At 45.4% G+C, this 144,179-nt stretch overlaps 3 protein-coding genes across 7 annotated transcripts; 2 read left to right on the forward strand and 1 right to left on the reverse strand.

Annotated features, from left to right (window-relative positions):
- Positions 1 to 3,231: 3,231 nt before the first annotated feature.
- LOC122926556 (required for meiotic nuclear division protein 1 homolog) lies at positions 3,232 to 35,995 on the reverse strand. Of its 2 annotated transcripts, none has more exons than XM_044277959.1 (12): positions 35,972 to 35,995; positions 33,965 to 34,341; positions 30,688 to 30,796; positions 27,486 to 27,561; positions 14,656 to 14,695; positions 10,830 to 10,930; positions 10,614 to 10,720; positions 9,520 to 9,584; positions 8,238 to 8,314; positions 7,329 to 7,449; positions 5,106 to 5,222; positions 3,232 to 3,525 (listed from the first exon to the last, which is right to left on the reverse strand). In XM_044277959.1, the coding sequence occupies exons 2-12, from the start codon at positions 34,334 to 34,336 to the stop codon at positions 3,493 to 3,495; spliced, it is 1,218 nt and encodes a 405-aa protein (XP_044133894.1). In that variant the 5' UTR covers positions 34,337 to 34,341; positions 35,972 to 35,995; the 3' UTR covers positions 3,232 to 3,492. The 2 variants fall into 2 exon arrangements, with proteins under 2 accessions (XP_044133894.1, XP_044133895.1); XM_044277960.1 differs by lacking the exon at positions 35,972 to 35,995 and adding an exon at positions 35,680 to 35,790.
- A 246-nt stretch (positions 35,996 to 36,241) lies between these two features.
- Positions 36,242 to 46,308, forward strand: LOC122928452 (damage-control phosphatase ARMT1-like). Of its 4 annotated transcripts, none has more exons than XM_044281288.1 (6): positions 36,242 to 36,325; positions 37,798 to 37,915; positions 40,207 to 40,312; positions 41,411 to 41,652; positions 42,486 to 42,651; positions 44,128 to 46,308. In XM_044281288.1, exons 2-6 carry the CDS (start codon positions 37,878 to 37,880, stop codon positions 44,890 to 44,892), a joined length of 1,317 nt encoding a protein of 438 aa, XP_044137223.1. In that variant the 5' UTR covers positions 36,242 to 36,325; positions 37,798 to 37,877; the 3' UTR covers positions 44,893 to 46,308. The 4 variants fall into 4 exon arrangements, with proteins under 4 accessions (XP_044137223.1, XP_044137222.1, XP_044137224.1 ...); XM_044281287.1 differs by having other exon boundaries at positions 37,853 to 37,915; XM_044281289.1 differs by having other exon boundaries at positions 36,253 to 36,360.
- A 4,214-nt stretch (positions 46,309 to 50,522) lies between these two features.
- On the forward strand, positions 50,523 to 78,746 carry NDUFA9 (NADH:ubiquinone oxidoreductase subunit A9). The gene is made up of 11 exons (XM_044281292.1): positions 50,523 to 50,637; positions 52,836 to 53,006; positions 54,687 to 54,784; positions 58,852 to 58,943; positions 61,899 to 62,040; positions 64,058 to 64,160; positions 65,659 to 65,726; positions 65,869 to 65,945; positions 74,014 to 74,109; positions 76,083 to 76,149; positions 78,492 to 78,746. Exons 1-11 carry the CDS (start codon positions 50,589 to 50,591, stop codon positions 78,660 to 78,662), a joined length of 1,134 nt encoding a protein of 377 aa, XP_044137227.1. The 5' UTR covers positions 50,523 to 50,588; the 3' UTR covers positions 78,663 to 78,746.
- Positions 78,747 to 144,179: the final 65,433 nt, after the last annotated feature.

Here is a 144,179-nt window from a genome sequence, read left to right on the forward strand (position 1 = left end):
GCATTTCAACATAAAAACCGTATCCCATTTATGAAACACAGTGGTGGTAGCATCATGGTTTGGACCTGTTTTGCTTCATCTGGGCCAGTACAGCTTGCCATCATTGATGGAACGATGAAGTCTGAATTATACTGGCAAACTGTAAAAGCAAATGTCAGGACATCTGTCCATGTGCTGCCTCTCAAAAGAACATGGGTCAAGACAACAACCCAATGCACACAAGTTATTCTACCAAAGAATGGTTGAAGAAGAGTAAAAAAAAAAGTATAACTGTCATTCTTTTTTTCATTTGTGTAATGTATAGGGGCAGTGATACTAAATATTTTTGTAATATACCATAATTACTGATTGTATATTTCTATTAAAACAATAGCTCTAAAATTACCCATTTTGAGCCTTAGCAACGCTCCTCTGTCCTCTGTTTACATGGTCAATGTTGAGCAAATCTCCACAGTTAGGGCTCATGCACACGAACATATGGGTTCAGTTTCCGTATTGCGGACCGCATATGCGGATCCGCAAAAAAACGGACACTGTTCCGTGTGCATTCTGCATCACTGATGCGGACCCATTGACTTGAATCCGGAGATGCGCAACGGAACCCCACGGAGGGTTCCGTTCCGTACTTCCGTTCCGCAAAAAAATAAAACATGTCCTATCTTTTTGCGGAACGGAGGAATTAAGACCCATTCAAGTTGAATGGGTCTGGATCCGTCCCGGAGGTCTCACAAACGTTCTCCGTGCATTGGGGACCGCAGATTGCGGCCCCAATGCACGGAATGGAACACATATGTTCGTGTGAATGAGCCCTGTGAGGAATATGGATTAATATTTACTGTCAGCCATGTTACCACACCAACCATCTGCTGAAAGGTAGCAGAGGTAGTGAGCTCCACAGGGGGGGCCCTGCTTCAAAGCCAGCCAGATGGCAGAGAGCCTCTAGCTGTGCACCTTTGTTTACAATTTCTCACCTCCATTCAGCCAGCCAGGAACCCAGCTAATGGAACAGGAAAAACCTCTCTGCAGGGGTCTAGGCTATTCCCCAGTTCAATCAAATTTAGCAGACAGCATGGAACCAGCGGTTCATAAGGAATTATGAATCGCCTGTCCATCACAGGCATAAACCGGATATATATTTGTTTCCCTGTGGCCACGATGAACAGGCCCGTGGTCATAGTCTGGCGGTGGGATGCCAGGGAGGGGAGATATACATATCTCCCCACAGAAACCACATAACGGTACGAGGTTTGGACTCTACGTGTAGCCGAAACCCAGGGTCCATTGGTCCCAGAACCATCTCCCTGTGACCTTCTGGTCTGGAGCTATGAGCCCTAAAGGGTTTCGTGGGTCGTTGGGCTGCCAGGATCAGGAGGGAGGAGGGGACCCTTCCCAGAGGAGGGAAGAGGAGGGGCCGGCTATAGTTTAAAAGGCTTGTGCCAGCAAGCGGGCGTGCCTTTTCTCAGAAGGAGGACCTGCAACCTGCTGACATCACTGCCCTCCATGTGACTACAGCAAAGGACTCATCCATCTGGTAAACTGACTTTTGCTCTGTTTAATCCTGTTTGTACCATACCACCTGTATTTGTAGCCTCAGACCACTGTATATATCCTTGTGTGTATAGTGTATTGTCTAGTGAGCGCTTAAGGCGATTAAATATATAATTTCATCTTGAGCTGTCTTGTATCTTGATCATGAATCCCCATGTCCATGTTTTGGCCTAGTTATACGCTACAGTGGGTTGGTTTCTTACCCTATATAATCCTGTTAGCGGACCAGGTTTATATCAAACAAGAAACTGGTGTCAGTCTTTCCGGGCTGAGAACCCGCTGTTTCACTGGGTCAGTGAAAAGGCTCTCTCAGCTTGTTGCCTCTCTGTGCCCGTGTGGACAGGAGGAGTCTGGGAAAACTGTACCAAGACTGACCTTACCCGCTGCTCCAGGAGGGCGTAACGTCACGCCTTGGTAACCAGTGACCATACCGTATCTCGCTGGCTCTAAGTAGTTGACGTCTGACGTCAGTTGGGGTACGGTATTCGTCACAAGCCATTATGTAAATAGAAGACAGAGGAGCGTTGCTAAGGCTCAAAATGGGCCACTTTAGAGCTATTTTTTTTAAAAGAAAGGTACAATTTCCGTAATTAAAGTATATTACAAAAATGGTCAGTATCACTGCCCCTATACCTTACAAAAATAAAAAAAGAATGACAGTTACACTTTAACGTTATAAAATATAGTCAAAGTCCTCCTGACCTTAATCCAATAGAAATGTTGTAGAAGGACCTAATGCGAGCAGTTCATGGAAGGAAACCTATCAACATAACAGAGTAGGAGCTGTTTTGTATGGAAGAATGGGCTAAAATTCTTCCAAGCTGATGTACAGGAGTAATCAACAATTACCAGAAACATTTATTTGCAGTTATTGCTGCACAAGGGATTCATACCTAAAACTGAAAGCAAAGGTTCACATACTTTTGCCACTTAGAGACATGTGATATTGGATCATTTTCCTCAATAAATAAATGATTAAGTCTAATGTTTTTGACTCATTTGTTTGATTTGGTTATCTTTATCTACTTTTAAGCTTGTGTTAAAATATGATTTATGCAGAAATATCAAATTCTGAAGGGTTCAAAAACTTTCAAGCACCACTGTAGCGGATAACAGTGACAAACAGATTGTATTCAACTGTACAACAAATTATTCACTGTAGGCCTCATGCACACGACTATATGTATTTCCGCAGACCATAAATTGCAGATCCGCAAAATATGGATAACGTTCGTGTTGTATAATTTTTTTTGCGGCCAAGTATAGGACATGTTCTACCATCCATATACTTACTCCATCCGTATGTCTGTTCCGCATAAAAGATAAATATGTCCACAGAAAAAATGCAGCTGGCACACAGACCGCATCCGTATTTTGCGGGTCAGCGATTTGTAAACTGAAAAATGGATATTGGCATGTGCATGAGGCCTTAGGTTTTCTCTTTCAGACAGTAGTCAGATTTAGGGCTTGTTCACATGACTGTATGTATTTTGCGATCCGCAAAAAACTGTTCCCCAAAAATACGGATAATGTCCTTGTGCATTCCATATTTTGCGGAGCGGAACAGCTGGCCCCTAATAGAACAGTACTATCCTTGTCCGTAATGCGGACACTAATGGCAAATGTTCTATTTTTTGGCGGAATGGAAATACGGACATACAGAAACTGAATGCACACAGAGTACCTTCTGTTTTTTTGCGGACCCATTGAAATGAATGGTTCCGTGTACGGTCCTCCAAAAAAACGGAAAGGACACGGAAAGAAAATACGTTCGTGTGCATGAGCCCTTATTTGCATCAAAGTGCTCTGTGAGGAGTTAAAAGGAGCAGCCCCTCTTCAACACCATATAGGAACCACTGGACCCAGATATGCATTATTATATGGTTGCTCTTTCATTTAATTGCCATGATGGGACAATCCCTTTAATGTTCTGAACTTCAGCCATCAGAAAATGACTCTTCCAAGCTCAAAGAGCACCTGAAAAACATAAAGGAGAAGAGATGTTAAATGTATAAAGGACCATTGCTGACATATTCTGGAGTGCCGGACACCTTATTATCACATCAGCCCCTGAAAGATGGAGTACAAGTAGAAAACCCACAGAGGCAAGCCCATATCGTACAGTCCCGATTTATACGGCCTAGTCCCATGAACCTGTTTATGCTAATATATGTTCCCAGTCAGAAAGGTTTTAAAATTTCCATCAATTTGGGATTCAAATATGAAATGATGGCCTCCTGGCCATCAAAATCAGTGTATTGCATGTAGGGGTAATTAAGGCTCCATTCACACGTCTGCAATTCCGTTCTGCATTTTGCGGAACGCAATTGCGGACCCATTCATTTCTATGGGGCCACACTATGTGTTGTCCAGATCCAGAACTGCGGATCCGCACTTCCAGGTCCGCAATTCGGATCCCAAAAAAAAAAATAGAGCATGTCCTATTCTTGTCCGCGGATAAGATTAGGCATTTTCTATTATAGTGCTGGAAATGTGGGGTCCGCAAAATGCGGAACGCACATTGCCGCTGTCCGTGAGAGACACCGATGCATCAGGAAGGACTTATACTTCTCCTTCCTGATGTATCCGGCTAAAAAATTGGCAGTAAAAAAAAAAATTTTAACAGCTTTTTTTTTTTTTTTTTTTACCATTTGCATTTTTTGCAAACTTTGAGGTAAATGTATCAAAACTGGAAGGGAATACTGTCTTAGTTGCCCTTAGAAACCAAATCAAACTCCACTTTTTTTCAGAAAATAAAAGGTGGAATCTGATTGGTTGCTATGGGCAACTAAGCCAGTTTTTCTTTACACCAGTCTTACCACTAGTATTTTATTCATGGCAATTTCCCTGTAGAGAAGGTGATGTAAAAATGTCTGAGAAAACATCAAAAGTTCAGGCATGCTGCATTTTTTAAAAATTTTTTAACATAAGCCAGAAAAACAAACAAAAATACCATGTAATGAACATAAACATCAGGAGCAAAAACACATGCGTGTCCCGCATTTCATATTTCCCATAGACCTTCAGCTAATATCTGGAGCTGGTGTTTTAACCACAAAAAATAAAATAAAATACAGTTGCTAAAAACACCACACGAAAAGGAAACGTGCAGAAAAACACCAGGAGTAAACAACGTTTGAACCCACCTAACGCTAGAGTGACACTAAAAAAGATCAGAAAGTTGGATTTCAACTGCCCAGTCCTTTTATTTTGAGGGGAAATAAGTTGCCACTAGTTGTCTAAGGGGCTGTTTACACCATGTTCTTATCCCACGTTCAAAATATATGTTGGGAAAATAAAGGATGCAAAATCTTTTCCATCCAGCAGATTCCAGCAAAAAAAACAAACAAAAAAACACTTTTTTTTTACAATAGAACCAATGGTGACGGACACCATTGTATGTATGGCATCTGTATAACAATAACATAACATATAAGTCATATGTTTACATTAAACGTGAAAATGTGATGTGAACACAGCCTAAAGTGCATCATAAGACACCACTGTAAGAAAGTCTTCAGGGGTTGGTAAACTTTAAAATTCAGTTGGACATTTACCTCAATGGTGATAAGAATGACGATCATCCATTCTAGTCGCAGGCCATGTTTCTCGTTTAAATGATTACGCATCAGATCTGTCAGTTCTGTACAGTGCTGCAGTTTTTCATTAATTACCTAAAATACATTTAAATAAGACCATTAACGATAAAGGCAGCATATTACATCACTGACAACACCCCCCAGTGAACAATGAAATCTGAAATAGCAAAGATATAAAGGTATAAATTACACATTTTACTGAGCCTAAGCAGAATGTAGGAGGTGTTATCAGTGATTGATAGCATTCTCTGTGTAAGTGTGTATACAGAGATAGCTGTCAGTCACTGATAGATGTACAGAGGGGAAGGTGTTAACAGTGATTAATAGCATTCTCTGTGTAAGTGTGTATACAGAGATAGCTGTCAGTTACTGATAGCTGTACACGGGAGAGGTTTTATCAGTGATTGATACCATTCTCTATATTAATATGTATACAGAGATAGCTGTCAGTCACTGATACAGATAGAGAAATGTGGGCAGCACCACTGTCTGTAGGGTACAGTCGGAGTGCCAGCGGCTGTGGGGGCGATCCACCTCCAGAGTATAAAAAAAAAAAAATTCCACAGCACATCCAAGTAGTAAAAAAGTAGAAAAAGGCTTTATTCACCAGTAGAAAAAGGTGAATAAAGCCTTTTTCTACTTTTTTACTACTTGGATGTGCTGTGGAATTTTTATATTTTTGTCAGTCACTGATAGTTATACATGGGGGAAGTGTTATCAGTGATTGACGGCATTCTCTATATAAATATGTATACAGAGATAGCTGTTAGTCACTGATAGTTATACATGGGGGAAGTGTTATCAGTGATTGATAGCATTCTCTGTGTAAGTGTGTATACATAGATAGCTATCAGTCACTGATAGCTGTACACGGGGAAGGTGTTATCAGTGATAGCATTCTCTGTGTAAGTGTGTATACATAGATAGCTATCAGTCACTGATAGCTGTACACGGGGAAGGTGTTATCAGTGATAGCATTCTCTGTGTAAGTGTGTATACATAGATAGCTGTCAGTCACTGACAGTTGTACACATGGGAGGTGTTATCAGTGATTGATAGCATTCTCTGTGTGAGGCCTCTTTCACACAACCGTTTTTTTTCCCCGTTTACGGGCCGTTTTTTGCGTTCCGTATACAGTTCGTATACAAACCATTCATTTCAATGGTTCCGCAAAAAAAAAAACGGAATGTACTCCGTATGCATTCCGTATTTCCGTTCGGTTGAAAGATAGAACATGTTCTATTATTGCCTGCAAATCACGTTCCGTGGCTCCATTCAAGTCAATGGGTCCGCAAAAAAAACTGAACACATACGGAAATGCATCTGTATGTCTTCCGTATCCGTTCCGTTTTTGCGGAACCATCTATTAAAAATTTTAGATCCAGCCCAATTTTTTCTATGTAATTACTGTATACTGTATATGCCATATGGAAAACGGAATGGAAAAACGGAACAGAAACTGAAACACAACAGAAACAAAAAAGGGAACAACGGATCTGTGAAAAACAGACCGCAAAACACTAAAAAAGGTCATACGATCGTGTGAAAGAGGCCTAAGTGTGTATACAGGGATAGCAGTCAGTCACTGATAGTTGTACTTGGGGGAGGTGTGATCAGTGATTGATAGCATTATCTGTGTAAGTGTGTATACATAGATAGCTGTCAGTCACTGATAGCTGTACACAGGGAGGTGTTATCAGTGATTGATAGCATTATCTGTGTAAGTGTGTATACAGGGATAGCAGTCAGTCACTGATAGTTGTACATGGGGGAGGTGTGATCAGTGATTGATAGCATTATCTGGTTAAGTGTGTATACAGGGATAGCTGTTAGTCACTGATAGTTGTACACAGGGAGGTGTTATCAGTGATTGATAGCATTCTCTGTGTAAGTGTGTATACAGAGATAGCTGTCAGTCACGGACGTTAGCGGCATGTACATTTTCTTAGTGCTAGATCTGCAGCAAAACTGCATGAAATCCGCAAATTACACAAGCGGATTTTATTGCAGATTTTGTGCCGAAACACAGAAAAATCAAAACGGAAATCTGCATGAAATTTCTGTTTGTAAATATGCACCTGAGTGCAGGGACCCTAAAGCTAGGACAACCCCTTTGAGGGATGTAATGGCAGCTCTTTACATCTAAATAAGCGTAAATCACAGGATAAACTGAAATCGCACCTTGACTCTGCGGTTTATGCTAAGGAACTGACAAGTTTTATCGTACAGATGCTCAAGATTTTCTCTGTCCCAGTAGAAATCAGGAGTGATGAGAAGATCCGAGCTCAGGTTTATACGATGTCTGAAAAAAAAAAAAAGGATTACAACGACATTACCATCACCAACCGCACCAGGGGTGTATGCAGGAGTTTATCAGGAAGAGGGTTATGCATATGCAGCAGGCAAAATCTACATTCCTACAAACTTGATAAAAAAATGCCCTCATTATAAGGCCTCATGCACACAACCGTTGTTTGCTTCCGCGTCCGTTCCGACGATTTTAGTGTTTCAGGTGCGGACCCATTCATTTCTATGGAGCCGTTGAAAATGCAGATAGTGCACCGCTTGCCATCCGCATCCGTGGTCCGTGATTCCAGTCCGTCAAAAAAATATAACCTGTCCTATTACTTCCACGGAAAACTGTTTGCGGACCACTTTAAGTCAATGGGACGCGGAGGCACACAAGATTGTTATCCGCGTCCGCGCGTCCGTTTTATTCCTATCATTTGCATGGCAATCCTGTCTTAGACTTTTTTTTCCATTCCTTTATGTCTGGTGGTCCTCCAAAAATAAAGGAAGACACACGGAAACAAAAACGGAAACAGATCACGGAACAACAGAACCCCATTTTGTGGAACGGAACACAACAACGGTCGTGTGCATGAGGCCTAAAGGGAATAAATAATGTTACCATGTAGCATATGTTGCCATACTGTACACAAAACTAAAAAAGCCACGCGGTACACATAAATAATGCTGTCATACTGTTAACTAATCTCAGTTGTTCTCTTTAGCTGCTGCTGGATGATGGGGGTGATATTGTATTTGTTCAGTCCATAGAATAGCCATCAGGGTGCACCATACCTTTACCTTAGTGCAAACAGCTCCCCTATATGCTGCATGACGTCATCGTGAGACAGCTTCAGTTTTTTTCTGGCTTTCAGCATCTGAAATATGCAGTTCATAGATCTTATGTGCAGAGATACAATGAAGTACACACTCAACATTTCACAGGAGGTAGCACAATAAAAATTCTATTTATCCTGTGGTCTGGAAATGTCGAAGGTCCAGCATGGTATAAATATAATGCAGGATGGCTGTTCAGGTTGCATAATGCATTGTTCAGGGGTCACCTGTATCCCCAGGGCTCAAGCTAGCCATCCAGACTACAGGTATATTGTGTGATTTCGGCAGGATCAACCAACCATCTAATGTGCATAGAAGTCTCCTTATGCTTGCCCCAACAGCAGATGTTGAAAGACATAAAGGTCGGGCATGTTGGATTATAACCTGCCCGATCCTTTAGTTCTCAGCGAGATATGCTACCTGCATGTGTATGGAGGGATTGGAAGAGAAAGCTTCGGCTGAATGAGCGTTTGGCCAACAGTTATATACTGTGTGTATATATACTGTGTGTATGTCTGGCTTAGGGTAGGGTCACATATGTGGTAAACTATTCCAGTAATCTGTTCCGACAGAGACCAAACTACCAAGTTTACCATATGTGGCACAGCCAGACAATGCCACGCACCGCAGGATCCCCATTGACTGTAATGTAATCAGATGGTGTGAGGGAAAGCATAAAGGCGTCCATTTTGTATATGTATTCATTATTATGTATAACCTGCACTTAGATAGGAGGGGGATTTATCCTTGGAAGGAAGGAGTATAAATTCCACAGTGGGCCCCTACTCCCCCCCATACTGATCATTCATTTTCTTATCTCAAACTGAACATAGTAGCTCAAACCTTGTCTACACTATGACACCTTTACTGCGTTTGTGCGTGTATAAATTTGTGCACCGCTCATTATAATAAACATGGGCATTACGAGGAACACATCTTGTATGTATCTCTGTGTCGTGACCTGGAGTCGGCCCACTCTGGATAGATCATCAGCATCTGATCGGCGTGGGTCCAACACCCAGGACCCCCGCCGATCAGCTGTTTGAGAAGGCAGCGGCGCTCCAGCAGCGCCGCGGCCTTCTCACTGTTTACCGCAGGCCTAGTGACGTCACGACTAGTATCAACTAGTGTGGGAGGGGCTAAACTCAATTCAAGTGAACAGAGATTAGCCCCGCCCAGGCCAGTGATACTAGTCGTGATACCCCTTTAACACAGGAATCTTGAGCACTGTGCATGAAAGACTTACCTCTGGAATCGATTGGATAGTCTCAACAAAAGTATCCAGAGTCGACTCCCACATTGCCAGCTTCACTGCAAAAAACATGATATGACAATAATATACAGTACCACCATTTTTTTTTTAAACCATAGATTTTTATTTGTTTTTTGTCATGTACGAAAATTTTCCAGATCAGAAACAATAAGAAAATGTACATGTTACAAAAGAATGTATAACAGCATTTTCCATATAGCAAAACATATATGATCATAGTTTTGGTTTTATATTTTGTTTCAAGAAAAACACTTCCCCTCTCCCCCCTCCCCTAACCCAACTTTATCTCCGAAATAATAATTCTCAGTTTTGGTAAACTATACAGTTGAAATAAATCGACTTACTCATCAAGCTTGTAACTGTTGTTTTGTTTACATTCTTAGTTCGTGCTATTATTTTGTATGTATTTTATACCACGGATCTGACATATCTAATTTATTGTACCATTCACTATATATGAAGGGTTCAATGGTACAAATGCTATATATAAATAAATAAATATAGACAGATATACACTCACTGACAAAAAAATGACAGATTGCTGCAAAAACCCTGCATGCAGTTATGTCTCAGGCTGTAAATGATTACAGGTGTGATCTGATTAGACACTGGGTCTTGCCACACGAGGGCGTACAAGTGCTCTCCAGCCGTTCTATAAAAAGGCTATCAGGGGTTACTTTTGGGTAGACTACCTCTTGGTGAGAGATCACTGACTGCTAGACAAGCCTCTATGACACATTTAAAGACATTTTTTACATCCAGCTTAATGTGGGCATGGTCACATGCTTTGCTGCAGCCAATGACTGGCTTAAGCGGTGACGTGCCCACAAGCAGTACGTTACTGCTGAAGCCAGTCACTGGTTGCAGTGAAGCATGTGACTATGCCCTTGCTAAGCTGCATGTCAACAGTGCGATGACCAGAACATGGACACAGCAGAGGCAGAGCAGAAGACCAATGCAGGCAAGTATAAATCTTTATCTAAGGGAGGCAGGCTGTGGGCACTTACTAAAATGTCCTTATTCCTGGAGGACCCCTTTAAGAGTTAATCTAATAAGATGGAACTTACCAGACAGGCAAAGTGCATTGGAGAAGGCAAACTTCTCTAGAATGAGATCATCTGCCTCCAGCTGGGAATCCAGCACGATTTCTCCTTTCACAAGTCTTGTGTGACCCCTGAGGAAACAACAGACAATCCATTCCATCACCTGTTATATCACAGGTTTGTGTGCATACTCTGAACAGTACGAGTCGGCTCAGTAGAGTCTTACAAGAATTAGCTTACTCTCCAAAAGTATAGTTTATCTCTTCATTCTCCCAGTGAACCAGGGCCACCTCATACGGCTGGATTTCATGACGCTCCAGAATTTGCATCACATGTTTCATCTGAAATCCCAAAATACACACAAGATATTAAGAGGTTAGACAAACCTTCAAGGGGGTCCTATAAAGGGGCGTTTGCATCTTATAGAGTGATGGCATGACACATTGGAAAGCTCCGACCTCTGAGACCGCACCGATCCTAAGAATGAAGAGACTGCAGTGCCTTGACAGCCAGGTGGCCCGGCACCTCTATGTCAGGGGAAACCAATGAAGGGGTTAAAGGACGGATCAGAAGGTGACCCACATCCAAACCAGAGCTGCTGCCCTTTCACTTTCATGATTTTTAGGGGTCCCAGAGGTTGGAATTCCAATTGATCGTAAAGCGGTGGCATATCTTAGCAAGGGCAATACGCCATCACTTATAGGACACTGTATAATGAAAAGTTGTACAACTTTCTAATATTCTTTATGTTTCACTTTCATGATCTCGTCTTGAACCTTATTGTTTATGTCCTGTTCAGAAAGCCGTTACAGTTACATTACTAATTCCCTAAAAGCCCATTTACAGGAACAGATTATTGAGCAGGTTATCAGGATCGAACGTTCGCACAAGTGCTCATTCCCGATAATCGGCTTGTGCAAATGTGCCGCTGATCATCTGATGAATGAGCAACTCCTTCATTGGGAGAAGGCATTATTGATGCAGTAGCTAAAATCATCTTTCGTGGCAGCAGATCGTATCTTGGTATCTGCTGCCCCGAATTAATTCATTTGTATGGAGACAAACGTTAGAAGCAATTGCTCATCCACAAACAAAGAACATGATTGCTGATGACCAGGCAATTATCAGGAACAAACAGTTTGTTCCCAATAATTGCCTTGTCAGTCAGCCTGTGGAAAGGGGCCTTAAAGGGGTTGTGCAAGAACGAAGGAGGGGTGGCAAACCTCCCCACTTTACCGGACCTTAAAAAGATTACTTACCTGCTTCTCGATTCTGGCTCCCCTCTCCTTCTCCTCCAGGTCTCCAATGCTCCACAGGGCCTTCTCGCTGAAAACATTTGGTTTTCTTACACCGCAACTGTTTCCCCATGCGTCATTGGACCATTTGTCATGATGTAAGTGGAGGCGGTCACCACCGTTGCCATTGATTGGCTGCGGTGATGTAAAACCAGATGTTTACAGGACATCGAGGGAGCCAAGCGGAGCAGCACAGAGAACGAGCGGGAGCCAGGTAAATAATCTTCCCTTTACAGGTCCGGTAAAGTGGGGAGTTTTGTCAACCCCCCACCCCATTCTTAAACAACACCTTTAATAGTTAGTTTGGAGATATTTTCACTGTTGATAGGTTTGGATTCCAGAGGATTATCAAGACTGGTACATTGGATCAACCCCATCAGCTGTGTAAGCAGAACAAGACTGTTAAGGCCCCTTTACACAGTTCGAGCAGTCAATTCCCGAGAATGATCTATTTGTTCCCGATAATTGCCTGATCGTCAGAGGAGGTGAGAGCTTCCTTTTTTATGCAGCAATCATCTCCTCTGTAAGGGGACAAGGGATTGCTGCTGTGATCACTTGTTCCCTTAGAAAATCATTGCTTCTAGGCAGCAGACCCCTGTTTAGAGAGAATGATCTGCTGCCCAGAAATTATTTAGGTGACTGCATCAGGGACACTGTCACTGTAGGAGTCATGTGTTCATTCATCACGTGTTTGGCAGCACCTTTGGACAGGGCAATTATCAAGAAGGAAAGTAAATGATAGGGGGGCTCACCCCCTATGACTATGAATAGGTGCCTCAACCTGAAATTGAATCACCCTGTTCTATACATACACACTAGATAAATTAATCTCTTTAGGTAAGCACTCAAACCACCATGGAGCAGGCACACTATTTAATGGTGATAAAAACATAATAAAATACAACTCTAAAATGTATGACGGATAAAACACTAAAATGTATGACGGATAAAACACTAAAATGTATGACGGATAAAACACTAAAATGCTATATAAAACTTGCTAGGAATAAGGTGCAAGATAAGTTCCTGTCGAAAAAAAACCAGTTGATGTCCTTATTGATACATCTGGTATTGACGCTGGATTGCTGGCAACCTGCACGCTTTGATATAGCGTTACGTCCAAAAGTCACTAGTAGCAGTTTTTTGTAACTGCAATATAATGATATTGTGCGGATAAATGGTTGCTCACTGAGCACTCACCCCACCTGATGGCACTGGCTGGTGTGCGCTCAGGTGTATGTATTCCAGGCGGATTAGTACCTGTGTTCCGGTAAGACTTTCTTGCAGTTGCCTGAACTGCCTCTATGTCCCGCTCCGTACGCAGTTCTCGCGAGAGTTTGAGTGCGGGTTCACGCATTCAGGGCGCTTCTTGCCTTCACTTTTCGAATTGCTGAAGGATCGTCTTACTAAATTCAATTGTAGAGTTAAAATCGCATGGCCATGCTTCAATTACTTATGGAATCTTTCAGAGCATCGGTATCCAGCCAGTGTGAAGATCACATACCATCAGGTGGGGTGAGTGCTCAAGTGAGCAACCATTTATCCGCACAATACCAATATATTGCGGTTACAAAAAACTGCTACTTGTGACTTTTGGACGTAACGCTATAGCAAAGTGTGCAGGTTGCCAGCAATCCAGCGTCAATACCAGATGTATCAATAAGGACATCAACTGGTTTATTTATTTCGACAGGAACTTATCTTGCACCTTATTCCTAACAAGTTTTATATTGCATTTTAGTGTTTTATCCGTCATACATTTGAGAGTTGTATTTTATTGTGTTTTTTTTCCCGCAATTTACCCTGTATTATCAACATGAAATAGTGTGCCTGCTCCATGGTGGTTTGAGTGCTTACCTAATAAGATTAAATTATGAAGAAGGATCGTTCCTAGGAATGGTCCTTCCTGATAATTGCCCAAATCCTTGGCCCGTGTGAAGGGCCCTTTACACAAGAGCTGTAAAGAAGCATTTACACGCTCGGAACGAGCAGGCAATTATCGGGAAGGGACCGTTCCTTCCCAATAACCTCCTACTCATCAGTGGAGGAAGGAGCTATATTTACATGCAGTGATCACCTTCATGACGGGCAATGGCTACTGCTGCTGCTTGTCCTCATAGAGATCAATTGTTTCCGGGCAGCAGATTGCTGTTTATGTAGCACAATCTGCTGCCCAGATCATTTCACCAAACACGCGTTTTGCTTATTCGTCAGTGATTGGTGGCACATTTACACGGGCAGATTATCGCAAACGAGCGTTTGTAGTAATGTCCATTCCCGATAATTGGTCTGACAATTGTGCAGTGTAAAATAAGGCTCCATTCACACGTCCGTTGTGGATACACGGAGCCGCGGATCCGCAAAACACGGAAAGCGGCAATGTGCGTTCCGCATTTTGCCGACCGCACATTGCCGTCACTAATAGAATATGCCTAGAATATGCCAGCTCTAATAGAATATGTCCTATTCTTGTCCGCAATTGCGGACAAAAATAGGACATGTTCTATTTTTTGCGGAACGGAAGTGCGGACCCGGAAGTGCTGCCCCATAGGAATGAATGGGTCCGCAATTCCATTCCGCAAAATGCAGAACGAAATTGCGGACGTGTGAATGGAGCCTAACAGCCAAGCATCTGTATCTGTTGAATATGATCAGGAAATCAGCCCTAATATGTCTCACAGCTGAGAATTTGCTACAATTGCATTCAGTCTATGGATAGAGGTTGTCCTAATGGGACAACCCATGTAAGAAAAACACATTCATTCACTTACGGTTTTTTCTTCTATGTTCCAAAACACAACTGCGCCTTCCCTGTGTTAAGAAGAAGCTTAGAATTAGGAATGTCGATGTGTTCAAGACACTGCACATCATTTTTATAAAAATCTGATGCTGTTAAATATCCGGTACATGAATTTATTGTATACACAGTGAAATTCATTTACTTCAGCATTTGATAATCCAGGATATACGTATATACTTTTGGACCTTTGTAAAGTACAACTAAAGGTTACCCATGTCCATTGAGTGGATGTTGGAGTCTTTCTTTACAAGATTTAGAATAAAGCATTAAAGGGGTTGTGTCATCTGAGACACTGGTAGCATATTGCTAGGATATGCCACCAATGTCAGACAGGTGTGTGTCCCGGAGGTGGGACCTGCACCTATCTCCAGAACGGGCCTCGAAACTGAAAGACAGCACACTGCTTTCTATGGGAGTTCCAAAAATGGCCAAATGAGGGTGCTCAGTTTTTTCAGAAAGTCCCACAGAAATGAATGGAGAACACACTGCGCAAGCGCGGACACCGCTCCATTCAATTCTATGGAGCACTTGGCTATATTTTTGCAGTCTTATAGAAATAAATGGAGGGCTGTTGCGCATACACGGCTGCTCTCCACTCAGTTCGGGGCTCCCATTCTGGAGATAGGTGCGGATTCCAGAGGCGGGATCCACACCTATCTGACATTGGTATCCTAGCGATATGCCACCAATGTCTCTGAGGAGACAACCCCTTTAAACACCATTTTTTTCTCATTCCTTTTACATAGTCTTATGTGTCTCCACGGTAACAGATTACAAACAAACCCTGTGTAGTTCTATCATACTCCCTTTAGAGACAGACAGATGACAATATGACCACAAGATCCGAATACACATGCTTTGTGTGTAGTCTGTTACCATGGAGACACATGGGTCTGCATAGTAGCTGTAGACACAAAACAATAAAATAACATTTTAAATCATTTTGACTTTTAGATGCCCAAGAACAATAAAAAAATTTTGTGAATGAAGTGTTCCAGATATTAGTGACTTTTTCTTAGGCTAGGCCTTCAATATCAGATCAGTGGGGTCCGACCCTTGGCACCCCCATGATCAGCTGTTCTCAGCAGCCACTGGCACGGGAAATAAACGCAGTGGATGAAGCCACAAACAGACAGCTCCATGTGCTGTGTAGTGGCCATGCTGAGTTACTGAAGTTCGGTAGTTGATCTGCAGTAACCTGGCACAAAGATGTCCTTCCAGCACCTGCCGAAAATGGTTGTCAGATGTCGGACCCTACCGATCAGATAATGATGACTTAGGCTACTTTCACACTAGCGGCAGGACGGATCCGACAGGCTGTTCACCCTGTCGGATCCGTCCTGACGCTATTTCGCCGTGCCGCCGCTCAGTCCCCATTGACTATAATGGGGACGGGGGCAGAGCTCCGGCGCAGCACGGGGGAAAGGCCGCCAGACTAAAAGTACTGAATGTCTGACATTTTAGTCCGGCGGCCTCTCACCACGAACTGCCGTGCTGTGGCGGAGCTCCACCCCCGTCCACATTATAGTCAATGGGGACAGAGCGGCGGTCTGGCGGCACGCCGAAATAGCGGCAGGAGGGATCCGACAGGGTGAACAGCCTGTCGGATCTGTCCTGCCGCTAGTGTGAAAGCAGCCTTATAGTATTGATAAGGCATCAGTTTCTAGAACCTGGACAGCCACCTCTAAGTTATCATACACAGACCACCATGGACACTGACCTAGGTCCACTATTCTGGTCAGATACTGCTCTGACATCTAGAATTACGCTCAGGACAACATTCAAAAATAGGACTTTGATCGATTGCTACTTAGATGATGTTGTAACCGTCTGGTGAAAATCAAATAATCACACAGTTTTGAAATAAATCACAAGTCCTTCCGTTCTAATGTGATCCTGAGTATGGAACATTTTAAAGGGGCTGCATCCTTTAGTTAAGCCATTTTAAACCCTTCCTGACCAAGCAATTTTTCATTTTTGCATTTTCCTTTTTAACTCTCTGCCTTCCCAGAGCCATAACTTTTTTTAATTTTCACATATCCATATGAGGGCTTGTTTTTTGCAGGGAAAGTTGTATTCTATAATGGCACCATTTAATATTGCATACACTGTAGTGGGAAACTGGAAAAAATGCCAAATGAGGTGGAATTGGGGGGAAAAAAACACACAATTCTGCTAGTTTTATGGGTTTCGTTTTTTTATGGCGTTCTCTTTGCGGTAAAACTGGCCAGATAGCTTCATTCTCCAGGTCAGTACGATTACAGAGATACCACATTTGTATAGATTTTCTTGTGTTTTAATACTTAAAGGGCATCTGTCAGCAGATGTGTACCTATGAAACTGTCTGACCTGTTACATGTGCGCTTGGCAGCTGAAGACATCTGTGTTGGTCCCATGTTCATATGTGGCCGCATAGTGGAGAAAAATGATGTTTTAATATCTGCAAATGAGCCTCTAGGAGCAACGGGGGCGTTGCAGTTACACCTAGAGGCTCAGCTCTATTTGCAACTGCTGCGCCCTCTCCACTTTGAGTAGGGCAGAAAAAAAACTAGTGACAGTTTCCCTTTAAGGGTTCAGGCACACAAGCGTACAAGCGTATTTTTGGTCAGCAGCTGATCCACATTTTTTGCGGGTCGGATGTGGGCCCATTCACTTCAATGGGGCTGCAAAAGAGGAGGACAGCACATACGTGTGCTGTTTGCATCCATATGTCCGTTCCGCAAAACGGACAAGAATAGGACAATTCTATAGAAGGCAGGACGTTCCATTCCCCAAAATGTGGAACACAGACGGCCAGTATCCGTGTTTTGAGGATCCGCATGAGCCCTAAGTTTATGGATGTAGGAAGCACAGGAGGATTTGCACCCATTGTTTTGGTTGAATAGATTTTACAAGGTAAAAATTGCATTCTCCAGAGATTTTTTTTTATAATAGTTGTCTATTAATATAGTCTTGAAAACCCCACTGGTTTTTGTGCCGCAGCCCCATCCCCTACTGGTCCTTTGAATTGTCATAGTCATATTGTTGTTTGACCGTAACGCGGTTGCCGGTGGCAACGTGTTGTTGTCGGTTTGCATGTGCATTTCCCCTTTAAGGTGTGTCTCCCTGCTGTTTGGTGAGTGAGGGGTTAATCTTCTAGCTGGTGGGGATTTAGGTGTGTCCTGGGTGTGGCCACTATGTAGATATTACCTGTGGCTTCCTGGCTGGAGTCAGTTGTACTCCAGCCTTGTTTGGTGTTGGAGCTCTGCTCCTTTCCTGGGTGATTCTGCCCAGTCCTTGAGGGCCACCTTGCTGGACATAAATTGTCTTCCTTTTGTATGCTCCTAATACCTTACCTCAATTGTTGTATGTTAGGGGTGGGTTTATGTTCAGGATGTCTTGTACGTCTCGATTGTTGTTACATGTCTGGGCTGTTGTTGGTGTTTGTCCCTGCATGTATGTATGATGTTTTTCCCTGTGTATTGTGTCCTCCGGAAGGGGGTTGGTTTCCTGGAGGGGTGAACCACTAGCCTGTATGCAGCGCTGCCTGGGGCTGCCATGCACCTTGCGGCATGGGGGTCCTGGCGGAGTCTGGTGTGCTGGATACCTGTGTGAGTTGTTGGTACGGCATCCTGTTTGGTGTTAGGGCTCCTGTACGTATGCACGGGTTCCAGTTGTGGAGACCTCGGCACGTAAGTGTGTGTCTAGTGTTCATACCTACCGATCCTCTTGCTGCTCCTATCTGAGGGATTATCAGGGTGACTCAGGGTCCCAGGTATGAGCCGTCCTACCATCAGGGTCCGCTCATACAGCTAGGAGTTAAGGAGAGGATTAGGGACTCTTTAGGAGGTGACCAGCTTCCCTTTTCCTGGCTTCTTGGCCTAGCAGCTATCAGTAATCACTCTACATTGTACGGTGGACGGTCCCCCCCCCCCGTGACATGAGTATACTGGAGTGTGATTATATATTGTTATCTGACCTCTGTTACCAATCCACCACAGCGACATCACTATGACAGACGCCACAGAACAAGAACTAATATATTAGAAAAACGGATACAACAGCAGAATTTAGCAGCCCTCCGATGTGTGAGGGATGTCCAGTATTTCAGATATCAACCACTACACTCATGTGGAGATTACTTTCAGCTATTGGTTCTTCCTGTTCAGTAATCATCCAGTGATGCTGGAAGATTCACACTGATCTGAACTATTCCTGGCACTGCTTTAAAGGGGTTCTGCACTTTGTTTAAACTGATGATCTATCCTCTAGAGCAGGGATGTCAAACTCGTGGCCCTCCAGCTGTTGCAAAACTACAACTCCCATCATGCCTGGGCATACTACAGCTATCAGGGAATGATGGGAGTTGTAGTTTTGCAACATCTGGAGGGCCATGAGTTTGACATCCATGCTCTAGAGAGATCATCAGCTTTTGATCGGCGGGGGTCCGACACCCAGGATCCCCGCCGATCAGTTGTTTGAGAAGGCAGCGGATCAGAAGCTGATGATCTATCCAGTGGCGTTGCGAGGGGGGTGCGGGCCGCACCGGGTGACACCAGTCTGATGGGGTGTCACCCGCCGGAGTTCTCCTTAACTAACTAACTTTAGGCAGGGCCGGCGCTTCCATAGAGGCGGGGGGGGGGGGGGCTCTCTCCCTCCCCCTGTACTGCTGCCTGCTGCCGCTGCCTCCGCCAATGAGAAGAGGGATGGGAGGAGGAGGGGAGGGGCTGTGGCCACTGCGCCACCAATGAAGAAAACTGACCTGTAATACAAATACAGGAGGCGGGTGCCGGAATCAAATAGCCGCCACCCGACCTCTATGACAGGGAGCGGCACCTGAGGGGTTAACTGCCACTGATCGCAGCCCCCTATCATAGAGGTCGGGTGCCGGCTATTTCATTCCGGCACCCGCCTCCTGTATTTGTATTAACATTGAGTGCGCCCCCCCCCCCCAGTATAATAAACATTTTGTGCACCCCCCCCCCCCCCCCCCCCCCCAGTATAATAAACATTGGTGGCGCAGTGGGAAGTGCCAATGAGGGTTAAAAAAATAAATAAAAAATGAACTCACCTCCTCCAGTTGATCGCATAGCTGCCGGTCTCCTATTCTATCTTCAGGACCTGTGGTGACATCACTGAGCTAATCACATGGTCCATTACCATGGTGATGGATCATATGATGTACCATGTGATGACCACAGTGATGTCACCACAGGTCCTGAAGCAAGAACAGGAGACCGGCAGCTGCGCGATCAATTGGAGGAGGTGAGTTAATTTTTATTTATTTTTTTAACCCTCATTGGCACTTCCCACTGCGCCACCAATGTTTATTATACTGGGAGGCGGCCGCACTCAATGTATATTATACTGGGGGGGGTGGCCGTACTCAATGTTTATTATACTGGGGGGGGGGGGGGGGGGCGCTCTCAATGTATATTATACTGGGGGGGTGGCCGCACTCAATGTTTATTATAGGGGGGGCGCTCTCAATGTATATTATACTGGGGGGGTGGCCGCACTCAATGTTTATTATACTGGGGGGGGGGCGCTCTCAATGTATATTATACTGGGGGGGGGGGGGCGTTCTCAATGTTTGATATACTGGGGGGGGGGGCGCTCTCAATGTTTGATATACTGGGGGGGCGCTCTCAATGTATATTATACTGGGGGGGTGGCCGCACTCAATGTTTATTATACTGGGGGGGGCGCTCTCAATGTATATTATACTGGGGGGGGGGGCGCTCTCAATGTTTGATATACTGGGGGGGGCGCTCTCAATGTATATTATACTGGGGGGGTGGCCGCACTCAATGTTTATTATACTGGGGGGCGCTCTCAATGTTTATTATACTGGGGGGGGGGGGGCGCTCTCAATGTTTATTATACTGGGGGGCGCACTCAATGTTTATTATACTGGGGGGGGCGCTCTCAATGTATATTATACTGGGGGGGGGGGGGGCGTTCTCAATGTTTGATATACTGGGGGGGGGGGGCGCTCTCAATGTTTGATATACTGGGGGGGCGCTCTCAATGTATATTATACTGGGGGGGTGGCCGCACTCAATGTTTATTATACTGGGGGGGCGCTCTCAATGTATATTATACTGGGGGGGGGGGCGCTCTCAATGTTTGATATACTGGGGGGGGGGCGCTCTCAATGTATATTATACTGGGGGGGTGGCCGCACTCAATGTTTATTATACTGGGGGGCGCTCTCAATGTTTATTATACTGGGGGGCGCACTCAATGTTTATTATACTGGGGGGGGTGCTCTCAATGTTTATTATACTGGGGGGGTGCTCTCAATGTTTATTATACTGGGGGGCCGCACTCAATGTTTATTATACTGGGGGGGTGCTCTCAATGTTTATTATACTGGGGGGGCGCACTCAATGTTTATTATACTGGGGGGGCGCACTCAATGTTTATTATATTGACCTTCTACTATGCAGTCTGTATTCAGAATGCTATTATTTTCCCTTGTAACCAAGTTATAAGGGAAAATAACACAGTGAATAGACTTTCATCTTAGCAACCAAGCGTGAAAATCGCACCGCATCCACACTTGCTTGCGGATACAATGAGATTTTCACGCAGCCCCATTAACTTCTATGGGGTCTGCGTTGCATGAAAACGCACAACATAAAGCATGTTGCGATTTTCACGCAGCGCACAAGTGATGCGTGAAAATCACCGCTCATCTGCACAGCCCCATAGAAGTGAATGGGTCCGGATTCAGTGCGGGTGCAATGCGTTCACCTCACGCATTGCACCCGCGCAGAAATCTCACCCATGTGAAAGGGGCCTAAGGGTGAATAGGACAAGGGTTCCAGCCCCTAAGGGGGCTAATAGTAAGTGAAAATAAAACACAAACACTAAGGCTACTTTCACACTTGCGGTAGTGTGATGCGGCAAGCAGTGTTTATTATACTGGGGGGGGCGCTCTCAATGTATATTATACTGGGGGGGGGGGCGCTCTCAATGTTTGATATACTGGGGGGGGGGCGCTCTCAATGTTTGATATACTGGGGGGGGGGGGGCGCTCTCAATGTATATTATACTGGGGGGGTGGCCGCACTCAATGTTTATTATACTGGGGGGCGCTCTCAATGTTTATTATACTGGGGGGGGGGGGGCGCTCTCAATGTTTATTATACTGGGGGGCGCTCTCAATGTTTATTATACTGGGGGGGTGCTCTCAATGTTTATTATACTGGGGGGGCGCACTCAATGTTTATTATACTGGGGGGGTGCTCTCAATGTTTATTATACTGGGGGGGCGCTCTCAATGTTTATTATACTGGGGGGGTGCACTCAATGTTTATTATACTGGGGGGGGCGCACTCAATGTTTATTATATTGACCTTCTACTATGCAGTCTGTATTCAGAATGCTATTATTTTCCCTTGTAACCAAGTTATAAGGGAAAATAACACAGTGAATAGACTTTCATCTTAGCAACCAAGCGTGAAAATCGCACCGCATCCACACTTGCTTGCGGATACAATGCGATTTTCACGCAGCCCCATTAACTTCTATGGGGTCTGCGTTGCATGAAAACGCACAACATAAAGCATGTTGCGATTTTCACGCAGCCCCATTAACTTCTATGGGGCCTGCGTTGCATGAAAACGCACAACATAGAGCATGTTGCGATTTTCACGCAGCGCACAAGTGATGCGTGAAAATCACCGCTCATCTGCACAGCCCCATAGAAGTGAATGGGTCCGGATTCAGTGCGGGTGCAATGCGTTCACCTCACGCATTGCACCCGCGCAGAAATCTCACCCATGTGAAAGGGGCCTAAGGGTGAATAGGACAAGGGTTCCAGCCCCTAAGGGGGCTAATAGTAAGTGAAAATAAAACACAAACACTAAGGCTACTTTCACACTTGCGGTAGTGTGATGCGGCAAGCAGTGTTTATTATACTGGGGGGGGCGCTCTCAATGTATATTATACTGGGGGGGGGGCGCTCTCAATGTTTGATATACTGGGGGGGGGGCGCTCTCAATGTTTGATATACTGGGGGGGGGGGCGCTCTCAATGTTTGATATACTGGGGGGGGGCGCTCTCAATGTATATTATACTGGGGGGGTGGCCGCACTCAATGTTTGATATACTGGGGGGGGGGGCGCTCTCAATGTATATTATACTGGGGGGGTGGCCGCACTCAATGTTTATTATACTGGGGGGGCGCTCTCAATGTTTATTATACTGGGGGGGGGCGCTCTCAATGTTTATTATACTGGGGGGCGCACTCAATGTTTATTATACTGGGGGGGGGTGCTCTCAATGTTTATTATACTGGGGGGGTGCTCTCAATGTTTATTATACTGGGGGGGCGCACTCAATGTTTATTATACTGGGGGGGTGCTCTCAATGTTTATTATACTGGGGGGGCGCACTCAATGTTTATTATACTGGGGGGGCGCTCTCAATGTTTATTATACTGGGGGGGGTGCACTCAATGTTTATTATACTGGGGGGGGCACTCAATGTTTATTATATTGACCTTCTACTATGCAGTCTGTATTCAGAATGCTATTATTTTCCCTTATAACCATGTTAAAAGGGAAAATAACACAGTGAATAGACTTTCATCTTAGCAACCAAGCGTGAAAATCACACCGCATCCACACTTGCTTGCGGATACAATGAGATTTTCACGCAGCCCCATTAACTTCTATGGGGTCTGCGTTGCATGAAAACGCACAACATAAAGCATGTTGCGATTTTCACGCAGCGCACAAGTGATGCGTGAAAATCACCGCTCATCTGCACAGCCCCATAGAAGTGAATGGGTCCGGATTCAGTGCGGGTGCAATGCGTTCACCTCACGCATTGCACCCGCGCAGAAATCTCACCCATGTGAAAGGGGCCTAAGGGTGAATAGGACAAGGGTTCCAGCCCCTAAGGGGGCTAATAGTAAGTGAAAATAAAACACAAACACTAAGGCTACTTTCACACTTGCGGTAGTGTGATGCGGCAAGCAGTTCCGTTGTCAGAACTGCCCGCCAGATCCGCCGATCTTGATGTGACTGAAAGCATTTATGAGATGCATCCGGATGCGGATCCATCTCACAAATGCATTGCAAGAATGAATCCATGTCTCCGCTTGTCATGCGGACAGACGGATCCGTCTTGTATCTTTTTACACATTTTTACTGGCATGCGCAGACCGAAAGGACGGATCCGGCATTCCGGTATTTTGAATGCCGGATCTGGCACTAATACGTTCCTATGGGAAAAAATGCCAGATCCGGCGTTCAGGCAAGTCTTCAGTTTTTTTCGCCGGAGATAAAACCGTAGCACGCTGCGGTTTTATCTTTTGCCTGATCAGTCAAAATAACTGAACTGAAGACATCCTGATGCATCCTGGACGGATTACTCCATTCAGAATGCATGGGGATATGACGGATCAGTTCTTTTCCGGTATTGAGCCCCTGTGCCGAAAAAGAAAAACGCTAGTGTGAAAGTACTCTAAAATATTAAGTTTAAATCCCCCCTTTCCCAATTTTACATATAAAAAATATATAGAATAAACATATTACATAGCGCTGCGTCCGAAAAGTCCAAACTATTAAATTATTAAAAAATATCTCCTATGCGGTGAGCATTCGCCATTTTTTAGTCACCTTGTCACCCCAAAAAATAGGATAGGACTGTTCAATTATGGGCCGAACGTTTCATAAAATGCGAAATGCACGTGGCTTTTTTGCTTGGTATTGAGTATCGCAATACTTTTTTATGGTGATGAAAGCGAATCAAAATTTTGGTATTGAAACAACCCTACGCCGATCTGATCGGTGTAGCGTTCTCACGATACCAAAATTTTCATTCGGTTTTGATTTGGCGACTAAAAATGTAATTTGGCTCCTAAATTTTTCAGTTCAGGAGCCAATGGCTACTAGGTATTTTTTTTAGTCTGGAGCCCTGCTATCAGAGGCCGGCGCAGGCGGCGCGATGACGTCAACGCGCCGCCTAAGCCCTGAGCCGTACACAGAGCGGGACACAGGCCAGAAGAGGCCTGCATCGCATCGCTGCCAAAGAGGTAAGTGTTTTTTTCCTTTTTTTTTTCTTTTGTACAATACTGATGGCTAGTGGCACATGATAGGAGAGGCCCTATGGCTACTGGCACATGATAGGGGGGGCGCCTATGGCTACTGGCACATGTTGATGGGGGGATTAGGCTACTGGCACATGATTAAGGGGCATCTATGAGGGCACATTTCACTGGCACATTATTGGGGGACATCTATTGGGGCACTTCTTACTGGCACATTTTTGGTGGCACTATAGGGGCATCTACTGAGGCCACAAAGAACAGTTATTTTATATGGGGGCTCTGTATAGGGGCATTTTATACTGGGACACATTGTGTTGGGTACTATGGGGAAGGGGGGAGAGGACTACTACGGGGCACTGAGAAGGGGTATTTTATGCTTACAAATTATGGGGGACACTGAGGGCATCTACTGGCGCACTATATATCGGGCATTTTATACTGGTACATTATGGGGGCACTAGGGGGGAGAGGAGCACTATGGGGGCATTTACTGGGGTCACTATATAGGGGTATTTTATACTGGCACATTATGGAGGCACTATGGGGACATTAGCTCAACTGGGGACATTACAGGGGGGTATTTTTTGCACTGACACATTATAAGGAGAATTATTTCTACTGGGGGAAGGCATTATGGTGGGCTTTATTACTCCCCCATGGTATGAGCCCCCTAGTAGCAGCACCAGCCTCTCCCTGCTCTGCTATCCCTCTGACCCTTCTCCAAATCCTTATTATGAAATCTTTCTCATTAGGATAAAACACATCATCAGCTCCACCGAGCCCCCGGCCAAAGTGTGGAAGTGGCGTCCGAGATCCCCAAGGGCCAAGCCAAGTAATTGTAAGTTTTCATATGAAATATGTTTGTTATATACATATAGCCTACACTGTCAGGTGTCACCCAGGGGGGGGTGACACCATTTTCTACCGCACCGGGTGACACCAGCCCTAGCAACGCCACTGGATCTATCCAGAGGATAGATCATAAGTTTAAACAAACTGTAGAACCCCTTTAAGGGGCATAAAGGATTCCTTCGTTTACAAGTAAAATCTACTTTAGTGTATGGTGGTTTGGATACTATAAAAAGAAGAAATCCCTTATCTCCCCCAAAAAAAGTTACAGGGATTTTATTAATTTTTTTACATATTTTCAAGTGTTAAATTAACGCTATCTTTTTAAAGGAATTTTCTGAGTCTGATAAAAACATTGACGGGAGCAGACCTAGTGTAAGAAAAGAAAACACTGTCACCTTGTCAGAGCATCCCAATTGCAGCGCTGTTGCTTCCGATCCCCACTGGAATGGAGGTGTGACGTGCCATCTGCATCCCCGTGCTGGCCAACCAGTGGCCTTAATTGAATGGCACATGACCACTGAGCCTCCTTAACACATCACTGCTGAGGACATCGATTTGCCAATGAAGAAGGCTCATGACATTTTTGGTCTGGCAGGGACCAGAGGCAGCGGGAACGGGAGCTATGATGCTGGAATCGAGATGCTCCGACAAGATTTTATTTTTTTACACCATGTCCAGCCCTGTGCTGCCAAAACTACCTACTGGCTTTCAAGCAGGAGGTAAGTGGACTTCTAATCAGCTGCTACATTGAATGTAAGGCTATGTTCACATCTGCATCGGAAGCTCTGTTCAGGGTCTCCTTTGCAGCTTCCGTCAAAAAGAGCTGCAAAAAAGTCCTGCTGGTAGGACTCTTTTTGTTCACTGGAAAAGCGCTGTCCCAAAGGGGACGTAAACAGACCCTATGACAATCAAACTGCTCCGTTCAGTTTAGTTATGTGCTGTATCCAGCATTTATTTTCATTATTTTGTTCTGCTCTTCTAATGGAGCAGAACAAGAGACATTACTAGTGTTGGTGTGAATCTAGACTAAGTCTTAAAGGGGTTGTCTCACTTCAGCAAGTGCCATTTATCATGTAGAGAAAGTTAATAGAAGGCACTCACTAATGTATTGTGATTGTCCATATTGCCTCTTTTGCTGTTTGGGTTCATTATACACTGCTTGTGTCCAGGGGTCACGGCCACTGCTGCAGGACAGGTACTGGGTGGTCAGGACAGTAGATGCTGCGCATGTGTGCCTATGGTCCACGTCACCAGAAAGGCACTTTTTTCCATACTGTACAAGCACGGCCACCGCTTCTGGATTTCAAGGTGTTATGTGTATAATGTGATGGAAAAATTAATCAGGACAATCACAATACATCAGTAAGTGCCTTGTGTTAACCCTGTCTACATGATATATGCCATTTGCTGAAGTGAGACAACCTCTTTAAGCCATGGTTCGTCTATAACAGGGTTAGCAACCTTCGGCACTCCAGCTGTTGTGAAACTACAATTCCCAGCATGCTCCGTTAATTTCTATGAGACTTCTGAGAGGAAGTATACATGCTGGGAGTTGTAGTTTCACAACAGCTGGAGTGCTGGAGGTTGCCTATCCCTGGTCTATAAGCTTGGATTATAGAAAGTTGGTGGATACCTAATATGGTTACGTCACCACAGAGGCCCCGATTGGCTTCTGGGCTCAGGTGACATTTCGTCAGCACTGACACATTCCATTCTAAACTAAGGACCAGTAGGGATCTTGAGAGCCAGACATGAGAATTAATTGAAACTGCAATAGTAAGTATATTATACAAATTGTATAGTAGTTTTAAATCAATAAATCCCTCTAAGTTTAACAATTTTATAAACTTTGCCAACGACCAGAAGACAACTGTCCAGGGGTACTAACAAATGACTTCTATTACCTGAAGAAAAATATCAATCCAGAATCCTGTTCCTTAGAGACATTCTCCACTCCTACTAGCAGCACATTAGAGGCATCTGGAAGAGGTGTGAAGAATAATACAATTACTACAGTGTAGGTAGCTACTACATTGAAGGGTCTCCCAAAACCCCCTGAAATGTATGTTATAATACAGCAAGCAGAGGTAGAGATTCGGGAAAGTAGCTGTGGGGAACAGCTGAGGTGCATAATCAAGCACCCCCCATGGACGTTGTTTTCTTCAATTCTGAAGAAGGGGGGGGGAAGAAGAAAATAATGCAGGCAGTTCTTTTTAAAGGAACACTAAACCTGGAGAGGAATACTAAAGAAGAAACATGGCTGGCCCTACTATTGTAAGCACTTTCTGCATGATCCTGACAGTCTTGTAGAAATCCTGGAAGAAGAAAGGGTTTAATCTTCTGCTGATCTGCTACATCTTCGGCCGGAGATGGACCTGGGGGGGGGGGGGGGGGGGGGGGGGGCTAGTCTATAGACAAGGTGCCAGGGAGCAATATGAGGGGCTCTGGCATTAGAGGGGGCATTATAGGCTTTGGATATCCCCTTTAATGTCTCAAATGTACTTTGAAATTAAAGCATATAACAAATGAACAACTTAAGATGGAAATAAATCGTGGGATAACTTTGCTTGACAAAATTGAATCTAGACTTTTGACTTCTCAAAGTAGACCCCTCTTGCAGATATAACAGCTGAGCATCATAGAGGCATTGTTTCTACAATGGAATTCAAATATGTCCAGAAAGTTCTTCTGCCCAACGTTGTTGCAGAAGTTCTCACAATAGTGTTACACTTGTAAGTTGCTTTGTTTTCACCCTTTTGTCCAGTTTATCCCTAGCAAACTCAATGGGGTTTCAGTCTGGAGACTGTGCAGGCCGTTCCATTCTTTTGAAGCCTACTGCCTTGTTCCTGTCTTCTAAGGAAGCCTCTGATATCATCTAGAATTATGTTTTGGGTCATTGTCTTGCTGTATTATGAATCCCTGACCAACTAGGTGTAGACCAGAGGGTATTGCATTGGGCTTCAAAATGCTGTGGCAGCCCCTTTTGTCCAGTGTGTCAGTCACCCTCTGCAAGTTGCCAACTCTGGATCCAGCAAAAGAGCCCCAGACCATCACGCTCACACCTTTTTGTTTAAAAGGGTTTTCTGACATTTTAATACTGATGACCTAACCTTAGGATAGGTCATCAGTATCTGATCAGTGGGGGTCTGACACCTGTGACACCCGCCGATCAGCTCTTTTGAGAAGGTAGCGTCACTCATGTGAGCTGCTTTCTCACAGCTCACCAAGCACAGCGCCGTACATTGTATAGCCGCGGCCATGCTTGATATTGCACTCAGCCCCATTCACTTGAATGGAGCTAAGCTGCTCCTAGGGTTTTGTTCCCACGGCATTCCCTTTGCAGCAAAACTCACATGTGCCCTTCATTCTCTGGGTCAGTACGATTACAGCGATACCACATATGTCTAAATAGTGTAAAAATCAATTTAAACTTTTAAAAAGTTCTACTGAGCTGTGTGGGGGACAATCTGTAGTTTTTATTGATACCATTTTGGTGTGTGTATGACTTTTTGATCACTTTTTTTGGGTAAGAGAAGCAATGAAAAAATGACGCCATTCGCCGTATTGAAAAAATATTTTTATATTTTAATAGTACAGGCATTTTGGACACAATAGCATTTTTGTCTACATTTTTAGTTTTTTATAAATTAATTTTTTTATTCTACGGAAAGAAGGATGATCAAATCTTATATATTGTTTTTTTTTTTTTTTTTTTTTGTTTTTTCTTTCATATTTTCTTAACAGTTATTTTTTCGGTGAATCTTTCATTTCTTGTGTTGGCCTGCTACCTGCTGGCCAAAATAAGAATTGCAGCTTCAATACCCTGGGCCTCTTCAGAGAGACCCAGTGTATTAAAACCAATTACCGGCCTCCTCATTGGCTGCAGTGGATGCTGGTAAGAAGACTTCTGCGTGCTTCCGGGTTTTTCACCCTTTAGATGCCGTGATCACACTTAATCACGGCATCTAAAGGCTTTAATGACCACGATCATTGCCTGTCACGGTCATTAGCCACCGGTCTCTGCTGTTTGAAATAGTAGAGACCCCCCCTGGCCATAATCCCCCCTGCACGCATCAAAGTTAAGGGGTTGCACGTAATTTCTGCAGCTCCTATGAAAAGGATGCATTTGAGGAGTAGGAAAGCCCTGTTGGTCTGAGTATACTAGGGCTGAAACGATTACTCGATTGAATTGAGTAATTCGACACAAACAAATCCTCGATGAAAAGATTTGTTTGCGTCACGTGACCACGGATTGGGAGTTAAGCGCTTGCTATTACTCCCGCTCCGTGGTCTTCCGCTGGCCTGCAATACTCACCTTTACAGCAGGGGGCCTCCAGACACTCCACAGCACACCCATGGTCCCGCGCTGCACTGACGTACGCACGCTGTGACCGTGACATAAACCAAATAAAAGCTTACTAAATGCATGAGCGAGCGGCCGATGGAGTGTCGGTGGCGCTCCTGCTGGAAAGGTAAGTTGGTGTGACTAAGGCTGGGCGCCTGGAGTGCACAGCGTCATAGCAACCAATGACACTGTGCACTTGGGGTGTCAGGAGGAGCAGGGGGAAGAGCTGCTGGCACAAGGGGGGGGGGGGGGGGAGAGAGCTGCTGGCACTGGGGGATAGTGGAGCCGATGGCACTGGGGATAGTGGAGCCGATGGCACTGGGGGGAACTGAAGCACTTGGGCTGATCACAGGGGGAGGAAAACAGTCTATGAATTCATTTTTTTTCTTAATAGAATACTCTATTTCTAAAATAATCATTTACTGCAGCCCTAGAGTATACACTGTCAGATTTGGCATTTCTGGGGCAAAGTTGTCAGGTAGCCACCAATGGTCCTCTAGGCCCCACTCTCAACATAGCACTGCAGCTTGGGCACTTCTGCCACTGCTCTACAGCTAGGAGGGGCTCCCCACCATGACCCTGTGCTGCTGAATCATCTGCACAGGCGCTATGTCCACCCCTTTTGTTGTTTTTTTACTTCAGCCAACTACCTGTGGCCAGCAGGGGGCACCAAGCATTTCCTGGTTTGTGTGATGATAAAGTCCACCCCTGTATATACGGTACCTTGATATAGCCACTTGTGTCTGTCAGCAATGACTTACCCCGAGGCAAGCTTGGCAGTTCACAGTACCCGTGTGATGCCAGATCGTGACACAGGGTGCCCAGGTGAAACTCATCAGCCGTTGCAAAGGCGGTGCACTGCAGCACATCCTGTAGACAGCAGAGGAAGAAAGGAGTAAGTCACAGCTCCAGTACCATGTACAAGACATAAAGGGGCAAATTTACTAACCCGTAGATGACGTAAACTCAGATAAGCTGTCTACACCTGCAGCGGATTTATCACAGGGCTCAGGCTGGACGATGAAAAGAAAACGGGGGACCCAATACCCATTTCCCCAAAAAAACATTCCCATTTAAAAACTACAATAGTACTACTAAAAAATAAATTTGTACCCATGATGTTTAGACCCCTTTCACACGAGCGTGACTGATTAGGTCCGGATGCGTTCAGGGTGTGTTCAGTGAAACTCGCACCATTTTGCAAGCAAGTTCAGTCAGTTTTGTCTGCAATTGCAATCGTTTTTTTTTGCACAAGTGCAGTGCGTTTTGATCCGTTTTTCACGTGCGTGATAAAAAACTAAAGGTTTACAAACAACACCTTCTAGCAACCATCAGTGAAAAACTCATTGCATCCGCACTTGCTTCCGGATGCAATGCGTTTATCACTGAAGCCCCATTCACTTCTATGGGGCCAGGGCTGCGTGAAAAATGCAGATTATAGAACATGCGTTTTTCACGCAACGCAGAACTAATGCGTGAAAAAAACCGCTCATGTACACAGACCCATTGAAATGAATGGGTCAGGATTCAGTGCGGGTGCTATGTCACGCATTGCACCTGCGCGGAAAACTCGCTTGTGTGAAAGGGGCCATAGTTTGCGACTCTTAATTCTCTGGGTCAGTACGATTAGAATGATACCCCATATGTATATATTTTTTTTATGTCTAAATAGTGAAAAAGAAAATGTAAACTTTTTTCACATCACCATATTCTGACCCCCGTAACTTTTTAATAGTTATATCTACTGAGATGTTTGGGGGCTCAATTTTCCAGGACAATATCTAGTTTTTATTGATACCATTTTGGAGGATGTGGGACTTTTTGATCACAGTTTATAAAAAATTTGGGGGTAAAAGAAGCAATAAAAAGAAGCCAAATTGGCCATTTTTTATCTTTTTTTTTTTTTTTTTTTTTTCAGTTACACCATTCGCCATATTGGGAAAAAAATATTTTTATATTTCAATAGTATGGGCATTTTCAGTCATGGTGATACCCATGATGTTTGTATTTTTTGTTTAGGTATTTATTATACAGAAAGGGCGGTGAGTTAAACTTTTATATTTTTTTTATATATTTTAAACTTTTTTTTTGTGATTTTGAAGTTCATATATGAGCCTATAAAAAATTTGTTTTTTAATTTTGAACAATCATGTATTTTAAAAATGAATTTATTATTGTCTATTGCTCATTTATTTTGTTGGCATAACTGCTGTGGGTCTCGTCAGCGAGACTCGGAGCATTCAAAGCAATTACCAACATCCCCATTGGCCCCAATGTCGGTAGGATGTCCAGAAGCGCGAGCTTCTAGGTTTTCTACACATTAGATGCCGTGATCTCACTTGATCACGCCATCTAAAGCCTTTATTTACCACTATCGGCATTATTGCCGGTCGCGGTAATTAGCTGCAGGTCTCTGCTTTTTGAAACGGCAGAGACCTACCGGCTGCATGTGCGAGTGGGCGCCATGTTTAAACATCGCTCCAATGAAAGGGTTAAATGGCTTCTGTCACCTCCCCATTGTGCAATTTTCATTAGCCGACATTAGCAAATAGCTAATGTCAGCTGAGTGCAATCATACATGTCCTACCTTTTGTCTGTGGCTTATTTCTTGTAAAAATCATACTTTTATCATATGCAAATTTCTTCACTACCAGCAAATTGGGCGTGTACTTGCTGCCGGTAGCCGCTGCATCTGCCGCTTCTAGACACGCCCCATCTCCTCTTGATAGACAGGGCCAGCGAGCGCTCTCCTCCTCCCCTTGGCCCCATCTGCTGCTGAATTCCCGTGCCTGCGCCGTAACGTTCCTCGATTGGCACAGGCGCACTGAGGAAGGAGCTGGCAAGCGAGCGTCCTTCTCTCAGAGTGCCTGCGCCGAATGAGGACCGGTACGGCGCAGGCACGGGATTTCATGGGCAGAGAGGGCCAGCGGGAGGAGGAGAGAGCTTGCTGGCCCTGTCTATCAAGTGGAGGAGGGGGCATGTTTATAGTCCGAGGATGCGGCGGCTACCAGCAAGTAACCGCTCAACCTGCTGGTAGTAAAGTAATTAGCATATTATAAAAGTACAATTTTTAAAGAAATTACAGCACAGAGAGGTAAGAGTGATATATATGGACTAAACTGACATTAGCAAATAGCTACTGTCCGATACTGAAAATTGCTAAATGGAAGGGGGGGGGGGGGGGGGGGAAGGTGTGACAGAAGCCCTTTAAAGAACATCTGTCAGCAGATTTGTACCTATGAGACTGACTGACCTGTTACATGTGCACTTGGCAGCTGAAGACATCTGTGTTGGTCACAAGTTCATATGTGTCTGCGTTACTTCAGAAAATGTTTTAATATATGCAAATGAGCCTCTAGGAGCAATGGGGGCGTTGCCATTACTCCTAGAGGCTCAGCTCTCTCTGCACTGACGCAACCTCTGCACTTTGATTGACAGGGCCAGACATAACTAGGGATGAGCAAATTGACTTCGGCTGCTTCATCCGAAGTTGATTCGCATAAAACTTTGTTTTAATACTGTACGGAACCGAACCAGAGTTCAATATCAAGGTTTTTTTTACAGTAATAATTAATTCCCAAAGTTATTACACAAAGTCTCACGAAAAATGTTTCCGTTTTTAAAAGTGACAATTCTTGTGCATACCACATTTTCAAACTTTTTGGCTCTTTTCAAAAAGTAGGTGGTGTTTAGCGCAAGGGTTGCGGTCACCGACGGTTTGGCAAATTTACACTAAATGACGCCAGAAAACGGCATAAATTATAGTAAAAATCTACTTCAACTCCTAGTTAGCATAGATAGCACACAGACTAACAAAAATGCCCCAAATTTAGAAAGAATCATGGAAGGGAAGCAGGTCACCACTGCAGCCACCGACTGGCAGCAGCGGCGTCAGACAGGAACTTTACATCCTAATTTCTCAGCGGAGCCGCTGAGGCCGCGGAGTGAAGGAGGCTGCGCCAGGAAGCAGGTAAGTATCCCCAAAGGATGCTCAACCCCCCCCCCTCATTGACAGGCGCCTCTTATGTGCTGTATTACCTCTGTCTTTGACAGCAAAGGCAGATTCGTTCTTGATGGCTGCTTGGTTCTGGATGACTTCATAGGTCTCTTGGTGATGGGGACGGTCTGTTTGGATGAGGACTCTGAATATAATCTACTTGTGGACAGTGTCTTCTGGGGGACATGACGGTGGCTCCAGCATTTAGGGCATGAGAAGGTCTTCTGGAATGCAGCCATATGCGTGATGCCTGGATGTGGGAGTGCAGGAGGTACCTCAGGTATAACACTGGTCCTTGTCCTTCCAGTAAAGAGTCTGTGCTGAACCTCCACGTTTTGTGGATTTCTAGTCCGACACATTTGTGCTATAAGATTTGGAGTCTTTCGTAGTAGTCCGCTCATGGTATATCTCATCGAGCCTGAAGACAAAATACAGGTATTCTACCCAAATTACCATATAGCCTATGGAACTCTACCTGACTATGTCCTCCACTCATAGGACAGAAGATACATGGGGCCCTCCCTTCATTCTCTATGGGGCTCAGCACTGCACTTGGCTATCTCCCATAGAGAATGAATGCTTGCTCAACCTGCCGATCCAGTCACGTGATGGTCACAGGACCCCTATTCTCGTGATGAGTGGGGGGACCCCACCAAACAGATACTTGTGGACAGGTATACTTTTCTATCTTGGACCTACTGACATGTTTAACTAAAGCCCCTATACAGTGATGGCTAACCTTGGCACTCCAGCTGTGGTGAAATTACGACTCCCAGCAGCCAAGCAAGGGGGGCATCTTGGGAGTTGTAGTTTTACCACAGCTGGAGTGCCGGAGGTTAGCCATCACTGCCCTATGATAACTCTGGATCCTGTTTTTTCCCCCGACCTTTGCCTTGTACTGTTCCGCTCTTACTCCTCCTAGAAATTTATGAATACATTCTCATTATCCAAGGAGTGTATCCCTACTCACTGTCAGCACTGACTGGGTGGCCTCCTTTTCAACTGGTAAAGCCTCGTTCACACGTCAGTGTTCGGTCAGTGATTTCCATCAGTCATTTTGAGCCAAAACCAGATGCGAGACTAAACACAGAACAGGAGCAGATCTCTACCTTATCTCTGTGGAGGATCCAATCCTGGTTTTGGCTCACAATCACTGATGGAAATCACTGACGTGTGAATTGTCAGTTTATTTATACATTTCTGGTAGGAATAACAGAGGAACATAACAGAGCTGTGAGAAAACATGCTATAGAAATGGTATGTGGGATATAGTACTGTTTAATAAAAATTTAAAAAACGCGACACGGTAGAAGATCTGTTAACCAGAGTATCACAGTGACCTGACAGCAAGCAGAGATCTTGACAACAGTAAGACATAATGTATACAAAACTTATAGAAAGCTGCATTTTTATTATCCATCTAAAAACAACCCCTGTCCAGACGCCCTATTCAGATCTATGGACACCAGAAAGGGTGATCTATGATGAGACCCCTACCCTATGGAAAGGAGAGGTGGTAAGCCCACTACTTCCTTCAGAATGGTCGCCATGTAATACTTTATTTCCCTCAGGGTCCATTCACATGTCCGTAGTGAATTACGGCACCCCCATAATAGAAATGCAATTGCGGACAAGAATTGGACATGTTCTAATTTTTTCCGGACCCGCGGACCACTGTCTGTTGTCCGCATCCATTCCGTCCCTATAGAGAATGAATGGAGCCTCATAGGTGAAATGTATAGACAGATATACTTACCCCCTGTGACAACGGCCAACTACACAGTCATTAGAGATTAGTCAGCATATTTGTATCCTGCCACAAGGGAGGTGGGGGTTAGTTGGGCAGCGTCCTGATTTTTTGATTTGCAGCCAATGCAGGTTATGTCATCATGGCTGATAATGTTAGATGACCTTGTGCTGTCATGTGCAATGCCCAATGAGACTCCATGCAATTTTTTACTATCTCGTGCACTAGATTCTCCATCACGCCACACAGCACAGGGAGGAAGCGAACTTGCGACTTTCACGCGACAAGACGCAACACTTACCTGTATGAGGGAAACCCCGCCCACTCCGCCTCTCTCAGCTCCACCCCTTACCGTTCTTTTTGGCTACAGGCGCTTCCCTCTAGCCGCCGCCCGCTTGTTATTAGCAGGAGCAGATTCGACGTTGGCAGCTGCTGAATTTTTACTTAAAAAGAAAATTATGAAAAATTGTATAAAATTCATACCATTTTTACGTTCATCTTTTTTTGGAGGGAAATAGACTCAGGTGAAAAACCAGACAGTGGAAATGACGAATGTGCGGGTAAAGGGAGGGGGATAGCTGTGAGCTCCGGCTGTCCCTGTAATGACTGCTGAGGCGCCGGGAGGAGAGACCGGGCTGTGACTGCGGAGGCATACGTATGACTGGCGCTTTACTTCAGTGTTCTGTGCATGTAATTATATACTGTATAGGAAGAGCACTGCTTTACTGCGGACATTGACAGACACTGTCCTGTGGCTGCACTCTCTGCCAGGGACTATACACTCTTTCTCACACTGTATGGGGGCACTTTCAAGCAGGGTATGGGAGGACCCAAGCTGGCACAGAGAAATCTGGTAGGTGCTATGCATAGGCACTTTCTGGCTGCATAATGTATGCAGGGACTATATATTGGCAGGGACTATATATTGTTGGCAACAATATACAGTCCCTAGCAGAGTGCCCCCATACATTATGCAGCCAGAATGCTATACACAGCGCCTACCCGAGTGCTCTCTTTTACACTGTGCCAGTCTCAGTGCTCCCATATGCTGCCAGTATGTGCCCCCATATAGTTTCATAGTGTGCCAGAGGCCAGAAAGCGTGCACCAATATATAGTCCTTGGCAGAGTGCCCCCATACATTATGCAGCTAGAGTGCTATCATAAGCCGTCCAAGACAAAGTACCCCCATAAAAAACAAATGTCTAACAAGAGAGTGCTCCTGTATGCTGTGCCTCCATATGGTGCCAGAGTACCCTCATCAGGAGCCCCCATGAGGGCACTCTGGCACACTTTGGAACTATTTGGAGGCACAGCCTAGAGGAGCACTCTCTTGTTGAATCTGGGAGACATTAGTTTTTTTTTTTTTTTTTTATGGGGGTACTTTGTCTTGGACGGCTAATGGCACTATGTCTGCATAATGTATGGGGGCACTCTGCCAATGACTATATATTGGTGCACGCTTTCTGACCCCACTGGCACACTGTGATACTATGGGAGCACTTTCTGGCTTAATCTGGTAGGCGTTGTGTATAGGGGCATATAGTTTGGCACTCTGACTGTAAGCGTCACTCTCACTATTAAGTATAGGCGCGTTCTCCAACTGGGATTATATACGGGGGGCACAACGTCAGTGTAGCGATACACTATTCTGTCATGTATCAATGGTTTATACTTGGTTGACAACCCCCTGTTAAAGGGGTCTTCTAGTTGTGGTACGGGGCACAACGTCAGTGTAGCGATACACTATTCTGTCATGTATCAATGGTTTATACTCTGTTGACAACCCCCTGTTAAAGGGGTCTTTTAGTTGTGGTAAGTTATCACCTGTCCACAGGATAAGGGATAACTATTAGATTAGTAGGGGTGCTACTGCTGGGACTGAACAGAGCAGCAGATCGAGCACCCACGCTGCTGCTCCATTCATCGCTGTGGGTCCAGCAGTAGGACCCCCTTCAATCTAATAGTTAGATAACTTGTCACTACCAGAATACCCCTATAAATCTGTAATGGTGGTCATATTGTTACCCAAAAATAGATAAAATTATTATTATTTTTTTCCGAGGTGTTCGTTTTTGGAATGTATTCAGATTTGTCCAATAATTCAAATTTCCCGATTTCTGTTGCAGGCCCCCCTCTGCTGAAGGTACTAAATGCCTTAACTTCATGTTTCTTCTTGCACAGACGATACGCCCAGTAAATCAACAAGATGGAGGCTCCCTGCCCGCTGTCTGCCAAATTTGAAGGGTGTGTGTCTGTTTGAGCAGTCCTGTTACATCAGAGCATGTGTTCCCCTGCTTGAGGTCTCAGGAAATTGCCAAACTCAGGAACTCATCTGCCTGATCCTGAGTCACCACAGTTTGTAAAGTAACCAACATCCATATCATTCACGGGCAAACGTAACTGCCCCCCCTAACGCTGGGTTCAGACCTGAGCGTTCGCGATGGAGCGCTCTGTATGCGCGATTGTACTGGCGTTTGCAATCGCGCATACAGAGACAAGCGAACTCCCATTGTCGCGCGTTCCCGCTAAAGTCTATGTGCGGGAACGCGCGACAAGACGCCCCAAAGAAGCTCATGTACTTCTTGGGGCGTCAGGTGTTTTACAGCGCGATCGTGCGTGCTGTAAAACGCTCAGGTGAGAACCATTCCCATAGGGAATCATTGGTTCTTGCCTGTTGAGTGTTTTACAGCGCGTAGGAACACGCTGTAAAACGCTCAGGTCTGAACCGAGCCTAAAACTCAGGAACTGGTGGCACCACCTTTAGCATATGCTTGTGATCAGGGGACTTCAGCCCTCTCTTCTTTGCAGAACTAGTATAAGCTGATGACCAGGACTCCAACAGCAGGTGTTCATTTTCCATGCAGCGCCCCTCAAAACTCCTGAAAGTTTATTCATTTAAAGTAATTTTCCAGTGTTTCTAGCATAATTTTTTCCTTCCATATGCTCACCTGGGTTCTGATAATCTGTGCTGCTGGAGGTCAGCTCTGAACAGAATCAGCCTTCTTCCCCCTCTGGTAGCTGACAATATAATCCATTTAGAAAAAAAACCTAAAAGTTGCCCCAATTATAGGAGAGTCCAAATTGACAGACGATGGGGCAAAACAAGTAGGCAGGGCCAGCAATACCGCAGTACAGCACAAAATACTGCCCCAGCAAAATCAAATACCACAGTGCAGCATAGCATACTGCCATATCACCATACTGAGGACGGTGATACAGTTGAATTCAGGAGGGCATCTGTGGCTGCTGGGCAGGTGCATTAGTACCATAATTAATGCTAAGAGCATCAGATCGTCATGTACCTTGAGGAGGGCTTGGGTGGCCCAGTGGGCATTAGCCCACCTTAAATTTGGCAACCCTGCTGGCTATGAGAGGGAGTGAGCATGCGTGTCCACCAGCCCTCAGCTCAGTGCTATACACTTTGAACTATGTAAGTAAATGTCACTGGATTGGTTGTAAATGGAAAACAGTTCGTTTTTTGTGAACTGTATGTTAAATATATTTACTGGTGGTACAACCCCTTTGATAGACGAGGGCTTGATTGTGGGACCCTGGTTTATTATCACTAATAGGGTATATATGTCGCTCGTATCATTGGGGGACACATAAGACCATGGGTATAGCTGCTGCCACTAGGAGGTGGCACTAAGCTGAAAAGTGTTAGCTCCTCTTCCCAGCTGTACCCCTATAAAGTTCTAATTTTGATGATTGGGCTCTAGGTGGTCTTGAACTGGCTGTTTTCCCCACCAGTAGGTCCACAAGCCTGCTGCTCATTCCCCACCTCTAGAAGGCAAGGAGGAATGGCAGATCTCAAATCCGCTGTTACCCGATCGGGTCACCTTAGCCACTCCTTCAGGGAGTCCCCTCTGTTACCGATATAGCTGCCTTCCCCAAGGGGCAGCACACTGATGAAGCTGACACGGCTGGGCAGAAACCATTGGATAGGTAAGTATATTACCTTCTCCTTGTTTCCTGGTCCTGGGTTAATCGTCCCCCATCACGTTCCTCCTGGGCCTGTGGGGGAGAGTTCCCAGCAGTCGCATGCCTCCTGGGGCGGCTGTTGATTTTCTCTTTCGCTCATCAGTATGCTGTCTCAGGCCTTCCTCTGTCACCCGCTTGGACATCCGCACTCTGTTCCGGCTGGAAGTCCTTCCAGTCGGCCCCGCTCCTGCTCAAGGTCCTGGCTTTTTGACTGCACCTTCCTGGCCGATTTAGGGAAGGGAACCATCTTTCCGGTGTGAAATCTTCACACCCATGCATTCTCCTGTGGAGTTCTGCCCCCATTCATTAAAAAAAGAAATAATCACAGCCCAAACAGGTGGTTGCATTTGCAACCACCGCATGCGTTACCCTCTACCGCACTACCCCCCTTCCCCCCACAGTTGGAGAATTCTGTGCAGATAAACCATATATGTTCATTGCATGTTTCATATTTTGTGTGTGTGTGTGTGTATGTATGTGTGTATATGTATGTGTGTGTGTGTATATATATATATATATATATATATATATATTTTTTTTTTATTATTTTTCAGGACGTTTGCATACTACACAGTGAAAGACAGACTAACGCAGATTCTAACAAAAGTGATAGACACTGTACATCGGAATAAAAATACGTTCTTTGAAGCTCATGGGGACGTAAGTGAATTTACTATAAATCAGAGACTGTAATACTGATGACCTAGAGCAAATACATCTGGCAGGAAAATCTGCAGGGAGTCGACCAGAAGAAAACCGCTGCATGCATGCATTCCCTGCCAAAACAGCCTGCCACATGTATAGTGCTAGTGTGAAGCTCGCCCTCTGATAGATCATCACTGTTAGATTGTAGGGGTCCAACTCGCAGGAGTTTCCTAATTTCCCTTTGCCTAAGCATTAACGGGAAATAACACTGTGGCCCAAGATCCCAGCTCACCCACCTTAGCTTATGGCCGCTTTCAGACGAGCGTATTTGAAATGAGTATGTAGTCCGGGTTTTATGTTCTGGAATCCGCTACTAATGTTAACGAATAGAGCTATTCACATGGGCGTATAATTCCCATCAGTATTTGAAATCCGCAGCATGTTTAAGTTTTGTGCGGATTTGTTGTCTCCAAATACACACATTACAGTCTGTGCAGTGCATAAATAATGAAAGGAAGGAAGAAATACGCATGTAAATCCTGATGACAATACTGATGGTAAGGCTACTTTTACACTAACATTTTGGTTTCCATCTGTGAGATCCGTTCAGGGCTCTCGTAAGCGGTCCAAAACGGATCAGCTTTGCCATAATGCATTCTGAATGGATTGTGATTATCCATATTGCTTTGTTTGCTGGCTGGATTCATTTTTCCATCACATTATACCCTGCTCGTTTCCATGGTTACAGACCACCCTGGAATCCATCAGTGGTGGTCGTGCTTGCACACTTTAGGAGAATGTGTCAGCCTCTCTGGTGGTCAGGACCATGGGACTGCACATAGGCTGGTGCTTTTTCCTATGTTGTGTAAGCACAGCCACCACTGATGGATTACAGGGTGGTCTGTAACCAAGGAAACAAGCAGTGTATAATGTGATGGGAAAATGAATCCAGCCAGCACCAGAAGCAATATGGATAATCACAATACATTAGTAAGTGGCTTGTATTATCTACATGATAAATGCCACTTACTGAAGTGAGAGAACCTCACTCCCTAATAGCGTGTATGAAAACTGGGAAACCCCTTCAGACTTAATAGGTCGGGTTTGTTTCAGGAAGGAATGGAGGCAGAGAAAAAGGCTTTGTCTTTCTTTTCCAAACTGCGGAACGAATTGCAAACCGACAAGCCCATCCTGCCGCTGAACGACGAGAAGCCGGACACACAGATCTGGAATCAGTACCTGGACTACCAGAAAACGCTACTGAGCAATGGTGAAGAGCCCAGCTGGTTCCGGTCCCCTTGGCTATACGTGGAATGTTACATGTATCGCAGAATTCAAGAAGGGATGTTGCTGAGGTGAGAACTGATGATGTCTGTGAATGGTTTGGTTTAATGATAATGATTGCACAGCACTGACTTTAGTTTAGTGAACACTGAAAGCTCATTTACCCCGAAAATAAAAACCTTGACATGGCCTAGTTAGGAAAATTCAATTTGTTGTCATAGCTTTAAATAAGAAACTAGCTGCCTGCAGCCACCACTAGAGGGAGCTTACTGCTGAATTCATAAAACAGTATGCAATTAGCTCCCTCTAGTAGTTGCTAGCATTCAGAATCTCAGTATAATGTTTATAGAACGGCTTATTAAGCCTTCTTAAAAGGGTTTTCTGAGATTTTTATACTGATGACCTATCCCGGGACCCCCGCCGATCAGCTCTTTGGAAACGCTCTGTGAGCGCCGCAGCTATCTCTCTGCTTTCCCTAGGCCAGTGACGACACGTTCATGTGTGACGTGTCCTAGGAGAAGCTGAGCCCCATTCAAGTGAGTGGGGCTGAACGAGATACCAAGCACAGCCGCTATACAATGTACAGCGCTGTGCTTGGTAAACTGAGAGAATACTGCTGAGGATAGGTCATCGGAAAACCTTTTTAAGGCTTCTGTGTGTTAGTAAATGTGTTTAGTCTCCTTTTTCCTATAAATGTAGGAGCTTGTGCAATTTTGGTTGTACACAGCAGCCAATTGAAACCTGCTAAGCAGCAGTGTAAAGCATGGGGGAGGATCTAAGCAACATTCTTTAGTTTGTGAGAAGGCAAGAGATGCGATTCAGACTTGCTCAAACTGTGATTGAGAATGCAGCTGAGTTCGAGTCAATGGTTGCCTTTGTGACACTGTCTTATGTTTTCACACAGCCCTCCAATATCTGAATTTGACGTCTTTAGGGATGTGAAGAATGAAAGTTTCTTTCAGTCCCAGCAGGCGATGTTGGCTCTTTGCATTCATCTTCAGGAGCTTAAAGGGAAGATTAATAGTCTTAGTAATGATGAGGTCCGGGATGAGATCAACAAGCTGCTGCAGGTGGGTACTGCCAATCACACGAGTGGCAGAAATGATGCCTTGATTTAAAAGAGATTGCGTCCCATTGGGGTGACTCTTTCCATATGGCATATGGAAGTGGTTGTCCACTCACGTTGCCGTAGGAAGGCTAGCTTTTTTGTTGAACAAATTGTACTTTTTAATAGCATAACTTGGTCCCTTAAAGCAGGGATCAGTAACCTTCGACACTACAACTCCCAGCATGCAAGCATGCTCGGCTGTTCTTGTTACTTTCATAGAAGTGAATGGAGCATTCTGGGAGTTGTAGTTCACGAATACCTGGAGCTCCAGAGGTTGCTGATCCTTGCATTAAAGGGAATCATTATCCAGTGGTTTGCGTAGACACCATAAGGGGTCATTTATTAAGCTGGAATACACCTATATTAGCACAACAGATTGCAGCAGTTAATTGTGCCGCAATCTGCGACTTTTCACTGCTCACGCCAGGTTTAAAGAAGTGGGTGTGGCGGGGAAGGAGATGGGCTGGCAGGACCCGTCTCATTCATATTTTCCTATGCCTAGTTTAGGTGCAGAAAATAATCAAAATGTTAACAAGCTAGGAAGCTGGCTTACATTTAGAAGCAGAACTGGATGCGCCGAAGTTATGTAGAGGCCGGCACCTCTACATTATTTCAGAGATCGACTGCCAGCGTAGGGGCTTTATTAAGACCGGTGTCTGAAATGCCAGTCTTAAATTACCCCCATAGTTGTCGTTTTTCTTTTGTTGATCCGAGGCTTCGTTCCCGAGTTATACTTTTTCCTAATATGCAAATCAGAACCCCAAAACAATGTCAGAATTGCATTTGTTCACAATTTCACCCAAGTAAAACCTATTATTTTTTTTTTTTTTAATGCAAGACAAGATATGGTTAAAAAGATTTTCCGACATTTTTATACTGATGGCCTATGCGCCAGGATAGGTAATCAGTATCTGATCAGTGTGGGTCAGACACCCGGGACTCCTGCCAATCAGCTGTTTGAGAAGGCATCGGCGCTTCTATGAGACAACACGTGTCACATGACTTAGAAGCAGCTCAGCCCCATTGAAGTGAATGGGGCTAAGCGCAATACCAAGCACAGCCGCTATATACTAGACGGCACTGTGCTTGGTAAACGGTGAGAAGGCAGCGGCGCTGCCTTCACAAAACAGGTGTTGGACCCCATCGATCATAAATTGATGACCTATGCTGAGGATAGGTCATCAAAGTAAAAAAAAAAAAATTGGGAAAAACATTTTAATCAAAAGTTGCCATTAGAAAATATTCAGCAAAATATAAGTCATCATACGACTACAGGAAATTAACAAAAATGTTATTGGCCTTTAAAGGTGAGGAGGAAAACAAAAAAAGAAAATTGGCTTGGTCATGAAGGGGTTATGGTTAATACAGATACCAGATTGACACACTGGTTCTGATTTAGATATTAACACATATATGTTTCTGTGTTTTTCACTTAAAGGTGTCTCTATGGGGAAACAAGTGTGACCTTTCAATATCCGGGGGTCAAGACAACTCCCAGAAGACCAGCGTACTGTCTTCGCTTGAGGACTTCAAAGCATTTATACTGGTGGATGATATGGATTCTCTCTGGAACATCCTCTCAAGGAACAGAGATGGGAACACCGAGTCAAGAACAAGGGTTGACATAGTCCTAGATAATGCTGGGTTTGAGTTAGTCACTGATTTTGTCTTGGCGGATGCCATACTGTCTTTGAACCTGGCCACGGAAGTTCATTTTCACGGGAAGGTCATGCCATGGTATGTCTCAGATACCACAAAGCGCGATTTTGACTGGACAATTCAGCAGTGTCTAGCCATCAACAACAAGTGGATGTCAAAGTGCGGACAGACCTGGAAGGAAAACCTAAAGAAGGGACGCTGGGTCTACCATGAACATCTTTTCTGGACCCTGCCCCATGAGTTCTGCACCATGGCTGAAGTGGCTCCCGATTTATACACCGAGCTGCAAAAATCTGACTTAGTCTTCTTTAAAGGAGACTTGAACTACAGAAAACTTACTGGAGATCGGAAGTGGGACTTCACTGTGCCCTTCTCTCAGGCACTCCGATCCTTTCACCCTGCTCCATTGTGCAGTGTTAGAACCCTGAAGGCCGATGTGCAGGTGGGGTTGCAAGCAGGGGTCGGAGAACGACTCTCAGCAACGGAGACAGACTGGATGATATCTGGCAAATATGGCATCATCCAGTTTAGTCCTGCAGTTTGATGCAGTTTTCTTTCTCTAGTCCCTCCTATGCTTCAGTTAGCGTGGCATGCTGCATATGTCTGTTAAAGCTTTAGTAACTGAACGTCGTTGAGCTTCAGTTTACAGCAGTCTCGCTTGTCATTCCGACAGATGAAAATTAAATTGGACTTGTGCTCTTAATGTAATAGCTACACATGAGCTATAGCTTTAAAACCGTCTGCCTAATATCGTGTAGGTCCGTCTTGTGCTCCTAAAACATCTCAGATCCGTGTGGCGCCAGCAGCAGATCCCGTTATGAAGTGGAACCTCCATGGATTGGAGACGCATCAATGAGCCTTTGACCCTGTCACCAGTTCACCGATTGTCTTTCTTTGGACCACTTTTTGCCATTTTGCAGATGCTTATGACCCCGTCGCCTAGCCTTTACATTTTGGCCTTTGTAATAGCTAGTCAGATCCTTATGCTTGGCCATTTTCCCTGCTTCCCACAAATCAACTCAAGAACTGACTATTCTATTACAGCCTAAGGCAGGCATGGCCAACCTGCGGCTCTTCAGCTGTTGTAAAACTACAACTCCCACCATGCCCTGCTGTAGGCTGCCAGCAGAAGGCAGTCTGGGCATGCTGGGAATTGTAGTTTTGCAACAGCTGGAGAGCCTCAGGTTGGCCATCCCTGGCCTAAGGCATCATACACATGATCATATGTGTTTTGCAGAATGGACATACGGATGTGCTGCCCTCATTTGTTGCATCCCCATTGGGCTCGAATGCAGAAAAAATATATGTTTGTGTGCATGGGTCCCAAGGGTTGCCCATACACAGTGTGGTTGTCAGCAGGATCCACATGCAGATTACCCACACGGACACGATTACATCCCACCCGTCAACAGGTGCCATTTTCGTGAGATACTCAGTAGCTCAAGGGCTTCTTGCTTACATTAACCACACTGGTTCAAGCTCCAAGGCTGAACGGAGAATGCTTGTAGAACTACTGATTGATTTTTACCTATTTTCTAATGTAAATAGGAATGTTTGTATTCATTGAAAGTAAGCAGAGGACCAGAAAATGGTCACCAGTTGATACACGAAGTAGAAGTTGCACAATTCCCATTTATTTCTCTTTAGTTGAAAGGCATAGGATGCGCCTTGATAGTTTATACTTAAATATTTTCGTACATACAGATGCATTTCAGATTCACATTTTTTTTTGCACAGTGTTTTTTCCATCTCCTCTCCATAGCCTAAGGATGCCTGAGCGATTTTGGTGGAATGGGCCGAATATCTGCCCAGTGAGAGCGCGTACTGCAAAGAGATCTACACCCGACTCTGGCCCACAGTCTGTGTTATTCACTAGGCGTGCAAGAAATATGTTCTCAAACTGATTGATTAATTTTCTGGTTCCGATGTGTAATAAAGACTTCATAAAATATATTTTTAACTATCATGCTGTGGGCATTGTGTCATTTATTTTTACTATTATGTTTGACATTTATTTCTATTAAAAGAAAGTGGCAAATACTGGGCTATACAGCAGAAGGTACCAAAATGATGCCCCCTGCTCTGACATCACTGTCTGCCCTGCAGCTATTAGGGCTCATGCGTACGATTGTATGTATTTTTTGCGGTCCCCCAAAAATACGGATGACGTCCGTGTGCATTCCGTATTTTACGGAACGGACAATAATTGGACGTGTTCTATTTTTTGGCGGAACAGACATATAGAAATGGAATGCACACAGAGTAACTTTCCTTTTTTTTTTTTTTTTTTTTTTTATCAAACATAATTTTTTTATTGTAATATATTTTGTAAACGATACAACAAGTAAGAGGTGTCTCCCTTTTCCCCTTAAGTTCCCATACATCATACAATATTCTTTCTGTTTTATTATTATTTTTTGCAGACCCATTGAAATGAATGATTCCGCTTATGGTCCGCAAAAAACAGGACAGACACGGAAAGAAAGCACGTTTGTGTGCATGAGGCCGCACCTCAAGACGTCCCGTTTCATGCTGCTTGCACATACTACTGAGAAGGGGGGTGTTCACTCATATCTGTCATCAGTGGGGGTCTGACACCTGGAACCCCTGCCTATCAGCTCTTTGAGAAGGCAACGGGGCTTCTGTGAGGAGAAAAAAATCATCAGTAATACAAAAAAATTCGGAAAAACCTTTTGTGTTTTTTCACCTTTTTTTTTTTCTTTTTGCACAAGCTCCAGGTGTTAGCTGAAATTCTATGGGAAATTTGAAACTCAGGACACATGAGTATTTTATGCTGCTTGTGTTTTTGTTAATTAAGTGGCTTTTGGGGGGACTTTTGAAATTGTTTGAATGAAAAAGGGTCAGAAAAAAAGCATGGTTCACACAATTGTTTACCCAAAAAAATGCCATAAAAACCGCATGTGCTATGTTTTTTTTTTTTATTGGCATTGATTTAGTAAGCAGAAAACACCAGAGCAAAATCATGTGTGTAGGGACGTTAATAGTGCAAGCTCTCTGCTCCCCTCATATACCTATCTGGTCCAAACATCAGAATACAGTAGCTCCCCCTTGTGGTGACTGCAAGCACACATTGCATACAAGTGCATCTCAATAAATTAGATCATTATTTCAGTAATTAAATTCCAGCATTTTACTTACCTGCGCTGTCTGTGGCCGGCCGGTCGCTCCTCCTACTGGTAAGTGAAAGGTCTGTGCGGCGCATTGCTTATAGCACAGACCTGTCACTTACCAGTAGGAGCGCCCGGCCGGTCACAGACAGCGCAGGTAAGTAAAATGCTTCTACAATTGCTAAGTAACCATGGAAGCCAGGACTGCAGTAGCGTCCTGGTTTCCATGGTAACCGACCGGAGCCCCAGCGATTAAACTGGGACTCTGATCAGAACTCTCCGCTGCCACCAATGATAGGGGGGTGGTGGTGGGATTTTAATTAGGGGGGGAGGCTGCACTGGCCACCAATTAGTTAAATACAGGGGAGGGAGGGGGGCCGCACTGGCCACCAATTAGTTAAATACAGGGGAGGGAGGGGGGCCGCACTGGCCACCAATAAATGTAATACAGGGGAGCGAGGGGGTCTGCACCCTCCTGCCTGGCAGCACCTGATCTCTTACAGGGGGCTATGATACGCACAATTAACCCCTCAGGTGCGGCACCTGAGGGGTTAATTGTGCAGATCACAGCCCCCTGTAAGAGATCAGATGCTGCCAGGCAGCAGGGGGCAGTCATGTACACAGTTCGTAGTATATTCTAACTTGAAGCGTCCCCATCACTATGGGAACGCCTCTGTGTTAGAATATACTGTCGGATCTGAGTTTTCACTGTCGGATCCGTCTGTATGAAAGTAGCCTACGGCCACGGATCACAAACGCGGATGTCAATCTTGTGTGCATCCGTGTTTTTTCACGGACCCATTGACTTGAATGGGTCCGTGAACCGTTGTCTGACAAAAAAATAGGACAGGTCATATTTTTTGGACGGACAGGAAACACGGATAACGGACGCGGATGAACAACGGTGCATTTTCCACGTTTTCAACGGACCTATTGAAAGTCAATGGGTCTGCAGAAAATCACGGAAAACGGAACGGACATGGATGCACACAACGGTCGTGTGCATGAGGCCTTACTTACATCTGAAAACAGGACTTTGGACCACTGGTACAGAACAGTACAGTACTTTTTGTCTCTCGTCCAGGTAAGACACTTCTAATGTTGTCTCTGGGTCATGAGTGGCTTGACACAAGGAATGTGACAGTTGTATCCCATGTCCTGGATATGTCTGTGTCGGGTGGCTCTTGAAGAACTGACTCCAGCCGCAGTCCACTTCTTGTGAATCTCCCCCAGATTCTTGAATGGCTTTTTCTTGACAATGCTTTCAAGCCTGCGGTTATCCCTGTTGCTTGTGCACCTTTTTCTACCACACTTTCCTTCCACTCAACTTTCCATCAAAGAGGTATTCCAGTGGGTACAAGTTATCCCATATCCTGTGGATAGGGAATAACTATCAGATCAGTTGGGGTCCCACTGCTGGGAACCCCACCAATCATGAGAACGAGGCCCCTATCCTCGTGGTCTGATAGGCATGGGTCCTCCTGTCTTGAGAACAGGGACCCATCTTGCGCCTATGTGAATGGGGTGGTGGCTACACTGTATGGTTTACTCCATTCACTTCTATGAGACTTCTAAAAATAGTGGAATAAGGGCGCTCAACTATTCCATAACTCCCATAGAAGTGAAGGGAAAGAGGCGCACACGGGCAACCGAATCTCCATTCATGGCAGTGCATGATGGGTCCCTGTTCTAAAGATAGGAGTGAGTCCCAAAGGTAGGAGCAGCACCTATTGGACATTTATAGCATATATATGTGGGTGTGACAAAATGTCCAGGTGGAAATACCCCTTTAGCCCTTTCACTACCAGCACCGTACCTGTACGGCGCTGGAGCGATAGGCAAACATGGCGCCTGCTCGGTCTTGCAGTGGACGGCATGGCCGGCAGATCTTTGCTGTTTCAAACAGCAAAGACCTGCCGCTAATTACTGCGACTGGCAATAATGACGATCGCGGTTATTAAAGCCTTTAGATGCTGTGATCAAGTAAGATCACAGCATCAAAAGTGTCAAAAACCCGGAAGCTCGCGCGAATCCTACAGACATCCCCTGCGGCCAATGGGGATGCCAGTAACTGGTTTGAATGCCCTGGGTCTTGCTGAAGAGACATAGAGTATTAAAACGGCAATTCTTATATTGCCCACTAGATGGCAGGCCAACATAAGAAATAAGCAATAGACCGTAATAAAGTCATTTTAAAAACACATGATTGTTCAAAATTAAAAATTTTAAAATAGATTTTTTTAGGCTCATATATGAGCTTCACAATTATTGCAAAATTTTTTAAAAAATATATTAAAAATATAAAAGTTTAAATCACCCCCCTTTCCATATAATAAAAAAATAAATACCTAAATAACAAAAAATATAAACATCATGGCTATCTCCGTGACCGAAAACACCAGCACTATTAAAATATAAAAATACTTTTCCAATACGGCAAATGGCGTAACGGAAAAAAGGGTCAAAATGGCCAATTTGCGATTTTTTTTTTGCAAACAAATTTCATAAAATGTTATCAAAAAGTCCCACACACTCCAAAATGGTATCAGTACAAACTACAGATTGTCCCGCAAAAAGTGAGCCCCGCACAGCTCAGTAGATATAACTATAAAAAAAGGTATGGGGGTCACTACATTGTATTAATGGTGCCATTTAGAAAGTACAACTTGTCCTGCAAAAAATAAAAAGATATGAAGAAAGATAGGGAAGAGAAATGAAAAAACCTCCGGTAGTGAAGGGCTTATAAACTCTGTAGCCGCCATGCACTTTGAAATCATCAAGCATTGTATTTATTGTGACTTGTATTCCTTACAAGACTGTTCATGACGGCTACTGCCTGTCACCCAGCTTTTCCTGGGCACAGATAAGTACCTTATTAGTTTTTAGGGAGAAATGTTACTTAATCTTAATAATACTTAAATTTATGTCTATAAATATTCAGCCAAAACAAAAAGTACTTATCAAAGAAGTACTTCATCTATGAAATAAAAAAAAATAGTAACAGTGGGCTGCGTGTTCTGACCGCTAGGTGGAGCCTTTGCGCTGTGTCAGTGTCAAAACGAGTTGCGCACGGCTTCCGTAGCTCGCTCAGGCTTGTGGGATCTCGGTCAAGATGGCGGTCATTATCCTTTGCAGGGCTGCCGGTGCCCGGGCAATGTCACGTAAGTCACACGGTGATAATGCAGAACACGCATTTGGCTCCACTCTGTATGTGTCACCTGCTGACTAGCTGCTGGGCCTTGTAGTTCCACTACAGCTGGAGACCTTGCAGGGTTCCCCCTGACGTGCCGTAGGGTCACTGATAACCTTCAACTGTATCTGTAGTGTGACAGGCGAACATGCCCCATAGACAGGGTACTGACAAACGGGATGGTATCACCCATGATTGTTTTCATACTTTTCTAGAAGGATACTGGAGGAACGGCACTAGAGTTCTAAAACTATAACACCTCGTGTATCTGTCCAATCTGCTGTGAGGCTGCAAAGCGATAGTCCCGATATATATAACACTAGAAATGCTGGTGGAACATTGCCCTGTGTGAACGGGACTGTATGTGAATGAGCCAGCACACCACTATGCTAGCAAGCTCTGATCGACATACATGCCCTTATCATCAATCTGTGCCTGTTACTGGGTACATATTAAATGACCCTTGTATATGTCAACCAAATACTGGAATAACTTGGTAAACACATTGCTTGTACTGCTGCTCCTGAACTACATCCTGTATTATACTCCAGAGCTGCACTCACTATTCTGCTGGTGGAGTCACTGTGTACATACATTACTTATCCTGAGTTACATCCTGTATTATACTCCAGAGCTGCACTCACTATTCTGCTGGTGGAGTCACTGTGTGCATACATTACTTATCTTATACTGTTCCTGAGTTACATTCTGTATTATACTCCGGAGCTGCACTCACTATTCTGCTGGTGGAGTCACTGTGTGCATACATTACTTATCCTATACTGATCCTGAGTTACATCCTGTATTATACTCCAGAGCTGCACTCACTATTCTGCTGGTGGAGTCACTATGTACATATATTACTTATCCTGTACTGATCCTGAACTACATCCTGTATTATACTCCAGAGCTGTAATCACTATTCTGCTGGAGGAGTCACTGTGTACATACATTACTTATCTTATACTGTTCCTGAGTTACATTCTGTATTATACTCCGGAGCTGCACTCACTATTCTGCTGGTGGAGTCACTGTGTGCATACATTACTTATCCTATACTGATCCTGAGTTACATCCTGTATTATACTCCAGAGCTGCACTCACTATTCTGCTGGTGGAGTCACTGTGTACATACATTACTTATCCTGGACTGATCCAGAGTTACATTCTGTATTATACTCCAGAGCTGCACTCACTATTCTGCTGTGGAATTACTGTGTACATACATTACTTATCCTGTACTGATCCTGAACTACATCCTGTATTATACTCCAGAGCTGCCATCACTATTCTGCTGGTGGAGTCACTGTGTACATACATTACCTATCCTATACTGATCCTGAGTTACTTCCTGTACTATACTCCAGAGCCGCACTCACTATACAGCAGGCATTAGAGCTGAAATCTTCCAGCATTCTCAACTGGTTCATTGTCTGCACAGCCTTGCGCCAGTTTATTTGCGTACCAGGTAGTGAGGTGTCTATATCGGGTCCCATTTACACGACTGTGTGCCCATGTTGTGGCTCATGATCCGCAAAATGTGGTGAAAGATTTGACATATCCTATGTTTTGCGGTGCAGAAACCCTGACCCGGATGCCCACAGAAACGCATAGAAGACTGGAGTGGGCTTCTGGGTCCGTGTCTCCATGCTGCAAAAGATAGAACATGTCCTTGAAGTCAGTGGGTCAACACTGCGATGCAGGGCACACGGCTGATGCCCATGTTTTGCATACCCATTTTTTGTGGTACGCAACTCAGGCGTGGCAGTCCCATGGTTGTGTGAATGGGGCCTTAGAGAAGATAACATTGGACGCTTTAACACATATCCACAGGATACACCATAAGTGTCTGAGGCGAAAGTCCTCCTTTAAAGGTTCTATATGATTTCCAAGAAACAGCGCCACTCTTTTCCATGGTTGTGACTGGTACTGTTCCTCCCATTTGAATAGGCCTGAGTTACAGGACAGATATGGCTGTGGGCAGGCGTGGCACTGTTTCTATCGAGGAGTTTGTGGACTTGTTGGCAATAAAATGACGCAGGAGCAGAACATCTTCTGTGGTGTCGTCCATCGCCCCTCTCTTCTAGGAACACACAGCAGGGATCACTCTAGTTACAGGAGGATGAACGGCCATTAACTTCTGTTCTCTATCTTTCTTGTTTGTCCTAGGTCCGCAGATCTCATCGCTGGCCGCCTCTGTTCCCGTGGTCCTGCAGCAGAGGAGCGTCCACCATGCTGTTATGCCCCACGGGAAGCCTGGCCGCTCTGCAGTCAGCGGGGTGGTGGCCACAGTCTTTGGAGCTACAGGGTTCCTGGGACGATACGTTGTCAACAGGCTAGGTGACTTGTACTGTAGCGTTAGTCTCCTTCCTGGGGTTACTGGATTACCCCCCCCCCCCCTTTTTTTTTTTTTTTTTTGAGTTTCATTACTAGTAAAGTGTACCAAAAAAAAAAAAAAACTTCATCAAATTTACTTTTGTTCTTTATATTTGCAAAGTGTTAGGCCTCATGCCCTCAACTGTATTTTGCATGTGTGTTCGATCCACAGTTTTTTCGAATTGCACACTGACCCATTCATTTCCCAAAACAAAACAACAATGGGGGTCATTTACTATCACTATCCAGAAATACGTTTATATTAGGTGTGTTTCTGGTGCAGATTGTGGCGCAAATGTAATACCAAGTCTAAAAAGGTGTGCGGGGAAGGGGACGGGTTCATTCATCATTTTCTACAGCTGTTTTGGTCTAAATGTAAGCCAGCATAGAAGCGCTGAATGCGCCAAAGTTATGTGGAGGCCAGCACTTCTTCAGAACGTCGGCGGGTCCACTGGGTTACTAAGACCGGCGTCTAAAACACTGGTCTTAATAAATGACCCCTATGTCATTACAAAGGAAAACAGCCCCCTGGGGTGACATTAGTCACTGGCAGACCTGATCTGCCATGCTGGGAAGACCACTGGGTCTAATGGAGGCAGCGACCATGCTGTTCAGTCAGCAGCGATCTGTCGTCTCCAATTTTTATTTTATTTTTTCAATATTAGTTGTTCATAAGTTTAAAAATAATAGCATTCATCCATTTCTTGTCTTGGGGTGATCACAAGGCGTTTTTTTTTTGTTTTTTTGTGCTTTTTTTGTGCAGACACCCACGTGGAAATCTTGCCAGTGGTCGCATGGTTTCTGCCCCCCAATCACATCATCAGTAAGGATGAGCGAACTTGCGGTTTCAAGTTCGGAGTACAAGGTTCGGGTTATCTAAGAATTCCGTTATGGATTCCGCTACCACGGGCCCTATAACTGAATTCTTAGATAACCCGAACCTTGTACGCTCATCCCTAATTATTAGGAGGCAATGCTGAAGATTGCAAAGCAGAGTTTAAAAGCCGCAGCCAGGATGGAACTGTCCAATATCGGCGCTACCGTGGCTTTAAACTGCCGCTCCGTGCTCTTCAGTGCTGCCTCCCATTGAAATGAATGGGAAGGAGATGCCCACTCTCCAAGATTCCACAGGCAAGAAACCCTGCGTGAATAGGCCCTGACCACTTGTCAGCTCTCACAGATGCTGTTGGGCAGCGCCAGCCTCTAGCACATAAAGGGGGCTTCCAAACAGCCCCATGTGGAAAGGGGTTTCTCAGTGAGACGGCACATCAGTTGTCATTATGTTTGATTTTGTGAACACATCGGGGGTCATTTATTCTAGCTCTGCTCCCGCCAGTTTTCTCTGTGTTGCACATTTTGTTGCAGGTGCTGGTTTGCGACAAAATTTGCGACTTTTTAGACGTGACAATTTTTTTTTTTTTTAATAGGCATGCTCCTCTTAATTTATTGGTTAGTTCTTCCACCAGCATATTTTTTTTTTTTTTTAAATACTAAGACTGGTGTGTCTGGTTTTTAGTACGTGGCCTCCACAAAAGGGGACAACCTGAGGGATCCTGGTGATTATTGGATCCTAGAGAGACATTCTTTGTCACACTCCTACCACTTACAGCACTTTGTGTTTGATTATTTTATTTGTTGTTTCAGGACGTATTGGCTCCCAGGTGGTCTTACCGTACCGTTGTGACCAGTATGACATCATGTATCTCCGACCTATGGGAGATCTGGGCCAGTTAACATTCATGGTATGTGCCAAAATGCGCTTTTCCTTAACCACCTCCCGACCGCCTAATGCACTGATGCGTCCGGGAGGTGGTTGATTTACTCCTCCTGGACGCATCGGCGCGTCATCTCGCGATACCCGAGATTTCCTGTGAACGCACGCAGGCGCGCGCGCTCACAGGAACAGAAGGTAAGCGAGTGGATCTCCAGCCTGCCAGCGGCGATCATTCGCTGGCAGGCTGGAGATGTGATTTTTTTTAACCCCTAACAGGTATATTAGACGCTGTTTTGATAACAGCGTCTAATATACCTGCTACCTGGTCCTCTGGTGGTCCCTTTTGTTTGGATCGACCACCAGAGGACACAGGTAGCTCAGTAAAGTCGCACCAAACACCACACTACACTACACCCCCCCCCCGTCACTTATTAACCCCTTATGAACCCATGATCACCCCATATAAACTCCCTGATCACCCCCCTGTCATTGATCACCCCCCTGTCATTGATCACCCCCCTGTCAGGCTCCGTCCAGACGTCCGTATGATTTTTACGGATCCACGGATACATGGATCGGATCCGCAAAACACATACGGACGTCTGAATGGAGCCTTACAGGGGGGTGATCAATGACAGGCGGGTGATCACCCATATAGATTCCCTGATCACCCCCCTGTAAGGCTCCGTCCAGACGTCCGTATGATTTTTACGGATACATGGATCGGATCCGCAAAACACATACGGACGTCTGAATGGAGCCTTACAGGGGGGTGATCAATGACAGGCGGGTGATCACCCATATAGTTTCCCTGATCACCCCCTGTCATTGATCACCCCCCTGTCATTGATCACCCCCCTGTAAGGCTCCATTCAGACGTCCGCATGTGTTTTGCGGATCCGATCCATGTATCCATGGATCCGTAAAAATCATACGGACGTCTGAATGGAGCCTTACAGGGGGGTGATCAATGACAGGGGCGTGATCACCCATATACACTCCCTGATCACCCCCTGTCATTGATCACCCCCCTGTAAGGCTCCATTCAGACGTCCGCATGTGTTTTGCGGATCCGATCCATGGATCCGTAAAAATCATACGGACGTCTGAATGGAGCCTTACCAGGGGGGTGATCAATGACAGGGGGGTGATCACCCATATACACTCCCTGATCACCCCCTGTCATTGATCACCCCCCTGTAAGGCTCCATTCAGACGTCCGCATGTGTTTTGTGGATCCGATCCATGTATCCATGGATCCGTAAAGATCATACGGACGTCTGAATGGAGCCTTACAGGGGGGTGATCAATGACAGGGGGTGATCAGGGAGTGTATATGGGTGATCACCCCCCTGTCATTGATCACCCCCCTGGTAAGGCTCCATTCAGACGTCCGTATGATTTTTACGGATCCATGGATCGGATCCGCAAAACACATGCGGACGTCTGAATGGAGCCTTACAGGGGGGTGATCAATGACAGGGGGTGATCAGGGAGTGTATATGGGTGATCACGTCCCTGTCATTGATCACCCCCCTGTAAGGCTCCATTCAGACGTCCGTATGATTTTTACGGATCCATGGATACAGTGTATATGGGTGATCACCCCCTGTCATTGATCACCCCCCTGTAAGGCTCCATTCAGACGTCCGCATGTGTTTTGTGGATCCGATCCATGTATCCATGGATCCGTAAAGATCATACGGACGTCTGAATGGAGCCTTACAGGGGGGTGATCAATGACAGGGGGGTGATCACCCCCCTGTCATTGATCACCCCCTGTAAGGCTCCATTCAGGCATTTTTTTGGGCCCAAGTTAGCGGAAATATTATTTTTGTTTGTTTGTTTTTTCTTACTAAGTCTCATATTCCACTATCTTGTGTCAAAAAATAAAATCTCACATGAACTCACCATACCCCTCACGGAATCCAAATGCGTAAACATTTTTAGACATTTATATTCCAGACTTCTTCTCACGCTTTAGGGCCCCTAAAAAGCCAGGGCAGTATAAATACCCCACATGTGACCCCATTTTGGAAAGAAGACACCCCAAGGTATTCGCTGAGGGGCATATTGAGTCCATGAAAGATTGAAATTTTTGTCCTAAGTTAGCGGAAAGTGAGACTTTGTGAGAAAAAAACAAAAAAAAATATCAATTTCCGCTAACTTATGCAAAAAAAAATAAAAAATTCTATGAACTCGCCAGGCCCCTCATTGAATACCTTGGGGTGTCTTCTTTCCAAAGTGGGGTCACATGTGGGGTATTTATACTGCCCTGGCTTTTTAGGGGCCCGAAAGTGTGAGAAGAAGTCTGGGATCCAAATGTCTAAAAATGCCCTCCTAAAAGGAATTTGGGCACCTTTGCCCACCTTGGCTGCAAAAAAGTGTCACACATCTGGTATCGCCGTACTCAGGAGAAGTTGGGGAATGTGTTTTGGGGTGTCATTTTACATATACCCATGCTGGCTGAGATAAACATCTTGATCAAATGCCAACTTTGTATAAAAAAAATTGGAAAAGTTGTCTTTTGCCAAGATATTTCTCTCACCCAGCATGGGTATTTGTAAAATGACACCCCAAAACACATTCCCCAACTTCTCCTGAGTACGGCGATACCACATGTGTGACACTTTTTTTGCAGCCAAGGTGGGCAAAGGGGCACACATTCCAAAGTGCACCTTTCGGATTTCGCAGGCCATTTTTTTACACATTTTGATTGCAAGGTACTTCTTACACATTTGGGCCCCTAAATTGCCAGGGCAGTATAACTACGCCACAAGTGACCCCATTTTGGAAAGAAGACACCCCAAGGTATTCCGTGAGGGGCACGGCGAGTTCCTAGAATTTTTTATTTTTTGTCGCAAGTTAGTGGAATATGAGACTTTGTAAGAAAAAAAAAAATTAAAATAAAAATCATCATTTTCCGCTAACTTGTGACAAAAAATAAAAAGTTCTATGAACTCACTATGCCCATCAGCGAATACCTTAGGGTGTCTACTTTCCGAAATAGGGTCATTTGTGGGGTTTTTCTACTGTCTGGGCATTGTAGAACCTCAGGAAACATGACAGGTGCTCAGAAAGTCAAAGCTGCTTCAAAAAGCGGAAATTCACATTTTTGTACCATAGTTTGTAAACGCTATAACTTTTACCCAAACCATTTTTTTTTTTTGCCCAAACATTTTTTTTTTATCAAAGACATGTAGAACAATAAATTTTGCGAAAAATTTATATATGGATGTCGTTTTTTTTTGCAAAATTTTACAGCTGAAAGTGAAAAATGTCATTTTTTGGCAAAAAAATCGTTAAATTTCGATTAATAACAAAAAAAGTAAAAATGTCAGCAGCAATGAAATACCACCAAATGAAAGCTCCATTAGTGAGAAGAAAAGGAGGTAAAATTCATTTGGGTGGTAAGTTGCATGACCGAGCAATAAACGGTGAAAGTAGTGTAGTGCCGAAGTGTAAAAAGTGGCCTGGTCATGAAGGGGGTTTTAGCTAGCGGGGTTGAAGTGGTTAAAGGGGTTCTGCACTTTGTTTAAACTGATTATCTTTCCTCTGGATAGATCATCCGCATCTGATCAGCGGGGGTCTGACACCCGGGACCCCTGCTGATCAGCTGTTTGAGAAGGCAGCGGCGTTCCAGCAGCGCCGCGGCCTTCTCACTGTTTACCGCTGGCCCAGTGATGTCACGACCAGTATCAACTGGCCTGGGCGGGGCTAAGCTCTGTTCACTTGAATGGAACTTAGCCGCTTCCCGGCCAGTGATACCATTTGTGACGTAACTGGGCCTGCGGTAAACAGCGAGAAGGTGCTGCCTTCTCAAACAGCTGATCGGCAGGGGTCCCGGGTGTTGGACTACCGCCAATCAGATGCTGATGATCTATCCAGAGGACAGATAAACTACAGACAAAAATGAAGATGATATCGGAGTTGCAGATTTTAGTGATGTATCTGAGCAGGCAGTATGGCCACCCTATGCAGCTTCTGGCAAGAGAGGAAACCCCAACTAACCTTTACTCTAGGAGACCCCAGTTAGTTTTAGGGCCGAGTTTGCATACAATCTGATACAAGCTCCTGCACAAATGATCTTTTCAGGAATGGGACCCACGAAACAGAGACTCCACCAGGCAAGCTCTCCAGCACTCCAGTGTGGTGATTAACCTTGTGGGCAAAGAATGGGAGACGAGGTAAGAGATTCCTGATCCTTTTTCACTCACTTGCTGGAAGATGTCCCTCCACTAGTCATTTCACTGCTCTGAAGGATCTCATTTCTGAAGATTTGTGGTCTCCTACCTGTAGCTCTTCAGCTCTTGCAAACTGCAGCTCTCAAGATGTGCTGCTAGCTGCAGGAGGAGTTTGAATGGTGGGACCGCATGTGTGTATGCATGCTCCCACCCTATTTAAGTCTATTCGGGTTACAGGAACAGCCAAACTCCACCATCTCATGCAATTTACATTGAACACTGTGGTGGATCATGTAAGTTGTGATCTGTAACCAAAACCAGAAGGTTATATTTTTCATGACTGTCGTCGCATCATTCATTTTATGTAATGTGACCTCATTTACTATCGTTTTTTGCCAAGTACGTGACTTGGTGGTACAGAGCCAAAGTTGCCATATAGACCTAGCCTTAATCCTCCCTGGATATAGTAAGGTAGCCCTGTCTATGTAACTGAGAATGAGGGCACTCTTCAAGTAATTGGGGCTGATCTGCAGTAACTGATACCATCTATAGACAAGAGAAATGCTGCTGCCCTATGTTACTTTAATATCTACAGCACTACTTCTCCAATCTCCAGGTCTACCTCTCTGTGCAGGAGAATCCCACCGTGACTTAAAGGGGTTGTCTCATCATGGACAATGGGGGCATATCGCTAGGATATGCCCCCATTGTCTTATAGGTGCAGGTCCCACTGCTGGAACCCGCACCTATATCGAGAATGGAGCCCCGAAAGTGAAGGAGGCCACACTGCGCATGCGCGGCCCCCGCTCCCATTCTTTTTCTATGGGGCCGGCACCTATAAGACAATGGGGCTTATCCTAGCGATATGCCCCCATTGTCCATGTTGAGGCAACCCCTTTAACTATAAGTCCATAGAAGTCAAGATTTTCAAGACTAAAAAAGCCTTTTTCAAGTCCCTTTCAAAGGGGTTTTCCAAGACTAGTGCCTTAGGCCTCGTTCACACTTTAGTGTTTGTCGTTGATTTCCATCAGTGATTTGTGAGCCAAAACCTGAAGTGAAGCCTACACAAAGATAAGGTATAATGGAAAGATTTGCACCTGTTTTTTGGTTTGGACCCACACCTGGTTATGGCTCGGAAATCACTGACCAAACACTGAAGTGTGAAAGAGGCTTATTCACAGCCAGTGTTCTGTCAGTGATTTCCATCAGTGATTCTGAGCCAAAACCAGATGTGGCTGTAAACACAGAACAGGTGCAGATCTTTCCCTTACCATGCTTTCACACCTGAGCGTTTCTATGCGTGTTTTTTGTAATAGTAAACGCGCGTTTGACTGCAGTGTCCTATGGCCACAAACGCGCGTCAAAACGCCCCAAAGAAGCTCAAGTACTTGATTATGCGTCGGGCGTTTTACAGCGCGATCGTACGCGCTGTAAAACGCCCAGGTGAGAACCATTCCCATAGGGAAGCATTGGTTTTCATGTGTTGAGCGTTTTACAGCGCGTTTGAACGCGCTGTAAAACGCTCAGGTGTGAACTTAGGGTTATTCCTTATGTCTGTGGAGGCTCCAGTCCTGGTTTCGTCTCACAATCACTGATGGAAATCCCTGACCAAACACTGATGTGTCATTAGGGCTTAACATATTGATGACCTATCCTAAGGTCACCAATATCACATCGGCACCCCCTCCTGACCAGCTGTTATTTGCTGCAATGCTGGAACTAGACAGCGGAACTACATTGTGTAGTGACTGTGCCTGGTCACTGCTGCGCTGCTCCCATTCACTTGAGTGGGACCCACACTGCAGTAACCAGGCACAGTCACTACATAGCAGCGCTGTTCCAGTGCTGCAGCTGGACCATCTCCCATGTAGTATTGATAACCTATCCTAAGGAAAGGTCAATACGTTTGTCTTGGAAAACCACTTAAAAGTATTTAAAGTCTGTAGCAAATTGTTGAAAAGTCTACATACTGTGCACAGCAAATTGTGTTACTGTTCCTTTTGGGGTTTGTGTCTTTTTTTTATTTATTTTTTCACAGAATTTGCATTCTCAGGCAGTAATGCTTTTATTACATTCTCCCATAAATTCCTCTCTATAGTGCTTGAAAAAACTCCAGAAAAAACATGTTGCAGATATAATAAAATAATTTGTCCCAATCCCAATACAAAAAGCTTAAAGGGGTTCTGCACTTTGTTTTAACTGATGATCTATCCTCTGGATGGTTCATCAGCATCTGACCGGCGGGGGTCCAACACCCAGGACCCCCGCCGATCAGCTGTTTGAGAAGGCAGCGGCGCTGGCAGTAGGCAGTAGCGCCGCGGCCTTCTTACTGTTTACCGCCGGCTCAGTGACGTCACGACTAGTATCAGCTAGCATGGGCGGGGCTAAGCTCCATTCAAGGGAACAGACCTTATCCCCGCCCATGCTAGTTGATACTAGTCGTGACGTCACTGGGCCAGCTGGTAAACAGTGAGAAGGCCGCGGCGCTGCTGGAGCGCCGCTGCCTTCTCAAACAGCTGATCGGCAGGGGTCCCGGGTGTCGGACCCCCGCCGATCAGATGCTGATGATCTATCCAGAGGATAGATCATCAGTTAAAACAAAGTGCAGAACCCCTTTAATGGGGTAGCTATTTTGGTAATTTCAGATGTATCCCTATCCATCTCTCTGAGATCTGCTGGAAATAGTTGATTGCTGTACTCGGCTTTCTCCAGCCCTCCCATAAGGATGAATTGGGCGTCAGTGCTCATGCTCACACTGACGCTTTGTTCATTTTGGGGGGGGCCTGAGTGGTACAGGGCCTCATATTCTTGTAATCGGTGGGGGTTCAAGCAGTAGGACCCCCACTGATCTAATAGTTATCCCCTATCCTGTGGATAAGGGATGACTTTTTAAGGTATCTGTTTCATTTTTCTATTTGTAGATAGAATAAAATAACTTTAGTTTTTTCCCCATTTTAGGAATTTCAGTTTTGAGGATATGTTTGTCAATATCCCAAAAGACATTGCATTGTTGGCTCGAGAAGCAGGAGTAGAGAAGTTCATCCATGTTTCCCATCTCAATGCTGACATGAAAAGCCCTTCAAAGTTACTGAGGAACAAGGTGAATTGAATCCTTTAAAGAAACACTAAACCTAAAAATGATAAAATCTAGTTTCCCCCACTGTCGGTAGCATTTTCTGCATGATCCTGGCACGCTGTCTTGTACAAATTCTGCAGAGAACACAGTTAAGGCTACAACTACCCGCCGTTTTTAGAACCTATTGAAGTCTATGGGGCTATTCACATGGCCATGTTTTACCAGCCAGTGAACACCAGCCGTCAAAAAAAAAGGAGATGTCCTATTTTTGGCCATTTTCACAGCCAGACAGACTCTATTGAAATCAGTGGGATCGTTTTTAACAGCCGTTAGCAGTGCACCCATCTAATGGCCGTTAGAAATGCGTACAGTAGTGCAAAATGGCCTTTTAGGGTTCAAAAAATGACCTCATCCACTTGCAGAGGCAGTCGCTCCTCTCTGCTGAAGGACCTGCGTTACAAGCGTGATGATGTCACCATGCGCTCCCAGCGATCATGGTAACGTCATCACTAGGCTTGAGCGAATCAAGCTTCGCATCATAGATCCAAAGTCGATTCGTTCAAAAACATATGGGGTCATTTATGTCATTTATGACATTTATGACCAGATAGACGCCGTTTATCTGGCACAGATTCTGTCGCACACCATGGTGCTGCAGAATCTGCGACTTCTTCCCCACTCACACCAAGTCTAAAAAAGTGGGTGGTAAATTAGAAGGACCGGTAGGCCCGTTTCATTCATCATTTTCTACGCCTGGTTTAGCTGGTAGTAATAACATTTCAGATATTTTTCTGTATACAGCTCCTGTACAGACCTATGTGTCTCTATGGTTATGGATTACAAGCAAGCCACGTGTAGTCTGATCCTTATGCCCCTTTTTTATTTTCTCTAGCTTAGCAGAAGAGTAAAGTGACAAATGACTGCAAGACTCTGTAACCATAGAGATACAAAGTTCTGCATAGAAGCTGTATACACGAAACGGGAGGAGCTATACCCAGAGAGGTCATTAATTAAAGGGTTTCTGTCACCAGATTTAACCCTATTAAGCTAGCTGACATTAGCGATGTGCTAATGTCAGCTAAACCTAACTAGCCTATTCCTACTTTTATCTATGCCCCCGTTACGCCAGAAATCAAACTTTTCTAATATGCTAATTAGCCTCTAGGAGCAGGGGGAAGGGGGCGTTGTTCCTGCTTCTAGAGGCTCCGTTCTCCCACCTTTGTCGCCTCCCCCTAAGTCCTGATTGAGAGGGCCAGGCAGCGCTCGCATCGGTCTGCCAGCCCTGTGCTCTGGTGAAATCTTGCGCCGTTCAATATTGAACGGCGCAGGCGCGGTGAGGAAGCTGGCAGCCTGCGAGCATCTTTCCCACACTGCGCCTGTGCCGAATACTGAACGGCGCAAGATTTCACCAGAGCACAGGGCTGGCAGACCGATGTGAGTGCTTCCTGGCCCTGTCAATCAGGACTTAGGGGGAGGCGACAAAGGTGGCAGCACGGAGCCTTTAGGAGCAGGAACAACGCCCCCCCTGCACCTAGAGGCTAATTAGCATATTATAAAAGTTCGATTTCTGGCCTAACAGGGGCATAGATAAAAGTAGGAATAGGCTGGTTAGGTTTAGCTGACATTAGCACATCGCTAATGTCAGCTAGCTTAATAGGGTTAAATCTGGTGACAGAACCCTTTAAATATTGGTGTTCCAGATGCCAGAACTCTGCTGGGAGAAGATCTGACTAGTTTATTAAGAGGTGCAGATCAGTGGCGGAAAACACAATGTTTGCGAAAAATGCCCTTTTGTGGCTTTTTATGCCAAAATAACTGAAAATGAACCCTACTTATTTATGATTGCAAGTAACTGTCCAAATAATTTATCCAAGCAATGGTTCAGTTGGATAAAATGCCTGTATGGATTGAGACATTTACTGCTAGAAATGGATCAAATTGCAGAAAAATGTGTAGTGTGAGACCCAACCTAAGTGATCCGTGCAGCTCTCCATTTCTTCTGCCGTTATATTAGTATAACTGTAAATTGCTTTGTCATCAGGCGGTGGGAGAAGAAGCTGTGAGAGACATATTTCCTGAAGCCATCATCGTGAAGCCTGCAGAGATATTCGGCCGGGAAGACAAGTTCCTGAACTATTACGCAAGTATGTCCGGGCCTAGTTTTGCAGTTTCTTGAACACTGTGCATGGCCCCTTTGGGTAACGCTCCCAGGGGCTAGAAGTGCCAATTGCTGTTTAGTGGCATCTCTAGGGATTGTCTCTTCTCTTTGCTCAGAGTAGTGAAAGGAAAGGGGACCCGAGAGGAGATCCTTTTAATTAGAATCCAGCTGTATCAAAATTCAAGGCTCCTTCACATTTTACCTTACACTTGAACAGTCCAATTGAAGTGAGTGGTGCAGTGGTCATGCATGCGCACTACCGGTCCATTCACATGGGGACCTCACCCTATCTGGTGGCAAAACCTCTTTAAGCAGCCTTTGGTTGGCTGACCACCAACCGATCATAAAAAAAACCTGTGCCAATGGCAGGAAGTCAGAAAAACAGATAAATTGAATAGGGCCTATCATGCCCTCCTCCATCTGGCTGGATACCTTTGCAGCGGTATGTAACCTAGCTCCAGCATGTTTTTGTTTCTCCAAGCTTCCCCCGTTCAGACGCTTTTGCTGCCTTTTGGTTTCGGTGCTTGATAGCAGTGAACTGTTGGGTAGGCGGTTCCCAGCCCTTGACACTAAGCGTGGGGGCTGCCCATCTTATGAATTCACCGCTATCAGGTGCTAATACTAACGGTATGAACGAGGTAGGCTAAATGGTACGATAATTACAGCACAGGAGACACGGTGGCAAATGTACACAACCAATGACAGGAAGTGACCGCTCCGTTTTAAAGGGGTTGCCCAGTTTAGACTTATTTTTCTAAAAATGCCATAAACACTTATGTTTGTTCAGTCCAAGCATACATGAATTTGTAGTGTCCCCAAGATGTGGTGGTAAATGTCTCAGGTATTGGCGGTGTAATCATACGGACCAGGCATCCTCGTTGTCTATAGGATACAAGATGGCGGTGGTCACTTCAAGTGGATGCATCTGGCACATCCACTGATACAGGGGAATCTGCTGCCTGTATCTGCGAATGCCATTCAGCATCTGCACTGAAGTCCTTGACATCAGGAACCGTCTGAGGAAGTGGTCAAGTGGTCACATGAGCAAATCACGGGACCAGTGCAATTTTGTGTCCCAGTCTGTATGTTTATACCGCAGATACCTGGTCTGCTGGGGGACAGTACAAAGGAATATGTTCATCGAGCAAACATGACTGTTTATGGCATTTTTAGAAATGTACGTCCAAATTGGACAACCCCTTTAAGAAATCTCTGGTCTAGGGTCTCATAGTTGTTCATAAAGGAGGAGAATAGCTTGTTGTCCGGTATTCTACTGCCAGTCAGACCCCACAATTTGGCTGGGCCTGCAGTAATCAAATCAGTGGGTATGACCAGGCAGAGTTTGTTATGAGCAAGATCATGTAGAAAATCTTTTTTGCCCCCCCCCCCCCCTTTTTTCTTTTTATACATCTTATCGTCCACAAAATATGGCATTTTACTTTACTTTATTTTAACCATTTGTGAATTTTTGTCCTTGTGTGTAGACATGCGGTGGTTTGGAGGTGTGCCCCTAATATCTATGGGCCAGAAGACTGTGAAGCAGCCGATTTATGTGAGTAGCCGTATTATGCAGTGAACGGTTGCATTATGACAGTTCATGTGGATGCTGTGGTGAATGTCTCTTGGGATTTTTTAGATGGCTGGATAATGAGGCAGGAGCAAGAACTGCAATAACGCTGCTGTTCTTTATGCAGGTTGTGGACGTGGCCAAGGCTATCGTGAATATTATCAAAGATCCTGACTCTGCAGGGAAGACATATGCTCTAGCTGGGTAAGTTGCATGCACTGACTGATGTTTAATCAAGGATATAATGTATCGCCATTTCCACCCCCTTCCCGCAGAATTCCATACTTGTGCGACATCTCTGATCCTGCAGGCACGACAGCTGAAGCTCCATGATGAGCACCAATCGGGGTGCCAATAAAGGAAGGGGCTCGCATTGTCTGGTCCTTGTTACCCCAGTAGCATAATCACAAGGGCTGACTAGAAAATAGTGTCCGCCTCTGACCTAATAATCTGTGTATCACTACTTGTGCAGGCAGCAATGTACTGTAATATAGACATAAGAGAGTACAAAAACTTTAAAAAACAAAGTTAAACGTAGAATTCCCCTTAACCCCTTAAGGACCTGTGCTGTACATGTACGGCGCAGATGTCCGTGACTTAACCCCTTAAGGACACAGCCTTATTTCACCTTAGGACCAGGCCATTTTTTGCAAATCTGACCAGTGTCACTTTAAGTGGTGATAACTTTAAAACGCTTTGACTTATCCAGGCCTTTCTGAGATTGTTTTTTCGTCACATATTGTACTTCATGACACTGGTAAAATAAAGTCCCTAATTTACCAAACATTGGGAAAAATTTGCAAAGTTCAATGTTTCAGTTTCTCTACTTCTGTAATACCCCTAAAAATTGTGATGACTTTACATTCCCCATATGTTTACTTCATGTTTGAATTATTTTGGGAATGATATTTTATGTTTTGGGGATGTTACAAGGCTTAGAAGTTTATAAGCAAATCTTGAAATTTTTCAGAAATTTACAAAAACCCAATTTTTAGGGACCACTACAGCTCTGAAGTCACTTTGCGAGGCTTACATAATAGAAACCACCCAAAAATGACCCCATTCTAGAAACTACACCCCTCAAGGTATTCAAAACTGATTTTACAACAAGAGTTAATGGCAAATGGAGATAACCGTTCAGAATTCAGATTTTTGGGCAAATTTGCCATTTTAATCCATTTTTTCGAGAAACAAAGCAAGGGTTAACAGCCAAACAAAATACTATATATATTGTCCTGATTCTGTAGTTTGCAGAAACACCCCATATGTGGCCGTAAACTACTGTACAGGCACACAGTAGGGCGTAGAGGGAAAGGTGCACTGTGTGGTTTCTGGAAGGCAGAAACTCCATAAAAATGACCCCATTTTGGAAACTACGGGATAAGGTGGCAGTTTTGTTGGGACTATTTTTAAGGTACATATGATTTTTGGTTTATCTATATTACATTTTTGTGAGGCAAGGTTACCAGAAATAGAAATTCTGAAACTTCATCTCCATTTGCCAATAACTCTTGTGGAACACCTAAATTTGCCTTTCCGGTCATTTCTGGAGGCTTCAAGAGGTATATGGTACCCATTCTCGTGATTGGTGAGGGTCCCAGCGGCCACCGATCTAATAGTTATCCCCTGTGCTGTGGTTAGTGGATAACTTTTAACAATTAAAATACCCCTTTTAAAATACAAAAAGTTAATCCTGACAGAATAAGAAAAGGCAAGTACAAAAAAATTCTCTCAGTCAAAATTAGCTCCATTGTTATGGAACTGAATGGGTTGTCTGAGGATCCTGCTGGCAAACATCTCACTGTTGCCCATGTTATAGGGGTAACTCTGTGCATCACAGAGGGCAGAACCACGAACAACAGCATTATGAAATGTAAGGCTGGCATCCATGTTCCCCAGCAAAAAGGGGTTAGCATCATGAGGCAAGGCCTAAAGCACCGCTCCCACAACATTTTTTATTCTATAACCCGTTAGTAAGTTACATCATGTGACTAACACTCTACTTCAGCGTGTTTTGTGTGCACAGGAAGTCCGTTTCTGTATTCATTCCTATGGGAGCGTAGGAATGAATGGAGAAACTGGCTTCCTGTCCACACATAAGATACTTAGGGGAGATTTACCAAAACTGGTGTAAAGGAAAACGGGCTTAGTTGCCCATAGCAACCAATCAGCTTCTACTTTTCAGTTTTTAAAGCTCCTTTTGAAAATAAAAGGTGGAATCGGTTCAGAAGGGGTTGGATATTCGTCATTCTCTCCAATCAGCTCTTTGATGGGACTGGGGTGCTCATGTAAGCACTTTAGCTTCTGCAGTGTTTACATCGATCTGTGTGATATTCGTACTCAAAACTCTGCATTTCTCCATAGCAGCTACTCTGAGTATTCACTTTCAATACTGCAATAATCGCAAAGCCACTTCAAAATTTTGATTGGACAAGGTGCCAAGGATCGGACTCTCAACTATCCGATATAGATGGCCTGTCATGAGAACAGGCTATCAATATTAGAGAGCTGGATAACCTCTTTAACACCTTAGTGACCACCCATACGTGTTTTTACGGCAGTTGTACAGCGGCCCAGTCTAAGCGCTGCACAGGTCCCCCAGGGCTCTCATGTGGCCCTCCTCTAACAGCCCGAACGGGCAGGAGTGCCGAGCCGGGCAGTTTAACACTTTACATATCGTGGGCAATGGCGCCCGCCGCATGTAAAGTGCTGACAGAGGGAGCGGACTCTGCGATTACGGGGTGCCGATGTGTGTCAAGGCTGCCTGGGGTCTGATGTAGGCCCCAGATCAGCCTTCAGTAATTTCCAGCAGGCTACGCCTTTCTGGCACAGCCTACTGGTCAATGTCAGAATAGCCCAAAAAAAATATTCCCCATATGTTTGGTATTGCTGCATCCGTAACGACCCGGACTACATAAATATCATGTAAATTATGCCCTACGGTGAACGCTGTGAAAAAAAAAATACTGAATTGGTAATGTATTGTATAGTTGCCACCGAAAAAACTATATGAATAACCAATGAAAAGTTTATCTATATTACATTTTTGTGAGGCAAGGTTACCAGAAATAGAAATTCTGAAACTTCATCTCCATTTGCCAATAACTCTTGTGGAACACCTAAATTTGCCTTTCCGGTCATTTCTGGAGGCTTCAAGAGGTATATGGTACCCATTCTCGTGATTGGTGAGGGTCCCAGCGGCCACCGATCTAATAGTTATCCCCTGTGCTGTGGTTAGTGGATAACTTTTAACAATTAAAATACCCCTTTTAAAATACAAAAAGTTAATCCTGACAGAATAAGAAAAGGCAAGTACAAAAAAATTCTCTCAGTCAAAATTAGCTCCATTGTTATGGAACTGAATGGGTTGTCTGAGGATCCTGCTGGCAAACATCTCACTGTTGCCCATGTTATAGGGGTAACTCTGTGCATCACAGAGGGCAGAACCACGAACAACAGCATTATGAAATGTAAGGCTGGCATCCATGTTCCCCAGCAAAAAGGGGTTAGCATCATGAGGCAAGGCCTAAAGCACCGCTCCCACAACATTTTTTATTCTATAACCCGTTAGTAAGTTACATCATGTGACTAACACTCTACTTCAGCGTGTTTTGTGTGCACAGGAAGTCCGTTTCTGTACTCATTCCTATGGGAGCGTAGGAATGAATGGAGAAACTGGCTTCCTGTCCACACATAAGATACTTAGGGGAGATTTACCAAAACTGGTGTAAAGGAAAACGGGCTTAGTTGCCCATAGCAACCAATCAGCTTCTACTTTTCAGTTTTTAAAGCTCCTTTTGAAAATAAAAGGTGGAATCGGTTCAGAAGGGGTTGGATATTCGTCATTCTCTCCAATCAGCTCTTTGATGGGACTGGGGTGCTCATGTAAGCACTTTAGCTTCTGCAGTGTTTACATCGATCTGTGTGATATTCGTACTCAAAACTCTGCATTTCTCCATAGCAGCTACTCTGAGTATTCACTTTCAATACTGCAATAATCGCAAAGCCACTTCAAAATTTTGATTGGACAAGGTGCCAAGGATCGGACTCTCAACTATCCGATATAGATGGCCTGTCATGAGAACAGGCTATCAATATTAGAGAGCTGGATAACCTCTTTAACACCTTAGTGACCACCCATACGTGTTTTTACGGCAGTTGTACAGCGGCCCAGTCTAAGCGCTGCACAGGTCCCCCAGGGCTCTCATGTGGCCCTCCTCTAACAGCCCGAACGGGCAGGAGTGCCGAGCCGGGCAGTTTAACACTTTACATATCGTGGGCAATGGCGCCCGCCGCATGTAAAGTGCTGACAGAGGGAGCGGACTCTGCGATTACGGGGTGCCGATGTGTGTCAAGGCTGCCTGGGGTCTGATGTAGGCCCCAGATCAGCCTTCAGTAATTTCCAGCAGGCTACGCCTTTCTGGCACAGCCTACTGGTCAATGTCAGAATAGCCCAAAAAAAATATTCCCCATATGTTTGGTATTGCTGCATCCGTAACGACCCGGACTACATAAATATCATGTAAATTATGCCCTACGGTGAACGCTGTGAAAAAAAAAATACTGAATTGGTAATGTATTGTATAGTTGCCACCGAAAAAACTATATGAATAACCAATGAAAAGTTTTTACCTCAAAAATCAAACCTTCACACAACTGCATAGAAATAAAAATAAAAAAAGTTATGGGGTTTTATTGCAAAGGGGGTTTTATTGCAAAAAAAAGTATTAAAATGTGAAAAAAATTAACTATATGTATTTGTCATCACTGTAATCGTATGTTATTTATACCAAAAAATTAAAGCCGTAGAAAAAAAATTCACGTAAAAACGCATTGTCGCTATTGCTGTTTTTCCCATCTCCCTCCCAGAAAAGTCTATCAGAAAGTTATGTGTACCCCAAAATGGCGCCAGTAAAAACGACAGCTTGTCCCGCAAAAAACAAGCCGTCATAAAGCTATATAGATGGAAAAATTAAAAGTTATAGCCCTTGGAACGCGACGATAAAAAAAGGAAGAAAAACGCTTGGTCAGTATTAAGGCCCAAAACAGGCTGGTCAGTAAGTTGTTAAAGAGAACCTGTCACCTCTCCTACTTGTTTTCCCCATTAGAGGGCATCTGTCAGCAGATTTGTACCTGTGAAACCAGCTGACCTGTTGCATGTGCACCTTGCAGCTGAAGACAGTCCCATGTTGATATGTGCCGGCATTTCTGAGAAATATTATGTTTTAATACAGGTCCTTTTAAAAAAATTAGCATATTGTGATAAAGTTCATTATTTTCTGTAATGTACTGATAAACATTAGACTTTCATATATTTTAGATTCATTACACACCAACTGAAGTAGTTCAAGCCTTTTATTGTTTTAATAGTGATAATTTTGGCATACAGCTCATGAAAACCCAAAATTCCTATCTAAAAAAATTAGCATATCATGAAAAGGTTCTCTAAACGAGCTATTAACCTAATCATCTGAATCAACTAATTAACTCTAAACACCTGCAAAATATTCCTGAGGCTTTTAAAAACTCCCAGCCTGGTTCATTACTCAAAACCGCAATCATGGGTAAGACTGCCGACCGGACTGCTGTGCAGAAGGCCATCATTGACACCCTCAAGCAAGAGGGTAAGACATAGAAAGAAATTTCTGAACGAATAGGCTGTTCCCAGAGTGCTGTATCAAGGCACCTCAGTGGGAAGTCTGTGGGAAGGAAAAAGTGTGGCAGAAAACGCTGCACAACGAGAAGAGGTGACCGGACCCTGAGGAAGATTGTGGAGAAGGACCGATTCCAGACCTTGGGGGACCTGTGGAAGCAGTGGACCGAGTCTGGAGTAGAAACATCCAGAGCCACCGTGTACAGGCGTGTCCAGGAAATGGGCTACAGGTGCCGCATTACCCAAGTCAAGCCACTTTTGAACCAGAAACAGCGGCAGAAGCGCCTGACCTGGGCTACAGAGAAGCAGCACTGGACTGTTGCTCAGTGGTCCAAAGTACTTTTTTCGGATGAAAGCAAATTTTGCATGTCATTCGGAAATCAAGGTGCCAGATGGAGGAAGACTGGGGAGAGGGAAATGCCAAAATGCCTGAAGTCCAGTGTCAAGTACCCACAGCCAGTGATGGTCTGGGGTGCCATGTCAGCTGCTGGTGTTGGTCCACTGTGTTTTATCAAGGGCAGGGTCAATGCAGCTAGCTATCAGGAGATTTTGGAGCACTCCATGCTTCCATCTGCTGAAAAGCTTTATGGAGATGAAGATTTCATTTTTCAGCACGACCTGGCACCTGCTCAGAGTGCCAAAACCACTGGTAAATGGTTTACTGACCATGGTATTACTGTGCTCAATTGGCCTGCCAACTCTCCTGACCTGAACCCCATAGAGAGACGCAAGACCCAACACTGGATGAGCTTAAGGCCGCTATCGAAGCATCCTGGGCCTCCATAACACCTCAGCAGTGCCACAGGCTGATTGCCTCCATGCCACGCCGCATTGAAGCAGTCATTTCTGCAAAAGGATTCCCAACCAAGTATTGAGTGCATAACTGAACATAATTATTTGAAGGTTGACTTTTTTTGTAATCAAAACACTTTTCTTTTATTGGTCGGATGAAATATGCTAATTTTTTGAGATAGGAAATTTGGGTTTTTATGAGCTGTATGCCAAAATCATCAATATTAAAACAATAAAAGGCTTGAACTACTTCAGTTGGTGTGTAATGAATCTAAAATATATGAAAGTCTAATGTTTATCAGTACATTACAGAAAATAATGAACTTTATCACAATATGCTAATTTTTTTAGAAGGACCTGTATATGCAAATGAGCCTCTGGGAGCAATGGGGGCGTTGTCATTACACCTAGAGACTCTGCTTTCTCTGCAACTGCTGCGTCCTCTGCACTTTGATAGGCAGGGCCAGGTGTGATGATGTTTTGACTGCTTGGCCCTGTTAATCAATCAAAGTGCAGGGGGCGCAGTAGTTGCAGAGAGAGCTTAAAGGGACACTGTCACCTGGATATCACTTATTGAGCTATTAACATCACCACATCAGTCTCCACGTATTACATTAAAATATACTAGTATTGCTGCCCTGTGTCTAGCCGCGCCTATTATCTTGGAGCAGACGTAATGTTTTTGTTGCACCCGAAATCCCGTGCATTTCCGGGTCGAGCGAAGTGGGGCATGCGCACTTCGTTCTATAATGCCGATGCCAGGACACCGGGCGTGCGCTCACCTGAGTATCCACAGCGCATGCGCAGGATTTCGGTCGCAACAAACACATTACGTCGGCGATGAGCCCGGCTAAGCTCTGTTCACTTGAATGGAGCTTAGCCCCGCCCAGGCCAGTTGATACTAGTCGTGACGTCAGTGGGCCAGCGGTAAATAATGAGAAGGCAGCGGCACTGCTGGAGCGCCGCTGCCTTCTCAAACAGCTGATCGGCGGGGGTCCCGGGTGTTGGACCCCCGCCGGTCAGATGCTGATGATCTATCCAGAGGATAGATAGTCAGTTAAAACAAACTGTAGAACCCCTTTAATTTTCTTTTTCCGCAGGATCTTTTGGTCAAGCACAGAGAGCCAGGGAGAGGAAAATGAACAATTAAGCCGTACTTTTCTCTTCCATAAATCATAGCTGTGTAATGGACTGGTGACATGTCCATTTCATAAGTTGTTTTCTCCCTGGCTGAGTGCGGTGATGTTAATTCTTAATTGTACCGAGAGCTCTTAGTGCTTTGTACAGAGGGTGAAGCTCTGCAAGGAGCTGACTGTGCTGACCCGCGACATCCATTTAATAGAGAAGTCAACTTGTATGTGTCATGGGTGACTGCAATGGGGCACGTTGTGCTATCCTCTTCAGCTGTAGGTAGTGGCCCCGGTTGCCATTATGCATCACAATTTGTCAGCCTGATCTGAAGGACTATGGAATAATACCGCCAGATCTAAATCTGTATTTACTCCGAGTAAACACTTTCTTGTGTGTGCCAACAAAGCTCCCTGCGCATGTGCCAACGACCGTAGATGTAGGCCCCCATTCACTCGACTGGGGCCAAAAGTATGTTCTTACCTCGGTTGGGGTGATGTGTTGTCTTACTTTTTTCTGTAAAAAATGCACAGCAGACTGCACTTCCCTATACCGTGTGCTACCATAAAGTAATGCACACATATAGAAGAAATGTAGTGTCAGCTTGCCCTCACACCAGCTGGACAAAACTGGTGCCTCGTAGTGATGTGCTTGTACCATGCTGGGCATTAATGTCACTGCTTCTGTTCTACCTTTTAGACCTCATCGGTATCTTCTTCAGGACATGGTCAAATACATCTTTGCTGTTGCGCATAGACCTTTGCTACAATACCCGATGCCTCGCCCCATCTATCAGTAAGCATATCATTTTTATTTACTTTTGGGGAGGGTTCAGAAATTAAATCATTTAAGGAGGAACCTAGCCCAGAGTTGCATTCACAGTTCTGCTGATTGTCCTTGGAAAAAGCCCAACAGTTTGTAGACAAACACCCCGCCAGCGGTCTAAATAACCTCCTGTAATGCAGGGGCTGATTACCTGTTGTAGATCTAAGAAGCCAATTGATTTTTATCCCTGAATGCATAAATCAGTAGTACAGGCAACCACAAGAAACTTTGTAATATGTCTTATCAGTGAGAAATGTTTAGTCTTGTTATCAGCTGCCTACCTCCCCCTCCCTTGCTAATTGCTTTTCACTTTAAAAAGAATGCTTTGAATTCCATGTCGAGACAGAGCAGCTCTAAGGATCATATTACATATGTCAATACAAAAAAATCTATGGAGTGGGGAGGGGAAGGATTGAGCAGCAGCATGAGTGGGACGGGACTCGGAGACACTAAAGAGATTGCACAGCTACATAAGAGATTTACCGTATATCTCGGTCAGTACCTCTCTGTAATGTCCTTCATGATCCTGGGGCATACTTTTGTTTGCGTAATAGAAGCTTAGGAAGCAGTGTCTCCTCTACTTTCTGTGTGCAGTGAATCACTGCTAGTCTCTACCCATCACGTCTGAGAGGTCTCCAAGCTACACATTTAGCATACACAGAGGAAAACTTAAAAAAAAAAAGCCAAATACAAGTGATATAGTGTCCAGAAATAGTGTTTTTCCTCATGTATACACTGTATAGTTTGTTGAAAGGTTGGGTACACTTTAAGGCATGTGTCTAGTTTTCCCCTTCTGTTAGAAGAAATGTATAAACTAAGTTTTCACATTTGTAATGCACATAAAGGGTCCTTTTATATATGTCTGATGGGTCTCCAGTATAGTAGCCCTTTTTCTTATTCTTGTGCACATAATTGGTTGCAGTTTTCAGATGAGCAAGACTCTTGTATCCAGAGTTAGGGCCACTTTAAACAGGCCAAGGGTTGAACCTATTATCATCAGGATTGGGCATTTGTATGAACACTGCATTTGGATATTTGCCCCATGTAAATGTGCCGCTGATCCCCAACAAATGATAAAACGCTTATTTCTCAGCTGATTGCATCTTTGACCTAAAATGTTGGTTGTTCGGCAGTGCATGTGGGAACAGGGGATGTGCTGCAGACAATGGCAAACTGTATCGGAGTTGAATGATCATTTGTCCCCCATTTAGTTTTCATCAGGCAGCGTGAACGTCCCTTTAATCGACTGCTGATTGATTTATATATCATTGATCAGCGCTCGTTATTGGCCTGGAATCGGTCCGTGTAACCCTGGGCCTTTATTCTTTAAAAGGGTATTTCACTAGTACACCTAGACAACCCCTATCAGACGCTAAGTATCAATGTCTCCCACTCAGTGTCCCAGTCTGTCCATGCATTACATGACTGGTCGATTTGTGGTACTACGTTCCCCTCTATGTTCGTCCACTGCTTCCCCAGCAATGATTTCCTTGCTGGGCCCGACTTCATTTCAAAAAGTGGTTGTCTTTATGAGACAATCCCCTTTTGGAAGGGTTGTTCCATAACAAACACTTATCCCCTGTCCACAGGATAGTGGATAAGGGTCTGATCGTCTGGGGTCCGATAATCCCGAGAACCGGGGCCTTGTATACAAATGCTCAGCTATCAGTGGCAGTCCCATAGAGTTGAATGGAGTAGCAGCATGCATGCGTGACCACTGCTTTATTCAAGTGGGGGAACACGGGGGTTGCGATCAGAGCTGGGACGAGCTTTTGGAACCCCACCCACCAGACAATTGTGTTATAGGGAATGTGTTTGTAATGGGACAGCCCCTTTAAGGACGTTCTGAAGCATCTTTAGCACTTTGCATTGTGCCATTCTTTGACTTGATAGCCGTGTGAAGTGATTTCTATTTAACAACCCTTTGTGTTTCCTCTCTGTAGTCTGATCGCAAGGTTCTTTGAATTAAATCCATTTGACAAGTGGACAAGCCGGGACAAAGTGGATCGAGTGAGTCTGCACTTTTTTTTATTTTATTACGGACACATTGGGACAGATTTACTAATCTTATCTAAAATGTAGACAGCGTAAGGCAGTCTAAACATTCGCCAAATTTATCACAGTGTACCAAGCTGGATAATAAGTTTTGTGCACGGTTAGACACTTGCCTAAGATACAACCTATAGGTTGTCTTGCTTTTCAACAAAATTCTGTCAAAATCTTGGTGTAATTTTGGCACAGCTTTCTGCAACTAAGGCCATACCTATTTTCTGCCAAGCGACACTCCTCCACTATCACTGCCTCTAACAACAACCAGCTAGTTTATAGCACCTCCCACCAGCTGGTTACATAGACACTGCCCTACCACTGCCCCTAACACCCAGCTAGTTTATAGCTCCTCCCACCAGCTGGTTACATAGACACTCCCCTATCACTGCTCCTAAGGGCCCTTTCACACTTGCGTTGGCCGGTTCCGGCATAGAGTTCCGTCGTCGGGGCTCTATGCCGGAACAATCCTGATCAGGATTATCCTAATGCATTCTGAATGGAGAGAAATCCGTTCAGGATGCATCAGGATGTCTTCCGTTCCGGAACGGAACGTTTTTTGGCCGGAGAAAATACCGCAGCATGCAGTACTTTTTGCTCCGGCCAAAAATCCTGAACACTTGCCGCAAGGCCGGATCCGGAATGAATGCCCATTGAAAGGCATTGATCCGGATCCGGCCTTAAGCTAAACGTTGTTTCGGCGCATTGCCGGATACGACGTTTAGCTTTTTCTGAATGGTTACCATGGCTGCCGGGACGCTAAAGTCCTGGCAGCCATGGTAAAGTGTAGCAGGGAGCAGGGGGAGCAGCATACTTACCGTCCGTGCGGCTCCCGGGGCGCTCCAGAGTGACGTCAGGGCGCCCCAGGCGCATGGATGACGTGATCGCATGTACACGTCATCCATGCGCCTGGGGCGCTCTGACGTCATTCTGGAGCGCCCCGGGAGACGCACGGACTGTAAGTATGCCGCTCCCCGCTACTACAATGGCAACCAGGACTTTAATAGCGTCCTGGCTGCCATAGTAACACTGAAAGCATTTTGAAGACGGATCCGTCTTCAAATGCTTTCCGTACACTTGCGTTTTTCCGGATCCGGCGTGTACCTCCGGCAAGTGGAGGACACGCCGGATCCGGACAACGCAAGTGTGAAAGGGCCCTTACACACAGCTAGTTTATAGCTCCTCCCACCAGCTAGTTACATAGACACTCCCCTATCACTGCTCCTAACACCCAGCTACTTTATAGCTCCTCCCACCAGCTAGTTACATAGACACTCCTCCCCTATCACTGTCCTTGTTGCTGCTCTGACACGCCCATGGGCATAACACAGGAAATAAGAAAGAGCTGCACTGATATGGTCATGTGATCATAGCCCAGAATAGAAGATAGGAGCAATCAAGTTACAAGAAATGCATTAAATCACAGCTCCCTTCATAAATGTATATTTTAAAGGATGTTAGTGCATACTGGAAAACCCCTTTAAGGAGCTCAATGACCAATTTTTTAATTTTATTTTTTAAAGTATTTTCACTTTAAAACAAAGTGTCAGAATGGTTTCCCCGTTTTGTCTTTTGGCCATTTTGACATATGTATAGTATTAGGTTGTTGGGGTGAACTAGGTACGGTTTGGTTTAGTGGCGCCGTGGTGTTTCTGTGTTCAACCTCTGGGGGACATTCAGACCTTCAGTTGGTGACTCTAATGTTTTGTCCACTATAGACCGCCTTTGTGCATCGTTATGCGTCATCCTCTCGGCTTTGGTTTTTAAAATGTGGCTTTCCAGCTTTTGCAAACCTACAGCTCCCAGTATCCCCTGGCCAAAAATTATTTGAAAAAAGGCTCAGAATGGTGTAAAATAATAGAAAAAGACCAGTGGTCAGCAGCAGTCAGTGATTGGTTGACCGATCATTTCCTGTGTGTTGAGATGTTGAGAGAGACCAGGAAGTAGAACCCAGTCGGGACCGGGAAATGTGGTAGTGGGAATGGGAGGGGATCAGTAAAGCAAGTGTCCCTTATTTTTTAATTTTTTTTATTTCATACAATTCTGAGCCTTAAAAAAAAAAAAAAAAAAATCGAACTGGATAGAGAACCCCTTTGAAGTTTCACAGCAGCTGAAGAGCTTCAGGGTGGGAACCATTGTCTTAGACCTTGTCAGTTGCTCTTTGTGTTGGATCCTGTAGTTCCGACATTACTATAGGACCATAGGTGTCCATCGTTTATTATTGTACCTGTAGATGTTGAGAGTTATGACACGACACATTTACATAGGACCGTGGATAACACAAGTCTTTATGGTTTATTCCCTAGTTCCATATTACAGACAAGAAGTACCCTGATCTCCCTGGCCTGGAAGACCTCGGCATCGTTCCAACACCTCTGGAGAACAAAGCGATCGAAGTCCTACGTCGTCACCGTAAATACCGCTGGCTGGATGCAGAGTTGGACGTGGCTAAGCCGGTCACCCCTGTGAACTTCTAACGACACATTGCCGAGCTTGTTCTTTATAAGGATTGACCGTTGTGCTTACACCTCCTGTGTACATAATAAACTATTACAAGACTATATTGTCCACTTTATCTGGGGGGGAGATGCTGCCTTGGTTTGGTTTTTTTGCGCACATACCGTTCATGGTGCTGGTACACCTTACGGGTAGTGCCACTGCCATATAGGGGGGTGGTACAGAAGTAATAGTGGTTAACCCAGCTCTGGTACTTAGAGGGCTCACTGGCGCCTCTGCCACTCGTATTATAAATGAAAGGTAGAAGGCCACATTACAGATTTTGTGTTAGGGCGCAAGAGCTTCCCCTCTCCTCTATGGCTAGGAGATGAGAACTTTGGACAAGTGATCCCTTCTGTAATTCTTAATTCCCAAAAAGGGTCTATGAAAGATGGGTCTTCTACACCGTAGAACCCCTTTACGGTCCTCAACAGCATTCTGGTGTCATGATCCATTTGGGTGTAGCAATATCTGGCAATTTACAGTTTTGCATGTAGCCAGTATTTCATCCTAAAGCAGATTGGGGTTTCTGGAGGAGGTGAGTTGCTGTCAAGGGAAAAGTATTTATTGTGGCAGCTCTAAGTTTCTTTGGAAAAGGACATGGAACCTTGTAGAGAATGTAGTTTGAGTTTAGGCCAAGTTCACACTTCAGTTATTTGATCAGTAATTTCCATCTGTTATTGTGAGCCAAAACCAGTAGTGACGCCTTCTCAGAGATCAGGTGTAATGTAAAGATTTGCAACTTTGACCGTCTCTTGGTTTTGGCTCACTATAACTGATGGAAATAACTGAAGTGTGAACTCAGCTTAGGGCTCATGCACACCAACGTGTTTCCTTTCTGTTTTTTTTTTTTTTTTTTTTTGCAGACCGTATGCAGAACCATTCATTTCAATGAATCCACAAAAGAAACAGAAGTTAGTGTAGAAGAGGTTTTTAAGCCCCTGGAAGTGTACAAGGGTGCTTTAGTTCACTGACAGCAAGCAGAAATATAAAAAAGATTAAACATTTTCAAACCGTAGGGCTTATTCAGCAATGCAGTTATGTTTTGCCGTATTTATTAAGCCCTTTGACAAATTTTTAGACTTGCCTGCAAAAAGGGTGTGGTTTGCAAGGCGAGCCTCTGCAGCATCTGTAGAAAAGGCAGTGATATATAGAGTTTAGGGCCACAAGTAACCTTTTAGGGACCTTTTGCACCCAAAAGGTCCCTATTTTTAATTGACTTGTGATCATCGGGGCCTTTTATTGATTTTTCTTTGGGTCGCAGTAGCTTTAAGGTCTCTTCCAGCCTTGAGGTCAAACTTGAGGTAAAGTCCCTGTACGGGAAATTTGTAGAGGGGTCACACTCATACAAGCGGTTTAAGGAAAGCCACTCATAGCTTTGGATTGATCCTTCTAAGACTCACTCTTGAGATAGTGAGCATGCTTTTCAGGATTACGCCAAAGATTTAGTTTCAAAGTCTTGGATGCTGAGTCTTGCACTTCCTGTGCCAACTCACCCGCTTGATTTATCCAAGGAGAATGCTGGCAACTTTGAGGAGCATCAAGATCCAAAAACAGATACAACCACTGGCCAGCGCCATGTCCGGCCATCATCTGTTCTGTGTAACTTAGGTATATATGTAATCTCACACAAGACTATCCAGTTCACAATCTCCTCTGCCTCTCGTATCACTTACAACAGTTCAAAGTTGTTTTGCTGTGATCATGTTGGAGACTCCTTCCTGTAGATGACACCAGTAGAAGCTTCTTACAGTAGATCAGCTATTCCAGGGCAAAAATAGAAGCACAAATGAATAACTTCCGCATATAAACAGCAGCATAAATAAGGTTTGTGGAGGGGCGCCTTTGCTTTACCAGAGGGGAAATGTCTTCCATCTGCTCATTGTGATTCCATACAAAAGCATCTGGTGTATACATTACAGGGACTACAGTAGCAATAAACACTTCATTTACATGTGTAGGTATGAGATGAGTCAGCAGGGGTGAGAAAAAAAAAATTACATTTCTATTTTTATATATTAATATTTCAGTGTAATAAAAAGGTTAAACTTCAACTTTTTGTGAATTCTCGTTGTGTTACACACTGCGTATCTAGAATAGCCATGTCTTCTCGGGCCTTAGTGACCTTATGTTTTATGTATCTCCTAGTAACTTTGTTTTTTGCTGCAGTGACAAATCCACGCAGATGTTACTGTCACATGGTTCCCATAGACTGCTATGGGCCAGTACTCCAACATATGCCTTCTAATTGAGAAACTGTCCCAGAAGCATATGAAGCATAATAAATTGATGGACTATAAGACACAGATAAAATTCTCACACCTCTAAATGGAGACACAAAGCAAGCTTGTACTAACTGTAGGCAGATGAGAATAAGCATAAATGATACAGATGTCAAGTGATATATACGTATTAAAGGAGTATTTTCATCTAGGACATTGATGGCACTAGTCACTAGGATCATTGCCCCTAATAACACCCAGCTAGTTACATAGACCCTCGTCCCCTTTCACTGCCCATAACACCCAGCTCCTTCCACCAGCTAGTTACATAGACTCTCCCCTATCACTGCCCCTAACACCCAGCTAGCTTATAGCTCCTCCCACCATCTAGTTACATAGACACTCCCCTATCACTGCCCCTAAAACCCAGCTAGCTTATAGCTCCTCCCACCATCTAGTTACATAGACACTGCACTAACACCCAGCTAGTGTATAGCTCCTCCCACCAGCTAGATACATAGACACTGCACTATCACTGCCCCTAACACCCAGCTAGTGTATAGCTCCTCCCACCATCTAGTTACATAGGGGCAGTGATAGGGGAGTGTCTATGTAACTAGATGGTAGGAGGAGCTATACACTAGCTGGGTGTTAGGGGCAGTGATAGGGGAGTGTCTAACACCCAGCTAGTTTATAGCTCCTCCCACCAGCTAGATACATAGATACTGCACTATCACTGCCCCTAACACCCAGCTAGTGTATAGCTCCTCCCACCAGCTAGTTACATAGACACTGCCCTATCACTGCCCATAATAACACCCAGCTAGTTTATAGCTCCTCCCACCATCTAGTTACATAGACACTGCCCTATCACTGCCCCTAACACCCAGCTAGTGTATAGCTCCTCCCACCAGCTAGTTACATAGACACTGCACTATCACTGCCCCTAACACCCAGCTAGTTTATAGCTCCTCCCAAAAGCTAGTTACATAGACACTGCCCTATCACTGCCCATAATAACACCCAGCTAGTTAATAGCTCCTCCCACCGTCTAGTTACATAGACACTGCCCTATCACTGCCCATAATAACACCCAGCTGGTTTATAGCTCCTCCCACCAGCTGATTACATAGACACTGCCCTATCACTGCCCCTAACACCGAGCTAGTTTATATCTCCTCCCACCCAGGCTAGTTACATAGACACTGCCCTATCACTGCCCCTAACACCCAGCTAGTGTATAGCTCCTCCCACCAGCTAGATACATAGATACTGCACTATCACTGCATCTAACACCCAGCTAGTGTATAGCTCCTCCCACCCACCTAATTACAGAGACACTCCCCTATCACTGCCCAAAACACCCAGCTAATTTATAGCTCCTCCCACCAGCTAGTTACATAGACACTGCCCTATCACTGCCCCTAACACCCAGCTAGTTTATAGCTCCTCCCACCCAGCTAGTTACATAGACACTCCCCTATCACTGGCTCTAACACTCAGCTAGTTTATAGCTCCTCCCACCCAGTTACTTACATAGACACTACCCTATCACTGCCTCTAACTACCAGCTAGTTTATAGCTCCTCTCACCAGCTAGTTTAATAGACACTCCCCTATCACTGCCCCTAACACCCAGCTAGTTTATAGCTCCTCCCAGCAGCTAGTTACATAGACACTGCCCTATCACTGCCCATAATAACACCCAGCTGGTTTATAGCTCCTCCCACACAGCTAGTTACATAGACACTGCCCTATCACAGCCCATAATAACACCCAGCTGGTTTATAGCTCCTCCCACCAGCTAGTTACATAGACACTGCCCTATTACTGCCCATAATAACACCCAGCTAGTTTATAGCTCCTCCCACCATCTAGTTACATAGACACTGCCCTATCACTGCCCATAATAAAACCCAGCTAGTTTATAGCTCCTCCCACCATCTAGTTACATAGACACTGCCCTTTCACTGGCCATAATAACACCCAGCTGGTTTATAGCTCCTCCCACCAGCTAGTTACATAGACACTCCCCTATCACTGCCCATAATAACACCCAGGTGTTTTATAGCTCCTCCCACCATCTAGTTACATAGACACTCCCCTATCACTGCCCATAATAACACCCAGCTGGTTTATAGCTCCTCCCACCCAGCTAATAAATAACACAGGACTGTATGGACATGGTCATTTACTTAAAGCCAAAAATGGAAGAAAGAAGCAATAAAGTAAAAGAAACGTTACAAAAGGGTCGTCCTGCTGTTTAGGCTAGGTCTATACGACGACATTTGTCGCGCAACATTTTGTTGCACTAATGTCGCGCGACAATTTTTATAATGGCAGTCTATGGTGTCGCACTGCAACATGCGACATGCTGCGACTGCGACGCGACAGTCGCAGAAAATCCATTCGAGATGGAATTTTCTGTGACTGTCGCGTCGCAGTCGCAGCATGTCGCATGTTGCAGTGCGACACCATAGACTGCCATTATAAAAATTGTCGCGCGACATTAGTGCAACAAAATGTCGCGCGACAAATGTTGCGCCCTATCTGTCGCGCGACTTTTTGTCGCGCAACAAATGTCGTCGTGTAGACCTAGCCTTAGGGAGCAGAAAGCAGAAAGCGGCAGGGGAATGGTGAAGCATTGTAACTGGAATGGCAGGGGATCAATAAGTAATAACAGTAGGTACATTAATCACAGACTATTACTGTATAATTTTATAATTAATTTAAAGGGGTTATCAAAGAGTATAAAATTCCTACCATATGCCCGGGCCCCCCTACACTGAATATACTTACCCCGCTCCCTGCGCCGCTCCTGGTCCCCGCACCGCCGCTGCTGCTTCTCCCGTGTGCTGATGAAATCATCCGGTGTCGGGGGGGAAGCAGCCAATGGCAGGCGGGGACGGGCGGGAACGCGCCTCCTTAGCATTACCCGCGATGCTACGGAGGCTCGTCCCCGCCTGCCATTGGCTGCTCCCCCCGACACCGGATGTTTTCATCTGCACACGGGGAGAAGGGGAGAAGCAGCAGCGGCGGTGCGGGGACTAGGAGCGGCGCAGGGAGCGGGGTAAGTATATTCAGTGTGGGGGCCCGGGCATATGGGGGGAATTGTATACTCTCGGATAACCCCTTTACCTGCAGACGTAGGCTGCATTTTTTGCATACAACAACAGGCAGCCATGATGACATCACAAAGCACATGACATCACAACAGGTGCAGAACATCCAAAGTTCTAAACCAGAACCATTTTGTGTCAGTTGAGCTTGACAGCTGGAAGAGGACATGTCCAGGTATGTAGTTCTTCACAAATCATGTTTCTGGATGGTGTGCCGTGAAGTTCAGAACTGCGCCATTAAGGGTATCTCTACACAGAGATTTTGGCTGTTAAATTGGAGAAGTGACCTGGGACTTGTCCTTTATAGCTGCCAGGAATCCCAGTGTAGAATCCTGTCTTTTTCTTTAGTTCATAGAGCAGTAGGTAAGAAGTATAAAGGAACGGTCCCTTTAAATATGTGTCATGACATTTCTGGTGACTATATTAGTGCAGTCCTAGGCAGATTTTCCTGTTACTTTTACAAATCTGTGACGATGACCATGTACGATACATGCTGGTTTTATGGCGCAGATCTCCGCTGCATCATTATATTCCTGTAACTATATTACAGGGTCTTGTTTTTGATCTTTTTAGACGCTCAGGGGGCCATACATGTTAGATTAATGTTAGACAAACCTGCTGATTTTGAGGGATAGACCATCTATTTAAAGGAGTTGTCTCAAATAGCATTTATGATCTAGAGAAAGTTAATACAAGGCACTTACTAATGTATTGTGATTGTCCATATTGTCTCCTTTGCTGGCTTTATTCATTTTTCCATCACATTATACACGGCTCGTTTCCATGGTTACGACAATATTTGCACACTATAGAGAAAAGCAACGGCCTCTCTGGTGGCCAGGACCATAGGAGCGCACATAGGCTAGTGCTTTTTCCTATATTATGCAAAAAAGACCACCACTGATGGATTGCAGCGGTGGTTGTAACCACGGAAATGAGATGTGTATAATGTGATGGAAAAATGAATCCAGCCAGCAAAGGAGGCAATATGGATAATAACAATACATTAGTGCCTTGTATTAACTTTCTCAACATAATAAATATTATTTGCTGAAGTGAAACAACTCCTTCAATGTGTATGGATGTCCTCATATGTATGGGCAAGTCAGGAGGAATAGCTATAAGCCGTACAATATCACAAGACACATGACATCATAGATACCACATGGCATCCAGGGCACATGACATCATAGGCACCAAGTGACATCACAATGGGTGTAGAATGCACAAGGTTCTAAACCAGAATCATCTCGGTTCATTTCAGCTTGAAGACGACACATCCAACATCCAGTGTGAAGCATTTGAAGAAAACAAGCCCAGGAATGTAGCTCTTCACTCAGGTCTGTAAGATTGTCCAGGCATCCTCAAACTGCGGCCCTCCAGCTGTTGCAAAACTACAACTCCCAGCATGTCTGAACAGCCTACAGCAGGGCATTGTGGGAGTTGTAGTTTTACGACAGCTGGAGGGCCGCAGGTTGAGGATGCCTGTAAGCTCTGAGGAGCAGGATGTCTATTGTTGTAAGAGACTGTAAGATCCGAGGAGCAGGACATGTGTTGTATATTAGATTGTAAGCTCTGAGGAGCAGACCTTGTATTGCATATTAGACTGTAAGCTCTTAGGATCAGGGCATGTACTGTATATTAGATTGTAAGCTCTTAGGATCAGGGCATGTACTGTATATTAGATTGTAAGCTCTTAGGATCAGGGCATGTACTGTATATAAGATTGTAAGCTCTGAGGAGCAGGGTTTCTATTGTTCTATTAGACTGTAAGATCCGAGGAGCAGGACATGCATTGTATATTAGACTGTAAGCTCTTAGGAGCAGAGCTTGTATTGCATATTAGATTGTAAGCTCTTAGAATCAGGGCATGTACTGTTTATTAGATTGTAAGCTCTTAGGAGCAGGTTGTCTCTTTCCTTCCAGGGTCAGCTCTCCGGAGCTTTATATTACATACATATATACAGCAATATGCAGCAGGACAGATCTAATCCAGGGAATTATCCGATCGCCACATCTGGGGTCAGGAAGGAATTTTTTTCCCCCCTGAGGTAGAAATCTCCGGGGGGTTTGTTCGCCTTCCTCTGGATCTTTGGATCCGGTGGCTCTCATCTCAGGACAGTGTTGGACTGGTCCGAATGACTGCAGCAAGTTCTGTGGTCTCCACCGGTCCTGGCCTGAGAGTCACTGTGATCCCTGTTTATTTTATTAAAGGGCCAGTAATATTTTATTACAATGTTGCTTATTGCTATTCCAATAAATAAAAAAAATAAAAAAATTGCTATTTTGTGGTGTTTGTTTTTGTCTGGATTCTTCATATAGTGACTATAAAGAGAGTGATTATTGCTGCTCAATATTCTAAAACTACACATAGCTGTTGATCCAACATATAATAAAGTACATAGTTTTCTAAACACATGGCGGCAGCTGCAGGACCAGGTACTATAGGGAGCTCCATTATAATAAAGTGTATCTTCTCCTCAACACATGGCGGCACATACTGCAGAACTGGGGACTATAGGGAACTCCATGATAATAAACTGTATAAACACATGGCGGCAGCTCCTGCAGGACCAGGAACTATAGAAGAATCTATTTTAATAAAGTGTCTCCTAAACACATGGCGGCAGCTCCTGCAGGACCAGGAACTATAGAAGAATCTATTTTAATAAAGTGTCTCCTAAACACATGGCGGCAGCTGCTGTAGGACCAGGAACTATAGAAGACTCTATTATAATAAAGTGTATTATCTCCTAAACACATGGTGGCAGCTGCTGTAGGACCAGGAACTATAGAAGACTCTATTATAATAAAGTGTATTATCTCCTAAACACATGGCGGCAGCTGCTGTAGGACCAGGAACTATAGAAGACTCTATTATAATAAAGTGTATTATCTCCTAAACACATGGCGGCAGCTGCTGTAGGACCAGGTACTATAGAAGACTCTATTATAATAAAGTATATTATCTCCTAAACACATGGTTGCAGCTGCTGGTACAAAATGGAAGTGCTTCATTAGTATTCGCCGGCCAGCGGGGCTCAAGGAGCAACTGGGCCTGGGGCAGCTGGCGGGTGTTAAAGACAGCACTAGTGTTAAAGGGGAATCAGCTGGGGGGGGGGGGCACACGGGGGTGCTGTAGCAACGCCACTGGGAACTATAGGGAACTCCATCAAAATAAAGTGTATCATCTCGTAAACACATGGTTGCAGTTGCTGCAGAACTGAGAACTATAGGAGAGTCCATTATAATAAAGTGTATCTTCCTCTAAAGACATGGCAGCAGCTGCTGCAGAACTGGGGACTATAGGGGACTCCATTATAATAAACAGTATAAACACATGGCAACAGTTGCTCCAGAACTGGGACTATAAGAGACTCCATTATAATAAAGTATATCATCTCCTAAACACATGGTGGCAGCTGCTGCAGGATCGGGAATATAGGGGGCTCCATGATGATAAAGTACATTGTCTCCTAAACACATGGAGGCAGCTGCTGCAGGACCAGGTACTATAGGGGGCTCCATTATAGTAAACTGTATATTTTCCTTAACACATGGTGGCAGCAGCTGAAGAACTGGGGACTATAGGGAACTCCATGATAATAACCTGTATAAACACATGGCAGCAGCTCCTGCAGGACCAGGGACTATAGAAGAATCAATTGTAATAAAGTGTCTCCTAAACACATGGCGGCAGCTGCTGTAGGACCAGGAAGTATAGAGGAATCTATTATAATAAAGTGTATTATCTCCTAAACACATGGTGTCAGTTGCTGCAGGATCAGGAACTATAGGGAACTCCATCAAAATAAAGTGTATCATCTCATAAACATATGGTTGCAGTTGATGCAGAACTGGGAACTATAGGGGACTCCATGATAATAAACTGTATAAACACATGGCGGCAGCTGCTGAAGAACTGGGAACTATAGGGAACTCCATGATAATAAACTGTATAATAAACACATGGCAGCAGTTCCTGCAGGACCGGAACTATAAGAGACTCCACTATAATAAAGTGTATCATCTCCTAAACACATGGTGGCAGCTGCAGCAGGATCGAGGATTATAAGGGCTCCATGATAATAAAGTACATTGTCTCCTAAACACATAGAGGCAGCTGCTGAAGAACTGGGAACTATAGGGGACTCCATTATAATAAACAGTATAAACACATGGCAGCAGTTCCTGCAGGACCGGAACTATAAGAGACTCTATTATAATAAAGTGTATCATCTCCTAAACACATGGTGGCAGCTGCAGCAGGATCGAGGATTATAGGGGCTCCATGATAATAAAGTACATTGTCTCCTAAACACATAGAGGCAGCTGCTGCAGGACCAGGAACTACAGGCCTGTTCATCCTGTCAGCAGCCTCTCCAGACCTTTCCAAGATGCACATGCATTTCCTTTTGCTCCCAGCCTATCGCAAGCTTTCCTAGGGAATTTAAAAAGGACCTTTCATCGGTCCAAACATTGTAAGATATCAGGCTGTGTAGAGCGGCGCCCTTGGATCTCCCTGCACTTACTATTATTCCGGGGCGCTGCTCCGTTCTCCCACTATGTCCCCCGGTCTTTTCGCTGACTTGGTTATAGTAGGAGGAGACTGCCCTTGTTCTCCGGGGCGTCTCCTTCTCCCAATCGCAGCGCAGAGATCACAGCCTGGGAGTTTTTTTTCTCCCAGGCTGTGAGCTCTGCACTGCAATTGGACAGCGCTACAGCCTGGGAGAAGGAGACGCCCAGGGAGAAACAGGGCAGACTCCTCCCAGTATAACCAAGTCAGCAAAAATACCAGGGGACATAGCGGGAGAACGGAGCAGCGCCCCGGAATAATAGTAAGTGCAGTGAGATCCCAGGGTGCCGCTCTACACAGTCTGGTACTTATCTTACAATGTTTGGACCGATGAACCATCCTCCCACTGGGTGAGATGTCTGAGCAATAGGTTCTAGTAAGTTTCCTGCAAAGTAGCGCCATTATCTTGTTTGCCTGTGCAGCCAGTCACGTGAGGTTCACGGTGGACCGATGAGGGGTCAAATGGTATAATACACAGTTCATCAGTTTACTCGCGGTTAGCAGATAGCCTCCCTGGGCTGGCAGCACAGTGTTGAGTTGAACAGCATGAAATCCTCCGGGGCACGCTCTGTGGTAGGAAGCATCAGCCAAGATGGTGGTTGAGGTGCCCTTGATGTTAGGCTACTTTCACACTAGCGTTTCACGAATCCGTTTGAAGGGCATTTCAAATGGATCCGTCAAAACACTGACTAAACGGAGCCAAACGGAAGCCATTCAGACGGATCTGTTTGTACGGATCCGTCTATATTACGGATCCGTTTGCCACATTGGTTTCCGTTTTGTCATCCGTTTAGCGGATCCGTTTTGGAAGGAAAAGCATCTCTAGGTTCCATCTTCATGTATTGAGATCTATAGGGTTGTAATACTCCTATATTTCTCCAGGGCTATCTTGTAGAAGTTCCAAAGCTGGTCCAACTTTGATAATGGACCACACCTTTCGGACTCTTGTACACAACTACATGCACTTAATGTATAGTGTTCGTTAGAGGGCCATATGTCCCTGATCGTCATTGATCGTGTGTACAGGAGTACAGAGCATCATGATGCTGACCATGTTGTGCCGCAAACTGGGCTATTGTCCCGCACTCATATGATCTATTAGTGCAAGACTATATCCCCGCGGGCAGCTCATGTGCACGATGTGCACGATCAATGCCACTACGGGACATATGGCCCGCTCACGGACCGTATGTCTCTTGTGGCATACAGTCGTGTGCAAGAGGCCTTAAAGGGGTTTTCTCATCTCATACAATGGGGGCATACCACTTTAAGATATACCTACATTGTCTTATAGGTGCGGATCCCACGGCTGGTACCCTCACATATATTGAGAACGAAGCCAAGAAAGTAGATGAGGTCGAACTGTGCTGCCGCCCTCCATTCATTTCTATGGGAGAGGCGGGGATTAGCGCTTGGTGGTGGACGTACCATGGGAAATGTGTCCTACAGCAACAGTGCTCCGGGCTCCGTTCTCAATATAGGTGCGGGTCCTACCAATGTTACCCACACCTATCAGACAATGGGGGCATATTCAAGTGAAATCCCCCCATTGTCTATGTGAATACCCCTTTAAAAACTGTATGTCCCTTGCGTGTCCCTTGTGGTAATCACACTTGTTATATTAGCGTCATCGGGAAATCATTAAACGTTAAAATCACAATGTATTAATGATTTTCCCATGACCCGTTCTCTAGCATGATCTTAAACTCATGCAACTGCTCGGGCGTCATTGAGTCCATCAAACCGATCATGCTTAGCCCATAATGGCAGTTTGGGCAGCGTTGATACGCCGACTCCACCCCCTCCCAGCGGCAAATCAAGTCAGCACCAAACTCCATCTGATGTTGGGCAAAACCTTCTAGAGCGTCGGAAACGACCTCTACAAGGTTCGCATAATCGTCTCGACTTGGCCTACCGGATCTCTGCCCGCTCACCAGGGCTCTCAAATTTTGACAGAAACCTAAGAGCCTCTGTTGAGCGGAGGGACCCGGTAGGGGACCCGGATTATCCTGAGCCGATACATGAGGGACAGGAGGGCTGGCGCTGGCGATCTGTTCTGGTTCCGCCTCAGGAGGTTGGTCAGGCTCCCGAGTGCTGCTGGCACTTCTGTAGAAAAAAAAATGGAAAGTTAGGAATTGTTCTTTAAATAAAACATCCATGTTCTATGCTATGTCTACCGTATACCATAGGGGGCTGGCCAAAACAGGGGAGCCAAGCGCTCCGCTGTCTCAGACAGCCCCTTACACTCAGACGGAGAGAACAGTTGTCCATCTGACTGTGGGGGGCTGGCCAAAACAGGGGAGCCAAACGCTACCCTGTCTCAGACAGCCCCTTACAGTCAGACGGAGAGAAAAGTTGTCCATCTGACTGTGGGGGGTGGCCAAAACAGGGGAGCCAAACGCTCCGCTGTCTCAGACAGCCCCTTACAGTCAGACGGAGAGAAAAGTTGTCCATCTGACTGTGGGGGGCTGGCCAAAACAGGGGAGCCAAACGCTACCCTGTCTCAGACAGCCCCTTACAGTCAGACGGAGAGAAAAGTTGTCCATCTGACTGTGGGGGGTGGCCAAAACAGGGGAGCCAAACGCTCCGCTGTCTCAGACAACCCCTTTACACTCAGACGGAGAGAACAGTTGTCCATCTGACTGTGGGGGGCTGGCCAAAACAGGGGAGCCAAACGCTACCCTGTCTCAGACATCCCCTTTACAATTTATTTTTTAAACAGTTGTTATAAATATTTACCTTTTTGGTGCCATTGCCTTTCGTAGGAACCCCAGGGCCGCCGTATGGATGTAGGTGGCCCCTGAGGTTCCTCTGGAGCCACTCGGGGCCTAAACCTCCTTGTTGTAATCCCTCCTGAAGCGGTCCCGGATAGATCGCCAACGCGTTATAACCAGTTTGACTATCGAAAAAAAATAAATAAATCAGCATGATGAAAGGAAAAGAACAATATTTTAATGTTTTAAAATACATATTGTCTTACTTACCATATTTCTCCTCAGCCGCCGCATCTAGATTCCCCCAGGTCTCAAAAACTTCAGCAGAGATATCCCTCCAGAGCCGCTGGGTACGGTGATGATCGGCGTGGTGGCGGTCGGAGTGGTCCCATAATGCTGGACGCGCCTCCACCAGTTGGATGAGGAGCAGGTTATATATGCTCGGAACCCCGAACTCCTCATCTTCCCTGGTGGAGCCTAGGGAACCCTGAAAAAAAGGAAATACAAAATTTAATGTAAATCCTAATACAAAATGCTAATTAAAACTACTAAATTCAATACTTACACGTCTACGACCGCCACACTCATTCCCGCGGACTCTGGAGGCGACTGGGGGATCCTCGCTGGCGGCTCTAGGTGCAGATTGCTAATACAAATAAAAATTTAAAAAATCTATAATAAGAGCACATACTGATTAATGCAACGAATCAAACAGTAAAAACTCCAAGTGTAGATTTTATACTTACCGGCCACTGGATACGGCGGCGCCTTCTGGGTGGGTTACTCCAGTCTATGGCGGATGTCTTCTTTGATGACATCTGTACGCAACAGAATACCAGACAAAATGCAGATAACGTTAAAGGAACTTGTAGAGCACTATTTCCTCATATATCAACATTTTTTATTTTTGTAATACTTTTTAAAATATAGATATGGGCTTCCCCACCGCAGATGTCTCTTTCAATTTTGAATTTAATTTTTTTGGAACGACCCTAATAATAAAAGATTAAAAAAATTAATCCGACAGGAGCCATAATCCCCCCAAGTGACATAAACACCCCGAGAGACAGCAGCCCCGCATAGTGCCAGCAGCCCCCCACAATGACATCAGGCCCCCAGTTCCAAACAACTTTCCCACAGTGCCCTCAGCCCCCCCAATGCCAGCAGCCCCCACAGTTCCAGCCACAAACACCCCCGCAGTGCCAGCAGCAAACAAAGTTCTAGCCACAAACACCCCCGCAGTGCCAGAAGCACCGCACAGTTCCAGCCACAAAAAACCCTGCAGTGCCAGATGCACCGCACAGTTCCAGCCACAAACACCCCTGCAATGCCAGCAAACCGCACAGTTCCAGCCACAAACATCCCCGCAGTGCCAGCAGCAACCACAGTTCCAGCCACAAACACCCCTGCAATGCCAGCAAACCGCACAGTTCCAGCCACAAACACCCCCGCAGTGCCAGCAGCAACCACAGTTCCAGCCACAAACACCCCTGCAATGCCAGCAAACCGCACAGTTCTAGCCACAAACACCCCCGCAGTGCCAGCAGCAACCACAGTTCCAGCCACAAACATGAAGAGGGCACTGGCTATTTGTTCAGTCCCACTAACTCAACCATCATCTTACCCCCAACCCCACACCCTAACCCAAGAAATAAACACACCACACCACTGCTTGGATTTAATCGGCCACAGCAGCCGTTTATTGAATAAATACAAAATATATAACAATAAATTAACCAATGACGAGGGAGGTCCTAGAAGCCCCAATAACTCCATAAACGCTGGAACACCTGCGTCTCCATCTTGCCCCCAGCCGTTGAACCCAGCTCGGGGGCAGCAACTGATGGACGCGTAATTAGTTCCTACCAGCTCCTCAATGAGAGTCCAGCCCCTCCCGCGGGGCCCTCCCCTCCTCAGGTACCACCATATTCCTCCACTTCAAGGACCTCCCCCGCCTCCAAGAACGCGCAGCTTGACCACCTCAACCCTGCGCGTCCCTCCACATACGCAAAGCAATTTCAACACCACTCTGGAGCCCCAGAGCCCACAAATCCGTACCCACCGCATTCAGGTGCACCCCATCTGCCCTCCAAAATGCACCCTCACCTCCCTCCAACACCTCATGCCGCACCACCACACCGCCATTCCTTGCCATAAACCGGCCCACCGCTCTGTTTACCTTAATCCTTGTTAAGGCTCTCCACTGACCTCGCACCCCTCCACGCCTTCCGCGGCACAATGTCCGACCAAACCGTTATTATACCTGGAAACAACGCCCAGATCCTGAGCAAATCAAACTTGACGTCTCGAATCAACTCCCTAAAAGGACGCCTGCCCAAATCGTTCCCCCCCACATGTAAAACTAACACATCCGGAGGCCGATCCAATCGCACAAAATGATGCACCTCCCGCAAAACTCCACCCCACAACATACCTCTCACACCTAACCACCTGACCGTAGCACACTCCGGACTAAAACCCAACTGACGCCCACTTGGCCTCACATCTGCTCTGACCGCACCCCAGAACACATAGGAGTGCCCCAGAATCCATACCAAAGCCGTCGCCGTCAAACCTGCGAACACAAAAAAAAAACACAAATTAAAACCCACCTATCACCCACCGCACAACTACAATAATGCAGGCCTAACATATGATTTGAAACACACCGACTCCCACCGCCCAATCTTCCTAATCACCTCCTCACTGGCGCCCCACCTTGCTGCCTCAGTCGCCGCGCCAATTCTGAACGAATGACCAGAATAATCTTTGACCGGCACACCCAAGAGCTTTAAACATTTCCTAAAGACCGCCAAAAACTGAAACCTAGACAAAAAGGAGCCATCCTCATGCCTAAGAAAAGGAAACTCATTACGTTGTAACCCCGCCCCATAAGAACCTGCACACCGCACCGGACACATACTACAACCTGGTACCGGGAACAACGTAAACTGCCGACCCCTGCCCTCCTGATCAGTCTTCGACCTCCGAATCCGGACATATAACCTATCCCCTGCCAACTCAACATCTTCACTTCTGAGTCCCCCCGCTCTACTCACACTATCACACACCAACTCCACCAAGCGAAAAGCACTGAAAACCGCCAAAGCAAATGCAGCCCTGAACAGCACTAACTCCCATCCGGAACTGCAAACCCCACTCAACTTATCGCCCATTTGCACCAACAACTCAAAGGACACCGGCCTCCGACAATCCGGCACCTTACCTGAACCCCTACGCCACCCTTTCAACACTTGCCTAACCAAAAAACCCTTAGTCCAATCCGGCAACCCCCGCAACTTAAGACCAAACGCAACCCCCGCAATCAAATGATTCACCTTTGACACCGACCACCCCTCGCCCTTCAACTGTCCTAACAACATCAGCAACCGCACATCCTCATCACCCACCCCAGCCCCCCAGGCTCCGTTCCAAGTTTCCCAGGTCGCCCACGCCTTACCATACTCCCTCCAAGTACCCGGGCTCAACGAATCCCTCAGCATCCCCATCACCTCTCCTCGAGGATCCCCCACAGCCACGGCGGACACTCCAGACCCTCCAGCTCCGCTTCTGGCGCAAGAAGCTGAAACCGCTCCCACTGTAGACGAGAAAGAGAATCCGCCACTGAATTAGACACTCCAGCCACATGTTCCGCCACCAACCACATGTTAATCGACAAACAACGTAATACCAAAAACTGTAACAGCCTAACCACCGGCAGAGAAGATGCGGACAAACTGTTGATAGCCTGAACCACCCCCAAATTGTCACAATGAAACCGCACCTTCCTGTTTTCGAATTTCTCCCCCCACAACACAACCGCCATTACAATGGGAAAAAGCTCCAACAACGCCATGTTCCTCACCCAACCCCGACTTACCCACGAATCTGGCCATACTCCCGCACACCATTGACCCTGGCAATAAGCCCCAAAACCCACTACCCCCGACGCATCGGTATACAACTCGAACTCCACACTATCACACAACTCCGCCATCATAAAAGACCTGCCATTATAACGACCCAAAAATTCCACCCACACCCTTAAATCCCCTTTTAACTCCTTGCGTAACCTGATAAAATGATACGGTGCTGCCACCCCCGCCGTAGCCGCAGCCAACCGTCTACAAAAAATTCTCCCCATTGGCATAATTTGACAAGCAAAATTTAATTTACCCAGCAAGGACTGCAACTCCCTCAACCTAATCTTCTCCTTGTCCAAGGCCCTGCCAATCTCCAAACGCAAATCCACCAACTTATCCTGCGGAAGCCTGCACTCCATCCGCTCAGTATCTATAACAATCCCCAAAAAACACAACTCTGTCACCGGCCCCAACGTCTTTTCCCGCGCCAATGGTACCCCAAAACGCGCAAAAACAGACTGCACCGTGCGCAGCAACAACGAACACACCCGCGAATTCACCGGCCCTAAACACAAAAAATCATCTAAATAATGGATAACGGAGGAACAACCTGAAACTTCCACCACTACCCATTCCAAAAAAGAACTAAAGGTCTCAAAGTATGCACACGACAGAGAGCACCCCATTGGCAAACTGTCATGGTCTTACCTTCTTGCTGTTCTCCTTCGTTTGACATGTGCTGGCGGCCATCTTGGTTTCTGGGTTTCTTGTAGCCTCCCACCCGGCGGCTTCTCCTTCCCACTGGGAGGAGCTGGATGCCTAGCTCATATATATAGGAGGTCTGTGGCTTCAGTTCCTTGCTTGGACCTCCTGTGCTCACATGCTTCTAAGACTGCTGCTGCTTCTGGTTCCTGATCCTGGCTTCGTCTGACTACCCTGCTGGTTCCTGATCCAGGCTTCGTCTGACTACCCTGCTGGTTCCTGATCCAGGCTTCGTCTGATTACCCTTCTGGTTCCTGACCTCTGGCTTCGCAAGACCCTGCTTCGGTTTAGCCATCCGTTTGGACTTTTGCCTTACAGCTTGATTTTCAATAAAGCCTTCTTATTTCCACTTATCTCTTGTTGTACGTCTGGTTCATGGTTCCTTGACATTAGGACCAAGCCATGAATTCTGACGGTACAGGGCCATCCTCGCTACCTACGCTGGTTGCCAGACTTGATCAGCAGGATCACCTGTTGGGTCGGTTCGCTGTGGCGTTGCAAACCCTGCTTGAACGCACGGCTCATTTAGCTTCCGTTGCCGATGGGTCGGTTGTCGCTCCTGGGCCCGCTCCTACTGCCGCTCCGGTTGTTGCGCCAGAGTCTACCCCAACACCTGTTGCTGCGCCTGCGGTGTTTCGGGGTATGACCGGTTCTGCCCCCCTTCCACAGCGCTTTGGGGGAGAGCCAACTCAGTGCCGAGGTTTCCTTAACCAGGTGGGCATTTATTTTGAGTTGCTGCCACATGCCTTTCCTACTGAGAGATCAAAGGTGGGCTTCTTGATCTCGCTGCTCTCGGACAAGGCCTTGGTCCTGGGCCAGCCCTTTATGGGAGAACAACAATCCGGTGGTTGCCGAGTTTTCCGGTTTTGTTGCTTCTCTTCGGAAGGTATTCGATGTGCCGGCTCGTGCTGCCTCTGCTGCGAAGCTCCTTATGTCCATCAGACTGGGTTCACGATCCGTAGCTGAATACGCCATTGAGTTTCGTACCCTGGCAGCAGAGGTGGGCTGGAATAATGAGGCTCTGGTCGCTGCTTTCTCTCATGGTCTCTCGGATGCCTTGAAGGATGAGGTTGCAGCTAAGGACCTACCAGTGGAGCTCGAGTCTCTTATTTCTTTCCTGATTTTGATTGACACCAGACTCAGGGAGAGACCTTCCTTTAAGGAGAGCCTGCGGAGGTCTCCTAACAGATTGGCGCCTACGTTTGCTGTCCCACCCGTGCCTCCCTCTCCTCCCACGCCTCCTGGGGATGACTTGTCTGGGGGTGAACCCATGCAGCGGGGGTTTGCTCGCCTGTCTGAGGGGGAGAGGGTACTCCGGAGACGCGAGGGCCGATGCATGTACTGTGGTCTCGGTGGGCATTTTCGGTTGGCATGTCCGAACCGTCCGGGAGAACGCTCGCACCTGAGGTCCTGTCGGGGGCAGATCTTGGGTGGAGTCTCCTCGTCCCCGGTTTCCCGTGTTGACAAACCACTGATCACGGTTGTCCTCTCCTGGGTCGGGGGCTCGGTGACGACCCAGGCGTTGGTGGACTCTGGTGCTGGTGGTTTGTTCATTGATAGAGTGTTCGTTGCCGCCAATTCCATTCCTCTGCAGCCTCGAGGTTCCCCACTGGCTCTTGAGGCGATAGACGGCAGACCCCTTCTGCCGCCACACGTGACTCATGAGACCCTTCCAGTGGGGATAGCCATTGGTGCCGTTCACAGAGAGTCGGTCTGTCTCCAGGTTATTTCGTCTCCACACTACTCGGTGGTCTTGGGGTACCCCTGGCTCCAGAAGCATAATCCGACTTTCGATTGGAGATCGGTCGAGATCCTCTCGTGGTCACCGCAGTGTGGGGCTAGTTGCATCCATGGGCCTGTCAAGTTGCTGTGTACTTCCTCGGACTCTCTGTTGCCTCCTGAATACGAAGAGTACCGGGATGTATTCGATAAGGTGCGCGCGGTTGCCCTACCTCCGCACCGCCCATACGATTGTGCCATAGAGTTACAATCCGGTGCCGTTCCTCCTCGTGGCAAAGTCTATCCACTGTCGGTAGCGGAGAATGAGGCCATGGAGGAGTACGTGAGGGAGGCGCTTTCACGCGGACACATTCGCAAATCCTCGTCCCCGGCAGGGGCTGGATTTTTCTTTGTGAAAAAGAAGGGCGGCGAGTTGAGGCCTTGCATCGATTACAGGGGTCTCAATCGCATCACGATCAAGAACGCTTACCCGATACCCTTGATTTCCGAGCTGTTCGATCGCCTCAAAGGGGCCACGGTCTTTACCAAACTCGACCTGAGGGCGGCATATAACCTGGTAAGGATCAAGGCGGGCGATGAGTGGAAGACCGCGTTTAACACCAGGACCGGTCATTATGAATCCTTGGTTATGCCCTTTGGGTTGTGCAATGCGCCCGCAGTCTTCCAGGAATTCATCAACGATGTTTTCCGTGACCTGTTGCAGCAGTGTGTGGTGGTCTATTTGGATGACATCTTGGTATATTCTGCATCCATGGAGGCCCACATTCTGGATGTCAGACGAGTGTTGCAACGCTTACGAGAGAACAAGCTGTTCGGTAAGCTTGAGAAATGCGAATTTCACCGATCCCAGGTAACCTTCTTAGGTTACATCATTTCCGCTGAGGGGTTCTCCATGGATCCTGAGAAGGTTTCGGCTGTCTTACAGTGGCCCCAGCCCAGTGGGCTTCGTGCCCTGCAGCGCTTTTTGGGCTTCGCCAATTATTATCGGAAGTTCATCAGGGACTTTTCCATGCTAGCCAAGCCTCTCACGGATCTGACCAGGAAGGGCAGTAATCCTCAGGTCTGGCCGCTCGAGGCCATCCGAGCTTTTGAGGCTCTAAAGTCCGCCTTTGTGTCGGCTCCGATTCTGTCGCATCCCAACCCTGGGTTGCCTTTTGTCCTCGAGGTGGACGCGTCTGAGACGGGAGTAGGCGCCCTCCTGTCTCAGCGTAGAACACCAGAGGGTCCTCTGCTTCCTTGTGGGTTTTACTCCCGGAAACTGTCTTCCGCGGAGTGCAACTATCAGATTGGTGACAGGGAGTTATTGGCCATCGTGCAGGCCCTTAAAGAATGGAGGCACTTGCTCGAGGGCTCGGTGGTTCCGGTTCTCATCCTGACAGACCACAAGAATCTGACCTACCTCTCTGAGGCCAAGAGATTGACACCACGTCAGGCCAGATGGGCTCTGTTCTTGTCACGTTTTAATTACGTGGTCTCCTACCTACCCGGCTCCAAGAACATCAGAGCGGATGCCTTATCACGGCAGTACTCCGAGCTGTCCGGGGAGGAGTCGATTCCGACTACGGTCATACCCCCGAATCAGATCCTGGCCGCTATTCGCACCAGCCTGACTTCTCCTCTGGGTGAGCAGATTTTGGCGGCTCAATCTGGTGCTCCCTCTGGGAGACCCAACGGCAGATGTTTTGTGCCTGAGGAGTTGCGCACTCGGTTGTTGCGAACCTACCATAACTCCAAGGCCGCGGGGCACCCTGGAAAGAATCAGCTGTCCTGGGCAGTTTCACGTCTGTTCTGGTGGCCTTCTCTACGTTCCGACATCGCCGCATATGTAGCGGCATGCTCCGTTTGTGCCCAGAGTAAGTCCCCTCGGCACCTTCCGTTGGGTCTTTTGCAACCCATAGCCACCGGGGAGCGTCCATGGTCACACCTGGGGATGGATTTCATTGTGGACCTCCCTGCATCCCGAGGCCATACGGTCATTCTCATGATTGTGGATCGGTTTTCCAAAATGTGCCACTGTGTTCCTCTCAAGAAGTTACCCTCTGCACAAGAGTTGGCCTCGATTTTTGCCAGGGAGGTCTTCCGGTTGCACGGTTTGCCCAAGGAGATTGTGTCGGATCGGGGGAGTCAGTTTGTGTCCAGGTTCTGGCGCGCCTTTTGCTCCCAGTTGGGGATTCATCTCTCTTTCTCCTCGGCCTACCACCCTCAGTCCAATGGGGCCGCAGAACGATCCAATCAGGCCTTGGAGCAATTCCTTCGTTGCTATGTCTCCGATCACCAAGACAATTGGGTTGACCTCCTGCCTTGGGCTGAGTTTGCCAGGAACACGGCGGTGAACTCTTCCTCTGGGACGTCTCCCTTCATGGCCAATTATGGGTTCCAACCTGCCGTGTTACCGGAGGTATTCTCTCCCCAGGATATTCCGGCTGTGGAGGATCACCTTTCCGTCCTACGTGCTTCTTGGGTACAGATCCAGAGGTCCCTTGAGGTCTCTGCGCAGCGCCAGAAACTCCAGGCTGATCGCAGACGAGCGCCCGCTCCTTCCTACCAGGTCGGAGACCGCGTATGGTTGTCCACCCGCAACCTCAACCTTCGAGTGCCCACTCCCAAGCTGGCGCCTCGCTTTGTTGGTCCCTTCCGAGTGCTTCGCAGGGTAAACCCGGTAGCCTATGCCCTTGCGCTTCCTCCTGGCATGCGGATCTCCAACGTGTTTCATGTCTCCCTGTTGAAGCCACTGGTGTGTAATCGTTTCACTTCCTCGATTCCTCGGCCTCGTCCGGTCCAAGTGGGCAATCGTGAGGAGTATGAGGTGAGCAATATCCTGGACTCACGCCTGGTCCGCGGCCGGGTGCAGTTTTTGGTCCATTGGCGTGGTTATGGTCCAGAGGAGCGTTCCTGGGTTCCCTCCGCAGATGTCCATGCTCCTGTCTTGCTCCGAGCCTTCCACGCACGCTTCCCTCAGAAACCGTTCCTTACTCCGCGGAGGAGGGGCCCTTGAGGGGGAGGTACTGTCATGGTCTTACCTCCTTGCTGTTCCCTTCGTTTGACATGTGCTGGCGGCCATCTTGGTTTCTGGGTTTTCTTGTAGCCTCCCACCCTGCGGCTCCTCCTTCCCACTGGGAGGAGCTGGATGCCCAGCTCATATATATAGGAGGTCTGTGGCTTCAGTTCCTTGCTTGGTCCTCCTGTGTTCACATGCTTCCAAGACTGCTGCTGCTTCTGGTTCCTGATCCTGGCCTCGTCTGACTACCCCGTTGGTTCCTGATTCCGGCTTCGTCTGACTACCCCGTTGGTTCCTGATTCCGGCTTCGTCTGACTACCCCGTTGGTTCCTGTTCCTGGCTTCGTCTGACTACCCTTCTGGTTCCTGACCTCTGTCTCCGCAAGACCCTGCTTCGGTTTAGCCATCCGTTTGGACTTTGCTTACGGCTTGCTCTTCAATAAAACCTTCTTATTTTCCACTTATCTCTTGTTGTACGTCTGGTTCATGGTTCCATGACAGATATAAATTTGAGGCCTAGTATTTAGGCGCTGGGTGACCGGTATGGATTTACTAACAGAATTAGACTTGGAAATGCACAGTAGCGTGTGTGTGAAGTTATTCTGAATGACCCTATGTGCACCTTGAATATTATATACCCTTTTAGGGATAGATTTCAAATAGCTCTGATATAGCAGAAACCACTAAATTATGAAATTGCTAAATTGGGAATTGTATTTCAACCCAGAACAAAAAATGTGCTTTGACGGACACTAAATAACTTGCCCATCCACAACAGGACAGCGGTAACGACAGATTTAGCGGGATATAAATTTGAGGCCTAGTATTTAGGCGCTGGGTGACCGGTATGGATTTAGTGACAGAATTAGACTTGGAAATGCACAGTAGCGTGTGTGTGAAGTTATTCTGAATGACCCTATGTGCACCTTGAATATTATATACCCTTTTAGGGATAGATTTCAAATAGCTCTGATATAGCAGAAACCACTAAATTATGAAATTGCTAAATTGGGAATTGTATTTCAACCCTGAACAAAAAATGTGCTTTAACGGACACTAAATAAATTGCCCAGCCACAACAGTACAGCGGTAACGACAGATTTAGCGGGATATAAATTTGAGGCCTAGTATTTAGGCGCTGGGTGACCGGTATGGATTTACTAACAGAATTAGACTTGGAAATGCACAGTAGCGTGTGTGTGAGGTTATTCTGAATGACCCTATGTGCACCTTGAATATTATATACCCTTTTAGGGATAGATTTCAAATAGCTCTGATATAGCAGAAACCACTAAATTATGAAATTCCTAAATTGGGAATTGTATTTCAACCCAGAACAAAAAATGTGCTTTGACGGACACTAAATAACTTGCCCATCCACAACAGGACAGCGGTAACGACAGATTTAGCGGGATATAAATTTGAGGCCTAGTATTTAGGCGCTGGGTGACCGGTATGGATTTAGTGACAGAATTAGACTTGGAAATGCACAGTAGCGTGTGTGTGAAGTTATTCTGAATGACCCTATGTGCACCTTGAATATTATATACCCTTTTAGGGATAGATTTCAAATAGCTCTGATATAGCAGAAACCACTAAATTATGAAATTGCTAAATTGGGAATTGTATTTCAACCCTGAACAAAAAATGTGCTTTAACGGACACTAAATAACTTGCCCAGCCACAACAGTACAGCGGTAACGACAGATTTAGCGGGATATAAATTTGAGGCCTAGTATTTAGGCGCTGGGTGACCGGTATGGATTTACTAACAGAATTAGACTTGGAAATGCACAGTAGCGTGTGTGTGAAGTTATTCTGAATGACCCTATGTGCACCTTGAATATTATATACCCTTTTAGGGATAGATTTCAAATAGCTCTGATATAGCAGAAACCACTAAATTATGAAATTGCTAAATTGGGAATTGTATTTCAACCCAGAACAAAAAATGTGCTTTGACGGACACTAAATAACTTGCCCATCCACAACAGGACAGCGGTAACGACAGATTTAGCGGGATATAAATTTGAGGCCTAGTATTTAGACGCTGGGTGACCGGTATGGATTTAGTGACAGAATTAGACTTGGAAATGCACAGTAGCGTGTGTGTGAAGTTATTCTGAATGACCCTATGTGCACCTTGAATATTATATACCCTTTTAGGGATAGATTTCAAATAGCTCTGATATAGCAGAAACCACTAAATTATGAAATTGCTAAATTGGGAATTGTATTTCAACCCTGAACAAAAAATGTGCTTTAACGGACACTAAATAACTTGCCCAGCTACAGCGGTAACGACAGATTTAGCGGGATATAAATTTGAGGCCTAGTATTTAGGCGCTGGGTGACCGGTATGGATTTACTAACAGAATTAGACTTGGAAATGCACAGTAGCGTGTGTGTAAAGTTATTCTGAATGACCCTATGTGCACCTTGAATATTATATACCCTTTTAGGGATAGATTTCAAATAGCTCTGATATAGCAGAAACCACTACATTATGAAATTGCTAAATTGGGAATTGTATTTCAACCCAGAACAAAAAATGTGCTTTGACGGACACTAAATAACTTGCCCATCCACAACAGTACAGCGGTAACGACAGATTTAGCGGGATATAAATTTGAGGCCTAGTATTTAGGCGCTGGGTGACCGGTATGGATTTAGTGACAGAATTAGACTTGGAAATGCACAGTAGCGTGTGTGTGAAGTTATTCTGAATGACCCTATGTGCACCTTGAATATTATATACCCTTTTAGGGATAGATTTCAAATAGCTCTGATATAGCAGAAACCACTAAATTATGAAATTGCTAAATTGGGAATTGTATTTAAACCCAGAACAAAAAATGTGCTTTGACGGACACTAAATAACTTGCCCATCCACAACAGTACAGCGGTAACGACAGATTTAGCAGGATATAAATTTGAGGCCTAGTATTTAGGCGCTGGGTGACCGGTATGGATTTAGTGACAGAATTAGACTTGGAAATGCACAGTAGCGTGTGTGTGAAGTTATTCTGAATGACCCTATGTGCACCTTGAATATTATATACCCTTTTAGCGATAGATTTCAAATAGCTCTGATATAGCAGAAACCACTAAATTATGAAATTACTAAATTGGGAATTGTATTTCAACCCTGAACAAAAAATGTGCTTTAACGGACACTAAATAACTTGCCCAGCCACAACAGTACAGCGGTAACGACAGATTTAGCGGGATATAAATTTGAGGCCTAGTATTTAGGCGCTGGGTGACCGGTATGGATTTACTAACAGAATTAGACTTGGAAATGCACAGTAGCGTGTGTGTGAAGTTATTCTGAATGACCCTATGTGCACCTTGAATATTATATACCCTTTTAGGGATAGATTTCAAATAGCTCTGATATAGCAGAAACCACTAAATTATGAAATTGCTAAATTGGGAATTGTATTTCAACCCAGAACAAAAAATGTGCTTTGACGGACACTAAATAACTTGCCCATCCACAACAGGACAGCGGTAACGACAGATTTAGCGGGATATAAATTTGAGGCCTAGTATTTAGGCGCTGGGTGATCGGTATGGATTTAGTGACAGAATTAGACTTGGAAATGCACAGTAGCGTGTGTGTGAAGTTATTCTGAATGACCCTATGTGCACCTTGAATATTATATACCCTTTTAGGGATAGATTTCAAATAGCTCTGATATAGCAGAAACCACTAAATTATGAAATTGCTAAATTGGGAATTGTATTTCAACCCAGAACAAAAAATGTGCTTTGACGGACACTAAATAACTTGCCCATCCACAACAGGACAGCGGTAACGACAGATTTAGCGGGATATAAATTTGAGGCCTAGTATTTAGGCGCTGGGTGACCGGTATGGATTTAGTGACAGAATTAGACTTGGAAATGCACAGTAGCGTGTGTGTGAAGTTATTCTGAATGACCCTATGTGCACCTTGAATATTATATACCCTTTTAGGGATAGATTTCAAATAGCTCTGATATAGCAGAAACCACTAAATTATGAAATTGCTAAATTGGGAATTGTATTTCAACCCAGAACAAAAAATGTGCTTTGACGGACACTAAATAACTTGCCCATCCACAACAGGACAGCGGTAACGACAGATTTAGCGGGATATAAATTTGAGGCCTAGTATTTAGGCGCTGGGTGACCGGTATGGATTTAGTGACAGAATTAGACTTGGAAATGCACAGTAGCGTGTGTGTGAAGTTATTCTGAATGACCCTATGTGCACCTTGAATATTATATACCCTTTTAGGGATAGATTTCAAATAGCTCTGATATAGCAGAAACCACTAAATTATGAAATTGCTAAATTGGGAATTGTATTTCAACCCTGAACAAAAAATGTGCTTTAACGGACACTAAATAACTTGCCCAGCCACAACAGTACAGCGGTAACGACAGATTTAGCAGGATATAAATTTGAGGCCTAGTATTTAGGCGCTGGGTGACCGGTATGGATTTAGTGACAGAATTAGACTTGGAAATGCACAGTAGCGTGTGTGTGAAGTTATTCTGAATGACCCTATGTGCACCTTGAATATTATATACCCTTTTAGGGATAGATTTCAAATAGCTCTGATATAGCAGAAACCACTAAATTATGAAATTGCTAAATTGGGAATTGTATTTCAACCCTGAACAAAAAATGTGCTTTAACGGACACTAAATAACTTGCCCAGCCACAACAGTACAGCGGTAATGACAGATTTAGCAGGATATAAATTTGAGGCCTAGTATTTAGGCGCTGGGTGACCGGTATGGATTTACTAACAGAATTAGACTTGGAAATGCACAGTAGCGTGTGTGTGAAGTTATTCTGAATGACCCTATGTGCACCTTGAATATTATATACCCTTTTAGGGATAGATTTCAAATAGCTCTGATATAGCAGAAACCACTAAATTATGAAATTGCTAAATTGGGAATTGTATTTCAACCCAGAACAAAAAATGTGCTTTGACGGACACTAAATAACTTGCCCATCCACAACAGGACAGCGGTAACGACAGATTTAGCGGGATATAAATTTGAGGCCTAGTATTTAGGCGCTGGGTGACCGGTATGGATTTAGTGACAGAATTAGACTTGGAAATGCACAGTAGCGTGTGTGTGAAGTTATTCTGAATGACCCTATGTGCACCTTGAATATTATATACCCTTTTAGGGATAGATTTCAAATAGCTCTGATATAGCAGAAACCACTAAATTATGAAATTGCTAAATTGGGAATTGTATTTCAACCCAGAACAAAAAATGTGCTTTGACGGACACTAAATAACTTGCCCATCCACAACAGGACAGCGGTAACGACAGATTTAGCGGGATATAAATTTGAGGCCTAGTATTTAGGCGCTGGGTGACCGGTATGGATTTAGTGACAGAATTAGACTTGGAAATGCACAGTAGCGTGTGTGTGAAGTTATTCTGAATGACCCTATGTGCACCTTGAATATTATATACCCTTTTAGGGATAGATTTCAAATAGCTCTGATATAGCAGAAACCACTAAATTATGAAATTGCTAAATTGGGAATTGTATTTCAACCCAGAACAAAAAATGTGCTTTGACGGACACTAAATAACTTGCCCATCCACAACAGGACAGCGGTAACGACAGATTTAGCGGGATATAAATTTGAGGCCTAGTATTTAGGCGCTGGGTGACCGGTATGGATTTAGTGACAGAATTAGACTTGGAAATGCACAGTAGCGTGTGTGTGAAGTTATTCTGAATGACCCTATGTGCACCTTGAATATTATATACCCTTTTAGGGATAGATTTCAAATAGCTCTGATATAGCAGAAACCACTAAATTATGAAATTGCTAAATTGGGAATTGTATTTCAACCCTGAACAAAAAATGTGCTTTAACGGACACTAAATAACTTGCCCAGCCACAACAGTACAGCGGTAACGACAGATTTAGCAGGATATAAATTTGAGGCCTAGTATTTAGGCGCTGGGTGACCGGTATGGATTTACTAACAGAATTAGACTTGGAAATGCACAGTAGCGTGTGTGTGAAGTTATTCTGAATGACCCTATGTGCACCTTGAATATTATATACCCTTTTAGGGATAGATTTCAAATAGCTCTGATATAGCAGAAACCACTAAATTATGAAATTGCTAAATTGGGAATTGTATTTCAACCCTGAACAAAAAATGTGCTTTGACGGACACTAAATAACTTGCCCATCCACAACAGGACAGCGGTAACGACAGATTTAGCGGGATATAAATTTGAGGCCTAGTATTTAGGCGCTGGGTGACCGGTATGGATTTAGTGACAGAATTAGACTTGGAAATGCACAGTAGCGTGTGTGTGAAGTTATTCTGAATGACCCTATGTGCACCTTGAATATTATATACCCTTTTAGGGATAGATTTCAAATAGCTCTGATATAGCAGAAACCACTAAATTATGAAATTGCTAAATTGGGAATTGTATTTCAACCCTGAACAAAAAATGTGCTTTAACGGACACTAAATAACTTGCCCAGCCACAACAGTACAGCGGTAAAGACAGATTTAGCAGGATATAAATTTGAGGCCTAGTATTTAGGCGCTGGGTGACCGGTATGGATTTACTAACAGAATTAGACTTGGAAATGCACAGTAGCGTGTGTGTGAAGTTATTCTGAATGACCCTATGTGCACCTTGAATATTATATACCCTTTTAGGGATAGATTTCAAATAGCTCTGATATAGCAGAAACCACTAAATTATGAAATTGCTAAATTGGGAATTGTATTTCAACCCTGAACAAAAAATGTGCTTTGACGGACACTAAATAACTTGCCCAGCCACAACAGTACAGCGGTAACGACAGATTTAGCGGGATATAAATTTGAGGCCTAGTATTTAGGCGCTGGGTGACCGGTATGGATTTAGTGACAGAATTAGACTGGGATATGGCCAAAAAATAACCACACTATTGCTGGTTAAATGCACTTTGTGTGACAGCTTGACCAACCACAATACTGAGGGTTAAATGCACTTGGTGACGGGCGCAGCTTGCCCCTGATGTAGTATATAGCCAAAAAATGAACAGACTATTGCTGGTTAAATGCACTTGGTGTGACAGCTTCACCCTGATGTAGGCTTTAGCCAAAAAACAACCACACAATTGAGGGTTAAATGCACTTGGTGACAGGCGCAGCTTGCCCCTGATGTAGTATATGGCCAAAAAATGAACAGACTATTGCTGGTTAAATGCACTTGGTGTGACAGCTTGACCAACCACACTACGGAGGGTTAAATGCACTTGGTGACGGGCGCAGCTTGCCCCTGATGTAGTATATGGCCAAAAAATGAACAGACTATTGCTGGTTAAATGCACTTGGTGTGACAGCTTGACCAACCACACTACTGAGGGTTAAATGCACTTGGTGACGGGCGCAGCTTGCCCCTGATTTAGTATATGGCCAAAAAATTAACAGACTATTGCTGGTTAAATGCACTTGGTGTGACAGCTTCACCCTGATGTAGGCTTTAGCCAAAAAACAACCACACAATTGAGGGTTAAATGCACTTGGTGACAGGCGCAGCTTGCCCCTGATGTAGTATATGGCCAAAAAATGAACAGACTATTGCTGGTTAAATGCACTTGGTGTGACAGCTTCACCCTGATGTAGGCTTTAGCCAAAAAACAACCACACCATTGAGGGTTAAATGCACTTGGTCGCAGCTTGGATGCACTTGGTCGCAGCACCGCACAAGACACAAAATGGCCGCCGATCACCCCAGAAAAAAGTGACTGACAAACGGTCTGGGCAGCTTAAAAACAGTGAGCAATTGAATTTCAGCAGCTCAATGATCCACAGCTGCAGATCGATCGATTAATCAAGTCCTTTGGAGGAGTTAATCTGCCTAATCTCGCCCTACTGTCGCAGCCGCAACCTCTCCCTACGCTAATCAGAGCAGAGTGATGGGCGGCGCTATGTGACTCCAGCTTAAATAGAGGCTGGGTCACATGGTGCTCTGGCCAATCACAGCCATGCCAATAGTAGGCATGGCTGTGACGGCCTCTTGGGGCAAGTAGTATGACGCTTGTTGATTGGCTGCTTTGCAGCCTTTCAAAAAGCGCCAAGAAAGCGTCACAAAAGCGCCAAGAAAGCGACGAACACCGAACCCGGACTTTTACGAAAATGTCCGGGTTCGGGTCCGTGTCACGGACACCCCAAAATTCGGTACGAACCCGAACTATACAGTTCAAGTTCGCTCATCCCTAATTTTGAGGACTTCTTTCATATAATCCCAATTGACCCTATCGAAGGCTTTTTCAGCGTCCGTGCTAAGGAGGACAAGAGGCCGTCTATGTTTTTTTGCAAAATAAATGTCATTAAGTACTTTGGCGGTATTATCCCTGCCCTCCCTACCACGGACAAAGCCAACCTGATCTTCTTTGATTAGGGATGGAAGGAAGGAGGATAAGCGTGTGGCCAACATCTTGGCTAGAAGCTTTAGGTCTAGATTTAGCAGAGATATTGGACGATAATTAGAGCATTGGGAGCTGTCTTTCCCCTCCTTCGGAATCAGTGTGATATGTGCCCTTGTCATATCTATGGACAGTGGGACACCAGCCAGGGAGCCATTGAATAAAGAAAGAAGGTAGGGCCCCAACGTTTTATAAAAGTTACGATAGTACAGGGCTGGGTAGCCATCAGGCCCAGGGTTTTTCCCATTAGGAAGTTGTTTAATCGCCCATTCTAGTTCCTCTAATGTAAAAGGGGCTTGTAAAGTTTGGGCTTGGGAATCTGTCAGTGCTGGTAATGCTAAAGAATTTAAAAAGGAGGTTACTGAGTCTTTAGGAGTGCGTATAGGAGAGACATCGCCTGTCCTATCCTCCTCTTTAAGGTTATATAGTGAGTGGTAGAACTTTTGGAATTGTTTGGCGATTTCTGGGGTAGTAGAGACTTCTTCCCCATTGGGGGTTTTAATCCGATGTATGTAGTTATGGGATTTCCTCTGCTTAATACGCTGCATCATAAATTTAGAAGCCTTATCCTCATGCGCATAGTGTTTGTATTGCGCATGGAGATAATACTTAGCTGAGGCCGCGTTAAGCAGGGTTTTTAAAGTGTTTTTTAGTTCTGTAAGCTCTTTCAGATGAGATTCCAGTAAGGAGCTTTTATGAACAGCTTCCAATCGATGGATCTGGGCTAAAAGACCATCAACCTTTCTTTTCCTCTCTTTTTTGAATTTTGACCCTCGACTGATAAATTGCCCTCTCATGTAGGCCTTATGTGTGTCCCACAGGATATTGGGAGATATGTCAGGGGAGGAATTGATAGAGAAAAACTCCTCTAAGATTTCTTGAGTATGTTTTTTGTTTTCTTCAGAGGATATTAGCTGTTCATTAAGTCTCCATCTAAAGGCTCTGGGTTCTAGTGAAGGGGTTTTAATTTTAATGAACACGTGGTGCGTGGTCAGATAAGAGTATATTGCCTATGTAGGCTTGGGTACATAGTTGTAAGTGCTCTTTTGACATAAATAAGTAATCAAGCCTTTGATACGAGTTGTGGGGGTGGGAGAAAAAGGTGTAGTCCTGCTTTGAAGGATTATATAGATGCCAGATATCATAAAGAGCACTTAAATATAGCTTATTTTTAAGGTGTCTGAGTGCTTTAGTAGAAATTGCTGACTTGTGGGATGAAGAGACTAGTAGGGGATTTATTGCGATATTTAAGTCTCCTCCAAATACCACTACTCCCTCCTTAAATGAATCCAAAATGGTGATTATCTCCATCAGCCACGAGGTCTGGTTGAGATTTGGAGCATATACGTTGGTGAATGTATATATTTGGTTAGCTATTTTCCCTTTCAACAATATGTATCTGCCATCTACATCTTGAATATGTGAAATATAGGTGAAAGGCAGACCCCTCCGCACTCCTATGCTCACGCCTCTGGATGCAGCAGAATTTGAACCACAATGATACCACTGTGGGAATATTGTGCGGGACAGATCTGGGTATTTATTAAATTTAAAATGCGTCTCCTGTAACATCAGGATCGAGCATTCCTCTTTTTTAATGTGAGAGAATATTTGGCTACGTTTCGAAGGGGCGTTAAAACCCTTAACGTTAAGAGTAGCAATACACAAGTCAGCCATTTGGTATTGAAATGTCTGAGTGTGCACCGCTGAGAGATTTTAGCAAAATGTGTGTAAGTGCATTTAGGTTGTACTTAGCCATCCTAGGCGGAGCAACGAGGCTGCGCAGGAGTCTCTCTCCCACCTTAGTGAATAAGGTTGATCTCCTGTAGGACCTGTCATGGAACCAACAATAAAATGAAAATAACAGTAAGAACAAACAAAAACATTGATCAAAAATGTAGAACCAATGAGCAATACTGCTCCAATAGTGAGGAAGGGGGATACAATACACATTGTAGTGTAACTTATTGTAGTACCCTCTGACTAGTGTGCATATAGGCACTTATTGAGGCAATTGTGATTTTAACCAGCATAACCTAATAAAAGGAAAAAGAAAAAAAGGAGAAGAAAAGTAGGGTATGCAGGTTTAGGAAGAAAATTAGGAGTCTGTCCCAGGACTGGAAGAGACATGTTAAAGCTTATGAGGAGCAAATACTTATGTTTATGGAAACCCCAGATGACACATGATCAAACTGAGGCTCAGTCCCGTATCCATTTCAGGAATCAGAAAGTGGGAGACGTCTTGGTGTTGAATGGCGTCCTCTTCTGGTTCTTTGGGGTTTGCCCGGACGAGGTGTCTCCCAGGGATCAGCAGAAGGGAGGTCCGGAAGCAAGTTATTGCTTTGAATATAGTCCCAGTTCTCAATGGGAAGCTGATCAATTTGTAAAGCATCATATACTTTCGGTAAATCTGTGTATGAAGAGATAGATAAGCGTCGCCCCTCATGTAGAAAAGATAGCCCAAAAAGGAATAGCCATTTATATAGGATTTTCTTGTTGCGGAGTCAGTCAGTAAGCGGTTTTAAAGCCCTCCTTTTTTTCAAGGTTGATTGGGCTAAGTCCTGAAATACTGTAATAGGACTGTCCTCCAGAGATAGCTGAGGGTAGTTTCTTGCTTTACTAAGGATCGCATCTTTAACTGGAAAGTGAAGAAACTTACAGATGACATCCCTTGGGGGTTCAGCAGGTTGGGGTTTAGGTCTCAGGGCCCTGTGAGCCCTCTCTATGGCAATTTCAAGGGCAGAATCAGGGCCAAGTAGTTGAAGACAAATGTTCATGATAGCCTCCGGTATATCAGCAGAGCCTATAGACTCGGGTATGCCCCTAAAGCGCAGATTGCTGCCTCTACTCCTGTTCTCCTGGTCTTCCAGGAGCGTATACAAGGAGTTCAGGTGAAGCTGGTGCAGAGACAGGCTGAAGGATACAGCGCTCTGGTGATTTATAATCGCTGATTGATTATCTTCTAGCGACTCGACTCTCCTCCCAATATGGCGCACGTCCTCTTTAATGGAGGCGAGGTCTGACCTGAGGGGTTCCAGGGCTTTTAGAAGTGCGTCTTTCAAGAAAGCCCTCGAGATAGGCAGTGTGTCGGGACCAGGGGAGACCTCTCTTACCCACTCTGCAGCTGCGTTGCTTCTCGGAGCGCTCCCTGAGGCTTTCGGTGTTCCGGGCGCCATGTTGTTTTCTCTGGCCACATGCGTCTGAGCAACTTTCTTAATAAACTTCTCCATGGATTTGTTGTTTGTCTGAGTTCTGGTCGGGACTTGAGCATCAGTGGGTCTGGGACCGCCGATTTTGACCATTCTGAAGGTTGAAGTGCCGCTGAATAAGGCTATTAGGGAAACTAGAACAGCAGAGCCTCACTTCATGCTGCCATACAGCTCCGGTGCAGGCTCCGCCCCCCTGGAACAGCTTCTTCTTGAGAAGTTTCTTCTGGGGTGTCCTCTTTAAGGCACAATTTCAGGCGATTTCTGTGTACTACACGGGATTTATCCTCTTGGGTAATCTCATATGTGTCAGTTTCTGGATTCAAAATAGCAGAAATGGTGTAAAGTTCTCTCTCCCATTTGCTATCAAGTTTGCTGGTTTTATGGTTATTTTTTAACCAGACACGATCACCAATTTTGAGTGGTTCTGCCTTGGCAGATTGGTTGTAGTCCTTCTGTTGTTTTTCTTGGGCATGTCCCATGCGTTGTTGAAAAATTTCCTGTGCGTCAATCAAACGCCTTTGATGTTCAGTCACCCAATCAGTCTTTGGTAGAGGGTTGATTGCATCAGGCACTTGTGCGCAGCTGCTGGTCCAAAATGGAAGTGCTTCATTAGTATTCGCCGGCCAGCGGGGCTCAAGGGGCCCCCTAGGAGCAACTGGGCCTGGGGCAGCTGGCAGGTGTTAAAGACAGCACTAGTGTTAAAGGGGAATCAGCTAGGGGGGGGGGGGGAAGAACACTAGCACTACCAGCTAGTTTATAGCTCCTCCAACCAGCTAGTTACATAGACACTCCCCTATCACTGCCCCTAACACCCAGCTAGTTTATAGCTCCTCCCACCCACCTAGTTACAGAGACACTCCCCTATCACTGCCCATAATACCCAGCTAATTTATAGCCCCTCCCACCAGCTAGTTACATAGACACTGCCCTATCACTGCCCCTAACACCCAGCTAGTTTATAGCTCCTCCCACCCACCTAGTTACATAGACACTCCCCTATCACTGCCTCTAACACCCAGCTAGTTTATAGCTGCCTCTAACACCCAGCTAGTTTATTAACAAATAAAAATAACAACTATGAGGGAAAAGAAGACCATCATCATAATAATAAAAACCAGAAACCAACGAACAAGGACCACTTCATCCATACGACACTAAAACAAAAATCTAAATTCAACCCAATCAGTGAATACTCAGATGCAATAAGAACATTCCAAACACTAGTGACCAGGGATCTGCGCAGAATCAACCCGCACAGGAGAAGAGGGCCGGGAAATCTCTGTAAAGGTGAACTAAAAGCCATACAAACTCTACAGAACAATAATGGTATTATTATCAAACCAGCCGATAAGGGGGGCTGTATAGTAATACTAGAACAAGAGGCATACCACAAAGAATGTATACGACTACTATCTGACAATAAAACATATAGCAGACTCCAAATAGATCCCACGGACCCATACAAGAAAAAACTGAACAATCTAGTAAAAAACGGCAAACTAAACAATATTCTAACATCGGAGGAAGCGATCTACATTAACAATCAGAATCCTAGGATCCCAATTTTCTACTATCTGCCCAAGATACACAAAAACAAGACTAACCCTCCTGGAAGGCCTATAATTTCAGGAATTGATGGACTCACATCCAATTTATCAAAATATGTTGATGTCTTACTACAACCCTATGTCCAAAAACTACCTGCCTACCTTAAGGACACCAAACACATTCTACAAATCTTGAATGAAATTGAATGGAAGGATAACTACATCTTGGGAACGTTGGATGTGACCTCACTATACACCGTGATTGAATACGAGAAGGGTAGAGAAGCAACGGAATTCTTCCTGAGAAAAGATGGCGTTATGCCAGAAAATCAGATCAACTTTATCGGAGAATGTATCACTTTCATTTTAAAACATAATTATTTTAAATATGGATCCGATTTTTATTTGCAGACGTGGGGGACCGCGATGGGGACCAGATTCGCACCGAGTTTCGCAAACCTATATATGGGTCGGTGGGAGGAGCTCACTTACCAGACCCTGGGCGGAACCGGTGCGAGTCTGGTCCTTTGGAAACGTTTTATTGATGACGTGATTTTTATTTGGAAGGGAGATGAAATTTTACTGGAAAATTTTTTAAAGGATTTAAATAAAAATGATTTTTATCTTAATTTTAGTCCCACCTGGAGCAGAACCCAGATCAACTTTTTGGACCTAACTATTTCCATCTCAGAGGGTTCCATCTCTACAAAAACCTACCACAAACCCACTGACACCAACAGCTTCATACCCCTCGACAGTTGTCACCTGCCTACCTGGCTGAATAATATTCCACGAAGTCAATATATACGCGCTAGGAGAAATTGTACCAATGATACGGACTATGATGAAGAAGTACAGAAACTCAATAAAAAATTTCTAAACAAAGGATATGACATCAAAAATCTACTACCAATTGCTGAACAAATTAATAACTTGGATCAACGCACGCTATTACAGACAAAACAAACAGTGATAACCAAACAGACAGTTGATGACTACCCACAAACAATTGACATCCCAATTATTAGTAACTACAGTGAAGGCACTTCTACCTTTAAGAATATCATCAAACGACATTGGGATATACTCAAACAGGACAAACAAATCGGCGAAATGCTAACATCACATCCTAAATTCATATTTAAAAAGGCCCCCAACCTCTCTAACCTAGTGGCACCCTCTGTTAAAACTAAAACATCATCCATAAACAAATGCAATATGAAGAAGGGCTTCTTTCCTTGTAAACTTTGCCCAAACTGTAAATTAACCAACAAATTCACAAAAGGACCCATGTTGGAATTAAAAATAAAGGACTCCACCTTTAAACTGAACCATTATATAACATGCAACACGGCAGGAGTCATCTATTTCATAAAATGCCCATGTCAAAAAATCTATGTGGGAAGGACTAAAAGACTATTAAAGATAAGAATCAGAGAGCATGTGAACAATATACACAAAAAATTTGAGGGACACCCACTATCCCGTCACTATGCTCAACATCATGCATGTAAATTCATGGGATCCATCTTTGGAGGGATCGAAAAAGTACCGGCCAATAAAAGAGGTGGCGATTATCTAAAAGAAATGTCAAAACAGGAAAGCAAATGGATCTTTAAATTAAATAGCTTGGCCCCATATGGCCTCAATCAAGGCATTGAACTGTTTGCATTTGAATAAATGTAAAAGAAAAAACACTAATTGGATCGGATGGGGTTAAGTGTTCCTAGCGCCAACAAACTAGTAGTTGCCATGGGAACAACAGCCTATTTACTTTCAGGACTGACAAACCTCAATATCCCTGACGAAGGAGCCCGTTTAGGCTCAGAAACGCGTCGGATTGAATTTGTCCCCTGAAGGCTTCCATACCAAGTGCGGTGACGTCACACGCCAAGCTCCCGGACTCCAACTAGGGTTCCCTCGTGTGAGTGATCTGCTGCCGGCCGGAGCACCACCCACACTCGAGGTTGAACCTGAAGGCGTTCTACAAACCGACCCACCGGATCCAACAAGTTTGATACTCCACGGACAGAGAAACTACCTGTCAAATAAGGTAACCATCGAGAAAGACTACTGTGAATACATCTTTTTCTTGTCCTTGCACTAGGAATTGTGAAACTCTATTCTTCCCCTATCTTTTACATTATTAACCAATACTCCGGTACAGATTGGAATCAGCGCAGGTTCCGATTCTGATTTGTAATCAAATCAGACCTCACTAACTTAGTTTATAGCTCCTCCCACCCAGTTTCTTACATAGACACTCCCCTATCACTGCCTCTAACTACCAGCTAGTTTATAGCTCCTCCCACCAGCTAGTTACATAGACACTGCCCTATCACTGCCCATAATAACACCCAGCAAGTTTATAGCTCCTCCCACCATCTAGTTACATAGACACTGCCCTATAACTGCCCATAATAACACCCAGCTGGTTTGTAGCTCCTCCCACCAGCTAGTTACATAGACACTGCCCTATTACTGCCCATAATAACACCCAGCTAGTTTATAGCTCCTCCCACCAGCTAGTTACATAGACACTGCCCTATCACTGCCCATCATAACACCCAGCTAGTTTATAGCTCCTCCCACCAGCTAGTTACATAGAAACTGCCCTATCATTGCCCATAATAACACCCAGCAAGTTTATAGCTCCTCCCACCATCTAGTTACATAGATACTGCCCATAATAACACCCAGCAAGTTTATAGCTCCTCCCACCATCTAGTTACATAGACACTGCCCTATCACTGCCCATAATAACACCCAGCTAGTTTATAGCTCCTCCCACCATCTAGTTACATAGACACTGCCCAATCACTGCCCATAATAACACCCAGCTAGTTTATAGCTCCTCCCACCATCTAGTTACATAGACACTGCCCTATCACTGCCCATAATAACACCCAGCTGGTTTATAGCTCCTCCCACCAGCTAGTTACATAGACACTGCCCTATCACTGCCCATAATAACACCCAGCTGGTTTATAGCTCCTCCCACCATCTAGTTACATAGACACTGCCCAATCACTGCCCATAATAACACCCAGCTGGATTATAGCTCCTCCCACCATCTAGTTACATAGACACTGCCCTATCACTGCCCATAATAACACCCAGCTAGTTTATAGCTCCTCCCACCATCTAGTTACATAGACACTGCCCTATCACTGCCCATAATAACACCCAGCTGGTTTATAGCTCCTCCCACCATCTAGTTACATAGACACTGCCCTATCACTGCCCATAATAACACCCAGCTGGTTTATAGCTCCTCCCACCCAGCTAATAAATAACAAAGGACTGTATGGACACGGTCATTTACCCAAAGCCAAAAATGGAAGAAAGAAGCAATAAAGTAAAAGAAACGTTACAAAAGGGTCGTCCTGCTGTTTAGGGAGCAGAAAGCAGAAAGCGGCAGGGGAATGGTGAAGCATTGTAACTGGAATGGCAGGGGATCAATAAGTAATAACAGTAGGTACATTAATCACAGACTATTACTGTATAATTTTATAATTAATTTAAAGGGGTTATCAAAGAGTATAAAATTCCTACCATATGCCCGGGTCCCCCTACACTGAATATACTTACCCCGCTCCCTGCGCCGCTCCTGGTCCCCGCACCGCCGCTGCTGCTTCTCCCGTGTGCTGATGAAATCATCCGGTGTCGGGGGGGAAGCAGCCAATGGCAGGCGGGGACGGACGAGCCTCCTTAGCATTACCCGCGATGCTACGGAGGCTCGTCTCCGCCTGCCATTGGCTGCTCCCCCCGACACCGGATGTTTTCATCTGCACACGGGGAGAAGCAGCAGCGGCGGTGCGGGGACTAGGAGCGGCGCAGGGAGCGGGGTAAGTATATTCAGTGTGGGGGCCCGGGCATATGGGGGGAATTGTATACTTATCGGATAACCCCTGTAACTGCAGACGTAGGCTGCATTTTTTGCATACAACAACAGGCAGCCATGATGACATCACAAAGCACATGACATCACAACAGGTGCAGAACATCCAAAGTTCTAAACCAGAACCATTTTGTGTCAGTTGAGCTTGACAGCTGGAAGAGGACATGTCCAGGTATGTAGTTCTTCACAAATCATGTTTCTGGATGGTGTGCCGTGAAGTTCAGAACTGCGCCATTAAGGGTATCTCTACACAGAGATTTTGGCTGTTAAATTGGAGAAGTGACCTGGGACTTGTCCTTTATAGCTGCCAGGAATCCCAGTGTAGAATCCTGTCTTTTTCTTTAGTTCATAGAGCAGTAGGTAAGAAGTATAAAGGAACGGTCCCTTTAAATATGTGTCATGACATTTCTGGTGACTATATTAGTGCAGTCCTAGGCAGATTTTCCTGTTACTTTTACAAATCTGTGACGATGATCATGTACAATACATGCTGGTTTTATGGCGCAGATCTCCGCTGCATCATTATAATCCTGTAACTATATTACAGGGTCTTGTTTTTGATCTTTTTAGACGCTTAGGGGGCCATACATGTTAGATTAATGTTAGACAAACCTGATTTTGAGGGATAGACCATGTATTTAAAGGAGTTGTCTCAAATAGCATTTATGATCTAGAGAAAGTTAATACAAGGCACTTACTAATGTATTGTGATTGTCCATATTGTCTCCTTTGCTGGCTGGATTCATTTTTCCATCACATTATACACGGCTCGTTTCCATGGTTACGACAATATTTGCACACTATAGAGAAAAGCAACGGCCTCTCTGGTGGCCAGGACCATAGGAGCGCACATAGGCTAGTGCTTTTTCCTATATTATGCAAAAAAGACCACCACTGATGGATTGCAGCGGTGGTTGTAACCACGGAAATGAGATGTGTATAATGTGATGGAAAAATGAATCCAGCCAGCAAAGGAGGCAATATGGATAATAACAATACATTAGTGCCTTGTATTAACTTTCTCAACATAATAAATATTATTTACTGAAGTGAAACAACTCCTTCAATGTGTATGGATGTCCTCATATGTATGGGCAAGTCAGGAGGAATAGCTATAAGCCGTACAATATCACAAGACACATGACATCATAGATACCACATGGCAACCAGGGCACATGACATCATAGGCACCAAGTGACATCACAATGGGTGTAGAATGCACAAGGTTCTAAACCAGAATCATCTCGGTTCATTTCAGCTTGAAGACGACACATCCAACATCCAGTGTGAAGCATTTGAAGAAAACAAGCCCAGGAATGTAGCTCTTCACTCAGGTCTGTAAGATTGTCCAGGCATCCTCAAACTGCGGCCCTCCAGCTGTTGCAAAACTACAACTCCCAGCATGTCTGAACAGCCTACAGCAGGGCATTGTGGGAGTTGTAGTTTTACGACAGCTGGAGGGCCGCAGGTTGAGGATGCCTGTAAGCTCTGAGGAGCAGGATGTCTATTGTTGTAAGAGACTGTAAGATCCGAGGAGCAGGACATGTGTTGTATATTAGATTGTAAGCTCTGAGGAGCAGACCTTGTATTGCATATTAGACTGTAAGCTCTTAGGATCAGGGCATGTACTGTATATTAGATTGTAAGCTCTTAGGATCAGGGCATGTACTGTATATTAGATTGTAAGCTCTTAGGATCAGGGCATGTACTGTATATAAGATTGTAAGCTCTGAGGAGCAGGACATGCATTGTATATTAGACTGTAAGCTCTTAGGAGCAGAGCTTGTATTGCATATTAGATTGTAAGCTCTTAGGGTCAGGGCATGTACTGTATATTAGATTGTAAGCTCTTAGGAGCAGGTTGTCTCTTTCCTTCCAGGGTCAGCTCTCCGGAGCTTTATATTACATACATATATACAGCAATATGCAGCAGGACAGATCTAATCCAGGGAATTATCCGATCGCCACATCTGGGGTCAGGAAGGAATTTTTTTCCCCTCATGAGGTAGAAATCTCCGGGGGGTTTGTTCGCCTTCCTCTGGATCTTTGGATCCGGTGGCTCTCATCTCACAACAGTGTTGGACTGGTCCGAATGACTGCAGCAAGTTCTGTGGTCTCCACCGGTCCTGGCCTGAGAGTCACTGTGATCCCTGTTTATTTTATTAAAGGGCCAGTAATATTTTATTACAATGTTGCTTATTGCTATTCCAATAAATAAAAAAATAAATAAAATTGCTATTTTGTGGTGTTTGTTTTTGTCCGGATTCTTCATATAGTGACTATAAAGAGAGTGATTATTGCTGCTCAATATTCTAAAACTACACATAGCTGTTGATCCAACATATAATAAAGTACATCGTTTTCTAAACACATGGCGGCAGCTGCAGGACCAGGTACTATAGGGAGCTCCATTATAATAAAGTGTATCTTCTCCTCAACACATGGCGGCACATACTGCAGAACTGGGGACTATAGGGAACTCCATGATAATAAACTGTATAAACACATGGCGGCAGCTCCTGCAGGACCAGGAACTATAGAAGAATCTATTTTAATAAAGTGTCTCCTAAACACATGGTGGCAGCTCCTGCAGGACCAGGAACTATAGAAGACTCTATTATAATAAAGTGTATTATCTCCTAAACACATGGTGGCAGCTGCTGTAGGACCAGGAACTATAGAAGACTCTATTATAATAAAGTGTATTATCTCCTAAACACATGGTGGCAGCTGCTGTAGGACCAGGAACTATAGAAGACTATATTATAATAAAGTGTATTATCTCCTAAACACATGGTGGCAGCTGCTGTAGGACCAGGAACTATAGAAGACTCTATTATAATAAAGTGTATTATCTCCTAAACACATGGTGGCAGCTGCTGGCCCAAAATGGAAGTGCTTCATTAGTATTCGCCGGCCAGCGGGGCTCAAGGGGCCCCCCAGCGGAGCTCAAGGGGCCCCCCAGGAGCAACTGGGCCTGGGGCAGCTGGCGGGTGTTAAAGACAGCACTAGTGTTAAAGGGGAATCAGCTGGGGGGGGGGCACACGGGGGTGCTGTAGCAACGCCAATGGGAACTATAGGGAACTCCATCAAAATAAAGTGTATCATCTCGTAAACACATGGTTGCAGTTGCTGCAGAACTGAGAACTATAGGAGAGTCCATTATAATAAAGTGTATCTTCCTCTAAACACATGGCAGCAGCTGCTGCAGAACTGGGGACTATAGGGGACTCCATTATAATAAACAGTATAAACACATGGCAACAGTTGCTCCAGAACTGGGACTATAAGAGACTCCATTATAATAAAGTATATCATCTCCTAAACACATGGTGGCAGCTGCTGCAGGATCGGGAATATAGGGGGCTCCATGATAATAAAGTACATTGTCTCCTAAACACATGGAGGCAGCTGCTGCAGGACCAGGTACTATAGGGGGCTCCATTATAGTAAACTGTATATTTTCCTTAACACATGGTGGCAGGTGCTGAAGAACTGGGGACTATAGGGAACTCCATGATAATAAACTGTATAAACACATGGCAGCAGCTCCTGCAGGACCAGGGACTATAGAAGAATCAATTTTAATAAAGTGTCTCCTAAACACATGGCGGCAGCTGCTGTAGGACCAGGAAGTATAGAGGAATCTATTATAATAAAGTGTATTATCTCCTAAACACATGGTGGCAGTTGCTGCAGGATCAGGAACTATAGGGAACTCCATCAAAATAAAGTGTATCATCTCATAAACATATGGTTGCAGTTGATGCAGAACTGAGAACTATAGGGGACTCCATTATAATAAACTGTATAGACACATGGCGGCAGTTGCTGCAGGACTGGGACTATAAGAGACTCCATTATAATAAAGTGTATCATCTCCTAAACACATGGTGGCAGCTGCTACAGGACTATGAACTATAGGGGGCTCCATTATAGTAAACTGTATCTTCTCCTCAACACATGGTGGCAGCTGCTGCAGGGCCAGGAACTATAGAAGACTCCATTATAATTATGTGTATCTTCTCCTAATCACATGGTGGTAGCTGCTACAGGATCATGAACTATAGGGGGCTCCATTATAATAAAGTGTATCTTCCCCTAAACACATGGCAGCAGCTGCTGCAGAACTGGGGACTATAGGGAACTCAATGATAATAAACTGTATAAACACATGGCGGCAGCTCCTGCAGGACCGGAACTACAAGGTACGCCATCAAAATAAAGTGTATCATCTTTTAAACACATGGCGGCAGCTTGTGCAGAACTGAGAACTATAGGAGACACCATTATAAAAGAGTGTATCTTCCCCTAAACACATGGCGGCACGTACTGCAGAACTGGGGACTATAGGGAACTCAATGATAATAAACTGTATAAACACATGGCGGCAGCTCCTGCAGGACCAGGAACTACAAGGTACGCTATCAAAATAAAGTGTATCATCTTTTAAACACATGGCGGCAGCTTCTATAGAACTGAAAACTATAGGAGACACCATTATAAAAGAGTGTATCTTCCCCTAAACACATGGCGGCAGCTGCTGAAAAACTGGGGACTATAGGGGACTCCATGATAATAAACTGTATAATAAACACATGGCAGCAGTTCCTGCAGGACCGGAACTATAAGAGACTCCATTATAATAAAGTGTATCATCTCCTAAACACATGGTGGCAGCTGCAGCAGGATCGAGGATTATAGGGGCTCCATGATAATAAAGTACATTGTCTCCTAAACACATAGAGGCAGCTGCTGCAGGACCAGGAACTACAGGCCTGTTCATCCTGTCAGCAGCCTCTCCAGACCTTTCCAAGATGCACATGCATTTCCTTTTGCTCCCAGCCTATCGCAAGCTTTCCTAGGGAATTTAAAGAGGACCTTTCATCGGTCCAAACATTGTAAGATATCAGGCTGTGTAGAGCGGCGCCCTTGGATCTCACTGCACTTACTATTATTCCGGGGCGCTGCTCCGTTCTCCCACTATGTCCCCCGGTCTTTTCGCTGACTTGGTTATAGTAGGAGGAGACTGCCCTTGTTTTCCGGGGCGTCTCCTTCTCCCAATCGCAGCGCAGAAATCACTGCCTGGGAGGTTTTTTTCTCCCAGGCTGTGAGCTCTGCACTGCAATTGGACAGCGCTACAGCCTGGGAGAAGGAGACGCCCAGGGAGAAACAGGGCAGACTGCTCCCAGTATAACCAAGTCAGCAAAAATACCGGGGGACATAGCGGGAGAATGGAGCAGCGCCCCGGAATAATAGTAAGTGCAGTGAGATGCCATGGCGCCGCTCTACACAGTCTGATAGTTATCTTACAATGTTTGGACCGATGAACCATCCTCCCACTGGGCGAGATGTCTGAGCAATAGGTTCTAGTAAGTTTCCTGCAAAGTAGCGCCATTATCTTGTTTGCCTGTGCAGCCAGTCACTGTGAGGTTCACGGTGGACCGATGAGGGGCCAAATGGTATAATACACAGTTCATCAGTTTACTCGCGGTTAGCAGATAGCCTCCCTGGGCTGGCAGCACAGTGTTGAGGTGGACAGCATGAAATCCTCCGGGGCACGCTCTGTGGTAGGAAGCATCAGCCAAGATGGTGGTTGAGGTGCCCTTGATGTTAGGCTACTTTCACACTAGCGTTTCACGGATCAGTTTGAAGGGCATTTCAAACAGATCCGTCAATAAACTGACTAAACGGAGCCAAACGGAAGCCATTCAGACGGATCTGTTTGTACGGATCCGTTTGCCACGTTGGTTTCCGTTTTGTCATCCGTTTAGCGGATCCGTTTTGGAAGGAAAAGCATCTCTAGGTTCCATCTTCATGTATTGAGATCTATAGGGTTGTAATACTCCTATATTTCTCCAGGGCTATCTTGTAGAAGTTCCAAAGCTGGTCCAACTTCTTTGATATGGACCACACCTTTCGGACTCTTGTACACGACTACATGCACTTAATGTATAGTGTTCGTTAGAGGGCCATATGTCCCTAATCGTCATTGATCGTGTGTACAGGAGTACAGAGCATCATGATGCTGACCATGTTGTGCCGCAAACTGGGCTATTGTCCCGCACTCATATGATCTATTAGTGCAAGACTATATCCCCGCGGGCAGCTCATGTGCACGATGTGCACGATCAATGCCACTACGGGACATATGGCCCGCTCACTTACCGTATGTCTCTTGTGGCATACAGTCGTGTGCAAGAGGCCTTAAAGGGGTTTTCTCATCTCATACAATGGGGGCATACCACTTTAAGATATACCTACATTGTCTTATAGGTGCGGGTCCCACGGCTGGTACCCTCACATATATTGAGAACGAAGCCAAGAAAGTAGATGAGGTCGAACTGTGCTGCCGCCCTCCATTCATTTCTATGGGAGAGGCGGGGATTAGCGCTTGGTGGTGGACGTACCATGGGAAATGTGTCCTACAACAACAGTGCTCCGGGCTCCGTTCTCAATATAGGTCCTACCAATGTTACCCACACCTATCAGACAATGGGGGCATATTCAAGTGAAATCCCCCCATTGTCTATGTGAATACCCCTTTAAAAACTGTATGTCCCTTGCGTGTCCCTTGTGGTAATCACACTTGTTATATTAGCGTCATCGGGAAATCATTAAACGTTAAAATCACAATGTATTAATGATTTTCCCATGACCCGTTCTCTAGCATGATCTTAAACTCATGCAACTGCTCGGGCGTCATTGAGTCCATCAAACCGATCATGCTTAGCCCATAATGGCAGTTTGGGCTGCGTTGATACGCCGACTCCACCCCCTCCCAGCGGCAAATCAAGTCAGCACCAAACTCCATCTGATGTTGGGCAAAACCTTCTAGAGTGTCGGAAACAACCTCTACAAGGTTCGCATAATCGGCTCGACTTGGCCTACCGGATCTCTGCCCGCTCACCAGGGCTCTCAAATTTTGACAGAAACCTAAGAGCCTCTGTTGAGCGGAGGGACCCGGTAGGGGACCCGGATTATCCTGAGCCGATACATGAGGGACAGGAGGGCTGGCGCTGGCGATCTGTTCTGGTTCCGCCTCAGGAGGTTGGTCAGGCTCCCGAGTGCTGCTGGCACTTCTGTAGAAAAAAAAAGGAAAGTTAGGAATTGTTCTTTAAATAAAACATCCATGTTCTATGCTATGTCTACCGTATACCATAGGGGGCTGGCCAAAACAGGGGAGCCAAACGCTACCCTGTCTCAAACAGCCCCTTACAGTCAGACGGAGAGAACGGTTGTCCATCTGACTGTGGGGGGCTGGCCAAAACAGGGGAGCCAAACGCTCCGCTGTCTCAGACAGCCCCTTACACTCAGACGGAGAGAACAGTTGTCCATCTGACTGTGGGGGGCTGGCCAAAACAGGGGAGCCAAACGCTACCCTGTCTCAGACAGCCCCTTACAGTCAGACGGAGAGAAAAGTTGTCCATCTGACTGTGGGGGGCTGGCCAAAACAGGGGAGCCAAACGCTACCCTGTCTCAGACAGCCCCTTTACAATTTATTTTTTAAACAGTTGTTATAAATATTTACCTTTTTGGTGCCATTGCCTTTCGTAGGAACCCCAGGGCCGCCGTATGGATGTAGGTGGCCCCTGAGGTTCCTCCGGAGCCACTCGGAGCCTGAACCTCCTTGTTGTAATCCCTCCTGAAGCGGTCCCGGATAGATCGCCAACGCGTTATAACCAGTTTGACTATCGAAAAAATAAAAATAAAAAATCTGCATGATGAAAGGAAAAGAACAATATTTTAATGTTTTAAAATACATATTGTTTTACTTACCATATTTCTCCTCAGCCGCCGCATCTAGATCCCCCCAGGTCTCAAAAACTTCAGCAGAGATGTCCCTCCAGAGCCGCTGGGTACGGCGATGATCGGCGTGGTGGCGGTCGGAGTGGTCCCATAATGCTGGACGCGCCTCCACCAGTTGGATGAGGAGCAGGTTATCTATGCTCGGAACCCCAAACTCCTCATCTTCCCTGGTGGAGCCTAGGGAACCCTGAAAAAAAGGAAATACAAAATTTAATGTAAATCCTAATACAAAATGCTAATTAAAACTACTAAATTCAATACTTACACGTCTACGACCGCCACGCTCATTCCCGCGGACTCTGGAGGCGACTGGGGGATTCTCGCTGGCGGCTCTAGGTGCAGATTGCTAATACAAATAAAAATTTTTTAGAAGACTGTACTTAAATAAAAAAAAAATTACGAAATATATATATATATATATATATATATATATACTTACTTCTTGACAGCCCCGTTCCGGGCTTGGTCCACCTCCCCTGGACGCTGGCGATTCCAGCACTGGAGCTCCGGCAGGTGAGCTGGGCATAGCTGGAGAGCCCTCAGCTGATGATGAAGACGAAATCTATAATAAGAGCACATACTGATTAATGCAACGAATCAAACAGTAAAAACTCCAAGTGTTGATTTTATACTTACCGGCCACTGGATACGGCAGCGCCTTCTGGGTGGGTTACTCCAGTCTATGGCGGATGTCTTCTTTTTTTTTTTTAATTCTGTTTATTTGAAAGCAGAATCACAAGAAATATAACACAAAAGTCATGTATCCAGACAACATACATTGTACATGCTTTCCCCCCACGACCTTCAGGGAAAGCCAGGGAGCCAAACACAGTATCACATGGAACATGAGTACAGCACTTACAAATCTGACTGCATTTTTAGTTTTAACTAAACGAGTATGTGAAAACAAAAGTAATAGAGAAAAGAAGAAAAAAAGGGAAAGAAATGGGAGGGGATAGACAGGGGGGGGGGGGGCAGAACTATACTGCCAGGGGTCCCAAGGTATTACCCAGAGATGCTTTAAGATACCACGATGTACACTGAAATGGTTTGACCAATTCCCTAGTCTCTGTCGGACTAAGATGCACCTCAATAAAAGCACGCCATTTATTGAAGAATTTGGAAGCCGAACCTTCCTTGTGTCTAGATGCTTCAATCCTCTCAAACCCCAATAGAGTCCTCAGTTCAGAAACCACCGCTGGAATGTCTGGCATGGCATCCGTGAGCCATCTCTGGAGCAGTACTCTTTTAGCTACCAATAAGACAGAGTGTACTATAATCGGTATCTTAGTCGGTGTCTCTGGACGTATATAATGGAAAATCAGGGTCTGGGATTCTGCAGGCAATTCCACCGACCAGGTAGTCTTGACATACGCAATCACCACAGCCCAAAACTTTACAACCTCAGGACAGGTCCACATGCCATGCCAGAAATCCGTGGCCGCCAATTTGCAATTTGGACAATGCGTGATGCGGTCCGGAAACTGAGGCGTGACTGGGAAGTTAAAACCATAGATCGCTCGATGCATCATTCTAAAAAAAGTTTCACGCCAGGTCTCACTGATCACACACTGACGTACCTTACTCCAACCTTCCAGGATTTTCACCCCAATCTCATCATCCAAGGTGACAAGCTCCCATTTCCTAAAAAGTGTAGACGCTTTGGCTTTCGTGAAATTGCCCGAGAGGGCCCTATACAACCTAGAGAGAGAAACTGTTTGGGGGGAGAAACTAAGAATCTCGTCAAAGGAATTTGAGGCCGCCTCCTTTGATAGATCACGCAGTCTACATGAGCAAAAACCCAAAATCTGCATTATTTGCAGAAAATGGGAGTCCGGTAGGGTGAATCTCTCCTTCAATTCCTTTGGAGTCAGCCAGCGCTTTTCCCCCGGGTGCATCAGATGCTCCACCTTGGTCAAACCTCTAGATACCCACAGCTCCGGGGGTCTCAAACTAGTACCTGGCGGAGACTCTGGATGACCCCACAACGGTAACCATTTTGAGATTGCATGAGGCAAACCCATTGCCTTCCTAATCGCCTTCCAGGCTGCCATCGTATCTCTCAATAAAAGCGAGGATTTAATATCCCCAGGCAACGCGGCCATGTTAGAGTGAAGACACGAAACCAAGTTCCAAGGAGCTACTAAGTTTTGTTCTAATTCCCTATTGGAGAAAAGATCGGTATCATGTACCCAGTCGGATATGTGGCGCATAAGACATGCTAAATTGTAACCCCGTACATTTGGGAATTTCACCCCTCCTTCTGGTTTCCATAGCATAAGCTTCGAGAGAGAGATACGAGGGCGCCTGCCCGACCACAAAAACGTGGTAAACGCTTTGTTTAGGGCAGTGACGTCAGAGTGTTTCAGTAGGATCGGAAGCGTTTGGAGGGGGTAGAGCAACTTAGAGAAACTCATCATTTTAATAAGCTGACATCTTCCTAGCAGAGATAAGGGCAGGGAATGCCACTTCTGTAGTTCTGATAGTATTTTCGCAATAAGGGGAGGGTAATTTAGCGAGTATAGTGACCCTGGGAGCTTCCCTATTTTGATCCCTAAGTAAGTGACATACTTTTTAACCACAGAGAGAGAGAAACCCACGTCCTGCCAAATCTGCGGAGGGTTAGTGGCATGTAACTCCAGAATCTCGCTTTTGGTCGAGTTTATTTTATAGCCCGAGAAAGACCCAAAAAAACTCAGGAACTCCATTAAGGGGCCTAGGTGTCGCTGAGGAGCGTCCATGAAAATCAGAAGATCGTCAGCATACAGGGCTAATTTGACCTCCTTCTTACCAATCGTGATACCAGAGTATAAGTCAGAGTCCTCTAAAAATCTAGCCAGTGGTTCTATGGCTAGGTCAAAGAGGAGGGGGGAAAGCGGACAACCCTGTCTAGTCCCTCTCTGAAGAGGAAAGATCTGAGACAGGAAACCACCCGTATGGATGCGCGCCGCTGGGCTGGAATAAAGACCCTTCAGAAAAGTGCGAATATCCCCGAAAATCCTGAATTTATCGAGCACCACCCCCAGCCAGTCCCACCGCAAGGAGTCAAAGGCTTTTTCCGCATCCAAAGCCAACAAAATAGGGGCCGAGGCTGGCTGAGGGCGGCGCCGCACCCAATCCAAAGTCGCCAATACCTTCCTGATATTGGCCACCCCCGACCTCCCTTTAATGAAACCTACCTGGGAGGGACCTATCAGGGCAGGCATTAGTAAGCTCAGCCTGTCGGCCAAAATTTTCGTCAAGATCTTTAAATCCTGGTTAATAAGTGAGATTGGGCGGTACGAGCCTGGATCTAGTGGGTCCTTGTTAGGTTTAAGTATCAATTTGATGTGGGCAACATTTACATGGGCAGGAAAGCTACCTGTGTGTAGTAAGTGATTGAAATATTCCGTTAACGTGGGGGCAAGATTGTCTTGAAGCACTTTATAGAATTCCCCTGAGAATCCATCAGGGCCTGGCGCCTTTCCATTATGCAAGGAGCGTATTATGCGGAGTACTTCCTCATCAGTTATTTCCGCATTTAGAGAACCCAAGTGTTCCTCAGTCAGGGACGGCAGTTTGACCCCAGATAGAAAGCGCGCACCCTTCTCCGGGTCCTCTGGAGTGTCCTTGTAGAGACGCTCATAGTATGACCCCAGCAAATCATTTATCAATTTAGGATTGGTTTGGACCACTCCCCCCTCCCCCCTCAGAGCTGTTATGACCGTAGGAGCTCTCCTACCCCGAGCTAGGTTAGCCAGCATTTTGCCTGACTTATTGCCAAATCTGAACAGATCCGTCTGGAATTCTGACCTATACATTTCCTCCCTTTTGTCCACCCATACCTCGAAGGTGTTCCTAGCTGCTATCCAAGCCTCCTTGTGCTGAGCGGTAGCCACCCTGAGGAATTGAGTATACGCCTGCCTAAGGGCCGCGCTAGCCTCTTGATATTGTTTTGCCACCACCTTGCGCAAATTACTAACATAACTGAGAATTCGACCTCTCAGGACCGCTTTAGCAGTCTCCCAATGGTTCGAAACATCTGATGCACCCCGAGGATTGTCACCCTGAAACTCCCACCACCAACCTTGTAGCGTATCTTTAAAGTTGTCATCTTTGGCCAGAAAAGAAGGAAAGCGCCACAGAAAATCAGTTCCTCTAGGGTAAGAATCCTGCATAGAAATGGAGACAGGTGAGTGATCAGAAATAAGCAGGTCATGAATTTCGGCAGATACCACCCTAGATGACATATGCAAGGGAAGGAAGAGGTAGTCAATACGAGACCATGCATTGTGGGCATGCGAAAAATGTGTGTATTCCCTGTCATCAGGATGCAGAGAGCGCCAAGTATCATACAACCCTGTAGAGGTTAGAAGGGGAGGTATAACCTTGTCAGAGAGCCTTTGCACTCCACCCGGCCCCCCATCCCTCTTCCGGTCTTCCACAACAGATGCGACTGAATTAAAATCACCACCCACAATTTTATTGTGAGTTCCATCTACCAGCAATCTGTTTTCCAGAAGAGCGTAAAAGGGGGCGTTATTGTCATTTGGGGCATAAACATTATGAATACTATAAGATATCCCTCCAATCTCAACTAAAAGCCTATGCCACCTGCCCTCACTATCATGAGATTCTGAAAGCATTTTCCCTGAGAAATTTCTATGCAATAATGTGAGTACTCCAGCTTTGCGTTCTCTGGCCGAGGATCCATATACCGAACCTACCCAGAACTTTTTCATACGAAAAAAATCTTTGTCCTCCAGGTGCGTCTCTTGCAGGAGAACCACGTCAGGCCGAAGACGCTTCAGGTGGCGCAAAATTTTGGACCGTTTCTGTGGGGAGCGTAACCCCTTGACATTCCAGGAGATGATTTTCATTTCAGCTCTGGTGTGCCCGGATCCCCGGACAGAGAAAGCCAAGGGAGAAGGGAAGAGGGAAGGAGAGAGGAGGGAGGGAGAGAGGAAAAACAAAAAGCAAAACCAATAGAAATACAACAATAACCCTGCCTAGGTGTGTGGCAGCAAATAATATCCTGCTAAGCAGGTTACAACTAGATGGTATCAGTCGTCACTTAATCTAGTTATAGACTTTCCTTTTTTCCACCATGGCAGAGCCCCTGCATACCTAGCCTAAACAATGGCAAACTGTACGACTGACCAAAAGAAGGCCCCAACATGACGCATGGAGCAGAAAACACATATCCATGAGCTAGGAAAAATGAGCAGCATTAACAGATACCACCCCTCAGGAATAAGTCCCGAACAAAAAGCAACTTGAGGAGTATCAGCGCCCCCTTCTGGAGGGCCTATCCAGGTCAGATTGCGAGCGGTCATTCCCTCGGCGAACAGCTGGTCCCAATGAGTCCTTCAGATTAGGCCGCTGAGGAGATAAGGGGACATCTCGCGGCTCGGAATCCACAATTGCATCCAAGGCCTCCTCTGCTTCAGAAGGGGATCTAAAGGTAATAGTTTCGCCACGCGCTCTGTGGATCTTTAGAACCGCAGGGAAAAGAAGTTGAAACCTGATGTCCCTTTGGTAAAGTGCAGTACAGACTGGGCTGAAGGCCTTGCGCTTCTTCGCCACCTCAGCCGAAAAGTCCTCAAATAATAAGATTCTATGACCTCTGATAGTTATCTGGTGCCTTCTCCTGCGAAAACTGCGAAGTAGGGCCACCTTGTCATTGAAGTCCAGCAATTTAAAAATTACTTGACGAGGCCGTCCATCCCCCCCTCGTGGAGATTCCTTATTAAAGAGCTTAGTAGCGCCCCTATCCGGGCCAATCCTGTGGGCCCGCTCCACCCGACAGAAAAACTTTAAGCCCAGGGCCTCCGGCAAGTCCTTTTCACATATATCCAAAAGGTCTGGTTGCGTTACGGACTCAGGCAGCCCCACCAACCTCAGATTGTTGCGGCGGGACCTATTTTCCAGGTCATCCACTTTAAATCTCAAATAATCCAGGGACTGCTGTTGGGCTTTTAACATGGATTCAGCGTCCCCTGCTTGCTGCTGTAAAGAACGCAGCTCTTTCTCCAGGGCCCCCACTTGCACGCTGGTTTGATTGACCTCCTCCCTCAAGGAGTTAAAAGAGGCCATTATTGTCGTTTCCAGCGTTTTCTGGATATCCGGCATGATCCGCATTGCCACTTCAATGGCTAGCTGTTTATAGTCTAAAGGGACCGAGCCACCCAGGGGGGACCCCTCACCCTGAGAACTCTGGGAGCCCTCCTCCCGAAAAATCAGTGGCTGAGAGTCCGCCATTTTTGCCGCGCTCTGTGAGGCTGCCATCTGCGCACCTGTAAACTTCTGCCCGCTCCGGAGAAGATATCTGTCCATCAGTTCCTCGGTCCACGCAAGCGGTGCCAGTCGGACGTCTCCTAGGGCCGAAGATCAGTGCCCTGCGCTGCAAAATGAAAGCGGTGGTCGGCGGTAAGCAGGAGCTCCGTGCACTGCGTCCTCACATGGCGGCGCCGGAACCGGAAGTCACGGATGTCTTCTTTGATGACATCTGTACGCAACAGAATACCAGACAAAATGCAGATAACGTTAAAGGAACTTGTAGAGCACTATTTCCTCATATATCAACATTTTTTATTTTTGTAATACTTTTTAAAATATAGATATGGGCTTCCCCACCGCAGATGTCTCTTTCAATTTTGAATTTAATTTTTTTGGAACGACCCTAATAAAAAAATGATTAAAAAAATTAATCCGACAGGAGCCATAATCCCCCCAAGTGACATAAACACCCCGAGAGACAGCAGCCCCGCATAGTGCCAGCAGCCCCCCACAATGACATCAGGCCCCCAGTTCCAAACAACTTTCCCACAGTGCCCTCAGCCCCCCCAATGCCAGCAGCCCCCACAGTTCCAGCCACAAACACCCCCGCAGTACCAGCAGCAAACAAAGTTCTAGCCACAAACACCCCCGCAGTGCCAGAAGCACCGCACAGTTCCAGCCACAAAAAACCCTGCAGTGCCAGAAGCACTGCACAGTTCCAGCCACAAACACCCCTGCAATGCCAGCAAACCGCACAGTTCCAGCCACAAACACCCCCGCAGTGCCAGCAGCAACCACAGTTCCAGCCACAAACACCCCTGCAATGCCAGCAAACCGCACAGTTCTAGCCACAAACACCCCCGCAGTGCCAGCAGCAACCACAGTTCCAGCCACAAACACCCCTGCAATGCCAGCAAACCGCACAGTTCTAGCCACAAACACCCCCGCAGTGCCAGCAGCAACCACAGTTCCAGCCACACACGCCCCCCCCCCCAGTGCCAGAAGCCCCCCATAAAGGCAGCCCACACCACCAGTGCCAGCGGCTCCCACTATTCCAGACACACACACACCCTTTCCCAAGTGCCAGCAGCCCCCCCACCCTAGAAATAGAGATAGATAGATAGATAGATGGATAGATAGTAAAAAAAGAAAGATAGACAAACAAACAAAACTTCATATACTTACCAGTCTCACCAAGTCGATGATCCAAAATGGCCGACGATGAGGGGGAGGGACAGGAAGTTACTGGGCATGCGCAGAAGCGTGAACGGTTTCTAACGGATCCGTGTCAAAGCGGAGCCAGGACAGACGGATCCGTCCCCATTGACTTCCATTGTAAGTCTGAACGGATCCGCACGCCTCCGCACGGCCAGGCGGACACATCAAAACGCTGCAAGCTGCGTTCGGGTGTCCGCCTGCTGAGCGGAACGGAGGCTGAACGCTGCCAGACTGATGCATTCTGAGCGGATCCTTATCCACTCAGAATGCATTGGGGCCGTACGGATCCGTTCGGAGCCTTTGAACGGAACTCACAAGCGGAGCCCCGAACGCAAGTGTGAAAGTAGCCTTAAGGGTGCTTAGGGTGCTTGTTGCGGCTGAGTCCCTTGATGGTTTTTGTCGTGACGCCAGTACCGTTAATGGTGGTACAACCATAGGTAGTAATAATGAGGTAGACAGTGGTAAGATGCAACTCACAACTTTTACTTTGGATGTCTTTCAGTTGCAGTAGTACAATTATGCAGTCTTTAGATGATACAGAGATAATTCTGCAAATCCACTGTTGTAGGCTTGTCAGGTTTTGTGATTTTGGAGCAATGGGTTACTTCAATGTCAGTGGAATCTTGGTGAGGTTGCCGGAGGCTAAGGTATCCTTCACCTAAAATATCCCAAGGTCCTTTCTACCTGGGCTACGGCTTTTATCCTTTGTATGAAGTTAAATTTGTCCTTCTCTCTTGTCCCTCTTCTGGACTAAGACTTTTCTTTAGAGCTGACGAGCTGGATCTGCAACTTTTCACTCTCTGATCTTCACACTGACTTGTGGTCTCAACTGAACTAATCATCCACTGAACTGTCTCACTAGGCCTGACCTGGATATATATAGGACCTGAACTTTGTCCCCATCTAGTGGTGGGATGTATAAATTACACCTAATAGGCCTGTTAACAGGGTTTTTGCAGTTACACAAATGCAAAGTTATATATTACGGTACAATGCAATTGTTAAGATGAAAAAGTACTTTTAAGCACTGCTCACACACACGTAGTGGGACGCTGCATACCCCCATGGTAAAATGTTAGTCGACCTCAACACATTCTTGACTCGATGTTGTATCATCCTGAAAGATAAAAAGGAGAAGCATGCATGCATAGGTAAAAATTGCCATAACTCACATTCTTGTATTTCTTGTACCTATGAATAAAATGGGTTAGGCAAGCATATCTCAGGCAACAACGAAATGCATCAGATGGGGTAACACCTTTTTTCTCTGAATACTGCTAATATACCGGCAACTAAAATAGTCCATAAAGATAAGGAAAACACAATAAACATCTCAGGAGGCTCACAGGGTATGAGTCCGTTCCCTGGGCACCAATAAATATAAAAATGGAATAGCACGGAGGCTCAGGTACGTGAAAGTCTATCTCTGGGTGCGGACTTGAACGTTGCAAAACAGGCAAATAGTCCCTTAAAAAGTCCTTTAAGGTAAATATAACACAATAAGCAAGAATTAGTCTGTATTGTTCCCTCTGGCTCAGTTGGTTTTTCCAGTTCTGGCTCAATGGGTTGAATTTCCTCTGGAACAGCTTCTTCTTGAGAAGTTTCTTCTGGGGTGTCCTCTTTAAGGCGATTTCTGTGTACTACACGGGATTTATCCTCTTGGGTAATCTCATATGTGTCAGTTTCTGGATTCAAAATAGCAGAAATGGTGTAAAGTTCTCTCTCCCATTTGCTACCAAGTTTGCTGGTTCTATGGTTATTTTTAACCAGACACGATCACCAATTTTGAGTGGTTCTGCCTTGGCAGATTGGTTGTAGTCCTTCTGTTGTTTTTCTTGGGCATGTCCCATGCGTTGTTGAAAAATGTCCTGTGCGTCAATCAAACGCCTTTGGTGTTCAGTCACCCAATCAGTCTTTGGTAGAGGGTTGATTGCATCAGGCACTTGTGCGCCCAAAGTGTGGTCAGCAGGTAATGTACCTTGTCGGCAAAACATAAGGTAGTAGGGTGTATACCCAGTAGAACAATGGACAGTGTTGTTGTAGGTATACATCAGCTGAGGCAATCAAGTAGGCCAATCGTTCCTTGTAGCAGGTGGGACTGCTCTTAACATTTCAATAAGAGTTTGGTTCATCATCTCACAATGTCCATTCCCTTGGGAATGATATGCTGTGGTCCTGATTTTTTGACAATTGTGAAAAGTACATAGTTCCTTGAAAAGTTGTGATTCGAAGGCAGATCCTTGATCTGTGAGGATTCTCTCTGGACATCCATATAGTAACAAGAAATGTTTCCAGAAAGCATCTGCAGTTGTTCTTGCGGTCAAGTCTTTTACAGGCACAGCTACAACGAATTTTGTGTAGTGGTCAATGATGGTCATAGCATAGGTATAACCTGAGCTACTTGGTTCCAATTTCACATGGTCAATTGCGACTATTTCTAATGGTGTTTTGCTCACTATGGAATGTAAGGGAGCTCTTTGGTCATGTTTCTCACCTTTTCCAACAGCACAGGTGGAACATTCTCGACACCATTTCTCAATATCTCCTCTCATTCCGATCCAATAGAATCTTCTACGGATGGTGGCTTCTGTTTTCTGCACGCCAAAGTGTCCTGTGTTCTTCTAAGTAGTAGGCCTTTTTTGTAGAAAGAGGTGTTTTCTATGTCTCCATAATTTGGACAATTCTAAATCTGCGTTCTTTCTGCAAATTCTTTCTGGGGTTCTTCCACTGGTGAAGAAATCTTGCAATTCTCCTAAGACTCTGCTTTTGTTTTGTAACTTGATCCATCTTTCTTGGTCTACATGAGATTTTGGATCCACATGCAGTTGAGAGTTGAAAACCTTTTTTTCTTTTACAGTGATGATGTCTTGATGGGCAAAGTTGTTGTAGAAGGATGGCATTTCTACCTCTTCCCAAATATCTTCTTGTGAAGTAGGGTCTTTTTTGGTTGGTAGACGGGATAATGCATCCGCATTTTCGTTTGCTTTTCCTGTTCTGTATTTTACTGTGAAATTATAGTTAGCAAGACGTGAGGCCCATCTTTGTTCCAACGCTCCTAACTTGGTGGTGTTAAGATGTGCTAGTAGATTGTTATCAGTGAAGGCCACGAAGGGTGTTGCAGCAAGATAGTCTTTAAATTTTTCTGTGACAGCCCACACGATTTCAACTTGAAGGAACTGTAGTTTTAGTCATTCTTTTCACTACCTCTAAGAGATCTACTAGCGTAGGAAATGACTCTTTCTGTACCTTCTTGGACTTTGACAAAACAGCTCCCAGGCTTTTATTACTCGCGTCTGTGTAAAGATGATATGGCTGTTGATAATCCGGGTAACCTAAGATTGGTGGTTCGGTTAATTTCTTCTTCAGGAGCTGGAAGGCAATTTCTTATTTAGAGTTCCATTCCACTGGTATGGGAGTCTTCTGGTATCTTTTAGTATGCCCTCTCAAAAGTTCCAAGATTGGCTCTTCAATTTGGGCAAAATGAGGAATGGAACGTCTGTAATATCCTGCGAAACTGAGGAAACTTCTTACCTCCTTCACCGTAGTGGGAGTAGGCCAATTACGGACTGCGGCTATCTTCTCTGGATCCGGTTTAACACCTTCAGAGCTGACAATATGCCCTAACTTCTGGCTTCAGCAGATGACACTTGGATGGTTTAACTTTCAGTCCGAGCTTAATTAGAACTTGGAAAACTTCGGCCAGATGTTTCAAATGGTCTTCATAAGATTTGGAATAGATGATGACGTCATCTAAGTACAGCAGGACGGTTTAATTTTTTTTATAGCCCAGACAACGCTTCATGAGTCTCTGAAAAGTTCCAGGTGCATTGCAAAGTCCAAAGGGCATGCAGTTGAACTCAAATAGGCCCATAGGGGTGGTGAATGCAGTCTTCTCACTATCTTCTAGTGCCATTGGTACTTGCCAGTATCCACTGGTTAAATCAGGTGTAGAGAAGTAGGCTGAAGATCCTAAAGCTGTCAAGGATTCTTCTATGCGTGGCAAAGGATAAGCATCTTTGTGAGTAATTTGGTTGATTTTTTTGTAGTCCACACAGAATCTGACGTTTCCATCTTTCTTCCGGACTAGGACTAGTGGTGCAGCCCATGGGCTATGGCTGTCTTTGATGATGTTTGAGTCTTTCATCTCTTGAATCATTTGCTTGACAGATTGGTACATAGTAGGTGGTATAGGCCGATACCTTTCTTTGATCTGTGGGTGTGAACCTGTAGGGATGGAGTGTTTTATGGGGTGTTTAAGTTTTTGGCCCTGTGGGGGTTGTTTCTTTAAATCTGTAGTTATGCTGATGACATCTTGAAAGGTGATTTGGATCAGCTGTGCAATAGGATGGTACTTAGCTAATGTGACATTATTATCACTCAAGTTGAGAAGGCGAATAGGCACTTTACCTTCAGTGATGGTTACCAGGCTTCTTGCAGCTCTGACTAAAGGATAGTCTTCTAAAACAACTGGTTCCACCAAGGCTTGGTAGTCTTGACCTTGAATTCCGACTACAGCTTGGCACCATAGGAGAGATTCAGTGCTAGGCTTGAGAATCACTGGTCGCTTGTCTCGTATGCGGACACAGCTAATTTTTCCTCTTTCATTGTCGACTTTCTGTTGCGCACTCAGCACACAGATAGTTTGCTGGATTACCTTCTGTAAGGGATCGCCTCTTATTTGGGGATCATTCTCACAGATACGACTTTAGGACACCAGGTTTCAGGTCCAAACCGTGCATTTATTGTGCACACTCCAACCAATACAGGTTATCATGAAGTCGCAGCTTCACCTAACACATGTGACATCCACATAAAATAATAAACACTTGCCCGGCTAAGGCTCTAACTAACACAGAGTTTTCCTGACTCACCTAAGTCCTTGTTCACACCCTGTGAACACGTGCAGCTTTCTCAGCCAATGTCCCCCAGCCTCCTGGCTGTACAGAGCACAGTACACCCACTGCCTCCAGTCCTGTGTCTCAGCACACATGGGGAATAGTGGTCTGTCAGCCCTCCTGGCTTGGACCACACAGAGCCTCCAGGCCTCTGTCCACAGGCAACACACTCCCCCCTTGCTGACACCCTGGGAGGTGCTTTGTGCCAGCCTGATTACTTCAAGCTGGTCTCACCTGTGGTGGAATAGGGGTGTGGACCGAACTATCCACCCCTTCCTTGCCTCTAACCTGTGTGAGACCTGTCACTGTCTCACATATCCCCCCCCTTTGTTCAAGCCCGTGAGGGTGAACACCTGCATAACCACGGGAGGCTGGTGAGAGGGCATCCACCTGGCCTGGACGTGGGGAACAGCCACCCACCCTGCTCTTTGGCTGCTCCCAATAAGAACCGGCCCAGATTGGCTTTACAGCCACACTAAGTAACACAGTGTCAGCGAGCATTAGCTGCCGCTGACACAGAAAATTACCGGTTCTTATTTCACCGAGGCCAGGAACCTCAGTGACACGTACCCTCCCTTTGTTCTGCCAGATCCACGCCAGCAGAGCTTGGTTTATCACCAAAACTAACATCTTGCCTAACCGAAACTGCCTAAAGGCCTCATGTGGCCATCTCATGACCAGATACTCTTTTGCTACTTTTTCCCGAGTGATAATGATGCGCTGTCGTATATTTTGATCTCTTTCTCTTTTTAGATCCTCTGGCTCCTGTACATGCGCCTCACGTCCTTTCTTGGACTGCTGCAGCTCTTGCCTGAACTGTTCCCAGTCATGGTCATATCCCGACACTTTCTCCTTTGCTTTGCAGGGCTCCTTCAGCAGAGCATGCTTGCCCCTACTTGCTTCTTTTACGTGCATCTGGGTCACTTCTTCCTTTTTTCCAGCAGTAGTTACCCCAGCTACTATGGCAGTTTTAGAGACCTCTGCTTCTTTAGCGGCTTTTGCCACTTCAGCCGCGGCTCCCATTGGCTTAACTTTGGTCTCTGTAGCACCTGGGGACTTCACGTCAACCAACACATCGGCCTTAACTTTTTCAGTCTTTGTCTTCTTGAAGTCTCCAGTCTCTTTGACCGCCTTCTCATCCTTCTCGGACATGGCACCATACACTTGCCCTGTTAACCCCTCCCCCTCTTTCTCATCGAGGCAGGAGGCACCAGGGTCTTTAGCAGACTCCTCGTCTTCTGTCATTTTCTCCAGAGGCTCACCCAGGACACTGTTCTCCTTTTGGGGAGGAGTCAGGAGAGACAGCCCATCGTAATAGCCCGGATCTGCATACTGGTCATCCATCTCCTCATATTTCTTCCCCAGCAGGCAGCTGGCTACTTGGAAGGCCTTGTAGGCGGAGGGGACGTCTTTTGCGACCTGGTCCTGGTTACACACTGTCATGAGACTCTTGGCCTCTGCATCGACATCAGCCCCATCAACTGGTTCAGCCGATACCTTTTCCACCTTCTCTGCCTTGGCCAGCACCCTGGCACCACCATTTCCAGACCCACTCTTACCAGGCTCTGACTTCTTGGCACCTTCCAGAGGATCTTCCTCTTCTGGTTTCTCACTTTTTTCCACCTGCTGTGCAGGAGCACGCTTAGGCTTCTCCACCTCATAGATGGCATCTTTTGAGCTCATGAGAGCTTCCATCTCTGCTCCGAGTTGCTTGTTCAGCCTCTCTAATTCATTTCGCTCCTCAAGCACTTCTTCAAGGGCTCTAGCCAAGGAGAGGGCCTTGGACTCTTTCTCCCGAGCATCAGCCTCCGCTCGGTCACGTTCTTCGGCATATCGAGCCGATATGTATTTCTCCTCAACCAAGAGCTGGTCAAACTTCTTTTGTTTCTTCTCCAATCTAGATACAGTTTGTCTCTGGTGGTCCAGGTCCACCTTGCGATCACATAACTCTTGATCAAGTTGAGCCATCCTGGCTTCCAAATGTCTTTTCTCCTCCAAAAGAGCAGATTTTTCTGAGGCGCTGTTTAGAACCTCATCAGCCAGCTCATCTCTTTCCTGCTCTGCATGAAGTCTGGATCGCTCAGAAGCTGCAAGTTCCTCTTGAAGTTGGAGAATTTCCGCTTCTATTAGTGACTCTAGTTCCTTCAGCTCATTCATCTCTTTCTGTGACTCCTGTGGAGATTCCTGCAGTTGCTCTGCGAGAACCGCTAGCCCTATCTCTAATGTATCTAGGGACTGTGCAGAGCGAGCAAAAACATCTTCAAGTTTGTAGCTGTACTGTCCTGTCAGGTCATCTACAACTGTCAGGATATGAGCTTCAGACACTAGGCTGTCACCCGACTGAACTCTCGTCTCGTCAGATATAACTGTCATCTGGTCGCTAGACTCGCTACTAGTAACCACTTTAGTTTTGCTGGGTCTTGACATGGTAGTCTCACTCTCGGAGTTGCTAACTGTCACGGCACATAGGCCACTTATACTGCTCGAGTCATTATTAACCCTGGCCTCTAGGGGCACCCCTGAGTCAATCCCCACCTGGGACATTTTATTAACCATAGAAACCTGTGGAGACTGCACATCCACCTCTGGTCCGTGTGGTACATCCTCTAGCCCCGCCACATTGTCTACAATGGGGTCTCCTAGCGGTGTTTCTTCAACATTTATCAACACTTTTATCAGACACATGTTTACCAACAGGGGGGGCCTTTTCCCCAATCACAGCCTGCAAAGGAAAAGGCATGTCATTATTATCACATATTTCATATGACATCACATTTTCCGCACTATTGTCACCATCACTTTGCATTTGACCAGCACCATTGTTTCCAATGGTCAATATTCTTTCCCCATGCAGGTCAAAGTGCAGCTCCCTTAGATCCTCACTTAAAGGGACAGGTACAGGTTCTGCAGGAGTTTCTGCACTCTCTGCAGAAGTGTCTCCATTACTCCACAACTCCCAGCATAAGGGAAAAGTACACCCCAACACTCCCTCATGCATAAGCTTATCTGTAACATCCAGTTCATCAGTCTCTGTTCTCATTGGAGTCTCACGCTCAGTGAAAATCAGTGGATAGTCCTTATCCGCACGACTGTCCAGCACCTTTATTATTTTACCAGTCTCAGGTTTCAATATTGTGCTGCCTCTTACCCGGGCTAGCATGGGATCCCGGATCCTTGTCATCCCAAAACTAGCTTTGATCATGGGCAACTGAGGAAACACAGAAACCTTCTCCCCTGCAGGTTCCTGCGAGGGAGCAATCACAGCAGGCTTATCCGCCTGTCCAGACACAGTTTTTTCTCTGTGTGACTTATCACCTACCGGCCCAGCAGGTATCCCCTGCGCCGGCTCACTGTCACTGGGTCTGCCACATAGTTAATAACAGGAACAGTCTTACCCTTTGTAATCAACCATTCTGGTAAAGCAGTGACATTCTCTCCCGCGGACTCATCAAGGTTGTGGTTGCTCCTAGCAACAGCTTTACTGCACCTCCGCACTTCCTCTCTAGGACTCCGGACACAGTTGCAGGGAAGATATTCACTCCTGAGAACCGCACCGCTCTCCACCTCTTTGTCTTCCCGACGGTTGCCCTTGGCAACGGCATATATCTGCTGTTCATCGGATTCTCCAGGTACACAATTTGTAGCATTTTCTCTGCTCCACAGCTGCCAAAATAATGGGAAGTCTTTGCCAAGCACAAACTCCACTTCCAGGGTCTCACATTTTAAGAGCTCCCATTGCACAGGGCCATAGTCTGTTATAAAGGTCAGAGACACGGTGACATCTGTCTCTGGCCCTCTCTCCAGAAAGTCCAGCACTTCAGGCCTGACGCGAGACACCTGCTGGCGGGCACCTAGAGTGACCCCCAGCGGGATTCCCCCAATCAGCAACTCGCAGGATCGTGTTGAGAACCCATTTCTCAAGGCCAGCTGCAACTGTGCCTCCAAAGCCTCTCGCTCTGCATCAAATTTCGCCAATTCATTTTTAGTGTAGCCAGTTGCTATGGCCATTTCTTCTGCCTGCTGTATGTGCCAGCGCTGCCGGACGTACTCTTCCCCGAGACCCATGGTAGCAGGAAAAGCTTTCAGCCACAAGTCCACTTTTGCTGGGCTACTGGCCCTTTAATTCACTGCAGTTTTACTTGCACCACAGCAAAATAGTTCACACTCTTATGAGCAGCACCTGCTCCACTGGACAAAAAAAAAGCTTCCGTTCCTTTAACGCCACACACGGCAAAAAACAGCTTTTAGCAGCACCTGCAGTCTCAGCATTGCCCCTAGCAACCGACCGTTGCCCTTCTCTCATGGACAACTTGCCCGCATTCTCCACCAATTGTAAGGGATCGCCTCTTATTTGGGGGTCATTCTCACAGATACGACTTTAGGACACCAGGTTTCAGGTCCAAACCGTGCATTTATTGTGCACACTCCAACCAATACAGGTTATCATGAAGTCGCAGCTTCACCTAACACATGTGACATCCACATAAAAAATTAAACACTTGCCCGGCTAGGCTCTAACTAACACAGAGTTTTCCTGACTCACCTAAGTCCTTGTTCACACCCTGTGAACACGTGCAGATTTCTCAGCCAATGTCCCCCAGCCTCCTGGCTGTACAGAGCACAGTACACCCACTGCTTTCAGTCCCGTGTCTCAGCACACATGGGGAATAGTGGTCTGTCAGCCCTCCTGGCTTGGACCACACAGAGCCTCCAGGCCTCTGTCCACAGGCATACTCCCCCCTTGCTGACACCCTGGGAGGTGCTTTGTGCCAGCCTGATTACTTCCAGCTGGTCTCACCTGTGGTGGAATAGGGGTGTGGACCGAACTATCCACCCCTTCCTTGCCTCTAACCTGTGTGAGACCTGTCACTGTCTCACACTTCTTAGAAGCAAAAGAAGTAGTAGGCACGGATTGGTGTAAAGCTTCCAACATTTCAACATAGCAATTCCTAAGGACATTCATGCCTAGGACTATAGGAGAGTTGTTATCGTTTTCTTCTTCTTGCACTACAATGATGCCTTGTTGGGATAGGATGGTTCTTCCTATTTGGATGGTGGGTTCCAAGTAACCCAGTATTGGTACTGGTTTGCCGTTGCTGGCTATGAGACTCAGCCAGGATTCTGGTGGCTTGGTAAGCTGATTTTGGTCCCAGTATTTTTCAAATGCAGGTTGTTGTATGGTAGTGACTTGGGATCCTGTGTCCACTAGGGCAACAAAAGGAACTCCATTTATTTGAAGGGTCACTTCTGGACGGGATCCTACATATCTTGGCATCCAATAAGGATCTTCTGGACCTATTGATCTACCTCCCGAGGGGTGGTCCCTGACCTTGGGGGTCGCCAATTTAACTGCCAGAAGGTGGCTTCAGTATGGCCTGGCTTGTGACAGTATGTACAGATAGGGCGCTTGGGGGTACTAGTGCGGTCAGGTGGGCGTCCGCCTGAATTTCTGGAGTAAGTCCCTTTGTAATCAAGGGAGAAGAGCCTTGTGGATACAGATTTCTCATCCTCTAGTAATAGTGGCTTTTCCCATTGTTCCAATTTTTGTATGAACTTTCTCCAGACTTTTAGTTAGGAATTGGACTTATTCAGTAAGGGCAGCAACTGCATCAGGAATTGGAGCTTGAGTTGCCTGACTGACGACAGGTAAAGGTTTGACAGGGGTGACCGGCTGTGTTACTGGCACTACAGCGGATCCAACTGGTTCTGTTGGTGAACTTTTTCCCAGTATACTGATAGCTAGCTCTTTAAAATCTAGGAACGCAGCACTTGGATGCTGGGCGGCTAACATTCTTTAAATTGTCTGTATTGACACCTTCAATAAACTGTTCTTTCAGGGTTTTGTCCTGATTCTCTGCCTCATGGGGGTCTACTTGTACAACAGCTCTAAGGGCTTCTTGGAAAGATAATGCAAAGTCTCAGAGTGACTCACCTGTTTGCTGTTTTTTACTGAAGAACCTCATCTTGACCTCGGACACGGTCCTGGGTTCAAAGGTGGTGTAGAGACGTTCAAATATCTGCTCCAGTGTCCTCCTCTCTGAACTTGGCCAGGATTTCACTTCTCTGAGAGCAGCTCCTTCTAATTGTGCAAGAAGAATCTCCATCTGCTGTTCTGGGGATACAGGGTACAACCTGAACACAGCAAGCATTTTTTATTTAAAGTCCCTTAAAGTAAGAACCTCTCCAGAATACCG

Source organism: Bufo gargarizans, chromosome 2, assembly GCF_014858855.1.
Source record: "Bufo gargarizans isolate SCDJY-AF-19 chromosome 2, ASM1485885v1, whole genome shotgun sequence".
Lineage (NCBI taxonomy): Eukaryota > Metazoa > Chordata > Amphibia > Anura > Bufonidae > Bufo > Bufo gargarizans.

Coding starts and splice junctions, on each gene's coding strand:
- LOC122926556 (XM_044277959.1), bottom strand. CDS start 34,336: ATGAGATATACCATGAGCGGACTACTACGAAAGACTCCAAATCTTATA. Junction 27,562..30,687: donor ACTGCCAAGCTTGCCTCGGG/GTAAGTCATTGC, acceptor CACCTCTTCCAG/ATGCCTCTAATGTGCTGCTA. Junction 8,315..9,519: donor CTATCCAATCGATTCCAGAG/GTAAGTCTTTCA, acceptor TGCATATTTCAG/ATGCTGAAAGCCAGAAAAAA.
- LOC122928452 (XM_044281288.1), top strand. CDS start 37,878: ATGGAGGCTCCCTGCCCGCTGTCTGCCAAATTTGAAGG. Junction 40,313..41,410: donor TCTTTGAAGCTCATGGGGAC/GTAAGTGAATTT, acceptor GGTTTGTTTCAG/GAAGGAATGGAGGCAGAGAA. Junction 42,652..44,127: donor AGATCAACAAGCTGCTGCAG/GTGGGTACTGCC, acceptor TTTCACTTAAAG/GTGTCTCTATGGGGAAACAA.
- NDUFA9 (XM_044281292.1), top strand. CDS start 50,589: ATGGCGGTCATTATCCTTTGCAGGGCTGCCGGTGCCCGGGCAATGTCA. Junction 54,785..58,851: donor TGGGCCAGTTAACATTCATG/GTATGTGCCAAA, acceptor TGATCTTTTCAG/GAATGGGACCCACGAAACAG. Junction 74,110..76,082: donor ATGCCTCGCCCCATCTATCA/GTAAGCATATCA, acceptor TCCTCTCTGTAG/TCTGATCGCAAGGTTCTTTG.